The sequence below is a fragment of the Colossoma macropomum genome, unplaced genomic scaffold (assembly GCF_904425465.1).
Source record: "Colossoma macropomum unplaced genomic scaffold, Colossoma_macropomum, whole genome shotgun sequence".
In the NCBI taxonomy this organism is placed as follows: domain Eukaryota; kingdom Metazoa; phylum Chordata; class Actinopteri; order Characiformes; family Serrasalmidae; genus Colossoma; species Colossoma macropomum.
The window spans coordinates 60,880,364-61,024,542 of NW_023494792.1; the positions used below are offsets into that span (position 1 = coordinate 60,880,364).

Here is a 144,179-nt window from a genome sequence, read left to right on the forward strand (position 1 = left end):
GGGAATGATGGCGCAGCGGACAGTGTGAAGAAGGCGAGGCAAAGAAACTTTCGAGACCGAAACTTTCAGAAGTCTGGGAGCATTTCAGCGAAACTAAACCAGTCAACAAGTCGAATGCAGACACTGTAAAGCAGAGCAGTACGAATGCCACAGCATCTGAAACACAACCACCCTGGAGCCGTGATGTCTGATTCACACATACTGCGTCTGTGTGACGTGAGCAATGCGGAAAGTCTTGATTTTCACTTCGGCGCTTGTGTTAACTGGTCAGTGCTTCCACGTAGAGCCCCAGATGCTGCACTGAAGCGCAGCGGTGTTTAGAGAATAGACCCGGCGCCGCAGGCGTCACGCAGCAAAACACACTAAGTAAGCCATGAAAATCAATGAAATTTAAACAGAAAACTAAACAATTTAATTCATGACGAAATACTAGGTGAACTTTCTGTGCTGCAAACTGATTTCCTGGTTGGGGCACCAGGCTTGAAACTTTTTCCTTACCTTGTGATTACATCAGTTAATAAAAATTAAGACAACTTTTTTGGTCAACTCTGAGCTGAGGAGTGGCCCAGTAAGGGAACTCTCAGGGCTTTCTAGGCCTTCAGGCAAGGCCTAATGATTTCTGGCTGCTAAATAAATGCATGTCTAATTTTGAGTTATTTATTAGGATAGAATCACTCTTGTATTTAAACTCTGTAAGTATCACAGCGCTACTCTTGTTTCGTTGGAAAGTTTTGGATGGAAACAAAAGGTTTAACATCTTGAACCTTCCAGCGGAAAACTGGCCGATCAGGGATGTTTTAAAATGTTCTGCTCAACCATTTGGTAGAGCACATTTTGAGTCACTGTATATGCCACAAAAGGCCATCTCGACTGTTTGGTAGACGTGAATATTTTTACAATTGTGGGGTCAAAAAAACAACAAAAAAACACATTGTTTTTTACTATTACCCCAAACAAATAAAAAATTACAAAAAAAGGAGAGAACCACTTAGTGTAGGCGTTACTATGCCAACCAGCATTACGTGAGTCCAGTCAGAGTGAGATGAGCAGCAGTGAGCAGTGCTTGTGTTTTTAATCGCCTTAAAATGATGTCAGACTCAGGAAAACGTCCTTCACATGTCCTTATTAAAGAAGTCCCACCGCCGTCTTTTAAAGATCAGAGCATGAACTTCGTCTCCTCTGCAGACCAGTATAAACTTTGACTATGACGCGACGAACATGATCAGAACGGACTTAAACTTTCCGATAGGGAATGTAATCAGATACAGGCGTTTACACGGATATTATTCTTCTATTTAACAGATTATTTACAGGATTACCCACCTCGATCAATCAGAACGGCCTCAATCGGACTGGTCTATTCCGACTGTTTACATGGACGCATTCTATTCTGACTGAGCTATTAGTCGGATTATTAACGGATTATTAGGCTGCATGTAAACGTGGCTAATGTTCCACTTTTGCTTTAAACTCTCCCTATTTGTTGTTGAATATGATATGATGTAGGATGTGTGGCTCTTGAGAGATGCTAAGCCTTTTTTGTGAATACATATAACAGCAAAAGTACTGAATGTTTTTCTCCAAAAATCTCAGAGTCCTACAAGGGTCACTTTGGGCCCGTGCACTGTGTGCGCTTCAGCCCTGACGGAGAACTGTATGCCAGCGGTTCTGAGGACGGGACTCTGCGTCTGTGGCAGACGGCCGTGGGGAAAACATACGGCCTGTGGAAGTGCGTCCTTCCTGGTGAGTTTGAAAGACCTTTCACCTGAATCTTTAGGAATGACACTGCATAACTGTGGTTTACAAACAGGTCCTCAGGATTATCCTGCATGTTTGCTCAACACTTGTTTGTAATTTTGTTTTCAGTCATTGAGATGTAAATCAGGTAATTAAAAGAGGTTTGACGTGAAACGGTATGGTATGTAGAGAAGCCAACGTATCTGTACAGTGGTTTTGATGGGAACCAGGGGTTACAATGTCTACAACACAAATATGGCCATTTTATTTACCATCCAAAACCACCAGTCAACCCACACATGTCTTCAGAGTTTTATATGCAATGTTGATGATGGTACAATAGTGAGAAATCTGGAAAATAAATAGTTTTCTTTGGGGCTATTTTGCCTCAACGCCCTGCATATATCTGTATACACCGATCAGGCATAACATTATGACCACCTCCTTGTTTCTACATTCATTGTCCATTTTATCAGCTCCACTTACTATATAGGTGCACTTTGTAGTTCTACAGTTACAGACTGTAGTCCATCTGTTTCTCTGATACTTTGTTAGCCCCCTTTTACCCTGTTCTTCAGTGGTCAGGACCCCCATGGACCCTCACAGAGCAGGTACTATTTGGGTGGTGGGTCATTCTCAGCAGTAACACTGACGTGGTGGTGGTGTGTTAGTGTGTGTTGTGCTGGTCTGAGTGGATCAGACACAGCAGTGCAGCTGGAGTTTTTAAACACCTCAGTGTCACTGCTGGACTGAGAATAGTCCACCAACCAAAAATATCCAGCCAACAGCGTCCTGTGGGCAGCGTCCTGTGACCACTGATGAAGGACTAGAGGATGACCAACACAAACTGTGCAGCAGCAGATGAGCTATCGTCTCTGACTTTACATCTACAAGGTGGACTGACAAGGTAGGAGTGTCTAATAGAGTGGACAGTGAGTGGACACAGTGTTCACAGTGTTCAAAACTCCAGCAGCACTGAAGTATGCAGAGAAACAGATGGACTACAGTCTGTAACTGTAGAACTACAAAGTGCACCTATATAGTAAGTGGAGCTGATAAAATGGACAATGAGCGTAGAAACAAGGAAGTGGTCATAATGTTATGCCTGATCGGTGTATAATGTTGATAGTAAAATACTAAAAAATCTGAAAAAAATCTTTAGGGATTATGCCTTACAACACCCTGCATGTACCCCTCCACCACGAATGGATTCAAAAATACACTTTAAGCCAAAACTTTCTCAAAACTATTGTAAAGCAGTTTGCATTTATATTTCTAACCATTTCATGTAGTAACTTTCTGTGAGGGAGCTTTTAGAGGTGGACGTCTGGTTCCCATCACCACCACTGTGGACAATTCTGACTCGGTAAGTTTCTCTAGAACAGATCGTTTCACACCAAACCACTCTGAACGACTCTGTTTACATCGTCACCATTTAATCATGCGGAAATTAAAGTTCCCCTTTGATGTCATGGTTTAGGTGTGGTGGGAACTGAAGAAGAGTGCACATGTGGGCTGTGTGGGTTCTGAGGACTGGTTTGAGAACTGGTGTACCAGGCAGAACAATGAGAGTACTGTGGCTTGGAGCTTCTAGGAATTTGTTTGAAAGGCCCATATCATGTAAAAACAAGTTCCTGGACTGATTTACAGTGTTTACCCACGCACATCTTTTTTTCCTTTCTTCTATAGAGAGCCATGTAAATCTCTGCCACACACCTAGGCAAGGCAGGTTTATTTACATAGCATTGTTTATACACTGCTGTCATTCAAAGTGCTTTACAAATGAGAAGATACAGAGTCATTTAAAAATAGTAAAGAAGAGAAATTTAAAGACATGATTTAAAGCAATAGATTTAACAGAGAATCATTAAATTAAACATCTAATTAGAAATTAAATTAGGATTGTTAAATCTATTAAGCATTAAAATTTAAGTTAGGATAAAAAATAGTGCCGTAACAGAGGAAAAAGGGCTACAACAACTCTTATACTTACTAAAGTGAGTGCAGCCAGTAGTTTTAAAACATACTGTTCACTCCTCAGTACAGTCAAAGGGCCATTTACAGAAACTTCTGAGTCAGAAAAGGTCTGAGATCTTGCTTAGTCATCATGACAACTTCAGTACGGACTGAATTTCGGACAGAAGCTCTTACAGAACAACAATTCCTAACTTCATAATCTCATCAGTAACTCCAGATAAGAAAACAGCATCACACAAACATCCTAACTAGACTAAACCTCCTAAATCCTGTCCTAACTTTAGGATGAACCCCAACAGGGTCCTCACTTCTGTTTAAGGTCCGTTTCTATGGTTTTTAGGCAGCTGAGTCAGCAGCATAGTTCACTACCAGCATAATGAGCTCCATTTATTTCTACTGTAAAACGCTGCTTTCACTGTGAGATGATTTTCTTTTCTAACTCTGCGTTTTAAAGATCTCAGACGCTGCAGACTCGATCTCCACCGCCCCTCTGATCACCTTCGTGTGTTAATGTTGATGATGAAATATTACAGTGATGGTGGTGAATAATGAGGAGACGGAGCTGAACGTGTGTCGGTTTATTAGGAGGAGTAACGTTAGCGCGCTCGGCTAAAGCGTTTGGGAAATGGAGACTGAAACTGGGGAGCGGCGACGCTCTGATAAACAGCAGAGGGCGCTCTCACAGTATTCACAACTTCAACTTTTTTGCGCTTTAGTTTTTTTTTGTTTTGATTACTTGTTTTTACGTTAGCTGTGTGCATACGGTTGGTTGCTAGGTAACAGACATAACAGTTCATTGTTGAATCTGATTGAGTAAGTTAAGATTTCCTAACTTGAGATAAGATGCTGTAAGATAAGATTCCTAAATACAGATCAGATTTGCTTCTGTAATACGAATCTGTGAATAATCTTATCTTGAACTGTCAGATCTTAAGACAACAAGACAGGAAGTTTCTTTAATACGACCCCAAATATGTAAACTAAGCTGCAAAAGCTACAGCCTGTTTTGAATCCATTGTTTTTATAATGTCACAAAAACCAATTCACTTATGTACATCTGCCTATTCAGTCTATTATTTGCATATAGGATTCTATTAGTACGTGAGAAACTTTTGATTATTTTGATGATTTAATGACCATGAATGTAAAATAAGAATCAATGAAATGAAATTCAGATTCATATTCAGAATACTTTATTGATCCCAAAGGGATCACGCTGACACAAGGAGTTAAAAGCAGTGTTTCAGCCTGGTCTGCTTTTTGAATGTGGCCAATCTAGCCAATCTTCGCCAGTTGCTAAGGTTCCTTCAGGATCAATAAAGTATCTATCCATCTATCCATCGACCTATCTATCTATCAGAACAGAGCTGATTTGTATATCAGTCTAAAAGGTGCAGTGAAAAGAAACGGCCTGTTCAGTACTAAGGGATGAAGAGAGGTTGGAAAATGTTAATGTACAAATGAATCATAACTGTTTTTGGTACACCTGTAAAAAATAGTTTGTCATTTCAACCTAAAAAACTACTTCATGTGGTAAAAAGCAATTGAACTAGTTTTTTTTCAACACTAAAAAATGAATTTTGGCTAAAGAATCATTCATTAAAAGTATTTATTTAGATTGAATAAAACTGCTTGTTACCATTTTTACAGTGTCCATAAAGTCACACACACATTGTAAGTGGACAAACAGGATATGGGCCCTTTAAAGGTGCCATAGATTGTGTTTGTGTTTATTCAGTATTTTAAATTGTTCTCTGACGTCTACATGGAAGGTATGTGACTTTGGTCGGGGTAAAAAGTTCCTATCGCAGTTTTACACGCCCATTTACAGCCCTATGATTTGGCCCAAGGCAAGTAAGGTTTATTTGTATAGCACCTTTCATACACAGTGGCAGTTAAGTGCTTTACACAAACAGAAAACATAAACGCCTGAAATAGCAATACAGCTTGTGACATTCCTGAGATCCAGCACCTCAGGAAGGCTTTTGCAAGCATTTAAAAAGACTTAAGTGCTTAAGAAGTAAGAAATGCAAGGGGGATTATACCCGAGTCATCTTCAGCACCCTGAGTGAGGACGAGCACCGAAGTTACCGCTTTCACCGCTGAACAGAAGTAAAACCAGCCTTTAAGCTGTTAATCAATCCTTGGGATACTCATGGTAGCAGAAAACCACCAGAGCTGATGAAGCTTAGGTGGGATATTTGGATGTTAAAAAAAAAACTTCACAATTAATCATTAATCACAACTTATTAGTGTGATTAATTCGATAATTCTTTTTAATCGATTGACACCACTAGTACAAATATGTACTTTTCACCTGGAAAACACTTATTCAAGGTTCACAATTGGATCTTAAAACCACTGTTGTACCTTTGAGGGAACATTTACATTGTTTGTACCTTGATGAACGAAAAATGTACCTGCATAGAACCTTTATTTCTAACAGTGTAGAGCAGGGGTGTAAGGAGTACTGAAAATCCCTACTCAAGTATAAGTACTGTTACTGTAGTGATAATTTACACAAGTACAAGTAAAAGTATTAGTAAATAAAATTACTCAAGTAAGAGTAAATAAGTAGTTCATTAAAAAACTACTCAAGTACCGAGTTACTTAGTTACTTTTTCGTATTTCTGCTGTCACAACCTGAACATATTTCTGAGCTACTCGGCTACATCACTGGAAATAATCTGTACACAAAAACACTAAAGCTAAACCTCTGAGAGCTGGAGGTGAGGAGGGATCAGATCAGGCCGGTCAGCTTAAAGAACGACAGCGCGACAGAATCACTGTCCAAAGTTTATGAAGAACCTGTATTAGACTAGATTTCTTGTCTCACAGCCATAAATGACCATTTATCTCCAAACAGCAGCTAAAATAGGCTGTATAAATGGTAAACTGTAGGCTGTGGGCGACACCCACTTGACTAAAGTAGCTGACAGACACTTATAATAAAATATACGCAATAGATTTAAAGTTTAATAAACAATCATTATAAAAGAAGGAAGAAACCGTAAACACGGTACCTGTTTAGCTCGGATCAGCTAGCTCGGCTAATGCTGCCTCAGGCTGGACTCAAGTTGTGAGAGCGGATCTCAGCAGGTTTCTTGTTTGGTCGCTGATAATGACGCTGTTTTCTTTAGTTCATGTTAAATGAACACAGATGACCGTTTGGACCGTCTGTTCCTCGTGTGTGCTGGTTCAGTTCTCCTCTGTCCTTCTCTGTAGTGTTTTTCCTGCCGGAGCTGCTGTTTTTTGATTGGTGAATCTTTTAAATTTAATAGCGCTTCGTTCTTATTGGTTTCTGAGCTGATACACTCATTTATTTTTACTCTGTAACGTTATGAAAATTAAAGTAGTGAAGTAAAAGTATTTCATTAAAAATTAACTCAAGTAAGAGTAAAAGTACTATGACACTCAAAGTACCGTTACAGGGAAAACTGTACTCAATTACTGTAACGAGAGTAAATGTAATTCGTTACTTACACCTCTGGTGTAGAGTAATTTCAGTGGGTTGTTTCTCCTGTTTACACTGCTGAGTGATGTAGGCTCTAACCTCTCCCTCGTTTCCCGACAGAGGAGCTGTCGTCGGAGAACTCGGATGCGCTGTACTGCCCTCCGGCTGAGATCAAGGCTTGAGGCGCGGAGAGGGAAGCGGTTAGGTGAGGTCCAGAGAGGGATGGGGCAGTGAGCCCACGCCCCTGCAGAGTGCTGTGCCACCCAGACTCCATCTCCCGAAACGGCCTGAGGAGCTGAGCTCAACACGGGGAGTGTGGGGAATCCACCGAGCACCAGGAGGAAGTAGTAGAGATGGGAGACCCCCAGCTGCCTACTCTCTCTCTGATGCTGTTAGATTTGTTTCAGCTCCTCCACAGCGGTCTGTTTCCACAGCACTGTGATCACTTTTGTTTTGTTTCGTTTTGTTTCATTTCTTTTCTTTTTTTTCTCCTTTTTTTTTCTTTCAGATTCGTAATTTGTGCTTTTAAACAAAACGTTTTTCATTAAAGGGAATACACAGTGCTCACGTTCGGTTAATGATATCTCAGTGGAAGTGATCCTGAGGAGAAATGTTATGTCAAATGCTGTTCGCATATTATTCACAGTGGTATCTTGTGGTGTAATAACACGCGGACCCCCGAGTACCCGGATACTGGGGCGTTTTGGACTGCAAGCTTAAAAGCGACTTAAGTTCTTAACTTGTTTGTCTTTGGTTGCAACATGGCTGTTGTATCATTTAGTCAATAAAACATTGGTGACGTGCCATTTATAGCTCATCTAATCACTCATTTAATCACTGTGACCTGGTGGTGGTGTTAGTGTGTGTTGTGCTGGTGCGAGTGGATCAGACACAGCAGTGCTGCTGGAGTTTTTAAACACTGTGTCCACTCACTGTCCACTCTATTAGACACTCCTACCTTGTCAGTCCACCTTGTAGATGTAAAGTCAGAGACGATAGCTCATCTGCTGCTGCACAGTTTGTGTTGGTCATCCTCTAGTGCTTCATCAGTGGTCACAGGACGCTGCCCACAGGACACTGTTGGCTGGATATTTTTGGTTGGTGGACTATTCTCAGTCCAGCAGTGACACTGAGGTGTTTAAAAACTCCAGCAGCACTGCTGTGTCTGATCCACTCAGACCAGCGCAACACACACGAACACACCACCACCACGTCAGTGTTACTGCAGTGCTGAGAATGATCCACCACCCAAATAGTACCTGCTCTGTGAGGGTCCATGGGGGTCCTGACCACTGAAGAACAGGGTAAAAGGGGGCTAACAAAGTATCAGAGAAACAGATGGACTACAGTCTGTAACTGTAGAACTACAAAGTGCACCTATATAGTAAGTGGAGCTGATAAAATGGACAATGAGTGTAGAAACAAGGAGGTGGTCAGAATGTTATGCCTGATTGGTGTATGTCTCTGCCTCCCCCTGAGTACAGCCCTGCGCACCACAGGACGTGAAACCCTGCTATACAGAACCATGAACACACAAGAACCCACTGCATGATTGCATCTTGAAAGGGTTCTTCAGATTGAAGAATGTGCTGTAGATGGTTCTATATAGAACTTTATGAAAAGGGTTCTGTATAGCACCAAAAATGGTTCTTCTATGATGTCAAGCTTCACTCTTTAAAAAAAAAATAAAAATAAAAAAAAATGGTTCTTCAAGGGTTCTTTAGTAAAGACAATGGTTCTGTATGGAACCATGAACACTCAAAGCCTTTGCATGATTGAAGGGTTCTTTGCATCGTGAAAGGGGCCTTCAGAATGTGCTCTAGACGGTTCTATTTGGAACCTTTTTGAAAGGGGTTCTTCTATTGTAACAAGCTTGACATCGTAACAATAGATGAATGCTTTTTGGTGTTCTATAGAACCCATTTCAATAGAACCCTGTTTTAGTGGCACATCCCATACGATTTGTTCAAAGCTGTAACTCTGTTTATTTCCAGAATTAACCAGCAGGTGGCAGCATCGGCACAAACTGTGATCGAGTTACAGTTCAGCTCTGTTCGCTTTACATTCATATATGCTGTTTTTCAAGTAATGCAAACAAGCTAATTGCTGATTTAACAGACTTTTTTCAGCAAAGGCAGCATTGCAAATCTGCAGTTGATAGATGGAGAGTTAAATGTCTGCATAATTAAATGATTGAGATGTAAACAGAGTCGTTCAGAGTGGTTTGGTGTGAAACGCTCTGTTCTAGAGAAACTTACCGAGTCAGAACTGTTCACAGTGGTGGTGATAGGAACCAGACGTCCACCTCTAAAAGCTCCCTCACAGAAAGTTACTACATTAAATGGTTATGAATTCACTGCCTGATGACTGAGACACTGTTTTATGATAGTTTTAAGAAGAATTTGACGTAAAACACAGTTTTTAAAATCCATTCATAGTGGAGGGATACATGCAGGGCGCTGTGAGGCAAAATAGTCCCCAAAGAAAACTTTTTACTTTCAGATTTTCCACTATTTTCCATCATCAACATTCCATATAAACTCAGAAGACTCGTGTAGGTTCACTGGTGGTTCTGGATAGTAAATAAAATGTCTATATTTGTGTTGTAGTCATGGCGACCCCTGGTTCCTATCACCACCACTGTAAAGACATCTGAATCACCTCTCAGTGATTTAATTATGCCGATTTTTTTTCAATGGTGTAATTCCCCTTTAAGGTGATCTCATTTCAACAGAGCAACATAATCATGATAAAAGCAAAATAAAGGAGTTGTTTGCAGACTAAATTTCTGATCACAGATTGCAGTAAGTTGCATAAACTAATATACGGTCATGTGCTGCACACTTTATATCCATTGTCAGTTTAAGGTAAATATTTTGTGCCCCTCATTATTTCGAGCCAATCCAGCTGTTTGTAACTTATGTTTTTCATTGGAAGAGCAAAGTAGAAATGCCATGTTTGAGGGCTGCCAATGTGCAAATAGTGCAACAATTCAAGAAGAACGTTTCTCAAAATAAAATAGTAAAGAACTTTTGCTTTTCATCATCTACAGTACATAAAATCATTCAAAGATTCAGAGAATGTGGAGAAATCTCTGTATGTAAGGGACAAGGCCAAAAACCAGTATTTGCTGGCCGTGATCTTTGGGCCCTCAGGAAGCACTGCATTAAAAACAGACATGATTCTGTAGTGGAAATCACTGCATGGGCTCAGAAACACTTCTGAAAACCACTGTCTGTGAAAACAGTTCATCACTGCATCCACAAATGCAACTTAAAACTCTAAAAAGCAAAAAAGAAACCAAATATAAACAGGATTCAGAAATGCTGCCACCTTCTCTGGGCCCCAGCTCATTTAAGATGGACCGAGGCGAAGTGGAAAAGTGTCCTGTGGTCTGACGAATCAACATTCGAAATTCTTTTTGGAAATCATGGACACTGTGTCCTCCGAGCTAAAGACCACTCAGCTTGTTATCAGTGCGCGGTTCAAAAGCCAGTATTCATGATGGTATAGGGGGCATTAGTGCACACGGCATGGGTGACGTGCACATCTGTGAAGGCACCATTAATGCTGAACGATATATACATGTTTTGGCAACATGTGCTGCCATCCAGACGACGTCTTTTTCAGGGAAGGCCTTGATTATTTCAGCAAGACAATGTAAAACCACATTCTGCCTGTATTACAGCAGCATTGCTCCATATTAAAAGAGTCTGGGTGCTAAACTGACCTGCCTGCAGTCCAGATCTGTCACCACTGATAACATTTGCCACATTCTGAAATGAAAAATTGATCTCCATCAATCTGAAGAACGCTTTAATGATGCAAAGAACCCTTAAATCATGCAAAGTGCTTTGAGTGTTCATGGTTCTTTATAAAACCATGTTTTTTTTTTTACTAAAGAACCCTTAAAGAACCATCTTTTTTAAGAGTATAGTTCCTTGTTCAGTCTGTGTTTTTTCTCCAGGTTCTTATGTTCCTTCCGCATGAAGTTGTCATCACTTGAGACTTTGTTGAGAACCCCTCTCCGGTTCCTCCCATTTGATCCTGGGAGTGTCCGACCCATATTCCCCATATTCCCCATATTCCTTTCAGATGTTCCTGCATCTCTGCCACTTTCATGCCTGCATCTGCACCCTGATAACAGATGGTGGAACATCTCGAGGGCTCAGTCTTCTTTGAATAAGTACAGCAGTATTTGTTCTTGTGCCGCCTTTGTTCTGTGCTTCAGCACTACACTCTTAAAAAAGATGGTTCTTCAAGGGTTCTTTAGTAAAGACAATGGTTTTTCATAGAACCATGAACACACAAAGAACCCTTAACATGATTAAAGAGTTCTTTGCATCATAAAAGTGTTCTTCAGATTGATGGTGAATGCGCTGTAGATGGTTCTGTGTAGAACCTTTTTAAAAACAGGGTTCTACATAGCACCCAAAAGGGTTCTTCTATTGTTACAATGTCAAGCTTCACTCTTTAAAAAGATGGTTCTTCAAATGGCTCATTAAAGAACCATTAACACTCAAAGAACCATTTGCATGATGAAAGGGTTCTTCAGAATATGCTGTAGATGGTTCTATATAGCACCCAAAAGGGTTTCTCTATTGTTACAATGTCAAGCTTGTAGCAATAGAAGAACCCTTTTGGGTTCAAAAAGAGGTTCTATGTAGAAGCTTCTACAGTACATTCTCCATCCGTCTGAAGAACCCTTCCATGATGCAAAGAACCCTTTAATCATGCAAACGGTTCTTTGAGTGTTAATGGTTCTTTAATGAACCGTTTACTAAAGAACCCTTAAAGAACCATCTTTTTTAAGAGTGTTGTAGTAATAGAAGAACCCTTTTCAAAATGAGTCTATACAGAAGCATCTACAGCACGTTCTCCATCGGTCTGAAGAACCCTTTCAAAGAACGCCTTTAATCATCTATATAGCACCCAAAAGGGTTCCTCTATCGTTACAATGTCGAGCTTGTAACAATAGCAGAACCCTTTTTGGTTTAAAACGAGGTGCTACATAGAAAAGAGGTCTAAAGAACCCTTCCATAATGCAAAGAACCCACGGTTCTGCCGAGGAATTTCAGAACATGATCACGTCAAAATGAATTATGACTTTTCCTGTGTATATAAAAACATGCAAATGTTCTCCAAAACACACTTCGTCATTTTCTTCATAACTTTCATATTTCATAAGCTACATTCAGAAGGTGGGGGTCGTATGAGAGCTGTAACTGTCTTCTTTCCAGTCAAATAGATGGGTGATGTAATTTAAACCCTTATAATAAAAGAAGCTGAACTCAAAGTTTTTTTTTCTACTGAAAGTCGACCCATTTTTCCCAAATCTGGGCTATAAACTATAAACAGATGGCGTCTCTTCAGTGATCTGCTCTGTAAACATTATTTATATAAAAAAATACAAAGAGCGTCTCAGATTTTTGGTTTTCAGCAGTAAATTGTAAGCATATAGCAATATGTGTGGGAGCTTTTATATAAAATAAATAAATAAAATATATTTCAAATTTTTTAAAATTTATTTCATGCAGTTACTGAATAATTTGCCTTACGATTTGATCATGTAAATTCAGATGAACAAACCAAAATATACCCTGGTGAATAAGTCCATAGCCGTGCTATAATAATGCTTTTTTAGGCCAGGGAAGAGTGTATTAGCTGTTTACTTCTGTCCATGAATGCGCTCAACAGTGATGTCGAAGGTTATCACACACAGTGTAGTTAACAATATATCTACTTCACAGATAATATTCTGATAATCCTTTATTAAAAGCATTTTTATTGTAAAGTGTAACAAATTCTACATAATTAAATGGTTCAGATGTAAACAGAGTCATTCAGAGTGGTTTGGTGTGAAACGCTCTGTTCTAGAGAAACTTACACAGTCAGAACTGTTCACAGTGGTGGTGATAGGAACCAGACGTCCAACTCTAAAAGCTCCCTCACAGAAAGTTACTACATGAAATGGTTATGAATTCACTGCCTGATGTCTGAGACACTGTTTTATGATAGTTTTGAGAGGCTTTTGGCCTAAAATGTATTTTTTAAAATCTATTCTTGGTGGAGGGATACATGCAGGGCGCTGTGAGGCAAAATAGTCCCCAGAGAAAACTTATTTTTTCTGATTTATAACTATTTTCCCATCATCAACATTCCATATAAAAGTCTCTATATTAATAATAATATAAGATTTTATTTATTAAGCACTTCTCATACACAAAACAGCTCAACGTGCTTTACAATCAAGCAGTAAAATGAAGTAGTAAAAGTAAAAACACAACAAAAGCTGGAAAAAAATAAATAAATAAAATGACAAGCAAATAAATCAAATTACTACGGTATTTTAAATGAAGACCAGGTTAAAAAGATGAGTTTCCAAATGTTTCTTAAAAATGTCTCTTACTGTGTGCTGAGCTTCACTGCCTAATTGTAAGAGGTAATAATTTCAGCAGTTTAGAAGCACAAAAACAAAAGTTTTTTTCACGTGATCACATTTTTAACTCCCATTACTCACAAGGACAAAATGTAAACAGAGTCATTCAGAGTGGTTTGGTGTGAAACGCTCAGTTCTAGAGAAACTGACCGAGTCAGAACTGTTCACAGTGGTGGTGATAGGAACCAGACGTCCACCTCTAAAGCTCCCTCACAGAAAGTTACTACATGAAATGCTTGATAGTTTATAAAGTTGTGTTTAAAATGCATTTTAATCCATTCATAGCAAAGGAATGCAAGAAAACGTATTAAGAAAACTTGTTTTTTAGATTTTTAACTATTTTATCACCATCAACACTTCATATATGAGCTATAAGACTCGTGTAGGTTCACTGGTGGTTCTGGATAGTAAATAAAATGTCTATATCTGTGTTGTAGTCATGGTGACCCCTGGTTCCTATCACCACCACTGTAAGGCCTCCGAACCGTTTCACACCAAATCTCTCTGTTTACATCCCAAACATTTGATTATGTAGAAGTCTTTTAAAAATCGGTGGAGCTCCCCTTCGAGATTTGTATACTTTTCAACCAATCAGAGCGCCCGTTCTTCCTCCACGAGCCAATAGCGTCCGCGCTCTTGTGGTGGCCGGTCGAGCCGAAGATATGATGCTCGGCTAATGACTGTTAGCCTGCTGGCAGCGAACGCCTCCGTTTCTCGGACTGAAGAGAAGCAGACATGTCGGAGTTTCTGGCTGACCCGTCCGTCCTGACCAAAGACAAGCTGAAAAGCGCCCTGGTGGCCAATAACGTGGCCCTCCCGAACGGCGAGCAGAGGAAGGGCGTGTATGTGGAGCTGTACTTGAAAAATCTGACCTCTCAAAACAAGAAGAGCGGCGGCGCTCCGGCTCCGACTCCGGCTCCGGCTCCGGACGCCTTCTCCTTCTCCAGCGACGAAGAGCTGCCGGCCCCGGTGGTCTCCAACAAGAGTCGCTCCGGCAGGGTGGGTGATTTTAACGAGGCTGAAGTCGGCTTCCTATTTCGACAGGTTGTTTTTGGAATTCTCCCGTTCCACCTTAAATGGTGCAGCAGATCCATTCTGGCGCCTGGCTCTGCTGGATCTGCTGCACCATTTAAGGTGGACCGGGAGAATTCCAAAAACAACCTGTCTAAATCAGAAAAAATAGCATATAAATATATTTTTAACTAGCTTGGCTGGCTTATCTGACACTCTGACGGTGTCCAGTGACTGTTATTTAAGCTTAAAACGGCTAAAATCGAGTATACTAGCCGAGTTCAGAAAGTAGAAATACGGCTGTAGTGGATGTGTAAGTTTGAAATTAGCCACAACTTTAGCAACGACGGCGAGTCTGGGTCTTTATAGCGCACACAAAGTTTTCAGCCAGGACTGGTAGTCCACACCTAACCGCGATATATCCAGGCTAAACTTTTGGGTTTTTGTGAAGCCGAAAGCTTTTTGAGACGATAACCGACCCGCAGGCAGCCTTTAGCTGTGAACTTGACTAATGGCCGCCTGTTTTCCCGCTTAAATAGTTCCCTTCACTCCGCTGTACTGCACAGCCATTTGTCTGGTATCTGTGGAAGCCCATTCCCACCACTTTATAACAACAATAATAATAATAATAATAATAATAATCATCCAGGACCTGATTATTATTTTTATTCTTAAGTGAAGTGCTGTGTCTTTATTTTGAAATATTAAGTCATTATTTTTAGGTACTATCTCATTAATTTGAGATACTAAGTCTTTATTTTGAGATGCTATCATTAATTTGAGAGTTTCATTGTTTTGAGATACTAAGTCTTTATTTTGAGATATGATCATTAATTTGAGATACAGTCTCATTGTTTTGAGATGCTAAGTCATTATTTTGAGATACTGTCATTAATTTGAGATACAGTCTCATTGTTTTGAGATGCTATCATTAATTTGAGAGTTTCATTGTTTTGAGATTCTAAGTCTTTATTTTGAGATACTGTCATTAATTTGAGATACAGTCTCATTGTTTTGAGATACTAAGTCATCATTTTGAGATGCTATCATTAATTTGAGAGAGTTTCATTGTTTTGAGATGCTAAGTCATTATTTTGAGATACTATCATTAATTTGAGATACAGTCTCATTGTTTTGAGATGCTAAGTCATTATTTTGAGATACTGTCATTAATTTGAGATACAGTCTCATTGTTTTGAGATGCTATCATTAATTTGAGAGTTTCATTGTTTTGAGATTCTAAGTCTTTATTTTGAGATACTATCATTAATTTGAGATACAGTCTCATTGTTTTGAGATACTAAGTCATCATTTTGAGATGCTATCATTAATTTGAGAGAGTTTCATTGTTTTGAGATGCTAAGTCATTATTTTGAGATACTATCATTAATTTGAGATACAGTCTCATTGTTTTGAGATGCTATCATTAATTTGAGAGTTTCATTGTTTTGAGATACTAAGTCTTTATTTTGGGATATGATCATTAATTTGAGATACAGTCTCATTGTTTTGAGATGCTAAGTCATTATTTTGAGATACTATCATTAATTTGAGATACAGTCTCATTGTTTTGAGATGCTATCATTAATTTGAGAGTTTCATTGTTTTGAGATTCTAAGTCTTTATTTTGAGATACTATCATTAATTTGAGATACAGTCTCATTGTTTTGAGATACTAAGTCATCATTTTGAGATGCTATCATTAATTTGAGAGAGTTTCATTGTTTTGAGATACTAAGTCTTTATTTTGAGATACTATCATTAATTTGAGATACAGTCTCATTGTTTTGAGATACTAAGTCTTTATTTTGAGATGCTATCATTAATTTGAGATACAGTCTCATTGTTTTGAGATACTAAGTCTTTATTTTGAGATGCTATCATTAATTTGAGATACAGTCTCATTGTTTTGAGATACTATTATTAATTTGAGATAGTATCTCAAAACAATGAGACTAAGTCTTTATTTTGAGATGCTATCATTAATTTGAGAGTTTCATTGTTTTGAGATACTAAGTCTTTATTTTGGGATATGATCATTAATTTGAGATACAGTCTCATTGTTTTGAGATGCTAAGTCATTAATTTGAGAGAGTCTCATTGTTTTGAGATACTATCTCAAATTAATAATAGTATCTCAAAACAATGAGACTAAGTCTTTATTTTGAGATGCTATCATTAATTTGAGATACAGTCTCATTGTTTGAGATACTAAGTCATTATTTTGAGATACTATCATTAATTTGAGATACAGTCTCATTGTTTTGAGATGCTATCATTAATTTGAGTCTCATTATTTTGAGATACTATCATTAATTTGAGATGCAGTCTCATTGTTTTGAGATACTATCATTAATTTGAGATACAGTCTCATTGTTTTGAGATACTAAGTCATTATTTTGAGATGCTATCATTAATTTGAGACACAGTCTCATTATTTTAAGGTACTATCTCATTAATTTGAGAGTAATTGTTTTGAGATACTATCTTTATTTTGAGATGCTATCATTAATTTGAGATACTATCTCAAAACAATGAGACTAAGTCTTTATTTTGAGGTGATGTCTCATTTACCTTGAGATACTGTGTCATTTAACTTTAGATACTATCTCATTATTTTGTATTATTATTTAGTATTTTGTATTATTATTAGTATTTTGAAATGCCATATTATTTGGAGATACTAAGACATTACTTAGAATTACTCATTATTTTAAAATACTGTCTCAATATTATGTAAAGTTATTTTTTTTTAAAAACTGTCATTGATTTGAGATGCCACATAATTATTTTGATATACAGCCTCATTAAGATGTTAAGCCATTATTTTTTGGTTCTAAGTCTTCATTATTTGAGATGTCACAAGTATTTTAAGATACTGTCTCATTAATTTGAGATGCTGAGTCATTATTTTGAAACGCTGTCTCATTATTTTGAGTTACTAAGTCATTATTTTAAGATGCTAAGGCATTATCTCATTGTTTATGTTAAAATATGTATTTATATTTTTATCTCAAAAACAAAGCATTTTAAAATGATGAGAAAGCACCTCAAAGTAATGAGATGCTGTTGCAATATAATGGCATTACAGTTGACTTAACGGGGAAAAAAAAGGTGCTGTTTTTTTTTTTCTTTTATTATTTTAATTGGCAGGAATGGGTTTGCATAGATATGCATCAGCCAATCTAAATAGGAAGTTGTTATTCTTATCCACCTCACTAATGTTCCTCTAATCTCTGTGTCCACTAATAACGTCCGTTAGATAGCGTTTCTGACGGGGCCGTTTCAGATTCGGTCGCTTGTAGATCTCTGTAATCGTTTTCTTCAGCCTGTTTGGACGCACTGATGCAACAACTTGGAAGACTTTTGGGGAACTGAAAATTTAGATCTGTTTCTCTGTCGGTTTCTGTTCCCGTTGCTCTCGCTCCTCACCAACGGATTTAATGTTGACAAATAGTTTGCTGAATATACACAGATGTGATGTTTTCTCCTAGTGTTGTCACTGTTTACTTGAATAGCTAATAAGGCTGTCGGGCCTTAAAGGAATGATTCAGCGAAAAAATCACATTTGCACAGTTCTCCACTTACCTCAGATGTAGTTGATTGGCTGAGAAACATTTGGGGTCCAGATTTTGCTGCTCTAGTTTAGAAGTGTAGCATCGAGGCTAACATATGCTAACAAACACTAGAACTCAATAGTCACCCAAACAAGTAAGGCATGCCATGCGGCCTAAACCTAAACCAGGCGGGCGATTTTATCCATGCGCCGCACATATCATGCAGCAAAATACACTAAATAAACCATGAAAATCAATGAAAAACGGAAAAAACTAAAAAAATTAATTCATGACGAAGGATTAGTTAAACATTCCGTGCTGCAGACAGATTTCCAGGTTGATCCACCAGGCTTGAAACTTTGTCCTTATCACAAGTCAGAATGCAGTCGAGGATAAACAAACATACCGTGCACTTTTATAAAATGTATTTTTATTAATCAGAGTGACAGATGTGACCATCTATCCATCTGGACTAAGGAATGTCTGTATAACTGTCGTCCGTTCAGGCTGTAGCACTTTAGTTTAGAAGTGGAGCATCTAGGCTAACATTGCTAACAAACACTAGAACTCAATAGTCACCCAAATAAGTTCGGCATGCCATGCTGTAAACCTCATTATGAAGTTGGGACGACCTAAATTAAGACCTGGATGCTGTTTAAGTGGGTTGAGAGACGTTTTGGGGATGTATTTGTACAGAAATGATTTGAGCTATTTGGGTGACTATTGAAGTCTAGTGCTTGTTAGCCACTGTTCGACGCTCCAGTTGTGGGGTAGATGGAAAATTATTATTTTTATTATTTTTTTTTTTCCACCAAACTATTCCTTTAAATTCTGATGGGCAGAGGTTTGTTGGACTTTGCTGGTATTTTTTAAAGCTATCACAGGTAAATAAACTACTTGTATGTTTATCTGCTTGCAGCTCAGGAAAACAGCCTGTAGAGGTTTAGAAGTGCTTGCTTATTAAAGTGAGGTCTGCTCTTCTGACCACTTTGAAGTGTTTTTGCCCTTTGGGACACTGACGTGTGTTCGACTCATATCTCCATCTTGGTGACACTTTTGTTGGGAATTTTCTATCCAGTGATGGTGTTTAAAGGGCCTATTCTACATTTTTCTTCAATGTAATGTTTTCCCTGAGGTCCGCTTACAGCAACTGTGGGGGTTTATGTACCAAAAGCAGTCATAATTAATTTGTTGCTGTGGCTTTAAGACGGGTATATGCAAAATATAAGCAGGAGTATCAAAATAACCAAAGGAGACACGGCGTCATATATAAAATTAAAATAGGGAAAAAGAATGTAACATCGATCTTGGATGAAGACTGGGGGAACTTCTGCAGATGGATAGTTTCAACATCATATTCAAGATTATTAAAATAATTTAATTGGAAATGTTTGTCAGCAGGGACAGTGTTGGAGACAGTGCGGTACACGAATAGCTGATTATTTTTATATTTTTTGGGGGTGTCCAATAATTCTGTCTTTTTGGCAAGACGTTGGAAATGTCATTGGGGACCTGTTTGGAATTGAGTTTTCACGGGTGAATCTTTATTTTGGGAAAGTGCTCCAGTTAGTACGGAGGAATGATAAATACCTGCTTAAAATATTATTGGTAGCCATAACAAGACAGTGGATGCAGCAGGACTCCCCGACGAAATGTACTCAGTGGAAAAACGTATATTTATGTTACAATTGAGGATGAAATGCTTTACAAAATATTGGGAAAAATTGATGTTTAAATACCTCATTAGAGCAACTAGGGATCTAGACTATCTCTGTGACAGCCTTTGTTCTTTAATTGTGTTTGTTTTTGTTTTTATTATTCTGTCTTTTGTCTTGGAAGTCCTCCAATGATAATTGTGAAATTAGAAAAATAAATAAGGTAAAAAAAATAATTAAATAAATGTAAAAAAAGACAGATGTAAATGAGCTCTGTTCTGATTGGCTGTCCTGTGTTGTGTCTCGTTCAAAAAGCAGCACAGTCTAAAACACTGTTCATAACTCTGCGTAGAAGGCCGATTATACTGCGCTGGATCTTGTGACGTCACACAAACAATTCAGAGCAAGCTGGTTTTGCAGCTTAGTTCCCATCAATGAACTGTATGGACTAGAAAGTGAATGGTATGTTTTGAAACTTGCTGTGTTTACAAACCTCATCAAAGTCTTTTATAGCAGAAAAAGCTACAAAACCACGTTTCACCGAGATCAGGATGTTTTAGCCGTCGTCATTCTTCTGTGAGGACGTTCTGAGTGAGTCTCAGACAAGAAGTGATGGTTATTCTATCTCTCTCCTGCTTTCTGCCGAGGGGTCAGCGGAGAGCTTCGGCGCAGGCCTGTTTTCATAGTGGGTTTGGTCGCTTTATTGAGGAAATAGTTGCTTGGGAGGAGGAATTTGGGCTCACGTTGCCAGATGTGCACTTTTTCAGACCTTCAAAGGCTTGCACCAGTGTTCATAGTGAGCCTAAAGTAGGGGTTCTCAGCGTTTTCAAGAATGGACCAAAAGAAATGACCCAGAACGTCTGGTTCCACTGACTTACATTAAACGTAAGGTAGGGTTTTTCCTTTTCCTCCACTCTGTTTAATCTGGAGCCCACAGCTTACTAAGGCCTGGGAACAAGATAATCAAGAGATAATTAAGGCCACAGTTTAATCATGACTTAACTGTTTCGTTTACATGCCTAAGTTGTGGCCAGACCTTGATTATCTCGTTCCTGTGCCTCACCAAGTCATGGCCACAGCTTAATTATCTTGTTCCTGTGCTTCACCAAGTCATGGCCACAGCTTAATTATCTTGTTTCTGTGCCTCACCAAGTCATGGCCACAGCTTAATTATCTCGTTCCTGTGCCTTACCATGTCATGGCCACAGCTTAATTATCTCGTTCCTGTGCCTTACCATGTCATGGCCACAGCTTAATTATCTCGTTCCTGCGCATAACTAAGTTGTGGCCACAGCTTAATTATTTCGTTCTTGTGCCTTACCATGTCATGGCCACAGCTTAATTATCTCGTTCCTGCGCATAACTAAGTTGTGGCCACAGCTTAATTATCTCGTTCTTGTGCCTCACCAAGTCATGGGCACAGCTTAATTATCTCGTTCCTGCACATAACTAAGTTGTGGCCACAGCTTAATTATCTCGTTCTTGTGCCTCACCAAGTCATGGGCATAGCTTAATTATCTCGTTCTTGTGCCTCACCAAGTCATGGCCACAGCTTAATTATCTCGTTCCTGTGCCTCACCAAGTCATGGGCACAGCTTAATTATCTCGTTCCTGTGCCTTACCACGTCTTGGCCACAGCTTAATTATCTCGTTCCTGCACATAACTAAGTTGTGGCCACAACATAATTATCTTGTTCCCATGCCTTACTAAGTTTTGGCCACAACTTATTTATCTCATTCTTATCCCTTTCCCATCGCTCCTGTTTATAACTATAAAGCATAGCGGACCACAGAAAAACTAAAATAACCCTGCTGTTGGAAGAAAAACCTTGCATCTCCATTTTTATTGTTTTTCAATTTTTGACGATGTGAAAATACCTGTTGTCCTTTACGTTGTTTGTAAATTTCATAATGAATGGATCAAAAGAAACGACCCAAAACGGCTTAGAAAAAAGTCTGGTTCCATTGACTTACATTAAAGGTAAAGTATGTTTTTTCCTTCTCCTGTAAAGTTACCATTTTGGAGATACGAGGTTTTGTTTCTGACAACAGCGATAAAGTTTTTTTTTTTAGTAGCTTTTTTGTTTTAATTGCTCACACTGAAAACTTGTGAATTAGGGCCTGAAATAGACCAGATCGCCCATTTCAGTTCAGTCACAGAAACTAAAATGTGCAGCTATGTTAAAAAAAAAAAAAAGTTAAAAAAACCTTATATTTTCTGAAATTAAAAAAAAATTAAGTTTATCGCGTTTTCACTGAAACACTCGTGTCTTTCACACAGGAGTAACTGTTTGGTCTGGAGTCTCTTTAGCTTTGAGGCTTTTAGCGCCTCAGTTGAAGTAAACCTCACTAAACTCAGTGGGCTTTTGGATTAGCGTCGCCACAATCAGCAATAATAATATTCTGTATTTGATATCTGCTTCTTTGTCATTGGTTTATCATTTTAGGTTTAACTACTCAGGTCGCTGATTCTCAGCCAGAAATCAAACACATCTCTACGCTATTATTTTATGGCTCGTCTGTCATTTTTATCATCTGCAGCTCGAGCTGCAGGAACAACATGAGAGCAATAGCCAGGTTTACATGCAGCCTTGGAATAGAATACGTCCATGTAAACACCTCAGTCGGAATAGAAGAGTCTGATTGAGGCCATTCAGAATGATCGAGGTGGGTAATCCTGTAAATAATCCGTTAAATAGAAGAATAATATCTGTGTAAACTCCTGTATCTGATTACATTCCCTATCGGAAAGTTTAAGTCCGTTCTGATCATGTTCGTCGCGTCACAGTGAAAGTTTATACCGTTCAACATGGCGGAGCAGAAACTGGTCTGCAGAGGAGACGAAGTTTATGCTCTGATCTTTAAAAGACGGCGGTGGGACGGACGTCCAGCTTATGTGTCTCAGAACACGACGTCTTCCTCTCGGCCTTCTTTAATAAGGACATGTGAAGGACGTTTTCCAGAGTCTGACATCATTTTAAAGCAGTTAAAAACACAAGCGCTGCTCACTGCTGCTCATCTCACTCTGACTGGACGCACGGGATGCTGGTTGTCATGGTAGCTGATGTGCTACTAGAAGAGGAGGAAATTAGGCTCTACTGAAGATTTCCCTCATCATGTTCAGTTGGAAGCGTTTTTTGCCAGACCATTTCAGCTGTTCGATGCAGACCCGATAACAGGTGGAGCGAACCAGAGAAAAAGTATGATAGGTCTCCACCGAACAAGGCAGGAGAAAGTGCCCTGAAAAGCCTCTCCGTCTCTGGCTAACCGTCTGCGCTGCGTGGCGGTGGCTGCGCTGTCTCAGACTGATGACGTTTAGTCTGCGACTGTGGTGCCTTTAATTATAGGTCTTTGTTAATATTTACATTGGTCTTAATTAGAAAAAGTTTGATTCTTCGATTTTTAATTAGACCCAAGTTCGTCTTTTCTCCGCTTATGTTTTTATGACCTAATCCCCTATTGCACAATGTTGCCTGGGGGAAACAAACCCGTTTTCCTCACTCTACAATAACATTATACTTATTAAAAGACAACGACGGGTTAACGATAAAGGGAAGAGCTTGAGTAAGTAATAAAATCATGTATTTGGTCATATTATCTCCTGGTGGGCACTTTTAAAGCTCTTTTTCAACTTTCAGTATCGCTTTTTTGTTATGAGAATTTGCAGAAATGTGTTTGTTGCCTAGAAGCAACACGCTGTGACGGTGGAATGGATTTGGGTAGTCACAAGCCAGGTCTCGCCACCTCAGGGAACACAGCTCAGTTCTTCCCAGGCAACATACCTCAAAAGGACCCCTGCACACACAGTCAGGTCCAGTTTATGCAAGAAAAGTGAATCGAATGCGTATAATTGCTCTCGTAATGCGTGCAGTAGAGGGTTAAAGTGCCGTTACCGGCCCACTGCAAACTACTGCCTCCCCCTGAGTCGGGCCGATGGGCACCCTCTAGTGGTCCGCGGCCCAAAGGTTGCGAAACCCTGGCTTAAAGGAATACTCCTGCGTTTTTCGACTCGATTCTCTACCATCCACATGTGTAGCATAGTCACTTTCCACCGACAATAATTTTCCCTGTGTTAGAAAAGAACAGAAAACCTGATGTGAAAGCAGCTGCCCACTGATTTTAGCTGTATTTTGATGCGGCTGTGGATGGTTTGTTTGTTTATTTATTTATTTATTTATTTATTTATTCTGCATGGCATTCCATGGTTATTTTTCATGTAGAGACAAAGTTCTCTCAGCTCTACTTTGCCTTCGACTGGTCCGTTTCTCAGTGCTCTGCACCTGGTTTGCAGTAGCTTTAGTCACTTCACTCACTTCAATATTTGGTATTCTCAAAGATGCGTCAGTGCCAGTTGGGAAAACTGCGGTTTACTGCCTTAATGCCTCCTTATGTGCAGAAACAGATGTGTGGCGCAGTGGGCAGGCCTGTGTGAACACTTTAACACTGAACCACAGTGACCGAGTGCTGTCTGGACTGATGGTGTCAGAAACCCTCCTCCAGCTTGCCGTGTTTGGCCCTGTCCCATTTCACCCCTCGCCCCTACCACTCAGCCCTTAGCCCTCCGTTTTGTGTGTTCCCGTCTAGGGGTAGGGTGTCCTGATTTTTGTTGAGACAGAGGGGGAGGGTGAAGTGTTGGGGCTACATGACCCTCCAAACAGAGGTTTTTCGGAGACTCCAAACAGAGAGTAATATAAGAAAAAAAAAAAACGAAAAACCGGCAAGATGGCTGAACAAGAGACCAAAGAAACACACAAATGTGAGAATTTTCTCTATTAAAAAATTACGATAACCACTGTATTATCTTAGTTTAATGTTGTTTGTGTATTATGGTCGTTTTCTTCATAACAAGCATAAAAATCGCTAATAGTGTGCTAATGTTTCGGTAACTTTCCTGTTCCACCTTAAATAGTCCAGCAGTTCTGACGCCTGAAGCGCCAGAATGTAACTGCTGCACCTTTTAAGGTGGAACGGGAAAATTCGAAGGACAAGCTGGAGAATATCTGACTTCAGCTTCATATCACTGAAGAATTAGTGGTGGGTGATAATAAATAATTGCCCCCCTCTTTGAAGGCATATGATTCCCTAAGTGTAACTAAAGCCCAGCAGTGAGGAGCTGAACTTTACCCTCCTCTGCTGTCACTGCAGACTGGCAGGGTCGCCTACAGAGCAGCGCTGGTAGCTGTTAATGAAGTGATGCTCTTTTTATTTGAGGGTCTCATTTCAGAGGGAGGATTTCAACCACTACCCTGTAACTCAGTTCCAAGGGGTTAGGGTGACACTCGAAAACAAGGGGTAAGAGTAAAAAGAAGAAATGGGACTGGGCTCTTTTTGTTTATTCCCCCCCGACCGCGCACGGCTGAGGTCAGCGCTCAGACCTGTGAAAGCCGGCTTTTAAAGATGTTTTTTTTGTACGTCTTAAAAATTTGAATTGTTTTTGTTGGTATTTTAACCTCTTTAACTCAGTGGAACCACCGGTGGTTTCAAAACGCACTTCGTCATTCTTTACTTCATAACTTTCGTATTTCATAAACTACATTCTAAAGGTGGGGGTCGTATGAGAGCTGTAACTGTCTTCTATCCAGTCAAATAGATGGATGATGTAATTTTAAACCCTTATAATAAAAGAAGCTGAACTCACAATTTTTTTTTTTTCTACTGAAAGTCGACCCATTTTTCCAGAAATCTGGGCTATAAACTATAAACAGATGGCGTCTCTTCAGTGATCTGCTCTGTGAAAATTATTTTTATAAAATAATACAAATAACATTGTGTGAAAAATTTGAATTAACCGAACTAATCGCGAAAATCGTCCAGCACTGGTCTAACCTCGTCTTTCATGACGCAACTGTTATGTCTTTATTGCACACTATCACATGATCTGCACACTTGCCTTCACACTCTGAGGTTGTGGCTGGACGACTGAGGAAAGGTTGTTGTTATTGTCCCTTCCGCCCTGCCACCCTTTTCCTCTTGGAATCTGCCATTATGAAATTCTCTCTTTAAATGGACGTCGTTCCAGTTCCCCCTCTGAAGGCCTCATGGCTTTGCTAAAGAACTCCTATCCAGTGAGGACCGTCTGAAACACATAACTCCGCTCTCTCCGTCCGCCGCCTCGCCTCCTCTACGCACATGCATAACCCACACATGCATGCCCACCGCCTTCCCCCTCGCACTGTTTTTCTGCCTCAGCTCAATCACATGTTTTCGTTTTTGTGGAGCGAGCGATGGCGGCGCTCCAGGGGAATGTGGCTGGACTGCAGTATTCCTGCTCTGTCCCCCCCTCTGCAACAGTTAAACACACTCCCAGCCCCAGTGACTCCATTATTCTGGAATTTTCTTGTAGCTTTTGTGTGGAGCTGCAAGCGAACCTCATTTCATTTGTGCGTTAAATGCCGTCCTCTACAAGGAACACGCTTAAATACGGCATTTTTTAGAGTACAGTTTTTTAATGCACGAGTTTTATTCTTTCCAATATGTTAAATTCAGTGTGTAACGGTAATTGTGCATTAAAATACGCATAAGTGTGCTCTCTGTGGAGGATGTGGACTTATTTTCACTTAAAGTCAATGGAACGTTTTCTTTACATATGACTGCTTTTATTCTTGCCAGCTTTTTTTTGGCCAACTTTTTGTGAACAACTTTATTTTTAATACTAAACAAAAAAACAAGATGTGCAAATAAATGCTCCCCCCACCCCAAACTCCCTCTCTCCCACCCACCCACCCACCCTCAGTTGGAAAACCGACACAACTAAGTTCACATGGTTTCTTGTGCTGTGGCTGCAGCTCGTGTGCTGCTGGATGGCTGGTTAGACATCCAAACACCTGTTGAGGATCCTGGCATTTTGGCATTCATGGCTACAATTGTGATTTGTCTGCAGTAGCAGCTGCCTTCAAACATCTGGCAGCAGCTGCTCAGACGGGTGACGTGTGTGTGTGTGCACAATGTGTTCTACGCTCAAAAAAGGTGGTTCTTCAAGGAGAACCATGAACACTCAAAGAACCCTTTGCATGATTAAAGAGTACCTTGCATGAATGGAGAAAGTGCTTTAGCTGGTTCCAATATAGAACCTTTTTGAGAAGGGTTCTATATAGCACTGAAAAGGGTTCTTCTATTGTTACAAGCTTGTCATCGAAACAATAGAAGAACTTTGTGGTGATATATAGAACCCTTTTCAAAAAGGTTCTATGTGGAACCGTATACAAAAGATTCTCCATCAGTCTGAAGAACCATTTCACAATGCGGCAAAGCCTTTAATCATGCAAAGGGTTCTTTGAGTGTTTATGGTTCTGTATAGAGCCATTCTCTATGCTCGACTTCCATCAATCTGAAGAAGAGTTTTCACCATGCAAACTGTTAAATTCAGTAAAAATAAATAGAAATTCTGCCCTAATATTTGCACAAATGCACAAGTACTGTTTATTTGCTGAACTGAGCAGAAGTTATGGCAAAACTTAATGTTGTATATTTTTTTAAAATAAACAAAATTGTGCACAATTGAAACAAAATAAAAGATTGTGCGCAAATATTTGCAGAAAATTGTCATTTACGTGTGTTCTCTAGAGAATATTATTTACACAGAAAATCAATCGACAACAGGCGTCTCTGGAGCTGCATGTGGCTCTTTTGCTGCCCTGTTGTGGCTCCACAGCAGAATTAGGTTTGTAGGTTTAAATAAAATAATCCTCCTTTACAGTAAAATAAAGCTCTGCTGATCGTTCAACACAGTTTAACAATAAATGGTCTTAAACTCTGGAGTTAATGTAGAACTGCTAATTCACCCTTTAACCCTGAAGATCAGCGCAGACTGCTGGTCACCATAGCAACACAGACAACAATCTAGCCTAATTGTTGAAAAGGCAAAGAGAGAGATTTAAGACGAGCATCGATAATTTGGAGACGAATGGACTTATTTGTGTTTATAATCACTCCAGCTGGTTTCCTGATTAATCTGCAGTTTAATCTGCAGTGAGAAACTGAAAAACACTAAAACGTCACGAGGCTGAAGTCGCTTCTCATTCGCCAGCTTCTCGTTCAGATTTTCCTGTTCCACCTTAAATGGTGCAACAGTTGCATTCTGGCGCCTCAGGCACCATTTAAGGTGGAACAGGAAAATTCAAACGAGAAGCTGGCGAATGAGAAGCAACTTCAGCCGCATAAAAAGACGAACGCTGAGAGACGTTTTACAAGAAACTGTTCTATTTTTGAGGTAAAGTTTCCTGCTGGAGATGCAGGAAAAGCAGCTATAGCTGAGCTAAAGCTTAAAGCAGAGCAAAGTAAGTCTGGATTTTCGTTTATACTATATTTTAGTCTATACTAGCACATTAACAAATATTGAGACATATTTACAGCCAAGATGGTAAAACGTTACTTCAATAAAATGGACATAAATGTTGTGGCTCCCAAGGTGGTTTGATTTTTGTTGAAAGGACAGAAATGGCTCTTCTTAACGTTTGGGTTGTGACCACTGAGTTAGACTAACTGATTAGTTTCAGCAGAACAGCTCAGATGTTATATTCTGAATAAAATGTAAAATTAACTGTCTAAATCTCGTCTGTTCTTTTCACTCTAAAGAAAGCCACCAGGAAGACGGACAGAGTCCGGCCAGAGGAGATAGATGTGACAGAGCTGACCAACGAAGGTCTGAAAGACCAACTTCTGAAGTATGGAGTCAATGCCGGACCCATTGTGGGTAAGCCAGTTGTTCACTTTCAGGCCTGCAGATGTTTACAAGCTAAGCGTTTTCATGTATGAACCTCACTATAGTGTCTTTGACCACCTGGTCAGTTTGCCATTCATAGTAGCTCATGCAAAGAAAACAAACATGTAACCATCTTTAGACAGTTTTCTGACATAAAGGGAAAAAATGGAGTTTAAACCCCACTTTAAAATTAACGTTTGAATTTGTTGAGTTCCAGAACTCATAATTCATGCGTTGCTGCTCTACAGTAGGCGTACAACGTTCATTCGACTTAGTCGACTAAAATTGACGACTAAATTAGTCGGCAACTAATTTAGTAGTTGATTAGTTGGTGATGTCGTTACGTGTCTTTCTTGCGCTCACTAGGAACGTTTTGACATTACCGCTCACTGGAGAGTTGACAACAGCGCGATGGCAGCTTCGAGAACAAAATCCTTAAAAGTGAGGAGCTAAACTGAGATAAAATCTGGTCAGTTGTGCTGTTTGTAAAGCCGACCTTAGCTGGCACGGAGCACATCCTCCATGCTGGAGCATCTGAAGAGGAAACGCATCAAAATAAGATGCTGCATCCCAAACCGCATACAAGCTCACTAAATAGTGTGTAAAAATAGCCATATACCATTAAGTGCCCTCATTACTGTAGTGTGTGAAGTACAGAAGTGTGCGGTTTGGGATGTGGCGAGTTGTGCTGGTGAGCTAGTTAGGCAACGTTAATGTTAAAGGCCGTCCTGCTTCCTGTTATGAGCCGAGCTGAAATGCTGCTCTCTTGTATCACTAATGGAGTTTGAACACAGAAGCAAGTAACTGTTATTCACAACGACCCTGTTGACGTTCCAGATAACGTTTTTTTTTTCCAGATAACACTTTTAAACACTGCATCGTTGCCTTAGCGTCGAGGCCACAGGGGCTTTCAGATTCGGCGAACGTTTGCCACCACTCACAAGATAGTTCTCAGCGGACATGCGAGGCAGCTGGACGAAGGGTCACCGCTGAAATGAAGCAAAATCGTTAATTTAACCGTTCATAGAGAACAAGTTTGCCGCAAACACTGCCGCTTTCCCATCCGCTCCATCAGAGCGCGTCTCCTCTGCAGCAGGGAATATCTGCTCTCAGAGGAGAGCGAGACTCTCAGCACGGAGAGACGCTGACTTTCCTCTTTTTAGTAAAGATCTGTGATTTGTAGAATTGAAAGAATTTAATCTAAATATTTTTTTTTTTTAATTTACTTGATTTAAGGGAAAACTGATTTAGTTTTGGTATATTTTTTGCTGCTATTTTGCACATCCTTGGTTTTAAAGAAAGACATTGGAGTTTTATTTATCTTTTGTATTGGCAGGAAAGTTCAATAAAACAGTGAATTTTTAAATAAGTTATTCATCTTTTGTCTTCATTGTTATTTAGCAAATCAGTCAGGCCAGTTGGACATGCTAAAATTGCCCCTAGGTGTGTGTGAATGTGTATGTCTGTCTGTCTGCCCTGTGATGGACTGGCGACCTGTCCAGGGTGTATCCTGCCTTCCGCCCAATGACAGCTGGGATAGGCTCCAGCACCCCACCGCAACCCAGAAGGATAAGCGGTTTAGATGATGTATGTATGTATGTATGTATGTATGTATGTTATTTAGCAAATGCATACAGCAAAAATAGCTAAATTTAAAAGCTGATGGCTACATAAGTGTTTATTTGGAAAAGCAGTGATTCATAATCCGAATAGTAGTATATTCATTCCAGTGATCGATAGATTAATCGACTATCAAATTAGTCATTTGTTGCAGCCTTTCTCTACACTTGTATTGAATCTAGAGACCATTGCAGAGAGGTTTACGGCTGAAATCAGGGCTGCTGAGTCAGTACAGCAGACCCTGTTTAAATCAGAATTCATCTCTTCTCATAACGCCATCGTGATTCCAGCAGCTTAATCGAACAGTGCATTTTGTGTATCTGCCATGCAGCCCTAATGGATACTGTGTGGCCTGATTAATGAAGCACCGCTATGGGGGCTGAAATAGTTTAAAATAGTCTGTTATCAGTTTATCAGCACAGTTTGTGTTTAGCTGCAGTTTTCTCTCTCGCTCAAGCTGGAGCTGTTTAGATGTCCTTAAATGGTGTGTTTGCATTCTTTTGGTGCCATAACATTTATATCCACCTTACTGTTCAGACTTTAAATATCCAGACATGATTTTCACTTTTATTCTTTTCTGAAAATTGCGGTTGGGGAGATTTTTATATTTTAGTGTTTTTGGGTTTTGTTCATTTAGAATAAGATTTTTTTCACTTTCTTCTGTACAGCAAAGTAGTTATTATTGACATGTATTACTATAATAGACTATTGTATTTTTGGTACAAAGATACCAGAAGTATATATGTATACACACACACAGTTTGTCATTTATTTGTGTTTTTATTTGTCTCGCTTTTTTTTACTTCTTTTGTCTGTCAGTTGTCATGATTTTTGTCTCGCTTGTACTGCTTTTTATCTTATTTGTTTGCCTTGTGTTCTATATGTCTGTTCTCATGAAATAAAGAGAGAAAAGGGTCTGGTATTTATTTATTTATTTATTTATTTATTTTTCCCCCATTTCTTTTGGGATACATTTATATTGCTACGTTCACATTACCAGGTTTAAGTGGCACAAATCAAATTTTTTGCCCTAATGTGACTCAGATCTGATGTTTTCAGAGCTGTGTGGACACAAATCTGATCTTTTCAACAACCCGACCTGAGTCACTTTCATATGTGGTCCTAGATCGGATACGTATCCGATTCGTGGCAGTCTGACTTAATGTGACGCTCAGATCGGAATTCATGTGTTTTTTTTTTCCAAGTGCGCCATCATTCAGCGTTACCATGGCAGCAGCGCCGAACAGAAGTTAAAGCCTGTAAACGGTGGAAAAGCAGCTCATCTCACCTTTTTCTCCTTCGTCTCGCTCTAATAATGAAGCTGAGAGCTGATCAGAGTTAATTATCTTCTCAGCGAAGCTCGTTCTGCTCGTTAGTTTGTGCCGATAATGAACGTGATTCGTTCACGTGACGTTACTGAGTAGGATGAGCTCATGAGGGTCATTTCAGGACGCCGGTTCGTCACATTAATGACAGATTTGAATCACTTACCTAAACGAGTGTGAACCATCGTGTCAGAGAGATCGGATTTGAGCAGCGAGGCTTGCAATGTGAACGTAGCCTGTGACTTGTATTAAACTGTTCCTCTGATTTGTTTGTCTATGTAATCATTTTTATTCTGAATTTTGCAGCATCCACACGTAAGGTGTATGAGAAGAAGCTCCAGAAGTTACTAGACCTGGGCCCACCTGAGGCGGTCGTACCCCTCTCCGAACCTACTCGAACTGACAACAGTCAGAATGGCAACACTGACTCAGACCAGTACAGCGATAAGGAGGAAGGTAACAACACAAAGCCTTTACTCTTGTGCGTCTGCGGGTCATTAAAAGCTAAAAATGAATTTCGTGAATTTCGGTAGCCTTCCCCAAGGTCTAAACGATGTAACGTTGTTATACCTTTGGATATACAGTGTCTGATATATTTGTGTTTTTCAATATTTTACAGCAAAAAATAGTGTTGAGCTGACTGCATTCCTTCTTAATTTGCCTTCCGAGATCTTAAGTCTTATTGTCACGTTTTGCGTGACGTCGAACCGAATAGTCTCCGCCAATTTGAGGACTGAATCGGGGAGTGGCTGCGCTGCACGATGCCTTCACTTTGCTGGGCTTTGTGAACGATTCACCTTCAGCAGAGGCCAAAAGACGATAGACACACAGACCTTTAATTCAGTGTTTTCACTCCAGGCTTGGAGCCGCTGCACTGTATAGTTTAGTGTTTCTCTCTGCTGTTCTCACCTCGTTCAGCCCAAGAAGGGCTTAATTAGCTAATAATATCAGGTATTTTAACCAGGAAACCACAGTTATGCAGTGCAGGGGTTTCAGGACTGGAGCTGAACTCTGAACTAACTGCACTAGAAAACTTACAGAATCACGTCTGTCGAAACACGACGTCGTTTTCCGACCCACGACATTCAGTCTGATACTTAACGCTTATGTTCCTCCATTCAAACGTCATTTAAATCAGAAACAGAGAGTAAAGTTATACCGGCTGTCTGCAGCTCCGTTAGGGGGGGCGACTGTTCATCTCTCAGCTGATAACATCAGCTAAAGTTATCTAAAGGCCAGCATTGATCTCATCTGTGTTAATTAGCTGATGTCGTTCCTCCTATGATGAGTTTATCTCCTCTTTATGGACACCATGGGATCCTTTACCCACCCTGACGTGAAGAGCCGGTGGGCTTCTGTGCTTTTAAATGCTTTGAGAGGCTCCAGAATAGGGAGAGGGTCTGAGTATGAGAAATATAAATGTCAGGAAAACAAATTTGGCAGCTTTTCCGCCAGTTTAAGTGGGATCAGGAGTTCAGGGGGGAACTGTTGAAGGATCTCAGCCTATTTTATCGACTTTGTCGGTAACATTTTTCTCTTCCAAAGTGAGGAGAGTAATTTTAGCCATTTTTCACCTCTAGTTACGTTCGTGCGGAGCAGCAGAGCCAGAAAATCGGTCCCAAATATGATGGCCACAACAGAAAAATCCCGTGACTGAAACTCTAGGATGTTTAATTTGCCTAGACAGGCAGATAGCGTGGCGCCTGGTAATGCTAAATGAAGATTATAGCAAACTAGTATAGAAGTGTATTGAAAGCTTAACATAAGATGCAAATTTCTAACTGAAATGTCACTTGAAGCTCAGATGAATAGCAAACGAGCTGAGCTGAATGTTGTCATTGTTGATCAGAAACACCAACAGCAGTCCCAGAGCCTGAACCCGAGCCAGAACCCGAGCCAGACCCAGTCCCAGTGGTGGAGAGGCCATTGAGGAGCAGAGGAAAAACACCAGTCACCGCCAGAACACGCAGTGGCCAGCACAAGGTGAGGAGGAAAAACAACACACACTTAGACACCCAACCACACTTTCTCCCAGTTTCACTTAGTAGTCTGAACACTCTGTAATCTCCTGCTTATCTTTTGTCTGTTTTCCCACACCTCCCCCATCGTCTCCTTGCTTTTTTGCCACGTGACTTTGCGTGGATGGTGCTTGTTAGCACTATTTGTCTTACTGTAGACAGGAAATCGTATTTACTCAGCTGGAAGTTTAACAAAATGATCATTGCGATGTAACCATACACAACAAACTGCACACACAACAAAATGTCAGCTTTAGGGCACTTCAGTGTACCACAGGATGCGACAGTGGCAGTTTTAAAAACGGAATTTATTTCTGTCGAACACTCTCAGAAATAAAGGCACTAAACTGTCACTGGGTCAGTCCCCCTCTTGTCACTGGGGTGGTACCCTCGAGGGTCCATCTCAGTACCTTTAGTCAGGGAACATAACTGAACCATAATCCACTGAAATGATATGTTCTAAGCTGTACTGACTCCACACACCCCGTCTCGTCTCCAGGCTTTTATTTTACTGTTCTGTTTAAAACATTCGGTTATGAAAAGGTACAAATACGAACTTTTCACCTGGAAAAACTTATTTAAGGTTCACAATCAGACCTTAAAACCACTGTTGGAGCTTTGAGGGAACATTTACACTGTTTGTACCTTGATGAACGAGAAATGTACCTGAACAGAACCTTTATTTCTAACAGTGTACAGAAAATCAGCTTAGACCTGCGGACTGAGATTATTTGGGTTGATCGCAGTTATTTTAATTATTTTCACAATTGTTGGTTTTCAGAGCAAAAGGAATATTTGTGTTCTTTTTTTTTTCCGGATATTTTGGAATTTTACTGTGCATTTGGTCTTCAGAAGGGTAGCATTACAGGTACGCACACACATACACTTCAAAGGCGTCTGCCTGTGTGAACATTTTGTGAAGTTTGTGCAGCAAATTAATCTTTCAGCTCAGTTACCTGGGACTGATCTCCGCTGGCTTCTGTATGTGACCGTTTGTCTGACTTTGGGAGGGGAAAGACATTCTGGTGATGCTTATTGGTGGAAACTCCACTCCTCAGAGGTTATTCTGATACGTGTGCGGTATTGTATACAGACGTTGAAAGAGGACGAGCAAGAGGAAGATTTTCAGGTCATCAACGTTCAGAGAAAATCCCGGAGATCGTCTCGTAGGCTGGATCAGACAGTTCCTGCCAGCGATGACACTGTAACTCAATATGTTGTCTTCACTTGTCTGGCATCTGAATTCTGTGCACTGGGTTGGTCCGCACTTTTAACATAGGGCTGTGACGATATGGATTTGTAAGTCAATGGAGCCAGACTCCCTCCCCCCCCAACCCCACCCAAGTCATTTGGGGCTGTTTTTTTAGGTCCGTTCATCATGAAATTTACATACAATATAAAGGACTACAGGCATTGTGTGTGTATCGCTGCTGTTGGACCAAAACCTCGAATCTCCAAAATAGTAACTTTACAGGAGAAGGAAAAAACCTACTTTACTTTTAATGTAAGTCAATGGAACCAGAATTTTTTCTAAGTAAATTTCGGCCGTTTCTTTTGGTCCATTCATCATGAAATTTACACATAATGTAAAGAGCAACAGGCATTTTCAGATTATGACACAAAATGAATAACGACAAAAATGGAGATAGCAGCAATATATATGTGTGTTTGTGTGAGAGAGAGAGACAGAGAGAGAGAGAGAGAGACAGAGAGAGAGAGAGAGACAGAGACAGAGAGAGAGAGAGAGAGACAGAGACAGACAGAGAGAGAGAGAGAGCGCGCGAGAGAGAGAGAGAGACAGAGAGAGAGAGAGAGAGACAGAGAGAGAGAGAGAGACAGACAGACAGAGAGAGAGAGAGAGCGCGCGACACAGAGAGAGAGAGAGAGAGAGAGAGAGAGAGAGCCACAGAGAGAGAGAGAGAGAGCGCGCGACACAGAGAGAGAGAGAGAGAGAGAGAGAGTCACCCTTTACATGACTAAATGGTTCTTTGCATCATGAAATGGTTCTTCAGATTGATGGAGAATGAGCTGTAGATGGTTCTACATAGAACCTTTTTCAAGATGGTTCTATATAGCACCCAAAAGGGATTTTCTATTGTTATGATGTCAAGTCAACAGTAGAAGAGCCCTCTTGGGTTCTGTATAGAACCACGTATAGCACATTCATGCACATTCTGCATCAGTCTGAAGAACCGTTTCATGAGGCGAAGATGAGGGCTAAACGTGCAAAGGGCTTTTTGAGTGTTCATGGTTCTATATAGAACCATTTTCTTCACTAAAGATCCCTTGGAGAACCATAATTTGTGTGAGTGTGAGTGTATACACACATTACAGTCAGTGCAAAAATAAACCTGTTCTGTGGTGTTTGGATGCCTTACCAGCTAACTTAACATTAGCTTAGCGATCAGGCTACAGACCCAAATAGTGCAGTCACCACAGTACAGGCATGATTCTGACTGACTGCTCTGCTGACACAAGTTTAAATGATAAAAACTCATGTCTAAAGTTGAGTTACTGACAAAAAAGCCGATATCAAACCTGTGCTGTGGTGTCGTCACGCTGGGACTTCCCTCCTCTCTCCTCTCGCAAAGGCCTTGAAGACAGGTGTTGCTGTTGGCCAGAGGTCGTACCTCCTCCTGAGGCAGGTGTGCTGCTGCCAAGTCCGGCAAACACCGCAGGACAATTAATTCTAAAATGTGGTCTTAGATTAGACGTTTCCTCGTGAGACGAGTACTTTTTCCCAAACGCGGCATGTTGCCTCATCCAAATTTGCCGGGTGCCCCTCGTCGTCTGGCTCCAAACCAAAATGTGCCCAAATTGGCAACGTAACATTTGATGTAGGAGCTCAATTCGTGGCCATTGTTGAATTAAATAATGTCAACCGGCGAGCGTCAACAGTGTGGGCAATACCAGATCGGAATGTTTTCACTGTAAACCTGCGGTTAAAATCAAACTCCAGCTGTTTACATTATGGAGGCTTTTGCCTGTGTTTGTGTGTGTAGATATCTGTAGATATCACAGGTACTCAAGTCTAGAGGTAATTAATAACAGACACACAAAAGAAATCCCCCTTATGCGTTTTGTTTCTCCAGATTCCTTTGAACATAGGATGTCAGTGATAATGATTATAGTGATTATAGTCCATATCACAGCACCGTATGCACTCCTGTAACTTTCTCGAGCAAGAAAATGAAAATTCAAAACAAAAAAAAAAAGAGAAAATTGGCGGTGATGACCGTAATGAGCTCAACCCTGCGGAAGGATCACATGAATCATATCACAGCCCTATTTTAACAGTTGTGAAACACAATTTAAATATTTTTAAAGGGATCCTGGGCAATTATTTTGGGTGAGTTTTGGCTACACATTGTATTGTCAGTGTGCACATGTCTGTGGTGAAGCGCTTTGGGATTAACGGTGGGCTTTCAGGGCTGCACTGCACAAGGTTGCTTGTTGGTAAATCTGAACGAGTGCATCCGTGTTTGTGCCGTACTGGGGGTGGGCAGTTTGAGGATATTTATTAGTGTTGCACTGATTCTGGTACTAATTGACACTGAAATAGAGGATAAATATACGGAGCAATTTCTGAAGCGCACTACTGAGTGATGCGTGTGTTCGCAGCAGTGTATGGACCTTAACTGAAGCAGCAGCACTCAGAGGTGTGGGATTATTTACTGCTTGAGACAAACAGTAGTAAAAAAATGCTCATTGCAAAATATGTAACGAGAGGAGTCACTAGTGTTGAGTGATCTTCCTAAAGTTAGTTTTGCCATAATGTTTATACTGTAAGCCACAAATAAGCACAGATAACCGAACATTAAAAATGCCTATGTTAGCCTCTTTAGCTGAAGGTGTGAGTCATCTTACTGCAGTGCTGAGAATGATGGTTATGGAAATAATTAAGTGAACAAATTTAAGTAATTAAAGTCAGTACATTTTATTGTGTTATTACATAGATAAATATGTAATATATATCAGTGCATCCCTAATATTTATCGTGTTGCTAAATTACACCGATCAGGCATAACATTATGACCACCTCCTTGTTTCTACGCTCATTGTCCATTTTATCAGCTCCACTTACTATGTAGGTGCACTTTGTAGTTCTACAGTTACAGACTGTAGTCCATCTGTTTCTCTGATACTTTGTTAGCCCCCTTTTACCCTGTTCTTCAGTGGTATGGACCCCCATGGACCCTCACAGAGCAGGTACTATTTGGGTGGTGGATCATTCTCAGCAGTGCAGTAACACTGACGTGATGGTGGTGTGTTAGTGTGTGTTGTGCTGGTCTGAGTGAGTTTTTAAACACCTCAGTGTCGCTGCTGGACTGAGAATCGTCCACCAACCAAAAATATCCAGCCAACAGCGTCCTGTGCGCAGCGTCCTGTGACCACTGGTGAAGGACTAGAGGAGGACCAACACAAACTGTGCAGCAGCAGATGAGCTATCGTCTCTGACTTTACATCTACAAGGTGGACTGACAAGGTAGGAGTGTCTAATAGAGTGGACAGTGAGTGGACACAGTGTTTAAAAACTCTAGCAGCACTGCTGTGTCTGATCCACTCGCACCAGCACAACACACACTAACACACCACCACCACGTCAGTGTTACTGCAGTGCTGAGAATGATCCACCACCCAAATAGTACCTGCTCTGTGAGGGTCCATGGGGGTCCTGACCACTGAAGAACAGGGTAAAAGGGGGCTAACAAAGTATCAGAGAAACAGATGGACTACAGTCTATAACTGTAGAACTACAAAGGGCACCTATATAGTAAGTGGAGCTGATAAAATGGACAATGAGCGTAGAAACAAGGATCATAATGTTATGCCTGATCTGTGTACATCACATTACATCACAATATCCTTTTTATATATCATGTATCAGTATCATATATCATAACAGTGTCTTAAGTATCGCGATATGTTTGCGTATCGCCCACCCCTATGCTGTACTCGTGTTCCTTCAGGACGTCTCTGAGCTTTCAGCAGCTGAGATGCTGTCGGCTCCTCAGAAGAGAAAAAGAGCAGCGCCTTCGGTACGTGACTGACAGGCTTCCCTCATAAACACTTAACATGTAGGACTGAAGGGCCTTCGATTCATCTGCTTACTCGCTTGATGTTCTCACTCCGAAGGCGGTACCCAAAGACCCCAAGCCTCTTCTCGCCGACAAGCCATCTTCCCTCTCCTCTGTGACCGAGGTCGACTCGTGTGCATCTCCCAAAAATGCTTTAACTCCAGCCTTCGTCGTTTTGTATGATTTGCAGGAGACGGTTTCCACTGAGAAGGTGCAGCGTTCTTATTTCTCACTTTCTCACGAGTGCTGTCTGGACAGGTTAACCTGTTGAGGCCTGGTAATGTAACCATATCGCTATTAGCATGCTGATGTCTCGGTAGCTAGCTAGCTAAAGTTACTGTTCCACCTTAAACGGGGGGGAAACCATTTAAGGTGGAACGGGAAAATTTGAACAAGAAGCTGCCCGAATATCTGACTTCAGCTTCATCTCACCAAAGAATTAGGGGTGAGTGATTTAGTTACATTTAGGGAATCATATCCCTTCAAAGAGGGGGGCAATTATTTATTAAAGCCCAGCAGTGAGGAGCTGAACTTTACCCTCCTCTGCTGTCACAGCAGACTGGCAGGGTCGCCTACAGAGCAGCGCTGGTAGCTGTTAATGAAGTGATGCTCTTTTTATTTGAGGGTCCCATTTCAGAGGGAAGATTTCAACCACTACCCTGTAACTCAGTTCCAAGGGGCAAGGAGACTCTCGAAAACAAGGGGTAGGGGTAAAAAGAAGTAATGGGACTGGGTCTAAAACTAAAAAGCAGGGTACGGACCCTTTAAGTCATATACAGAGATCTCCCATCCCATCCGAATCGGTCATAAACATTACAGATATAACTATTTCAAAAGAATACGTGTTCCGACTCATCCTGTCCAGATAATACTTGGGTCTGGCAAAGTTATTAGACTACACTGCTTCTAATTCACCATTACGGTGAACAGTGAGGCAGAGCTGTTAAAGGGGGACTTCACCAATTTTTCTCATTGTCTGCATAAATAATGGTTAAGATGTAAAGAAGGTAATTCACAGTGTTTCGATATGAAACGCTCCGTTCTGGAGAAATTTGCCGAGTCAGGATTGTTCACAGTGGTGATGATGGGAACCGGATGTCTGAAGAGTTTAGTGCCTCTAAAGCCGAGGTCTCCAGCCCTGGTTCTGGAGAGCTACCTTCCTGCAGTGTCTGGTTCCGACCACTGTCTGCCACACCCGTTCCAGATAATTAACTTAATGAGCTCCTGATTGGCTGGATCAGATGCATTAGTGTCGCGTAAGGGGAGGGGCAGGTTGGAACTTAGCTGTACAAGAAAGTAGCTCTCCAGGACCAGGGTTCGAGACCACTGCTCACAAAGTTTTATTTTAAGGTTTTGAGTTCATTTATGGTCGAGAGTTACATGAAGGATGTTGTGAGACAAAATAGTCCCTAAAGAAACCTTTTTTTCCATTTATCACTATTTTACCATCATCAATTCCACAAACACTCAGAAGACTTGTGTAGGTTCACTGGTGGTTTTGGATAGTAAATAGAACGGCGGTATTTGTGTTGTCATGGTATGTAACATACTGTATATATTGTGTTAATAGTATTTAATTTTTATATATCGCTGTTGTCAGAAGAAAACCTTGTGTCTCCAAAATGGTAACTTTACAGGAAAAGGAAAAAACGTACTTTACTTTTAATGTAATTCAATGGAACCAGAATTTTTTCCTGGTCATTTTGAGTCGTTTCTTTTGGTCCATTCATCATGAAATTCACACACAATATAAAGAGCAACAGACACTTTCAAATTATGTCAAAAACTGAAAAACGACAAAAATGGGGATACAAAGTTTTCTTCCGACAGGACATTTTATATATATATATATATATATATATATATATATATATATATATATATATATATATATATATATATATATATATATATATATATATTTCGAAGATATGTCATTTATGCCTGTTATTGCACATTTGCACTGTCTCTCTTGCACTATTGCTACAATTTGCACTTCTGATAGATGCCAACTGCATTTTGTTGCCTTGTACTGAGCAATGACGAAGGTAAATCTATCCATCTATCTGTCTGTCTCTCTTTCTGTCTGTCTGTCTGTCTGTCTATCTATCTATCTATCTATCTATCTGTGGTGATCCCTGGTTCCTATCACCACCATTGTAAAGAAACCTGAACCATTTCACACCAAACCACTCTGAATCACTCTGTTTACATCTCAGTCACTGAATTATGTAGAAATTTTGAAAAAATTGGTGGAATGTTCCTTTAACTTACCCACACATGGTGGAGGGAAATGGTTTGTCGTATTCGTTTGAGGTAAATATGCTGATATGTGATGGGTTGCCTCTCAGCTTCGTGAAAAGGTCCGCCTCCCTGTGAAGAATGGGAGTCCCAGATATACACCTTCGTCTCCATGGCAACGAGGCAGAAAGGTGCCTTTATTAATTATTCGTGATTAATCACTTGTTTTATGTTAATTTTACTCGCAATTAATTGTGTTAATTTGCTCAAATTTAAGCCCATATGAAAGTTTGTTTTTGTTGTGGCTGTATGAGTGGAGAAAATGAGCTTCAGAGCTGTTATTAATAGCTGTTTTGAGGGAAGTTGAAAGTTTCATTTTTGCTGTTGCTTTTTTTGTTTGTTTCTTTTCTTTTGTTTCTTGTTTTGTGTTAGTTTTACTTTTTTTCGATTGAAGTTAGTGGTCATTTGTATGGCCGCATTTTAGGGCCACTGTTAATAAAAGTAGTAGACTTTGACAAAAAGTCATAATATTCAGACGAAAAGAGTCGTAATATTTGGATGAAGTCGTACGGTACAGTATTTGGAGAAATTTGTAATATTTTGAGAAGAAAGTCATAATATTTCATGATGATATCGTAGAATTACAACATTAAAGTGGCATTAATGCCAGGAAAGGTCACAATATTGTGGCCAAAGGCTTTGCGAAGTGAAGGCAGCCCCTCCTGGTGTTAAATGAGGGGCGGTGAGTTGGTGGAGTTCTACTTCCATATTGATTCACCCATAAAGAAACACTCAGTCTCCCTGTCTCTCCTGCACAGCAGCACCAGCCTGTTATTAGGATAAGAACCGGCTGAAGCGGCTGAGCAGGAAACTGTGTTTATCTAGAATAAAGAGCCAGACGGACTCGGAGGAAACTGTCTGTCTGGGTTGTTGAAGGAGAATCTCAGGCAGGGTCGTCTACACGGCTATCAGGGGCTCCATCTCCCCCCATTCAAAGAGGGCATGAAGTTTCACAGACAGTGAGAATGATGATCAGAATGATCCACAGAGAGACAGGAGAGAGTGGAGCTCCGACGCCAGTACAGCAACCGAGACCCCAGTGCGTTATGGCAGCCCCCCTACAGTACAGCAGCCCACTTTATCCTCCAAATATTACAGCTTAATTCTCGAAATATATATTAGACTTTTTTTCTCGAAGTCTGCTATTTTTATTTTTATTAACAGTGGCCCTAAAACTCCTTGTCCTGTTTGTCCTGTGTCACAAAGCCTAACGAGGGCGGTGCTCCTTCCTCTGCTGCACCCAGTGAAGAGTCGCAGGTTTCCATCCTTGATACTGCTGTCCTTCAGGTGATGCCTGTGTGTTCATCCTCCCCTTTTTTGAGTCTAGTAGAGAATCACAGAAGCAGTCAGGTCACTTGCCGTGTGTCTGTGTATTGAGATTACTGGGTGTAAGTGAACAGTCATGTTTGAGTTGTAGTAATTATCATTTAATTGCCTTTCATAACATCACAGGTGGGTTCTTGTACACAGGAGGTTCTGAGCTCTAGACCTGTAACGACTGGTTTAGTGTTGGGTCCTCAGATTAATGGTTAAAGCATAGGAGTATAGAATTGATAGTTATTAAAATGACTGGAAACTGTTTTTGTTGCACTGTCCTGAATTGGGTGTTGCTCTCTGTACTGAAGGCTTCGTCTCAGGAGCCTAAATCTGTCTCGCTGGCCAAACACCTCAAACAGTCCATTCAGCCCCGTTCAGCTTCAGTTCAGCCGTCTGAAGATTTGATTCACATGATGTGCCGCCTCTCGCCTCCTCCGGCTCGTCAGAGTAATGCTTCCCCTCCTCCCCCCTCTGAGATGGATTCTCCCTGCCGTCCAGCTCAAGAAGATCCTCTGCCGGTCACAAAGAGCTCCTCTAAGGTTTGGCTTGGGGACAGGAGAGTGTTTTTCACTGTGCACGGTGGAGTTAATGCACTATAGTTAGTATTAAAGTGCCCATATCACTGCATTTCACACACTCATTTTTTTTAATAAAATGCTTGATGTGTTTTATAAATGTTTCTAAAACAATGCCTCGTATCTCGAATACCTCGGAAATGTTACCTACAGGAGAATTGAAGAAACTTTCTCAACTTTAAATGTAGCTTAATGGAACAACTTTTGACCAGGCACTTTTGGAGCATTTCTATTGGTCCGTTCATCATGAAGTTTTTGCATATTGTAAAGATTAGTTGGCATTTTAAAATTCTGTAACCAAAAAGAAATAATAATCCAAATTTCCAAAATTCTGGTTTTGTTCCAACAGCCTCTCTCTCTCTCTCTCTCTCTCTCTCTCTCTCTCTCTCTCTCTCTCACTCTCACTCACTCACTCTCTCTCTGTCTCTCTGTGTCGCGCGCTCTCTCTCTCTCTCTCTCTCTCTCTCTCTCTCTCTGTGTGTGTCTGTCTCTCTCTCTCTCTCTCTGTGTCTCTCGCTCTCTCTCTCTCTGTGTCTCTCGCTCTCTCTCGCTCTTTCTTTCTTTCTTTCATTCTCTCTCTCTCTCTTTCTTTCTGTCTCTCTCTCTTTCTTTCTCTCTTTCTTTCTCTTTCTTTCTCTCTCTCTCTCTCTTTCTATCTATCTATCTATCTATCTATCTATCTATCTTTCTTTCTTTCTTTCTTTCTTTCTTTCTCTCTCTCTCTCTCTCTCTCTCTCTCTCTCTCTCTCTCTCTCTCTCTCTCTCTCTCTCTCTCTATGGAGATACAAGGTTTTTTTCCGACAACATATATAGTGTGTGTGTGTATACATTCATACACACATACATACATATATATGTTACTGATAGTGTTGCACTGCTGGACTACTTTCTGATTGAGGAACAGTTCAGGCCAGACAGTCAGAACAGGGCTTATTTACATATATCATCTTTAAAAGTATAGCAACTAAAGAACCTGTTTAATTCTAAGGCCTGAAGAGGCATCATTAAAAAAAGAACTGTTCTTGGCACATAAGCCTACATAAACATCATAAGGAGGAAAACGATATAAATAACCTGATTGAAATGGACCCTTTAAGTTGTTCCTGTGGAGGACGTGTGAGAGGGTCTCTGACTGACTTTACTCCACCATATCAGGACCGCTCGGGGTCTTCCGCGACCCTGTTGAGGGGAAAGCAATCCAAAATCCGTCCGTTCCTCTCTCCAGTCACCCCTGTACGTGGGCGGGACAACAGCTTTGAAGATCAGGCACCGCTGTCGGTAATGCCGTGAGCACCAGGCGGTGCAGTGCCACATAAGGGTGAATGTTTATGGTGGATGTGGTTTCTGCACATGACAATAACAGGTGTCTGTATCCTAAACCACGGAAGTTGTTTCTATGTTGGTTTTTTTTTGTGGGTCACACGTGGTGGTTTGATGTGGTATAGCAGCTCCCACAGTTTTTGTCTCTGTAGATGCAGACGGCCGGGGGAAGTGGTGATGGGATGACTTGAAGCACTTGTTCAACCAGCAGAAAAGTGGCTAATGATGAATGAAAGCTAGTAGCCACTCAAATGACTTTTAACCCATCGGCTACTGGCTGTTGTTCAGGATTAGTGCTGTGACTGTTTTTGGCTCAATGGGGAGCCAAAAGTTCTGCATGATTAAATGGTTAAGATGTAAACCGATCAGGCGTAACATTATGACCACCTCCTTGTTTCTACGCTCATTGTCCATTTTATCAGCTCCACTTACTATATAGGTGCACTTTGTAGTTCTACAGTTACAGACTGTAGTCCATCTGTTTCTCTGATACTTTGTTAGCCCCCTTTTACCCTGTTCTTCAGTGGTCAGGACCCCCATGGACCCTCACAGAGCAGGTACTATTTGGGTGGTGGGTCATTCTCAGCACTGCAGTAACGCTGACGTGGTGGTGGTGTGTTAGTGTGTGTTGTGCTGGTGCGAGTGGATCAGACACAGCAGTGCTGCTGGAGTTTTTAAACACTGTGTCCACTCACTGTCCACTCTATTAGACACTCCTACCTTGTCAGTCCACCTTGTAGATGTAAAGTCAGAGACGATAGCTCATCTGCTGCTGCACAGTTTGTGTTGGTCATCCTCTAGTCCTTCATCAGTGGTCACAGGACGCTGCCCACAGGACGCTGTTGACTGGATATTTTTGGTTGGTGGACTATTCTCAGTCCAGCAGCGACACTGAGGTGTTTAAAAACTCCAGCAGCACTGCTGTGTCTGATCCACTCAGACCAGCGCAACACACACTAACACACCACCACCACGTCAGTGTTACTGCAGTGCTGAGAATGATCCACCACCCAAATAGTACCTGCTCTGTGAGGGTCCATGGGGGTCCTGACCACTGAAGAACAGGGTAAAAGTGGGCTAACAAAGTATCAGAGAAACAGATGGACTACAGTCTGTAACTGTAGAACTACAAAGTGCACCTATATAGTAAGTGGAGCTGATAAAACGGACAATGAGCGTAGAAACAAGGAGGTGGTCATAATGTTATGCCTGATCTGTGTAAACAGTCATTCAGAGTTGTTTGATGTGAAATGCTCCATTCTCAAGAAACTTACTTATCACAGTGGTGGTGATAGGATCCAGACGTTAGAGGTGTCTCTAAAAGCGCCCTCACAGAAGGATACTACATGATATGGTTATGAATACACTACCTGATATCTGAGACATACCTTTGCAGTAGTTTTGGCCTAAAATTTTAGGCACATGCAAGGCTTTATATGCCAAAACAGTCCCCAGAGATACTTATTTTTTGCACATTTACCACTTTTTCACAACCATCAACATCACATATAAAAACTTTTGACATGTTTAGGTTTACTGTTCATTTTGGATGGTAAATAAAATGACTATAGAAATATTTCTACTATAAAAAGTAAGTGAAGCATTTCACATCTAAACACTAACATCTTTTACATCTCAATGATTGTTATGAAGAAATTTAGAAAAATCTGTGGACTTTCCCTTTAATACTATGTGATCTTCATAGTGGTTGTGTGTTTGGGTGCAGATTGAGAAGCTGTCAGCTGTTGAGCACACCCCAAAAACTGCAGAACGAGATGTGCTGAAAGAACTGTTCCCCAACGAGGCCCTCAACACACCCACAGGAATCAGGTGAGACTATTGATTTCCCTGTAGTGCAAGTCCAAGTTCAGCCACATTATGTATTGTGTGAACGAGATTTTTTATTTTAGGGACCGTCTTATGGGAAAACAGACATTCCATTCCTTCCGTTTGTGAAATTGGAGATTGATGTATTATGTAAACATTAAGATAAAATAAAGCTGTTTACTCCCAAACTGCACAGTCCATGTGTGGACACAGCTTGGCCAATACAACCTACAGTACAACCTGAGCAATACAACTAAATCACCAGTGGCGACAGGTAGCAACTTTGGATTATTATTTTTAAGGGTAACTATTTATTACTATTATTCTGTATTTATTACCTTTTGCTTCTCTGTGTTTTCTTTTATCATTTTTGATCTTAAAATGTAACTGAGAGGCTTTAGCGTCACATGGATGCGTTCGCCTATCAAAAAAACCCTGCGTGCTCACTGGGTTTCAGCCAGAGCGGCAAAACGTGATGAACAAAGCAGATAAGACGAGCTGAGCTGAGCTTTCTGTGTTAAACATCGACATGTAGAAAATGGCAAAGTGAAAAATATCTGATTTTCCACACAATCCACATCTCTGTCAGACCTCTGTCAGAAGAGGTCATCTGCTTAATCCCAGTCTGAATCAGGACCAGTGAAAACCGTCCACTTCAAGCACTTCATGCAAAAATACAACCACAGAGAGACATTTCAGAACTTCTTGGCTCAGATATCATAAAGTAGACTAGGCTGTGAATTCTGTTCGAAAACAAGCAAAGATATAGCTGGAAAATTGGACGTCTTAACAGGAACGAATCATTTAAAAATAGAGACAAAGGCAAAAAGAATTCAGAAACAATGCAGAGTTTAAAATTTAATTCAACACAGCCTACATGATGATCTACCCTCCACCAAATTCACCTCCCAGCTCTTTTTAATGAAAAGGAAAAAAACGGACTGAATGTGTCAAAGATGTGTGATAATATGTATGACAAGAATCAGGCATGGTGGAAGGTAGAGATGCTTAAGAGATGACCTGAGGTGTGTTGAAAATCTGTATTTTTTGCATATTATTATTTGACGCTAGGGCTGGGCAGTTAACCGATCAACATTCAGAACCTCTAACTGACGTAATCTCGCCCGTGTCAGTAATTTAGATAATTCTCTTAATCCTTTCCCGACTCTGTGTGTTCATGTGCTGTACGTTTTTAAGCGGACTACCGCGCGTGTATCACGTGACTCCGCCACGTCCACTCTGCGACATGGAAGTTAAGGCTACATTCACGCAGCAGGTAAAAGTGGCCCAAATCTGATTTTCTCACCAAATCCGATTTATTTTTTGTTTGGCTGTTCAGATTATCTTTTAAATGTGATCTGTATCATCAGTCTGAACAGATCAGCTCCTAAACTGACCCGCATGCTCTAAAGAACAGAGCGTCACGCTGCTTCACGGCTCATCCAGAGGTAAACAATCACGACCACCAACGAGCGCCAGTCGCTCCCGGAGGATCAGCTTCATCTTCACCAGCATCACAGGAGCCATCATGAAGCTTCACTGACTGACAGCTGGGCTCATCACCCAGAATGTGTTCGAGCCGTAAAAAGGGCGCGGCCACTTCTTTGGTTCGTGTCCTCGGATTCTTTAAACTCTGCTTTCAGACTTTTAACTGTTCTTTGACGCTGCAGCCTCGTTCTCCTGCGGCCGCGTTCGGACATTTCTTTAGAAATCTCTTCAAACATGGAGGGTTTTGGATGAGTCTCTTCTAATTTTTGTACAGAAATATGAGCCCAAATGTTTTGAGTCTCAGCAGCCCGAAATTATGACCAATGTCGAGTTGGATTGACGTAAAAGCCGCGTGAATTCCGGTCTGGCTGTTCAGACGATTTACATTAAGATATGCAGAACATATTTACAGTGCAAACCTGGTCAGTGAACTATGAGGGCAAAAAAAAACAACAAACAAGCCAAAAAAAGACAAAAAATCATCGTTCATTAATCGTAATTGAGGTAAAATGTTCCATTAATCGTGATATTGATTTGAGGTCATATCGCCCAGCACTATTTGACACTTGCAGTATCAAGAGGAGCTACTTTAATGGTCATGTAAAAATGAATCACAGACATTAATAAAATCAGAGAAACTAATTAAGTGGACCAGAATGTGGCCACTTCAAATACAGTACCTTATACTGTTTCAGAAGGTTATTGATAGCATGTTCCCCTCTCTCTCTCTCTCTCTCTCTCTCTCTCTCTCTCTCTCTCTCTCTCTCTCTCTCTCTCTCTCTCTCACTGTTCCTGCTTTCTTCAGTGCTACCCGTCGCCAGCCGATTAAAGGAGCAGCCGGTCGGCCCTTCAGTGACGCGTGGAGGGACGAACTGCGTCCACGTCTCACCGAGCTCAGACAGACCACCTCGTCCTACACAGAGAGCCGTTCCATCTCTCGCGCCAGCGCCACCCCCCTCTCCTCCGCTCCCCTCTCCTCTGTTCCCCTCTCTTCCGTTCCCCTCTCCAGCGTTCTCAAGCCTGCAGCGCCGCCTAGTGTACAGGCCAAAACCCGGCGCCGCCTGCCAGTGTGGGTGCAGCTGCTGCTCCTCAGTGCTGTGGCTGGCTTCCTATTCTTTGTTTACCAGGCCATGGAGACCAACGAAATCAGCCCGTTCGGCCAGCCGGAAAGCAGCAGCTCGTCACAGGGCACCAGCAAATGAACTCCCTTTCACTCACGTCCCTCTTCGGTTCTCGCCCCAGCTAGAACTTCTCTTCAGCAGCCTCGGACAATTGGTCAAAAGACCACCTGTGGACTTCTTTTTTCCCCCCTCCATACATTCAAGACAGTAAACCACAGATTCTCCATCTTTGTTCTCATCTTTCTAACTGACGTCTGGTCATCGTCCAGAAACAAAGGACCTTCTGCAGGTTTAGGTGAACCTCTTTTGTCCCCAAGTGTGAAAACATTTGAATTTTTTTTTTTTTTCTCGTCTGTTTTGAGGGTCTCTGTTTTGGGCTCTTTTTGGTGCTGGGGATGCTTTTTGGTGGGTTAATAAGAAGCATCTATGTGAAGATGAAATTAAGGACTAGCCAAAGGAGCAGTGAATAATCATGTGTGTGTATGTGAACATGATCTGTAAAGGCACACTGTGGCTCTGGATTCACGGGTTAGCCAGCTACGGTTTTAACCCTCAGCTCTTTGCCGCTGCAGTTACTTTCACTTAATTAAGTCCGCCTTAAACTGTACTGAACTGAACTGAAAATAAGGCCGAATGGTCGTCTCACTAGCCCATGAATCCTGCTTCACGGTGAGCCAGACTAGCGTCTGTGTGACAAACGTTTGCGCATTTAATTTCATGTATTTCTCTGTAAGAGCGTAACTCATTTAACACTGTCGCCTCTTATAGTATTTATGTATGTAAATCGCGTTTGAAGTATAATAACGTTGAGGATCACTTTGATTCAGGTATGACGCCACAAACTTGTGCCAGTATATTCAAAAATGTCACTGCTGGCTTCTGTTTAAAGAGCAGGAACACCTGGCTCTTAAAGGGCAATTCCACCCAAATTTCTGCAGAATTCAATCGCATGTAAACACAGTCACTCAGAGTTGTTTAATGTGGATGAGAAACTTAGCAAGTCAGAATTGTTCACAGTGTTGGTGATGGGAACCAGACGTCTGAAGAGTTTAGTGCCATTTAAAGTTCAATTTTGGAAAATTATTACATGAAAGGGTTGCAAAACTGATACCTGAGACGCTCGAAACATTTTTTTAATAGTGAATGAATGGCGGAGAGATACATGCAGAGTGTTATGAGGCAAAATAGACCCCAAAGAAAACACATTGATTCATATTTCCAACTTTAACATCAACATTCCATATAAACTCAGAAGACTCGTGTAGGTTCACTGGTGGTTCTGGATAGTAAATAAAATGTCTATATTTGTATTGTAGTCATGGCGACCCCTGGTTCCTATCACCATCACTGTAAAGAAACCTGAAATTTTCAAAAAGAGGTGGAATTCCCCTTTAAGTAAAAGAATATCTTATATTTGTGAAAATAATAATAATAAATAATAATTGACCTAAACAGCTTATTAGTTTTGATAAACAATTTTCTATCATCCTAACAATTTCAAAATATATTGTAAAATTTTTAAAAGTTGAATTTTTTGTCTATTCAAATAGAAAATGATTTGCATTTGGTAGAATATTTGTGATCCCAACTATGTTAATTGATGGCTTGCAAAAGTCAGTCATATGCAAAATGTTTTGTTCATATATATATTATTATTATTTTTTTTTGTAAGTGAAAATAAGTTAACACACTGCACAATTTACAGCACAATACAACACGATTACTGTTAATTTGTTCAGTTTAACAAACTGGAAATAAATCATAAATGTGGTTTGTGTGCAAAAGTCACATTTTTATGATTTATATCTTTCCAATCTGAACCCAGCAAAGAGAATAGAATCAGTTAACATATTTTCACTTAGAAAATCAACAAATCATGTATTTGACTGGAGGATTTAAGACTTTTGCATAAAGACTGAAGTGCTGAAGATGTGAAGCAGCTTCTCTTCGCCATTGTAATTTCAGTATATCTATGTCGTCTGAAGTACTTAATGTATTTATTTGTGTTTGGGAGGGCGGAGCTGACCGGAGGACTTGGGTTGGGCTTTTGAATCTGATGTTTAGTTTTTGTTTTTTATACTGTAGATGGCACAATATTATTTGTAGAAAGCAAAAATAAACTTCATATCAAACTTTTCTGTCCTGTGTGCTCTTACTCAAAGGGGGATTCCACCAGTTTTTCTAAATTTCTGCCTAATTCAGTCTTTGATTCAAGTCATTCAGACTGGTTTGATGTGAAATTGCTCCTCTGTAGAGAAACTTGCCGACTGAGGTTTCTTTACAGTGGTGGTGATAGGAACCAGGCGTCGCCATGACTACAACACAGATATAGACATTTTATTTACTATCCAGAACCACCAGTGAACCTACACGAGTCTTCTGAGTTTATATGGAATGTTGATGATGGAAAATAGTGGAAAATCTGAAATAATAAGTTTTCTTTGGGGACTATTTTGCCTCACAACACCCTGCATGTATCCCTCCACCATGAATGGATTTTAAACAGTTTTGTGCCAAAATCTTCTCAAATCTATCATAAAACAGTGTCTCAGTCATCAGGCAGTGAATTCATAACCATAATAACTTTCTGTGAGGGAGCTTTTAGAGGTGGACGTCTGGTTCCTATCACCACCACTGTGAACAGTTCTGACTCTAGAACGGAGCATTTCGCACCAAACCACTCTGAGTGACTCTGCTCCATTTAATTATACAGAAATTTTGGCAAATCGGTGGAGTTCCCCTTTAATCCACTGTCTTATCCTCTTTCTCCAGACTGTGGAAGACAGAGGCGTGTGGAGTGAGACTGGACGCTGCAGGCAGTGATCTCCTGCAGGGAGGGAGGCCACACCACCACGCAGGACTGCCGGTTGGTCACCAGGACAGGAATAGTCCGTCTCTATAAAGAGTGACCTAATCTCCTTACGCCTCCTGCTGCCCCGGCCTAACTAAGTCTGAGCCCTTGAAACGCAGCTTGTGACATATGTCACCCCTTCTTATCACTCAGTGAACGCAGATCGTCTGAGCTTCTACATTTTAGATGTAATATTTAAAGTTTTCTCAGAGTGCACGAACTTAAAATTGTGTTTTTATTGTTAGGTTTTATTTCTCCGCAGCCAAAAGCCTCAGAGTCGTCCCTCGTTCATCTTCGCCTGGGTGTAAAGCCACTCTTCCTCTCTCTGACGTCAGAGAAGGACGAAGTGATTTAGCGAGCGAGGTCATCTGATGTCTGAGACTGGCCAGAGGCTGCTGGAGCCGTTCAGTCCCCCCACTGAACAGGTGAGAACCTTCGTTTCTTTATATTGTGATCCTAGACATTAGGAATGTACAACGTCTGGTAAGAGTGTGTTAAAGCATGCAGAAGTCCAGAACTGAGGGACTTTTAATTTATAATTTTTCTTTTGACCTCTAGAGGTGAGCAGCCTGCACTGTTCACTCAGTTGCAATTAACTGAGTACAGTTTTGATGGGTTTATACCTTTCTGAGTATTTCAAATGATAAAACTCAAGTAATAATAATAATAATAGTAATAATAATAATAATACAATGCTGGAGAGTCTTCTGGGATTGTCATTGTCAAAGACATTCTGGAAGAATATTAAAGAGGAGTTGGAGAAAATCAATGGACCCGTTACTGTTCTCGTTGGACGTGTTGCCTGAACTGTGTTACATACTGTATGTTTTGTTGATGGTTGCAAGAAAATTAATTACTATTAATTGGATGAAGGCTAATCCCCCGATGAGTGTTCAGTGGTTACAAAAAGTCAAGCATGTTTATATGATGGAACACATAACAGCCCAGCTACAGTTAAAATGACCTGTTTTTATAAGAAGATGTAAACCTGCTATTGTTTACCTCAGTTATGTGTGTGGAGGTATAGAATGTGTTCATGTTCTGTCCCTGTATGTTAAGTATGTTAAGCCCTGATCTCAAGGTGAATTTGTTATATGTTAATTGTCAGTCACTGTGTGTTAATGGCAATAAAGTAAAAAAATAAATAAATAAATAAAAATAATACATTTTATTTATTTAGAACACTTTTCATGACAATGTCAACTCAAGATGCTTTACGGAAAAATAAACAAAACAAAATAACAAAAAAAAAGCAAAAGAAGAGTCTTAAGATTCTACTTAAAAAGATCCAGAATATAAAAAGTCTTAGGATTGTTTTTAAAATGAGAAGTGCATTTGTAAAAAAGAAATAAGTGTGTTTGTAAAAGAGATAAGTGCGTTTGTAAAAAAAGAGATGTGCGTTTGTAAAAGAGAGATAAGTGTGTTTGTAAAAAAGAGAATAATGCGTTTGTAAAATAGAGATAAGTGCGTTTGTAAAAGAGAGATAAGTGTGTTTCTAAAAAAGATACGTGCGTTTGTAAAAAAAGAGATAAGTGCGTCTGTAAAATAGAGATAAGTGCGTTTGTAAGAAAAGAGATAAGTGCGTTTAAGTGCGTTTGTAAAATAGAGATAAGTGCGTTTGTAAGAAAAGAGAAGTGCGTTTGTAAAATAGAGATAAGTGCGTTTAAGTGCATTTGTAAAAGGGAGATGTGTGTTTGTAAAATAGAGATTAACGCGTTTGTAAAAAATAGAGATAAGTGCGTTTGTAAAATAGAGAAGTGCGTTTGTAAAATAGAGATAAGTGCGTTTGTAAGAAAAGAGATAAGTGCGTTTAAGTGCGTTTGTAAAATAGAGATAAGTGCGTTTGTAAGAAAAGAGATAAGTGCGTTTAAGTGCGTTTGTAAAAAAAGAGATAAGTGCGTTTGTAAGAAAAGAGAAGTGCGTTTAAGTGCGTTTGTAAAAAAGAGATAAGTGCGTTTGTAAAAAAGAGAAGTGTGTTTGTAAAAAAGAGATAAGTGCTTTTAAGTGCGTTTGTAGGAAAAGAGTTAAGTGCTTTTAAGTGCGTTTGTAGGAAAGGAATCTGTCTGTTCATCAGTTCCATTTGGGCGCTTCACAGTGATTGTCCTGTGTATTATTTCCTGTGTTTTCCTCTGTTCTTAATTTATTATTTTCTTTTCTTTTTTAATTTATTCCTGTATTTTTAGCTGCTGGGCTGCTTTACTGTTTTACACTCTTCTTACTTTCAAGTTTTGGATGTTTTTTATTTTAGACCGACGGGATCAGAAAGAGAGGAGAGTAGAGCTTTACAGACAAAACGTTTCACTTTTTTGTTTTGTTTTATTTTGTTTTTTCACTGTTTTTGTTTTTTATTTGATTCAACAGCAGCACTTTTACCTAAGAATGGCTTTAGGCCGCTCTACGCTCACCTCTCTGTTCTTTTATCCCTGTGCAGCTAAGCCTCTGACCTGACCATGTACCCGTCTACGCTAACGCAGTTAGCCCGGGCGAATCCCTTCCACTCCCCGTTAATCTCCTTCCACCAGCGAGACGAAGGGAGACGCGCTCCCCACTTAAAAGGAGCCACACATCGCGAACTCGCCGCAGCCTCTTACAATGGTAGCTATTCTACATTAATACACTGAGCAGTGAATTAAATATGACTGCTGCAGAAATGTGCTGAAGGGGAGTTCCACCCATTTTCCAAAATTTCTGCATATCTCATTCAATAAAATGTAAACAGAGTAATTCAGAGTGGTTTGGTGTGAAATGGTTGATTGTAGAGACTCAGCGCGTATGACTGTATATTATTTTACATCATTTAACAAAATCTGTGATCATTTTGTCTGCAAATGATTTTTATTTATTTATAATTCTTTTATTTTGCTTTTTTCATGATTATGTTGCTTTGCTGAAATGATTTCACCTTAAATGGGAATTCTGCGGAAGTCCGGAGAGGCCATGAGGTAGATGTAACTTTCTGAATCGATATCATGAGGTAACCAGTTAATTATCTTGTGATCTCAGGATAACAAAGTTGTTTTATTGAGATAATAAAGTAATTATATTGTGATCTCGAGATAAAAAAGTTTGAGATTACAAGATAACTATCCAAAGTTGTAAAGTTGTTATCTTGAAATCACAAGATAATTAACTTGTTATCTCAAGAAAACAACTTTGTTATCCTGGGATCACAAGATAATTAGCTTGCTATCTCATGATAACAACTTTTGTTATCTTGAGATAACAAGATGACTAACTCGTTGTTTCAAGATATCAACTTTGTTATCTTGAAATAACAAGATCATTTACTTGTTATCTCAAGATAACAATCCAGAAAGTGATATCTACCTCATGACCTCTCCGGACTTCTGTAGAATTCCATCAGTTTTTATAATAACTTAATAACTTTCTGTGAGGCAGCTTTTAGAGGTGGACGTCTTGGTCCAGATTCACAAAAGTGTCTTAAAAAAGAAAATCTTCTTAAATGTGTGTTTTCTTAACTTCACTCTTAAATATAAAGTTATGAGAAATTGTTATTCTTTAAATAAACTCTTATGAATTCTCCTATTTTGTTTTCTGAGCTTTTTTCTTAGGAATGATTCTAATAACAAGTGATATTCTTGAAAATATTATGTTCTTAAATGTTTTCTTAACCTTACGACAGACTCACCCTGTCTTAGGCAGTGAGAGTCGACGAGGTCAGCATCTAAATTTCTCTCGGACGCTGCCTCTACTGCTCCTCATCCTCGTCCTTCACCCCACAATTATCATAGTTTCCAATGAGGATTTTTTCCTGTTGGCTGTTTCCTCTACTGTCACCTCTGGATCTTATTTGCTAATTTTTTTTAAACGCTTGGTTTGATGTTTTTCTTCCATTTTGCTTTTCTGAGCGGATTAAACTAAATAATGGAAAAAAAATAATACAAATTCAAAATGTATTGTGTCGTTTATGGTATGTGACGTTTATGAAATGCGACGTAGCTTACATGAGAAAACATCTTAAGAGAATATTTGAGAACTTCTTGATTTTTTTTTCAAGAATTGCATTTAAGAACATCTTATGGACTTCCTGTGTGTTTGTCTTAAGAACCTTCATAAGTTCTTTCTTAAGAAAGCTTTTGTGAGTCCAGCCCCCGGGACCCCCACAGGACCACCACTGTGAACAATTCTGACTCTGTAAGTTTCTCTAGAACAGAGCGTTTCACACCAAATCACTCTGAACGACTCTGTTTACATAAATTAACCATTTAATTATGCAGAAATTGTGAAACATAAGAGGAAGTCCTCTTTAAGAGGCTCTCAAGGGAAATAAAGCTGATTTCTAAACCCACCCTTGGGAGAAGAGAGGAGGTTAATATAAGGGTTTCATTATAGGAACTTTTGGTGATGAATCAGAAACGCTTCGCAATTTTATACTGTTTTCCTGGTATCCTGTATTCCTAACGTCATATCCAACAGCTTTGCTTTGCTTGCTTCCCTTGTAGAGGCGGACGTGAGCTGTGAGTACGGCTCCAACAAATACTACGCCCTCTGTGGCTTCGGAGGCATCCTGAGCTGTGGACTCACACATACAGCAGTCGTGCCCCTTGACCTGGTCAAATGCCGCATCCAGGTTTGTGTCTACATTTTTCTGCATGCTGAGAAGTTGAGCTTACGCCCAAATGTGAATTCATGGTCGTTCATAAGCCGTTTAGAGGGGGAAGGAGGTCATAACTGAGGACTGTACACTGTCTTTCAGGTGAACCCAGACAAATACAAGTCCATCTTCAACGGCTTCTCCGTAACTCTGAGGGAGGACGGCTTCAGGGGCCTGGGCCGAGGCTGGGCCCCGACCTTCATCGGCTACTCCATGCAAGGCCTCTGCAAGTTTGGCTTCTACGAGCTCTTCAAGGCCCTTTACAACGACATGCTGGGAGAGGTGGGCTTCATGAACTAGGGGCTGTATTATCTTACCTGTATAGTCTCCATGACGACTTCAGTAGAAAGTGAATTTGGGACAGAAGCTATTACAGAATAACAGCTCCTAACTTCATAATCTCATCATGAACTCCAGATAAGAAAACAGCATCACACAAACATCCTAACTAGACTAAACCTCCTAAATCCTGTCCTAACTTTAGGATGAACCCCAACAGGGTCCTCACTTCTGTTTAAGGTCCGTTTCTATGGTTTTTAGGCAGCTGTGTCAGCAGCGTAGTTCACTACCAGCATAATGAGCTCCATTTATTTCTACTGTAAAACGCTGCTTTCACTGTGAGACGATTTTCTTTTCTAACTCTGCGTTTTAAAGATCTCAGACGCTGCAGACTCGATCTCCACCGCCCCTCTGATCACCTTCGTGTGTTAATGTTGATGATGAAATATTACAGTGATGGTGGTGAATAATGAGGAGACGGAGCTGAACGTGTGTCTGTTTATTAGGAGGAGTAACGTTAGCGCGCTCGGCTAAAGCGTTTGGGAAATGGAGACTGAAACTGAGGGAGCGGCGACGCTCTGATAAACAGCAGGGGGCGCTCTCACAGTATTCACTACTTACAGTTTATCACACTTTTGTTTGACCTTTTTTACATCAGTAACTGGAGCTGTCTGACTAACTAACCTGATTATTTTGATTACGTGTTTACGTTTCAGCTGTGCGCATATAGTCGGTTGCTAGGTAACAGACATGACAGTTGATTGTCGACTTTGAACCAGTAAGTTAGGAATTCCTAACATAAGATAAGATTCCTAAATTAAGGTCAGATTTGCTTCTATAAAACAAATCTGTGAATAATCTTGTCTTGACCTGTCAGATCTTAAGACAAAAAGGCAGGAAGTTTCTGTATTAAAGCCCCTGGAATCTTTCAAACATGTCTTTCCAGTGCTGTCTGACCACGGTCATCTCTCTTAAACAGGAGAACGCCTACCTGTGGAGGACGTCTGTTTACTTGGCCGCCTCTGCCAGCGCAGAGTTCTTCGCTGACATCGCGCTGGCCCCCATGGAGGCGTGTAAAGTGCGCATCCAGACACAGCCGGGATACGCCAGCACCCTGAGAGAGTGCACCCCAAAGATGTACGCCGAGGAGGGACTGTGGGCGTGAGTACGGTTCAGTTACTGGAGGCTGAGCGTCGTGAGGATGAATATAACAGCTCAATCAGTGAAGTGTGCTTCAGAACTTACAGTGAGGGGAAATAAGGTTATATCACATCAGGGGAAATCTATTTCTTGGTCCACAGTCTATATTAAATACTTAGGAGCCTATTTAATGTAATTGATATATCATATTTATGCTCGTCAAAAATTACTTTGTGGCTCCAAAGTGGTCTTAATAGCGGGAACAGAGCGCATTAATAAGCAAACAAACCCTCATAATGTCAAGTAATTGGCATTAAAACATAGATCAAGATTATGTAATGCCCAAGTAGCACTTTTTTAGCACTCAGTATTCACTTTTTTCAAGTATTCAGACACTTTTTTATTATTTAATATACTTCCAGTGCATATACCTATTTCAGATTTACACACATATTAGCCCTTATTCATCAAAGTTGTGTAAAATAAAATAAGAGCGCCCTTAACAACGGATGAACTTATTTGTGTCTGATTTATGAAACTGAGATTTGAGAATAAATGATGAATCAGTTTCAGTGCGTGAAATCAAGCACCAGCCAACCAGCACCTCATTTTCATATCATTTACATTAAGCACACCCTAATTCATGCAAGGAGCCAATAAAACGACAGTATTCAGTGGCTTGTGAGCTGTTTGTAGCTTGTAGGTAAAGTGAGAAATAAACAGAATGTCTGATTTTTTTAAAGATGGTGGAATGATGTGATTATTTTCCTAAAATAGCATTTAAACACTGTATTATTGCAGTGTGTGACAGATGAACTCCTACCAGACCTGAGTTTAATCATGGCAGATTCGCCAAAGATGAAATTGATGGAAAACAAAACTGTTGGTAAAATGTATGTGCGCTCATTTTATGATCGCATTTGACCGCATACAACTCAGATGAGTAAAGGCCATTGTTTTTGTAAAATATGAACAAAAAGTATGAACTTATAAGCATGAACAAATATGTTTAAAAAACAACATTGACTGTAAAAAGTATTCAGACAGTATATCAAAATATACATATATGTGAAGGTTAAAAGAAAAATAAATCAGCGTTCTATATATTAATGCTGCAAAAATAAAATAAAAATCTTCTCGTGCAAGTTGAACTTGGTGTCATTACAAAAGACGCTGCCAAAAAGAAGCTCTAAATCTAAACTTTTCAGAGAAATCAGATCATTTCTGCAACAACATCCTCTAATCAGACAAAATAAAAACAGAACTCTGTGGCAATAATTCAGCTCATGTTTGGAGAAAGAAGTGTTGAGCGTTTGATCCCAAGAATGCCCACAGTGAAGTACGAAGGTGGGAGCATCATCATATGTTTATGCTTTATTTGTGTTTATCATCGCTGTCCAAACCATAGTAGTAAAAATAAAGGTAACTTTACAGAAGAGGGCAAAAACCTTCTTACCTTTCAATGTAAGTTAATGCAAAGAGCTTTTATTCCAGGTGATTTTAGAGCATTTCTGTTGGTCCATTCATCATGAAATTTTCACACAATATAACGGAGAACTGCTGTGTTCAAATGATGCAGAAAAATAACAATTGACAAAAATGGAGATACATGCTTTTCTTTGGACAGTGACGTTATGCTTATGCATATATGTTTTTTGTTTACATATATATATATATATATATATATATATATATATATATATATATATATATATATATATATATATATAGCTGTTGTCAGAACAAAACATCATATCTCCAAAGTGGTAACTTTTAATGTAAGTCAATGGAACCAAATGTTTTTCCAAGCAATTTTAGGCCTTTTTTTTAATCCGTTCACCATGAAATTCACACACAATGTACAGGCACACATATATATAAAGGCTAATCCGAAGTGCATATATGTACTGGAAGTATATTAAATAACAAAAACAAAAGTGTCTGAATACTTGAAAAAGTGAATACTGAGTACTAAAAATGTGCTACTTGGGTATTACATAATCCTGATCTATATATTAATGCCTATTTACATTTTGAGAGTTTGTTTGCTTATTAATGCACTGTGTTCCAGTCATTAAGACCAATTTGGACCCATAAAGTAATATTTGGTGAGCATAAATATGTTATATAAATAACATTAAATAGGCTCCAAAGTGTTTACATAGATTGTGGACCTGCAAATAAATTGTCTCTGATGTAATAAAACCTGTTAACTGGGAAATAGGAGGAAAAAAACATTCTCAGTTTTAATGTCTGTTATGGAGTGAGATGTTATCAAGCCTTGTATCATAAAATGTTAACACAACTTAAAGGGTCACTGTCGTTTTAATATGTAAAAAAAAAAGTAATAGAGCATCTCGAAGGCCCAGAAAGCAGGTGGACATATGTACCTTTGACAGATGCATCTTCTTGTCCTCTCAGCTTCTACAAAGGTGTTTACCCGCTGTGGCTGCGGCAGATCCCCTACACCATGATGAAGTTCGCCTGTTTCGAGCGCACCGTGGAGATGCTCTACAAGTACGTGGTGCCGAAGCCTCGCAGCGCCTGCTCCAAACCCGAACAGCTCGTGGTCACCTTCATAGCGGGCTACATTGGTGAGTGACCCACTAAGAGGTTGATCTGGGACGTCACTGGATATCAGTGATACCACATGTTACCTGTGTGAGGTGATTTATATCTGTGAATGATGGTGTGTTGCTACTACTGCACCCTTAGAAAACAATACATCCTTTACAACTCGTACAAAACGCAGCAGCATCCTAACAAAAACAACACAGAGAGATCAGATCAGTCCTGTTTTAAAAGAGCTGCTCTGGCTGCCTGTATCATCCAGGATAGAGTTTAAAGCTCTGCTACTAGTTTTTAAGGCTCAAAATGACCTTAAAGCACCATTTACATCACAGAGTGTCTGTCTGTTTATGATACTGACCTACAGACACCTTCAGTAAAATACAGAAAACAGAGAGACTCTTTCAGTTATTCTGCTTCTAAACTGTGAAGCTCAGTTCACCTTTTATTCGACAGTCGAGCTCAGAGCATCTAAAAACTCAAACTCAGCATTGAATTAAAACTTTTACAAACTCTAGTTATCCTTTAATTTGATCTGAGTCGTTTTCTCAAATGATTCTAAATTCATACTTATAATTTCTTGTATTGCTGATAAGCTTTATCTCCTGTCTGTAAAGCACTTTGATCTGCCATCGACATGAAAAGTGCTATAAAATTAAAAAATATTAAATTATTATTATCATTATTATTATTAACAGTGGTTCCCCAAGGGTTCTGTAGTATGGTTATATACAGTCATATGCCACAGTTTGAACACCCTCAGTCAAGTTATGTTTATTTGCTCAGCAAATAAACAGTAATTGTGCATTTAAATGTACAGAAATATGTGCTGCTTACACATTACGTAATTTTGATTTTTGTATTAATGAAAATGTTTTAATTAACTTGAAAACCTGTGTTGCGGACTATCGGACCCATTTTTAATATTTACCAAAAGAAAAAATTTAGATATTTATTATTATTTCAGCCTCAGATTCTCGGCCTTTGTTCATTTTCTGTGAAGAACATATAAAATAACCCGTTTTCAGTGTCTTCACTCTGTTCACCCCCCACACATTTATATTACACATGTGGTGTTGGGTGAACCCGCGGGGAGTAAAAGTGTGTGTGTGTGAGGGTGGACAACTTGGACAGGCTGCTGACTGGCTACAGCTGCTAAAGGAGAACCCTACGCTGACCACCTGTGATATTTCAAACATCTGATATTTTTACATAAATTATTTTGGCTGTATTGATTTAAAGACCAATAATGTGGTGGGTCCAGCAGACCACTGAGTAACACACACATCAACACCACACAAGGGTTAACAAAGTCAGTTGCCACAGACCAGACGACCACAGTATCAGCCTTTACCAGGTTTGGTCTGGCAGTGGCGCTCCAGAACCAGGACATCCATAAAACAGCAAGACTGTAGATCTTACTCTTGCTTTCTTTCCTGCTGTCAGAGAAGCCACTGTTTACTGTTTTCTATTGACTGGATTTCAAGGAAAGTATTGAAATATCACAGAACAGAAACAAGGCTGGATCTAAGGGCAGATCTAGTTCTAGAAGAGTAGCGGGAAAGGAAGCTGTCGTTTCGCAGAGACGCTTCACTGGAGGGCACTGCCAGAAAACATGAATAAATGTTCTGAGAGCATCTGAGGAGCATTTAGAGCAAAGTTTATCAGCAGAAAGTTTCATTTGGAATGCCTGGTAAAGGGTTATATAAAAAAAATGATTTTGAATGAATTTTCTGAAAATATTTGGACGATTTTTGTTCATTTAGTGCATACATTCTGTTTATTTGCTGAGTTTAACATATTGGAAAAACAAAAATAAAACATAAATGTATAATGTGCCATAACTCTTGCTCAGGGCACTTTTTGTGTGTATTATTGTGTTTTTCCAGTATGCTAACCCCTTAAAGGAGCATGTTACAGTCACATGCAAACATTTGAATACCCTCAGTTTCTAAATGAAAATAAGTTAAGATGTCCTCTACAGAGGACACACTTAAATATGACGTTTAGTGGGCCCAAAGTTTTTTACACACTTCTATAAAGAACAGTTCAGCCGGTTTGCATCTACGTCCCTGTAGTAACTACATGGTGCACCTTAGTATGTAATAAGCCTGAGATTTTAAGGGGTTGAATTCAGTAAATAAACAATTCCTAATTGTGCATTAAAATGTGCAGAACCGTGTTCTCTATAGAGGACGTGTTCACTTATTTACACTTAGTAAATCAACAAAACAGGGAATTTGACCAGGGGAACCCAAACTTGTGCATGCTATTGTATTTTGAAAAGTGATAGTTGGGCTCAAACAGCTCGATTTGAGGTGCAAAGAAATAAAGAAAGGCGTGAATCACAGATGGGCGAAAAAGCGCAGCTCTCGCTCCTTATTAAGCTCATTTAACTTTCATATAAATAAGGAAGTTGAACAGTTTTATGAGGAGTGAGAGCTGCACCTTTAAACCACAGGTTCTATTCTGAACACTTACCTGAACTCCGCTTTTCTCCCCATCTAGCTGGAATATTCTGTGCTGTGGTGTCTCACCCAGCTGACTCGGTGGTGTCTGTGCTGAACAAGGAGAAAGGCAGCTCGGCCGTGCAGGTGCTTAAGAGACTGGGGCCCAGAGGTGAGTCTTTCAGTTTCACATGGGCACATACACAGTGATGGATTAGTGACCAGGCCAGGGGACCTCAGACCTCATGGCCCGGCTCAAAAACTGGAGACAGTCTACTGCAGATGCAAAAATTAGATGAATGAATTCACTGTATTTGAAGACTAAGTGTAAAGACCAAATAAAGTGGCCAGTGGGTGAAGTACAAGATAGTTGTTTCTAATAAAGTGGCCAGTGAGTGAAGTACAACCATATTTAAAGGGGAATTACATTAACGTTCAAATTTTGTGCATAATTAAATCTTTAAGATGTAAACAACGTCAGTTGGAGTGGTTTGATATGAAACATGCCATTCTAAAGAAACCTAACGAATCAATATTGCTCACAGTGGTGGTGATAGGAACCAGACATCTGTTACCTCACAGAAAAATATTACAAAAAATTGTTATGAATATGGTTCCTAATGCTTAAAACATTATTTTTCAATAGTTTTGAGGTAAGGCTTTGGCCTAAAATATATTTTTTTACAGCAATCATTTTTGCTTCCAGATTACCCACTATTTTACCATCATTAACATTACTTACAAAACTCAAAAGACATGTGTAGGTTCACTGGTACCTTTTTGGACAGTGAATAAAATAATATATTTTTGTTATATATACACTATATGTATAAAAAGTATGGCCAACACTCCTAATTATAGAGTTCAGGTGTTTCAGCCACACCCATTGCTAACAGGTGGATAAAATCAAGCACACAGCCCTGCAGTCTCAATAGACACTGGCGGTAGAGGGTCGTACTAAAGAGCTCAGAGGCTTTATACATGGTGCTGTAATAGGATGCCACCTCTGCCACAAGTCAGTTCATGAAATTTCTGTCCTGCTAGATCTGCCCCAGACAACTGCTATTAAGTGCTATTATTGTGAAATGGAAGCGTCTAGGAGCAACAACAGCTCAACCACGAAGCAGTAGACCACATAAACTCACTGAGTGGAGCCGCCGAGTGCTGAAGTATGGAAAAAATCAGCTGTCCTCTGTTGCATCACTCACTACAGAGTTCCAATCTGCCTTTGGAAGCAACATCAGCACGAGAACTGAGCATTAGGAGCTTCATGAAACGGGTTTTCACGGCCGAGCAGCTGCATATAAGCCTAAGATCACTATGCACAATGCCAAGTGTCGGCTGGAGGGGTGTAAAGCACGCTGCCACTGGACTCTGGAGCAGTGGAAACTCTGGAGTGATGAATCAGCTTCACTATCTGCCAGTCTGATGGATGAATCTGGGTTTGGTGGATGTCAGGAGAACGTTACCTACTGGAATGCAGAGCCAACGGTAGAGTTTGGTGGAGGAGGGATGATGGGCGGGGCTGTTTTTCAGGGTTTGGGCTCTCAGTTCCAGTGAAGGGTGATGTTGATGCTGCAGCACAAAGACATTTTACACAATTATCTGCTTCCAGCTTTGTGTCAGCAGTTTGGGGAAGAGCCTTTCCTGTTCCAGCATGACTGAGCCCCTGAGCACAAAGCAGCTCCATAAAGACATGGAGTGACCAGTTTGGTGTGGAGGAACTCCAGTGGCCTGGACAGAGCCCTTGACCTCAACCCCATTGAACATTGATTGTGAGCCAGGCCCTCTCATCCAACATCAGTGTCTGACCTTATAAATGCTCTTCTGGATGAACAGTGCACAAATTCCCACAGACTCTCTCCAAAATCTTGTTGAAAGCTTCCCAGAAGAGTGGAGGCTGTTGTAGCTGCAAAGTGTGTTGGGGGCAACTCTGGTTAGGTGTCCACATACGTCTGGTCATATAGTATATATCGCGACCCCTGGTTCCTATCACCACCACTGTAAAGAGTCTCTTCAATGAACCATTTCACATATAACCACTCTGAAGGATTTTGTTTACAACTCAGTGATTGAATTGTACAGAAATGTTGATACAATATGAAGAAATATAACTGTGCAGGATTTGAAAGATTATTGCACGAATAGTTTACATTACATTTTTTGATGTAGATGTATTTTTTTTTTTCTTTAGTTGTTTCTAAAGGGGGGGGCTTCCAAAGACACTTAGCCCAGGGGTATTTTCAGACTGTGATCTGTCCATGCACACATACACACACCCACACCAGGTTAGATGTGATACACTGAGTGTGCAGTTCCCTTAGTGACCACCTGGGGTTGCTCTTGTCCCACAACTGCTGGCTTTAGAGCGGATGGTTCTGTGTGTTTCTGAACTTCTTCAGTCTTATTTTTCGTGCTGAATGTGATGATCGGTTGCTGTTTTGTTTTTTCACCTTTACTTTGCACTGATCCTCATTAGGGCTGCATTTTCCCTTACAAAGTGAACAAAACATAATATGATAGGGGTGCCCAAACTTTTGCATATTGCATTCGCAATTGCACAACATTTCAGACATGTGAGATAGATAGAGTCACATGAGAAATAAATAAAAAGATTCCCAAATGGAGCTGAGTGACTTCATCCCCAATATCACTGAGCTGCATTAACTATTAGCCACATACACCAATCAGGCATAACATTCTGACCACCTCCTTGTTTCTACGCTCATTGTCCATTTTATCAGCTCCACTTACTATATAGGTGCACTTTGTAGTTCTACAGTTACAGACTGCAGTAACACTGACGTGGTGGTGGTGTGTTAGTGTGTGTTGCGCTGGTCTGAGTGGATCAGACACAGCAGTGCTGCTGGAGTTTTTAAACACTGTCTCCACTCACTGTCCACTCTATTAGACACTCCTACCTTGTCAGTCCACCTTGTTGATGTAAAGTCAGAGACGATAGCTCATCTGCTGCTGCACAGTTTGTGTTGGTCATCCTCTAGTCCTTCATCAGTGGTCACAGGACGCTGCCCACAGGACGCTGTTGGCTGGATGTTTTTGGTTGGTGGACTATTCTCAGTCCAGCAGCGACACTGAGGTGTTTAAAAACTCCAGCAGCACTGCTGTGTCTGATCCACTCAGACCAGCGCAACACACACTAACACACCACCACCACGTCAGTGTTACTGCAGTGCTGAGAATGATCCACCACCCAAACAGTACCTGCTCTGTGAGGGTCCATGGGGGTCCTGACCACTGAAGAACAGGGTAAAAGGGGGCTAACAAAGTATGCAGAGAAACAGATGGACTACAGTCTGTAACTGTAGAACTACAAAGTGCACCTATATAGTAAGTGGAGCTGATAAAATGGACAATGAGCGTAGAAACAAGGAGGTGGTCAGAATGTTATGCCTGATTGGTGTGTAACTCGTTACGTTCAAAATAGCTACAAATGGACGGCATTTGTAACTGAATTACACTAGATTTAGGCTTCCTTGTGTCTTGGTCAGATGACCTCTCTGCTGCAGATTCCCCAATTCTCTTTTTCTCAAGCGGTGACACAACAATCGTCAAGATGTTGTGAAATAACGGCAGGCCCTTCACTGAACTAGGACCCTTTGCGAAAAAGTGAACTTTACACATGTGGCTTTTCTAAAGGGACAATTCAAATGTTTACATTCGCACATTCCTTTTGTTGAGCAACCACTAATGAGCATAGACTAGTGTCCACAAGATTGGAGTCACCATTCAAAAGTTTGGAATCACTATTTTAAATAGTATAGCACTAATTTTGTTGCAGATAAATGTATGAAAATATCCTGTAATGCTGCTATTATTCCATAGTTTCAGATCATTTGTACAAAGCTTAAGACCTTTTTGATGGTGAACAGAGCTGAGGATGATTCCATAATAACTGAGAAAGCTGTGTAGCAGCAAGAATGAAGTTATAATGAAATACATGCCCAGAAAACCTCATATTCAAAAAGTGGTGACCAAATCTCTCTGATCACATTGCTATTTATAGCTATTTGGTGACCTTAAGTTCATGTGCTGCGGCTCCCGAGTGTCCCGTTCTATTGCTGAAGCCTTTCTTTAAAGAACCCTTTTAAAAATTGTTCTATATAGCACCAAATAAGGGGTCTGCTTTAGAACCTTCTGAGGACTGTACAGAACCCTTTTTACTGTAATAACTCATGTATATTAATGTACCACCACTATGGACACTGTAAGAAGCTCCAGTTTTAGCTGATGTTTACTAGCAAACTTTGCAACAGTAGAAAAGAAATAAAAAAGAAAATACTGTAATAATATTTACACACCTAGTCTCGTAATACCTAATATATCAACATCTCACTCTTAAAGTGGGATATTTTTTTGTCAAGTGAATAATAATAGTAGAAATTTATCTCTATTGTTATATTCTATTTATAAATTAATTTATAGAGACTTTTATTCCTGGAGATAAGCAGGAGTATCTGCACTAGAGTGATGCTCCAACAAATGGAATTAAAAGGTTCTTTGCATCATGAAAGGGTTCTTCAGACTGATGGAGAATGTGCTGCAGAAAGTTCTATATAGAACCTTTTTGAAACTGGTTCTACATAGCACCCAAAAGGTTCTTCTGTTGCTATGGTGTCAAGGGTTCTTTGAGTGTTCATGGTTCTATATAGAATCATTTTCTTTACTTTTTAAGAACCCTTAAAGAACTAACTTTTTAAAGTTAATAATAATACTAATAATACTAATAATAATAATAATATAAGCTTTATTTCTATAGCACTTTTTCAGTTGGAAAGTTTCTCAAAGTGCTTATAATAAATTAAAATTGCAAATGCAAACAATAAAAGCAGTAAAACAAAAAGAACGAAGCAGAACATCTTGCTTTTAAAAGCTCAAAGCTGTACGTGCGCAAGATTATTTCCATCTCCGGCAGGAAATTTTCCACAAAAGTGAAATAATTTTTTCTAAAATGTCTCTTAACATTTGACTTTTACGAGGCTGAAGTCGCTTCTCATTCACCAGCTTCTTGTTTGAATTGTCACGTTCCACCTTAAATGGACCAGAATGTAACTGCTCCACCATTTAAGGTGGAACAAGAATCTGGCATCAGCTTCTTGACTTTTCAGTGTTTGTCAGTTTCTCGTAGCAGATTAAACGTATCAGGAAACCAGCTGGAGTGATTATTACTGCTAATAAGTCCATTCGTCTCCAAATTATTGATGTTCATCTTAAATCTCTCTCTTTGCCGTTTTGTTGCTACTAGCTGGGCGAGACTGTTGTCTGTGTTGCTATGGTAACCAGCAGTCTGCGCTGATCTTCAGGGTTAAAGGGTGAATCAGCAGTTCTACATTAACTCCAGAGTTTAAGACCATTTATTGTTAAACTGTGTTGAACGATCAGCAGAGCTTTATTTTACTGTAAAGGAGGATTATTTTATTTTACCTACAGATCTAATTCAGCTATGGAGCCACAACAGGGCAGTAAAAGAGCCGCCGACCCCTGACCCAATGGCATGACTTGGAAAAAATGTATAGAAGTGAATGGGTGACTAAGTTAGTTGTTTGAAATCATATTTAGAAAGGTCAGCTGCTCCAGTGCGTCCCATTCTCTTGCTCTTCTGGGAAATTACGCCAGCTGTGAACACCTGTATGGGCAGTGTGTGCAGCTTAAAGTAGCTGAATTCACTCATTAGAAAGACTGTCTGGATACTTTTGGACTCACAGTGTGTGTTTATGTAATTCAGCTGCTGTGTTTTCGCTGCAGGTGTGTGGAAGGGGCTCTTTGCTCGTATCATCATGATCGGCACGCTGACCGCCCTGCAGTGGTTCATCTACGATTCAGTCAAGGTGTACTTCCGCCTGCCCCGCCCTCCGCCACCAGAGATGCCCGAGTCTCTAAAGAGGAAGATGGCTCTGGCGAGCCACTAGACCCCCGAACCTCCAGCCCCTCCATGAGCAGCCGTAGACAGACCCAGTTTCCACAAATGAAAAAGGTCCACCAGAAAGTCGAGTACCCTGACTTGACTTGACTGAAAATAAAGGTGCAATACTATAGAACAGTGGTTCTCAAACCAGTCCTCGGGGTCCCTGCTCTATCCCTGTGCATTGCGAGTTGGCTTGGAGACAAATTGAGGACCATCTGGGGTCCCTGAGGACCAGTTTAAGAGCCACTGCCATAGGAGAACCACTCTTAGCTCCCTAAGTAACCTCTGAATGAGGGGATCTTTAAAGAAACCCTTATGTAAAACCTTTAGAACCTCCACATAATGCAGCGGTTCTATACCAGTTAAATGTTTCTCCAAATAATTGCTCACCCAAGTCAAAAACTTTAGAAACCTATATTTTTTAAGAGTTTATGATTGCTCTCATGAGCTTTGCATCTCCAGGATGATAGTTTTACAGGAGAAGGAAATGTTCTTAATTGTAATGTACATTAATGCAATGGAATTCCAAGAAATCAATCAATCAAATGCAGGTGGACTGTTTGAAATATGGTGATGAATTTTGGCAAAATTGTTGAAGGTATGTTCAGTTCTGGGCTAAGTGTGGAGATTCTGTCTGTGTGTAAAAGAGGCTGTACGCTGATGGAATATATCACTGTTCTGTTTTCTTCCATAACCACTATTAAAGTCTACCTGAATATTATAGTAAAATTCGTTCGCCTGTTGTGCTTCTGTAAAGGGTTGAATGCTTTAGCAAAGACTTTTCTTCTTACTTTCTGGGTAAATATCTGGCTGAAAAAATTCAAGGTTAAGCAGTAAACCTGAGCCAGACTCTTAACAGTTTACTTAAACACACACCAAAAACTTTGTCCTAGTTTAACTGACCATTCAGAGAAAGTTCTGCCTCCCGTCAAACTTTCAGACAAGGCTACCTGGCAACATCCGTAAGGCCCAGTCCCATTTCACCCCTCGCCCCCACCACTAAGTGCTTAGCCCTCCGTTTTGTGTGTTCACGTCTAGGGGTAGGGTGTCCTGATTCGTGTTGAGATAGAGGGGGAGGGTGAAGTGTTGGGGCTACATGACCCTCCAAACGGAGGTTTTTCAGAGACTCCAAACAGAGAGATATGAGAAAAAGAGAAAAAGCAGCAAGATGGAGAACAAGAGACCAAAGGAACCCACAAATGTGAGAATTTTCTGCGTTATCAAATTACGATAATCACTGTATTATCTTAGTTTAATGTTGTTTCAGTGTATTTTGGTCGTTTTCTTCATAACAAGCATAAAAAACCAATAATAGCATGCTGATGTCTCTGTAACTAGCTAACTTTCCCGTTCCACCTTAAATAGTCCAGCAGTTCTGACACCTGAAGCGCCAGAATGTAACTGCTGCATCATTTAAGGTGGAATGGGAAAATTCAAAAAAAAGCTGGTGAATATCTGACTTCAGCTTCGTATCACTGAAGAATTAGGGGTGGGCGATAATAAATAATTGCCCCCCTCTTTGAAGGCATATGATGCCCTAAATGTAACTAAAGCCCAGCAGTGAGGAGCTGAACTTTACCCTCCTCTGCTGTCACTGCAGACTGGCAGGGTCGCCTACAGAGCAGCGCTGGTAGCTGTTAATGAAGTGATGCTCTTTTTATTTGAGGGTCCCATTTCAGAGGGAAGAGTTCAACCACTACCCTGTAACTCCAAGGGGCAACACTCAAAAACAAGGGGTAGGGGTAAAAATAAGAAATGGGATTTCACAGTTTAAGTCCCTAAGCCTGTTCATAGTTTAGTCATTGAGTTTTAATCCAAACTTTTAATCCAAAACTTTTTCAGCTTCAGGAATGAAACAAAAGCATCAGATGATCAGGAGAGCATGGTGGAAGGTAGCATCAGGAGTCTCGCCCAAGCACTCTTATTGGTGTAGTATAGGGGGCTTACACCACAGTCTACAGTGTAGAAAGCGGAGGTGTTACCCACTACACTATACCCACCACTAGAGGTGTTCCTCACTAACACCTGTCCACCTTTGCTAAAGCCCTATTGGAGCTGGATTAGTATTACAGAGGAGCTCCAGTATTGCAATTTATAAGTGATTTAACTGGGTGATCCGTACAGGATACAGTATCTGTGTAATCTGTACACTCACTTCAGCATTAAGACTACAAATTTAGGAAAAAGGGTTCTTTGGCTCATAACAATAGCGGAACACTCTTTGATGCTATGGAGAACCCTTTTGAAAAAGCTGCTATATAAAACCATCTGCGGCACGTTCTCCATTAACCCTTTAACAAGGCAAAGGCTTCTTTGAGTGTTCATGGTTTTATATAGAACCATTTTCTTCTCTAAAGAACCCTTGAAGAACCATCTTTTTTGAGAGTGTTGAATTAAATGGATCCAACCAATAAACAACATTAACTCACAGCTAATACCAGATAGAACAGCACTGAACTAGTAAAGTGGAATTAAACCTAAATGTTGCCCAACAGAACACAAATCTCTCTTTAATTTTAATTTAATTCTGCTTAAAATTAGCCACTTAACATGTAAACAGTTTTTAACTTGAGGATAAGGAACTGTGCCAAGAGCTCTGTTTTGGAGATTAGGCTTCAGAAGCCGTATTACAGAAAATTCTTATCTTTTTGTCTTAAGACCTGACAGATTTTTCACAAATTCGTATTACAGAAGCAAAACTGATCTTAATTTAGGAATCTTATCCTACAGCATCTTATCTCAAGTTAGGAAATCTTAATTAACTCGATTGAAGTCAACAATCAACTGTCGTGTCTGTTACCTAGCAACCACCCCTACGCGCACAGCTGAAACATAAACACATAGTCAAGTCACTTAGCCAGACAGCTAACGTTAGCTACTGTTACTGAGGTAAAAAAGGTCAAAGAAAACTAAAGCACGATAAACTGAGAGTTAAGAATATTGTTTCAGCGCCCCTCTGCTGTTTATCAGAGCATCACCGCTCTCAGTTTCAGTCTCCGTTTCCCAAACGCTTTAGCCGAGCGCGCTAACGTTACTCCTCCTAATAAACAGACACACGTTCAGCTCCGTCTCCTCATTATTCACCACCATCACTGTAATATTTCATCATCAACATTAACACACGAAGGTGATCAGAGGGGCGGTGGAGGTCGAGTCTGCAGCGTCTGGGGTTTTAAACGCTGTTCGAAAAAAACGTGGGAGTCAAAGCTCCGTTTTCAGTGTAGATAGATGCGTCACTATGCTGGTTATAGTGGACTGAGCTGTGTCACTGCATAAAACAGTAGAATCAGATGGTTAAACAGAAGTTCAGACACTCTGGAATCTTAAAGTTAAGAACATATTTAGGATATTTTGGAAACTTAGGATGTTTCTGTAAAACTGTTTTCTTATCTGGAAATAAGATCGGATTACAGATCTAAGATCTGTTGTTCTGTAATGGCTTCTGTCCTAAAATCAGTCCTAACTGAAGTTGCAATGACAACAAAGCAGATCTCAGACTTAAGAGCTTTCTGTAATACGGCCCCTGGTCACCTGGTCACTAAAATAGGAGATGCTGATGTGTATTAGGAAAATTTGACATTACTTCGATTTGAGCAGGACTGCTATTAAAGAAGGAGCTCTGAGTTTGATGAATTATAGGAGGTAATTCACTCTGGAACTATTATTTAGCAGTCTTGTAAAATCTATACACCTTGCAGATTCATAGATTAAAATCATAGATCTTGTAGGTAATCAATCACTCAAGTCAAGTCAGAGTTTATTTATCATCACTGTCCAAAGAAAAACAATATCTCCAAAATGGTCACTTTACAGGAGAAGGCAAAAACACTCTCACCTTTTAATGTTAGTTAATGTAAAGAGATTTTATTCTAATTGATTTTGGGGCATTTCTATTGGTCCAATCATCATGAAATTTGCACACAGTGTAAAGGAGAACTGCCGTGTTCAAACGGTGCAGAAAAATAAAAAAACGTTTTTCTTTGCGCATTTGATCAAGAATTTTTATTGTTTCACAAGATAATTAACAACAAGGGGATAGAGAGCAACAGACAACAGCAAGAGTGATCATAGGTACAATTCGTCATCACAGACAAAATGAAATAAAGGAGGAAGCGTCCGTGTTCACTGCACACCTTGCAGGAAATCCAAAATACGAAACAAAAAAGTTTTCCATGTTTCGACAGTCATGGGTTTAGCATGGTGAAGTGGTGCAGCAGTACATTCAGGTCTTGCTATGTTAAGTAAATTAACAGCCCAAAATGATTCTGAGTGAAGTTCAGGCGTGATCCAGCTTTGTAGGATGATATGCTGTTTTCCACAACAGGTGTTCTCACAAAGCAGCTTTACAGAAAAATCCAGGTCTGAGCCCCCATGAGCGTCGCCAATAGCGACAATAGCAAGGAAAACTCCCTAAGAGCAAGAGGAAGAAACCATGAGAGGAACCAAGGCACAAAAGGGGAACCCATCGTCCTCCGGTCGGAACCGGATAGCAAACAGCAACCCAAGCAAAATGAAGAATAAGGTTTTATTATTAGTATAAAATATTAAAATGTAGAAACGGGGAAAAGCAGGTGCAGCAATGCCTCTGATTAAATCATTTACAGCACCTCACCAGCTAACACTAGACTAAAAAGTGAGGGGTTAAATATCAACACACTAACTTGCCCATTTTAACACGTATAGTTTTCTGATTTAACACATACTGTGATAAAAGCAACCCAAAACGTGTCATCCATAACTGGGTATAGGAATATTTCAACATATATTGTGGTAAAAGTAACACAAACGTGTGTCTCCAACTGAACACGCCGAATGTGTTGTTTTAAGAGTGTAGTCCTGCTCAAACAGGGATTTGGTCTGACTAATTTACTGCCATTACCGTTCTCACTGCAGGTTTGTTTTGGAGAGGAGGGAATGTTTAGAGACAGCTGTGATTGGCTGAGAGGTTTTTGACTCATTATTTTGAGAATGGTCAATTTAATTTGAAATTATTATTCGAGAGGGCTATTTTTTTTAAATTTTTTTGTCATAACCCAGTTTGAATTGGTTTAATTTTTTATTACCTTAATTATTGGAGCCACGTTCGCATTTTAGAGTACAGGACACTGGAAGTGCAGTGAATAGAGTTGTTTGTGTTAAAGCAGTGGGTGGTCTGACTCAAACCATTAAGCCAAAGGATGTGACCTTCATAAATGTCCTGTCGTCACTGTTTTAGCCATTTAAAACATTCACTAATTTTCCTCTTCGCTCTGCATGGAAGCATACGATGTTGTTAGAACACAACTGTTAATTTGCCTGGAAATAAAATGTTTGAGAAACTTTTTGGGGCCACAAATGGAGAGTTGCATGTTCCATTTTAACATAAATTTGCACACACAATGGTTCGGTGTGCATCTGACAACGCTGAAAACATGAAATTTGAAAAAGAATTTCTCCATCTCACTAATAGATGCGCATGCTGGAAGCTTTCCACAGGTTTGAGAACAGAGGCCTGCGTATGTGAAAGCGTGTGTCAGACTGTTCTTCGTTCTCTCCGTCCTGTTTTCTCCTCATCAGGCTCTGAGTAACGGCTCCGCTGACCCTAATACTGGCTGCTGGGCGTCCACAAATGGAGCTTATCAGAGCACAGGAGCTGCGGGGTCACCTTGTGCACGTAAGAGTGTGCTTGTGCCGCACTTTGTGTGGTGGTGGTTGTATGTGTTCCCGGGTTCGCGGGATCTCTAGGCTCTAATGGAGACATCCATGCGTCACGCTGTTTAGTGAGGAAGTGTGTGGTGTGAATCATACGCAATTGTGTGTGACTATTGTCATTATAATCCATTTGGTCCCTCTAGTTAATGCGGTTTTCAGGCCCCGAGTGTGGAGCGAGGCGGTCGAGCCTGCTTCTGAGAAATGGATTCTGTTAACGCTCCCTAATTTTCCTTCTCTTCCTCTGTTCCTGGATCTCTGATGCTGAGGGTCAAAGGATTGGACGCCACAGGACGGCAGACCCTTTTGGTTGTATTTTTTTTTATTAGTAATTGCTGAAAAAATGACCTCCTGTTGAATAATGCAGTTCTGTTTAAAGCGCCTGCTTTTACGCCTGATTTATTGTGATTTATGCATCGCCGTGTCTCGTATTTTGTCTCAGAAACTGGACGGCTGTCTGGAAAAGTGTGTGTGAACTTGCAACCCTGTGCAGAATGGCTCCAAGTGAAACGCTGTCACTATCTGAGCGTCTGATAGTCCTGCGAGCTATTTTTGTGAACACAGACAGGGAGGATTAAAACAGCTGGTTTGCACCGGAGCTCTCACATGCCTATTACAGCCTCCACATTCACAATGACTGGGATCTTACAGGCCCCGAAGACAAATTATCAGCCCCTGACACACTATAATAACTTTCAGTGAATAAAAATGTGTCGTTTGTTTGTTTACTCCTAATTTCTATGCCTCAGATGAGTTGTCTCTCAAGACATGCCACTCCACCCACCAGTTAGACCTATTTAGGCTCAAATAATGAAGATATCGTGCTGCAGGTTGAGAAAGATCCATCTGAAATCCGTTAGGTTACCATGGATGAGCTGCACTGTGAATTAGAGTGAGATAAATTGACCTCATATCCAGCTGTGTGGTGTTGATGGAAGCTAACTGATGGATCTTTCTGTCCGTCATGATTGTGTTAGTATATGCAGTCATAGTTTAAACACCCCCACATTACATGTTTTGTTGGTTTTCTAAGTGATGGTAAGTTAACACATCCTCTACTGCTTAAATATGACTTTTTGCTTCAAAGTACTATTTGAGCTGTTATTTATTTATTTATTTGTTTTTATTATTTTTAATATAAATCTTTTTGTCCTGATGATTTTAATTTGTTTCAGTTGCTAAATTTAATTTCAACTTTTTCAGTCCCTTGAAAATTTGCTTGGCTGTAATTTGCTCGGCTACATTGTAAGTGAGGGTCACCCTCAGTGTACTTCAGATTGATTGAAAATATTACTGCACGATTTCTAATATGTGCAGAGTTTAATACAGGGTGATTCAGAAAGACTCATCTGATTTCAAAGTGATTTATTTCACTTGTAAATCATTACAGATCAAAGCAGTGAACTGTAAATGGTTTAAATGAGCATAAAGTTTATTATGTAATTGTACAAGGTCTCAGTATGAACCTCCTCCAGCTGTACAGACAACATCAACACCATAGTCAAACTCATCCCATACTGGATTGAGCATGTCGGGTGTGGCTGCACTCGCGGCTCTTTCAGTGCGATTTCGGAGATCATCCAGTGTTGTGGAACCAGCGACGAACGCTCTGAGCTGTTGGAGCTTCACTGCCCACGAAAATCACACTGCACAGTTATGACGGATTCACTCTTATTGAAGTGGAGAACGCAGAACGCTTTCTGCTCAGGGGTCTCATCTCCTCTCAGACTGAAGGGAGCCATCTTCCACTAACAGTCAGAAACTCTATGACCCCCTCTTACAATTGGATTGTGATTGGTTCCTAGGCGCCTCACGGTTGTAAAAATATGATGCTTTGAAATCGGATTAATTTTTTTGAGTCACCCTGTATTATTGGAAATTTGGAAAAGTTAAATTGTGCCATAACTTTTGCACAGGCCACATTTCGTGCTTTATTTTTTCCCAATATGTTAAATTCAACAATTAAGCAGTAATTGTGTATTAAAATGTGCATTCTCTGTAGAGGATGTGTCACTTAGAAAAGCAACATAAACATGCAGTCTGACCTGCTGCGCCCAAACCTTTGCATATGACTGTACTTGAGGGTCTGCAGTGCAATATTAAACCATTAGGAGAAACTTCTCTCCTGCAAAAGGTCCCTCTGAAAAAGCAGGCTGTGCTCTGATGGAGTCACACGGTTGGTGCATGCTGAGGGGGAGGACGTCCTGAACTCTCACACTGGGGAACGCATGAAGAGGCAGGACGCTTTGCTGTGCACTACATTAGTCTAACAAGACACAGCATGAGTTCAGGCTTTACCATGTGACTCTAACTCAATGAAACCTCATGTCCACTTAAATGCGTTGATTCCTCTAATGGACGACGTGCTAGTGCTACAAATGCTAAGAATGCAGATTTCACATCTAGAGTTCGTTACTGCGTTTTGACCTGCCTCAACACAGTATGTTACAATATGTTGAAATAAGACATGACACTATAGCATAGTAAGTATAGTAACTGTTACTCATAATATCAGATACTTAGTATAGTAACTGTTACTCATAATATCAGATACTTAGTATAGTAACTGTTACTCATAATATCAGATACTTAGTATAGTAACTGTTACAATATCAGATACTTAGTATAGTAACTGTTACTCATAGTATCAGATACTTAGTATAGTAACTGTTACTCATAGTATCAGATACTTAGTATAGTAACTGTTACTTATAGTATCAGATACTTAGTATAGTAACTGTTACAATATCAGATACTGAGTATAGTAACTGTTACAATATCAGATACTTAGTATAGTAACTGTTACAATATCAGATACTTAGTATAGTAACTGTTACTCATAGTATCAGATACTTAGTATAGTAACTGTTACTCATAGTATCAGATACTTAGTATAGTAACTGTTACTTATAACATCAGATACTTAGTATAGTAACTGTTACTCATAGTATCAGATACTTAGTATAGTAACTGTTACAATATCAGATACTGAGTATAGTAACTGTTACGATATCAGATACTTAGTATAGTAACTGTTACTCATAGTATCAGATACTTAGTATAGTAACTGTTACAATATCAGATACTTAGTATAGTAACTGTTACTCATAGTATCAGATAGTATAGTAACTGTTATTTATAATGTCAGATACTTAGTATAGTAACTGTTACTCATAGTATCAGATACTTAGTATAGTAACTGTTACTTATAATGTCAGATACTTAGTATAGTAACTGTTACTCATAGTATCAGATACTTAGTATAGTAACCGTTACTTATAATGTCAGATACTTAGTATAGTAACCGTTACTTATAATGTCAGATACCTAGTATAGTAACCGTTACTCATAGTATCAGATACTTAGTATAGTAACTGTTACTCATAATATCAGATACTTAGTATAGTAAATGTTATATCAGATACTTAGTATAGTAACTATTACTTATAATATCAGATACTTAGTATAGTAACTGTTACTTATAATGTCAGATACTTAGTATAGTAACCGTTACTCATAATATCAGATACTTAGTATAGTAAATGTTATATCAGATACTTAGTATAGTAACTGTTACTTATAATATCAGATACTTAGTATAGTAACCATTACTCATAGTATCAGATACTTAGTATAGTAACTGTTACTTATAATGTCAGATACTCAGTATAGTAACCATTACTCATAGTATCAGATACTTAGTGTAGTAACTGTTACAATGTCAGATACTTAGTATAGTAACCATTACTCATAGTATCAGATACTTAGTATAGTAACCGTTATATCAGATACTTAGTATAGTAACTGTTACTTATAATGTCAGATACTTAGTATAGTAACCATTACTCATAGTATCAGATACTTAGTATAGTAACTGTTACAATGTCAGATACTTAGTATAGTAACCATTACTCATAGTATCAGATACTTAGTATAGTAACCGTTATATCAGATACTTAGTATAGTAACCATTACTCATAGTATCAGATACTTAGTATAGTAACTGTTACAATGTCAGATACTTAGTATAGTAACCATTACTCATAGTATCAGATACTTAGTATAGTAACTGTTACTTATAATGTCAGATACTTAGTATAGTAACCATTACTCATAGTATCAGATACTTAGTATAGTAACTGTTACAATGTCAGATACTTAGTATAGTAACCATTACTCATAGTATCAGATACTTAGTATAGTAACTGTTACAATGTCAGATACTTAGTATAGTAACCATTACTCATAGTATCAGATACTTAGTATAGTAACTGTTACAATGTCAGATACTTAGTATAGTAACCATTACTCATAGTATCAGATACTTAGTATAGTAACCGTTATATCAGATACTTAGTATAGTAACTGTTACTTATAATATCAGATACTTAGTATAGTAACTGTTACTTATAATATCAGATACTTAGTGTAGTAACTTACTCACAATATCAGGTACTTAGTATAGTAACTGTTACAATGTCAGATACTTAGTATAGTAACCATTACTCATAGTATCAGATACTTAGTATAGTAACTGTTACTTATAATGTCAGATACTTAGTATAGTAACCATTACTCATAGTATCAGATACTTAGTATAGTAACCATTACTCATAGTATCAGATACTTAGTATAGTAACTGTTACTTATAATGTCAGATACTTAGTATAGTAACTGTTACTCATAGTATCAGATACTTAGTATAGTAACTGTTACTTATAATGTCAGATACTCAGTATAGTAACCATTACTCATAGTATCAGATACTTAGTGTAGTAACTGTTACAATGTCAGATACTTAGTATAGTAACCATTACTCATAGTATCAGATACTTAGTATAGTAACCGTTATATCAGATACTTAGTATAGTAACTGTTACTTATAATGTCAGATACTTAGTATAGTAACCATTACTCATAGTATCAGATACTTAGTATAGTAACCATTACTCATAGTATCAGATACTTAGTATAGTAACTGTTACTTATAATGTCAGATACTTAGTATAGTAACCATTACTCATAGTATCAGATACTTAGTATAGTAACTGTTACAATGTCAGATACTTAGTATAGTAACCATTACTCATAGTATCAGATACTTAGTATAGTAACCGTTATATCAGATACTTAGTATAGTAACTGTTACTTATAATATCAGATACTTAGTATAGTAACTGTTACAATGTCAGATACTTAGTATAGTAACCGTTACTCATAGTATCAGATACTTAGTACAAACTATTACCCACAATATCAGTAACTGTTACTCATAATATCAGATACTTAGTATAGTAACTGTTACTCATAATGTCAGATACTTAGTATAGTAACTGTTTCTTATATCAGATACTTAGTATAAACTATCACCCACAATATCAGTAACTGTTACTCATAATATCAGTTACTTAGTATAGTGACTTATACTATTTATATTAACCAATTTTATGATACTTGTCATTAAAAGTACCATTATAAGGTGACTTGTAACCAATGCCAATTAATTATTTAATTCATATGATCATTGTAATTGGTATAAAAGGGCCTGTATCATGGAAAAGCAACATTTCGATGCTTTTTTTAATTGATGAATTTGATGTAGTATGTAAACACTAAACGCTGCTAATGTTTCAAAGAATGCCGTTCACTCCTCGTTCCAAACAAGTCCATACGTTAAAATTAAACTTTAAAAACGGATCTTTTTGTATTTACTGTTTTTTGCGAGCTCACAGTAACCAGCACAGCTAAATGCTGTGAATGTAAACACAGCAGTTTAGCGCCAACCCTTATTATGAGGTTCATCCCAGGCTGGTTTTTGAACGAGGCACAATGAAGCTCATTTACATATAACAGTCTTAAAGGCACAGCAACAAAAACTGTTTAATTGTAAGGGACAAAGAGAGGTTGGAAAATTGTAATGTAGAAATGAATTCTGGCTGTTTTTGGTTCATAAACCTACACAAGCATCATAAATAGACCTCAGACGAAATATAAAATATGAGAAAAATGTATGATTTGGACGTTTTAACTGATATTATGATGCTTGTGTAGTGCAGCACTGCGAAGAACAGAGCTGTCGCTCTCTGTCGTGTCCTTTGTCCTGAGTTTAGACACTCAGGCTCGCTCACTGATCCAGCCCCCCTGAGGGAGAACAAAAGCTGTCTGTTCCATTTTTAAGTAGCCCTCTGATTGGTCACTGGTCAGCTGGGTGGCAGGATTGAGGTCATTGATTGGTGGGGGTGTGCAAGGTCAAATGGTTTATGAGCGCGTGACGTTGTTTAGATTCCACAGTGCTTTATTCACATTTCACCTGATAGGTAGACTGTTTAATGTATCTGACTGAAGGCTTTGATAGTGGAGGGTTAGCAGCTGTATGTGGAGGTTTTGCTGGAGTCTGTTTAAATATTCCATTTAGGAATTTCCGATCAATGGCGCGACTGGATTTATCTTGTTGTTGGATAAACAGCGCAGTAAAGCTGCCTCAGTGTACTTATCTGCTGATGACCTTGTGTGATTGTCTCTGTCCACTGCTCCGGCCAGACAGTTTCTGGTTGACTTTGAGTCTTTTCCCTGTTGCTGTTTCCAGTGGTGGACAGTAACGAAGTAAATGTAATTCGTTTCTGTACTTAAGTAGTTTTTTCGTGTATCTGTACTTTACTGAAGTTTTTCCATTTTGGGCGACTTTTTACTTTCACTCCACTACATTTCAAAGTCAGATATCTCACTTTTTACTCCACTACATTATGAGAAATCTGTCGTTCCTTTTGGTTTATGTGTGAATAAAAACATAACGCGTCAAAACGAGAGAAGCGCGAAGCAAGAACACCAATCAGGGCACAGCGGTCACTTTGTTTTGAGCTTGTTTTGACCTGTTGGTCATACCAACCCAGTGCAGCACACGGTTCAACGTCAGTGCAGCAGCGTAAAATTTTGGGAGAGTCTATTCAACATAAATGATGAACCAACCTAACTCTGTGTAAACAGACCACAATATAGAAATATGTACTCATATGCAGTTGAGACTGACGTGTCTTTTTTCTGAATTTATACAAACACATTTCATTTTATAGTAAATTAGTTTTGTCTAGTTTATGTTTATGAACAGAGACCTACAGATGCAGTTTAGTAAAGGAAACTCATTTATGAATCTGAGTTTAAAGTTTTTATTAAACTTAAACTTGTAACTAAGTTCAAATAAATCTTAAACTGAAACTTTGCTTGTTTGTAAAAAGTGATTTCAGAGCCACTCAGTTCTACCTGATGGAAACTGTTTGCCTTCAGTGTTTTGTGCATATGATAATTTTAATAGACATCAGCGTCACTAATTAATGACCTTCTATTAAAGACTGGTTTACCAAGAGAGACACTGGAGTATTTTCACCTAAACTGAGTTAATGAAATGAGTCTTGTTATAAAAATGATAACAGGACATCAGAGACATAATTAATCTTTTAGTACTTTTACTTTTGATACTTAAGTACATTTGAAGGCAAATACTCTTGTACTTTTACTCAAGTGGAGGTCTAAAGGGAGGAACTTCTACTTTTACTGGAGTAATATTTTACCTTGGGTGTCTCTACTTTAACTGAAGTACATGGTTTGTGTACTTCGTCCACCACTGGGTGTTTCTTCCTAAAGCTCTTAGAGAGAATCGTGGTTCCTCTCAGTGTTTTTACTTGGGCCCAAACTCTCACTAATGCTGTTTTGGCCAGGCCCAAACTAACTCAGTCCTTCACATTTCGCAGTCTGATATTCTCCACAAGGGGGCGCTATTAGCACTCGAGTAATTTTTGTGTGCATTGCTGAAAGAGAAGAAATTTGCATGAAACCGATTTGTTGTTTCGTTGAAATTGTGAAGCGTCTTTAGGTTTGAAAAGGTGCTGTATAAATGAATTAGGGATGTGCACGGGTACTAGACTTAACCCTTGTGTGGTGTTCAGGTCTGGGAGACCCATTTTCAATGTTTACCAGAAGAAATGATGATGTAATTTATTTTTATTTCAACCTCAGATTCCTTCCTTTGCTCATTTTCTGTGAAGAACATATTAAATAACCCATTTTCAGTGTCTTCACTCTGTTCACCCCCCACACATTTATATTACACATGTGGTGTTGGGCTGAACCCGCGGGAGTAAAAGTGTGGAGGTGCTGTGTCCTTCACTCTGTTCTCCTCCTGCATGGCCTGCTGTTAGTGTGTGTGTGTGTGTATGTGTGTGTGTGAGGGTGGACAACATGGACAGGCTGCTGACTGGCTACAGCTGCAAAAGGAGAACCCTACGCTGGACACTTGTGATATTTTAAACATCTGGTATTTTTAAAGCCTGGAGACGAGATGGGGTGTGTGGAGTCAGTACAGCTTAGAACATATCATTTCAGTGGATTATGGTTCAGTTATGTTCCCTGACTAAAGGTACTGAGATGGACCCTTGAGGGTCCCACCCCAGTGACAAGAGGGGCACTGACCCAGTGACAGTTTAGTACCTTTATTTCTGAAAGACTCATTCCAATAAGTGTTGGTGGTAGAAGAGTGTTTCTGTGTTTTGCCCTTTTTATAGACTCCATAATTGTAGTAGAACTGAAAATAAGGCTGGGAGGGCGGGATGAGGGCAGAGAAAACTTGGCTGAATTTGTGGGCCACTATTTGATGATCTCTGCTCTACAAACATACTTAGCTTGTAGTTACTTGTCACTGAGTCACTGATACAAACACAACAGGGTCATTTTCTTTTAATAATTGCACTATTGGTTTAATTAGAAAACTGGTATAGCAATGATTTACGTTAAAGGCCGTCGTCTCGGCTCCTGCAGGCAGACAGCCTGTAAGTATGTTTGGCTGCTGCCGCTGAAAGGAGGGGGCACAGGGGGCGCTGACTCTTATGCAATACCCACACACCTTATTACACAACCTCCCTGCAAGCCTCAGCATGGTTAGGACTGGGGGGGTGTCTTAAATTCATGCACACTCTCTTCCTTCTCCACCCCTCACTCGTTCTTTTTCTCTCTCCGTTGCAAATCTGCTCTAAACAGTGCCTTTCCCACAGCTCACATGTCTCACACTGTTTAGTCTTCTTGCATCTTATTGGACGCATTAGTAGGTGGAACCGAGGCCCCATTGGCCCCTTGCTTCCCTGTGGGAATGCTGTGTTAAAGAGGAGGGCGGGTAACGTGGCATGTCGCTTGGGTGACTCAGCACTGTTACTATAGCTACAATGGTTTCCAGTCTTGCAAAGGCTTTCTGTGAAGCTCAGGAGGAGAAAATGATTCCATTATGATCTATTAGGATCTCACACGTCTCCTCAAACAGGAGTTATTAGATGTCTGAAAGCCTCTGGAAGCTAGAAGGGTTAGATTGGTGACCCACACATGTTTGCTTAAGTTGTTGATGGCCTGGTCATGTTGTTCAAACACGGTAGGTCACGAAGCCCATATTTAACCATGCATTCAACAAACAGACGCTTCCTCAGCCCACCAATAGGTGACGGCTATCCGTCACTTCAACCACAACTCACTTGACTTTTCACTTTGAACTTTGGCTTCAAAGGAACCCGCGCAGGGGCTTGGATGGTTGTGGCGAGGCCTAAAAAGCGCGGTTTCCCCGTGACCTACTGCCCTAGCTTCTCTTCCAGGATTTGTCCTGGATTCTAATCAGATAGCTGAACCATTAAATCCAGTAATTCCGCCTCAGCTCCCTACAAACACCAACTGTTTTGAAGCACTGAAAACTTCATTTTCTTCAAAGAGCCTTCAATGCATTTTTAATATATTGAAGAGAGTGTGTGATTTTATAAGGCATGCTTATAAATAGAGATTGGCAACTGCAAAAAAATGATATCTTGGTAAAGCAAAGGGATCTTTAAAGTAGTGCCCTTCACAGTGGGTTAAAGATGGAGCAATGGTACAAAATTACTTGGAAAAGAATGTTCTTACATTAACTTCTATTCAAAATTAAAGGGGATCTCCAGTGATATTTTAAAATTTCTGCATATCTAAGATGTAAACAGAGTCGTTCAGAGTGGTTTGGTGTGAAACGCTCTGTTCTAGAGAAACTTACCAAGTCAGAACTGTTCACAGTGGTGGTGATAGGAACCAGACGTCCACCTCTAAAAGCTCCCTCACAGAAAGTTACTACATGAAATGGTTATGAATTCACTGCCTGATGACTGAGACACTGTTTTTCTGTTTTTTAGACAAACATTTGGCCTAAAACATATTTTTTCTCCATGGTGGAGAGGTACTTATTTTTGCAGGTTTTCCACTATTTTACCATCAACGTTTCATATAAAAACTCAAAAAAGACACATGTAGGTCCACTGGTCACTTTAGATAATAAATAAAATTGCTATATTTGTGTTGCAAAGTAAGTCAGGTTTAATTATGTATCACATTTTATACACAAAGGCAAAAACAAAAAGGAAAAACAAAGAGAACCCCAAAATAACAATTAAAAAAAATGTAACTGAAGACATATAATAAGTGCAATAGCTTAAAAAATAACAAAAAATATAAAGTAAGTACAAAGCAAATAAAAGCAAAACAAAAACAAATGAAACACATTATTAAAATTGGCTTGATAAAGGTGCAATCCTAAAAATATAGTGCACGTCTTTGACATCATGACCCCTGGTTCCTATCACCACCACTGTGAAGAAAATAGTCTTTAAGTTTCTTTACAATAAACCATTTCACATCAAACCACTCTGAATGGCTTTGTTTACATTTCAAAGACTGAACTATTCTGAAAGTTTGAAAAATCAGTGGTATTCCCTTTTTATTCTTCTCTGAAGTTACCATTTTGAAGATATGGTTTTGTTTTGTATTATTCATTCTAGACATTTGGTTCATGTAGTTTTATCTAGTGTCATTATCTTATCACACTGGCAGATTCGCTTGCCTAATTAAAGCATTGCTTTCTGCTGAGTATCGTTATATGTTAGAGGGACCCAGAGTAACACATGCTGTACCTCTTGTGCATCACTGCACATCAGTTTCGGAAAACATGCTCTGTTTGTTTTGTGTTTTCCTTAAACTTCATGAACTTTAGTCGCCGACTCAGAGTAAACTTAAACCAAAGTGCACTGGGGCGGAGCTTGTGCAGCAAAAACTATTTTAGCCTAAGAGCAGGTTTTTAATCATTGTCTATGGACTCAATTCACTCTTCAGAGCTTCATACTTTTGTTTGCGTGTTCAAGTCAGTGCATGTTCCACAAAGACGGAGGGAACTTAATCCCCAGACTAATCGAGAGGTCCAAACGCAGCCTCTCAAATGACTGTGAAGGGTTACAATCAAAAAGTGCAGCTCCTTGGTTGAGTTGTCTTTCACTTAAGACTTATCTATTAAATGCCCGTTATATAGTCTAGTAATCAGAAGTAAAAACCAGTAAATTGATAATTTTATGTGATCCACATTTAGTCAGAATCATAATTTAAACCCTCCTTGTGGTTCACTGAGTCCCAAATTTAGTGGCACTATTTCTGCATCACGTTTATGGCCTTTTAACCAGCAGTGTGTCAGAGCTAATCATGCTTGAGGGCTATTAGGCTTGTGGTATCATACTGACACTGATGAATTACAGCGCACTACTATCACAGAGAAGGATATAAAGGACTGCATTGCACCATAAACTGATATGCTTCTGTGAATTATCTCCAAAACTCAAGATACTCTCCAAGTTCTTTGTAGTTCTACTGCTCTGACATGCAGAGCCCCTCAGGCGACATGGTGATTATTTTTTAATAAAGCCAAAAATATTGAAGCCACGAATTACTATGTAGAGGCCATGATTTATTATGTTGAGGCCACAAATTACTATATTGTGACCATAAATTAATATTTTGAGGCCAAGAAATAATATATTACAATACGAATGACAATATTGTTGCCAGGAATTACTATATTAAGGCCAGCTATGAGTTAATATATTAAGGACATTGATTAATAGATTGGCTAAAATAAGGCCACAAGTTAATACATTGAGACGATTATTTACTATATTGAGGCCATGAGTTAACATATTGAGACCACAAATACATATATTGACTATACTGAAGCCACAAGTTAATACATTGAGGCCACAAGTTACTATATTGAGACTACAAATTAATATATCAAGGCAAAGAGTTACTATATTGAGGCCTTAATTTACTACACTTAGGTCACAAATGAATATATTGACACAACGCCACAAGTTACTATGTTGATAAATATAATAAATAAATATATTGGCTATATTGAGGCCACAAATTAATGTATTGAGACCACAAATGAATATATCAAGGCCATGAGTTACTATATTAAGGCCACAAATTAATATATTGAGGCCACAAATTACTATATTGAGGCCACAAATAAATACATTGGCTATTTTGGGGCCATGAATAAATATATCGAGGCCATGAGTTACTATATTGAGGCCACACACACACATCTTCTAAGCCGCTTCTCCTTCTGGGTCGCGGGGAGCCTATCCCAGCTGTCATCGGGCGGAAGGCAGGATACACCCTGGACAGGTCGCCAGTCCATCGCAGGGCAGACAGTCAGTCAGACATACACATTCACTCACACTCAGGGGCAATTCAGCGTGTCCAATCTGCCTGACTGTGTTTGGACTGTGGGAGGAAACCGGAGTACCCGGAGGAAACCCACGCAGACACGGGGGGAACATGCAAACTCCACACAGAAATGACCCTGGTCGCCCGGCCGGGGAATCGAACCCAGGCCCTTCTTGCTGTGAAGCAACAGCACTACCCACCGCCCTTATATTGAGGCCATATATATTTAAATATATTGCCTATATTGAGGCCACAAATTAATGTATTCAGACCACAAATTAATATATCAAGGCTACGAGTTACTATATTGAGGCCACAAGTTAATATATTGACTATATTGGGGCCACAAATTAATATACTGAGGCCACAAATTATTATATTGATGCCAGAAATAAATATATTGACTATTTTGGGGCCATGAATAAATATATCGAAGCCATGAGTTACTATATTGAGGCCATATATAATTTAAATATATTAGCTATATTACATACATACATACATCATCTTAACCACTTATCCTTCTGGGTCGCGGTGGGGTGCTGGAGCCTATCCCAGCTGTCTTTGGGCGGAAGGTAGGATACACCCTGGACAGGTCGCCAGTCCATCGCAGGGCAGACAGACAGACATACACAGTCACACACACTCTCACACCTAGGGGCAATTTAGCATGTCCAATCAGCCTGACTGCATGTTTTTGGACTGTGGGAGGAAACCGGAGTACCCAGAGGAAACCCACGCAGACACAGGGGGAACATGCAGACTCCACACAGAAATGACCCTGGCCGCCCGGCCGGGGAATCGAACCCAGGCCCTTCTTGCTGTGAGGCAACAGCACTACCCACTGCCCTTATATTGAGGCCATATATATTTAAATATATTGCCTATATTGAGGCCACAAATTAATGTATTCAGACCACAAATTAATATATCAAGGCTACGAGTTACTATATTGAGGCCACAAGTTAATATATTGACCATATTGAGGCCACAAATAAATATAAAGGCCATGAGTTACTATATTGAGGCCACAAATTACTATATTGATGCCAGAAATAAATATATTGGCTATTTTGGGGCCATGAGTTACTATATTGAGGCCATATGTAATTTAAATATATTGGCTATATTGAGGCTACAAATTAATGTATTCAGACCACAAATTAATATATTAAGGCCACGAATAAATATATTGGCTATATTGAGGCCACAAATTAATGTATTGAGACAATGAGTTATTGTGAATCCTGACTAGTGGACTAAATGTATTAATTCGTGGCCACGCCTTATTGAAAAAATAGTCACTATGTCCTTTTAGGAACACAGGCCGTATTTTTCCATGAACTTGAGTTTTTCGCTAAAACACAGGTGAGAGTGTTCTGGCACAGTCTGCAAACTCACTCAGCCGCTTTCTCACACTTGTGGAGCGAGCGGGCCGCACTGAACAGGTTTTTTCACCTTTACGACTTTCACACTTCTCGTTCCCCCCCAGTAGCAATACGTGCTGCCGTCGCCGTATTCCACAACGCATTTAGGAGGTTTCAGCTGCCGATGCTGATGACCCTTACGCGCTTTACGTTACGTGGCTTGCGCAACCCGCGTAGCCATCCTACTTCTCCTCCTCCTCCTCCTCGCTGCCTCACTCTTTCATAAACGCTTTGCACTGCCATCGCCTCCAACTCACAACCCTTCCTCTGCACAGCCAAGGATATCACCCCATTTAAACCTCCAGAAACCGATGTACGTACCTCACATATTTATCTTCATGTCTTTTAAGTGTTTTAATGAAATTTTAATGGAAATCGGGGAGTTTTGTAGAGTTATTTAGAGTCGTAAAGGATAATAAAACGTTGCTGTGATCTGTTCCCTGTGAAGCAAACCTAAAAAAACTCGGAATTTTACTTATTCGCCAGCTTTCCTGTTCGAATTTTTCCGTTCCACCTTAAATGGTGCAGCGGTTAACGTTACGCCGAGGCGCCAGAGTGTAACTGCTGCGCCATTTAAGGTGGAACGGAAAAATTCGAACAGGAAGCTGATTTTCAGCCTCGTAGCTTCGGCGTGGCTTGTATATCCTACAACCAGTAGGTTGATTTATTAACTCACGACGAAGTTTAGGCTTCTCGAAGCCACACGAAAACGATGTGAACAAAAAAGTTGAGGCAGTAGCTGAGAGGAAACGGCCATCTTCTCTTTTTGCGCTTTGCAGAGACGATCTCTGCATCCTCGATTTAACGTCAAACACGACGGAAATGTAGGTCAAACTAGAGCCACAGAAACCTTAACTCGGCTTTAAGTTCATTTTTAGGGAGCTGAGTTGAGGAACTGACTGTTTTTAAGGGTTTTAAGGTCGTGATTTTGGAGTTTTGGCGTTTGTTTTCCGAGTAGCAGCAGCAGCTTCGCTGCATCCGGGACTCTCAAGGACATCGCGAGGACGGTCGTTGTAGCTGTGCTTTAGGCCGCGGAGTGACGTCCGAGTAATTAACCACTTGTAGTGGACACTGAGCCTAGATATGTACATTTTATATAGGTTTATGAAGTGAATTAAGTCTGTTTTGTAGTCCCCTTGTACCACTGGGACACGGGCCTATACACGAGTTCGCCCTTCAGCCACATGTTGCTGGTACTCGGGCTCTGAGGATGCGCTGCGGCTGGGCGATACTATATCGCGATACTTACGGACGTTTTCACGATACACAGTATCGATATTTAGTTTTTCTGAGATTTAATAAGTTGTAACAGACAAAATAGAAGCTGTGGTGGCACATAAATACTACTATTACTAATAATAAGCCTACCACTACCATGATTTAATTCTTTTACAAACTACACTGCACTAAATCCAATTAAACAGACCTCGATATGCTCACTTTGTAATGAGACACATAGTTAGTCAGTGTTCTTTGAATTATGACCACCCAGGAAAGAGTTTTCTGACATAATTTATCACGATAATGATAAAATATAGTCATAGCATTGAGTTCTTCGCAGCCAAATTGGCTGTAATTTTGGTTGATTCTCATTAGCCTTAACAGTAAGTAGATAGATAGTATGGATTAAATGAATGCATGAAAAACACGAGCGCTTTTCCAGTACTTTTTATCAGCCAAACTTGCAGCATAATAAGCAACATTTTAGTTTTTCTTCAATAAGCTGGCATTTAAACCTGTAAATCAGTGAGTAGTAGACAAAAGAAAGAACAGACTGGATATAAATTAGCCTTTTTTTTATTATTATCCTTAATAGTTTTAGGCAAAAACCTGCTGATTGCGATCTTGTGAGATTCCAATGATAATATTCCATAGGGGTGCACCGATATGAGACTTGTGGACCGATACCAGTATCCAATATTTTTTATGTGCATGTCTGCTGATACACTCAATACACATTTGTAAAATGTGGAAATTGGGACTAAATCCGCCTGGATTAGCCTGACGGAGAAATATAGGATTAATTTCTGAGTTGGCAATGCAAAAAAAATTTTTAAAATGCACAGAAGCTCAGCATCGCCCCCATGTTGTGCCATTTGGTGTGATTAAATACATCATTGGATGTCACTTGGAAATTTTAATTAAATATGTCCAATTATTTTTTTTATTTTATTTTTATTTTATTTATTTTCATTTTTTTGTTTATTTATTTTTAAAGCTACTATCTGCTGATGTCTTCATGCATCTCTAATATTCTCAGTTATTTATGTTGTCTTACTTCTTTGCAATTAGGCTGATTTTGGCTTTGCACCTTTGCAGATATTCACTTTAATACCCAGCTGGAAGTGGTTTGGTTTCCTGTTGTTTAAAGCTGGGGGGCTTCAGATATCAGCAGCGTTTGGATGCTTTGCATTGAAATGCTCTGAAAATCCCATTAACAGTTCAATCATAATCTAATAAAGGCCCCCAGAGAGCTTCGTAGCTGTTCTTCATGCTAGTTTTTGTGTTGGACTGTGAGCTCAGTGTCATATTAGGATTATGGTGTTCACAGCTCTGTGCATAGAGATGAAAGAGGAGGATTAGTGTCAGCGCACAGCGCACACTTCCGCCAGCAAACGTGTTAGTAGGGCTGCTTGATTATGGCAGAAATCATAAGCGTGATTATTTAACACGATTACTCTTTGACTTTGGAAGCGTCATATATTTATTGAACTGTTTAAAAAAAAAAACAGTGGATTTTCCTGAACTATAAAATATTTCAAGTATTAAACAAATGAAAAAAATGCATGTAAAAAAAAAAATATACATTTAAATAAATAATAATAAAAATAAGTAAGGTCAACTATGTTGTCCACTTCAACAACCTACTGAAAAGTGTTAAACATATTATTACCATAAATATTAAACATAATGAATAAAAATAAATTAGACCGAAATAAATTAGGTCAGTCTGGGCTTTTAGGAAAAGGGAAGGAGGGAGCTGGATTTACAGCACAAGACAAAACGAGAGCATCATTGCAAAACTGAATGCGCCACCACAATCGTTTTATCTGTTAACTTGTTTTTGTTATTGTTGGAACCCAAAATTGAAATTGAGCATCAAATTTGATGAATCGGCCAGACCTACACATAATATTGATGTATGTATTCACATACGTTTTGACAACGAAAGTGCCTTCAGACTCTTTTGGATTTGTTGCATATGTGTAGTGATCCACTCATACCAGCCCAACACACTCTAACACACCACCACCACATCAGTGTTACTGCAGTGCTGAGAATGATCCACCACCCAAATAGTACCTGCTCTGTGAGGGTCCATGGGGGTCCTGACCGTTAAAGTAACGGCACCAGCCACTCCGAATGTGTTCTACTGCTGCCAAAGCATCTTAACTACCACGCTTGCCAGAGTTTGCTGGTTTGTGGTGTACATGGGTGATTCAAAAAGATTCATCCGATTTCAAAGCGTCATATTTTTACAGCCGTGAGGCACCTAGGAACCAATCACAATCCAATTGAAAGAGGGGGTCATAGAGTTTCTGACTGTCAGTGGAAGATGGCTCCCCTTCAGTCTGAGAGGAGATGAGACCCCTGAGCAGAAAGCGTTCTGCGTTCTCCACTTCAATAAGAGTGAATCCGTCATAACTGTGCAGTGTGATTTTCGTGGGCAGTGAAGCTCCAACAGCTCAGAGCGTTCGGCGTTGGTTCCACAACACTGGATGATCTCCGAAATCACACTGAAAGAGCCGTGAGTGCAGCGACACCCAACATGCTCAATCCAGTATGGGATGAGTTTGACTATGGGGTTGATGTTGTCTGTACAGCTGGAGGAGGTTCAAACTGAGACCTTGTAGAATTACATAATAAACTTTATGCTCATTTAAACCATTTACAGTTCACTGCTTGATCTGTAACGATTTACAAGTGAAATAAATCAATTTGAAATTGGATGAGTCTTTTTGAATCACCCTGTATTTTGATGAGGTTGCGTCGGTTCATTGCGCAGCAGAGTCATATTTCAGCTCCTTAACCACCTCGTAATCCAGAGGATCCAGTGACATTCAGAGGAAAAATGGACGTAGGACAGAACGCATCAGCTTTGGAACATTTTTGTTTATTGTAAGGTGTGAAAACGGCATTCATTCCCATCATAGAGCAAATCAGCTTCAACCAGGGCTTCCTAATATGTGCGATGAGACGACTGTGGTGGTCTGTAGTGCGAGTAATAATGCAGGCTCTCATTTGGATTCAGGTGCAGATTATGTGAAATGTAGACATTGTTCTCCACTATTAACACCAGGAGAACATTTGGAGCTGTATTGTCACCGGGTTACTGTACTAGAACGTTCTGTGCTTGGGAAATAGTGCTCAAAGTATGTGGGTGGGGCCTGAGCAGCATGTCCCTGTGACAGAATACAGACACGTGAATTAAGAGAGGCAGAAGTTGTCTAATCTCTCTGTCCCTCTCCTCGCAGATCATGGCTTCAGTCGCGGAGAAACTCATCACTCCTCTGGCCACTGCCCCCCAGCTGCCCACCAACAAGGTGACTGTGGTGGGAGTGGGACAGGTGGGCATGGCCTGTGCTGTCAGCATCCTGCTCAGGGTAAGATGTTTGTTTCACACACTGTTGTAATGAAATGCTGATTTTTCATTCCTTTCCCTTTGGGCTGATTTGTATTAGAACTCTTAACCTTTTTAACTCCTTGGAACCCCCGGTGGTTCAAAACGCACTTCGTCATATTCGTTACTTCACAGCTTTGATATTTCATAAGCTTCGTTCTAAAGGTGGGGGTCGTATGAGAGCTGTAACTGTCTTCTTTCCAGTCAAATAGACGGGTGATGTCATTTTAAACCCTTATAATAAAAGAAGCTGAACTCACAATTTTTTTTTCTACTGAAAGTCGACCCATTTTTTCACAAATCTGAGCTACAAACTGGATCTCAGATCTCAAACTGGCATCTCTTCAGTGATCTGCTCTGTAAAAATTATTTTTATAAAAAAAAAGATTTTTGGCTTTCAGCAGTAAATTGTAAGCATATAGCAGTATGTGTGATCATAAAACACATGTTCTGTCAATTTGATGGAAACATTTACAAAAAAAAAGTAATAATTACATTTATTTCAAGCAGTTACTGAATAATTTGCCTTACGATTTGGGCATGTAAATTCAGATGGAAAAACCTAAATATACCCACGAGCGTAAGAGGTTAAAGAAACAGTTCCCTGTTTTAGTAGCTAGTTTTCTACTTAAACCAGACGTTGTCTGTCAGCCAAGACGTGTTTGAAAATCCAAATTATGCTTCTTTAGTTCATAATTGGAGCTACAAGGATAAGATTACTAACAAACTCTAGAGCTCAATAGTCACCCAAATAGCCCAAATCATTTGTGTTTAAATTTATCCCCAAAACTTTTCATCCAGGTCTTCATTAAAATGGCACACACTTCTCAGTGTGGTTTAGGACAGGGTTTCTCAACCACTGAGCTGTGGGTCATAAGTGGGCAGCAAAGCACCCCCTAGTGGTCCTCTGGGCTGTTACTGAGGAGTCAGTGGTCCATAGTCGGCCAGCGATGGTACTTTCATAAAATCAGTCGGGGAAAAAATGCCTTTATAATAAGAGAGAAATGTAAAATGTTCACAGACGGTAAACGGTGTTAATACAAGTCATGCAACAGTTGTGCACAAAGCAGCTTCATCTATTTTTGGCTCAAATGTCCATTTGCGAGTGAGAGATGTAGGTTAAATTGCCACCGTTCTGCCCGATTTCTGGTTTAAAACAAGTTTATATTCACCTAATCTGTTGATAGTTAGGCCCAGTAACATTTCACCCCTCACCCCTACCACTGAGCCCTTAGCCCTCTGTTTTGCGTGTCCACGTCTAGGGGTAGGGTGTCCTGATTCTTGTTGAGATAGAGGGGGAGGGCGAAGTGTTGGGGCTACATGACCCTCCAAACGGAGGTTTTTCAGTCACACCAAACAGAGAAAAAAAGAAAAAATGGCAAGATGGAGAACAAGAGACCAAAGAAACCCACAAATGTGAGAATTTTCTTCATGAAAAAATTACAATAGTCACTGTATTATCTTAGTTTAATATCATTTTAATGTATTTTGGTCGTTTTCTTCATAACAAGCATAAAAAAATCGCTAATAGATGCTAATGTCTCAGTAGCTAGCTAGCTAATTTTCCCGTTCCACCTTAAATAGTCCAGCAGTTCTGACACCTGAAGCGCCAGAATGTAACTGCTGCTCCATTTAAGGTGAAACGGGAAAATTTGAACAAAAAGCTGGTGAATATCTGACTTCAGCTTCGTATCACTGATAAATTAGGTGTGGAAGATTAATAAATAATTGCCCCCCTCTTTGAAGGCATATGATGCCCTAAATGTAACTAAAGCCCAATTATTATTAATTTAAGGGTCCATTTCGTAGGGGCAAGATTTTAACCACTAGCCCTTTGTAACTCAGTTCCAAGGGGTTAGGGTGACACTCGAAAAAACAAGGGGTAGGGGTAAAAAGAAGAAATGGGATTCGGCCTTAAAGTTTAGTGATACAAATAACGTTGTGACACCTAAAAAATTGCTGTGTTGAAAATTTTCAAAAATGGTTTTCCTGTGGGCCTTCATGCTTTCTGCTGATTAATAGGTGGACCTTGAGGTGGCCAAGGTTGAGAACCCCTGGTTTAGGACACAGTATGATGACACCAGGGCTGATGTTCACGAAGCAGGACTTATCTTGAATCAGATTCCTCCATATTTATGATGGTCATTGTCACAAATACTGATTCTAGATCAGCTCTCTGACTCCTGAGGTGGTTTGTGAACACAGACCCAGTTGTCTAAAGTGGCTGACTGCAGTTCTGTTCATTTTTATGGCTCACAGTAAGTTATACTGTGTTCTGAACCACATCAAGTCTGCACCACCTTAATTAAGACCTGGATGCAGTTCGAGTGGGTTGAAATAAATTTTGGTGATGTATTTTTACAGAAAATGGTTTGGGCGACTATTGACTTCTAGCTCTTTTGTTAGCAATGCAAGCTGCCCAGTCCTAAACTAAAGCAGTGAAATATTGACCCCAAACATGTCTTGGTGAATCAGCCACATCTGGGACAAGTGGAAATTGTAGAAATTAGATTATTTTGCCAAACCATACCTTAAACTAGATTTAAGTGCTGTATTTTGAATGCATTTCTCAGTGTTTCTCTCTCTGTTTCTGTAGGACCTTTGCGATGAGCTTGCCTTGGTTGATGTGATTGAGGACAAGCTGAAGGGAGAGATGATGGACCTGCAGCATGGCAGCCTCTTCCTGAAGACTCACAAGATCGTGGCTGACAAGGGTGAGACGCATCATATCACTCCTGTACATTTTACCGTTCAGCCTTGAAGGAAAATTACACACTTTTCTCAATTTCTACCCAATTCAATCATAGTGGTTTGATCTGAAATGGCGTCTTGTCTTATCTCGTCTTGTCTCGTCTTATTTATTTATTTTTTACAGTGTTGCTAATAGGAACCAGGAGTCATAATGTATGCAACACACATCTTCTGAGTTTTTATATGTAATGTTGGTGGTAAAATAGTGATGAATCTGGAAAAAAAATGCCGTAATAACCTGATGAATATATACGTTTTAGAGCAAAATCATATTTCAGAACAATCATAAAGATGTTTTGGACATCAGGCGACATTCGTGACCATTTTGCTTAACTTTTTTGAGGGAGCTTTTAGAGGTTGACGTCTGGTTCCTATCACAACCACTGTGAGATTCTGACTCGGTAAGTTTCTCTAGAATGGAGCGTTTCACACCAAACCACTCTGAACGACTCTGTTTACATTTTAACCATCTAATTATGCAGAATATTAAACAAATCTGTGGAGTTCCTCATAAAAAAAAGGGGGCTTCAAGGTTTCTTCAGTAAAGGCAGCAGATAAATGTAAAACCTTGAAAACTCAAAGAACCCTTTAAATGCATGTACGGTTTTTCCCATGGTTAAATGGTTTTCAGTGATGGTTCTTTTGAAGAATCTCTTTAAATCAATGCTGTATAGCACCAAAAATGGTTCTACCATTGTCACAAGTCTAAACACTTTTTCTTGATGCTATATAGATCCGTTTTGGCGTAGAATCGTGGGGGTACACAGTCATATCTGCTCTTTTTGGGATTTTTCAAGATGACTTAATTTGGGCGAGTTGTCCCTGTTGTGATTAATGTTTTGAATAAGCGTTGATTTGTAAACCTCTTCTCTCTGTGTGGTTGACAGACTACTCTGTGACTGCTAACTCGCGCATCGTGGTGGTGACCGCCGGCGTGCGTCAGCAGGAGGGAGAGAGCAGACTCAACCTGGTGCAGAGGAACGTCAACATCTTCAAGCACATCATTCCTCAGATTGTCAAATACAGCCCCAACTGCACCCTCGTTGTGGTGTCCAACCCAGGTGAGGGAAAGCACGGCAGCGCACACAGACGTGATCCTCAAAATGACTGACTGTAGATATTTGAATTTAATAGCAAAACAAATACACACCTTTCTTCAGTGCTCCTTCAGAAGCTCCGCCCCCCAAAATCGTGAATGCGCATATCCAAGGGGAATGACGCCGAGCTTGCAAAATTGTTTTTTATAGATCTTCGTGGCCATAAAACCCTTTGCAAACACTGTACGGACAAATACCATGATACAACGTTAGATCTGTCGCTTCTGTAAAGCAGCAGAAATAAGTGAGTGTTGCCCACCTGTCAAGGAGAAACAGAGCAGCCTCCTCATCCCTTTTCATGCTGTTCAACTCTCTCGATGAAGCTGAAATCAGCTTCCTACTAGCCAGCTTCTTGTTCGAATTTCCTTGTTCCACCTTAAATGGTGCAGCAGTTACATTCAGGCATCTCAGGCGTAGAATGAAACTGTTGCACGATTTGAGGTGGAATGGGAAAATGTGAATAGGAAGGAAATTTCAGCCTCGTCAACTTCGAGAAATATTTGATTTACCTGAACGTTTCCTATGGCACCCTGCAATCTTGCATACACAGTGCTGTGTGGGTGGTCGCTGTCTTTGTCTGGGGAGGGCAAAACAAAACATGGGGAGGGCCATCATTTTCACAGGACTGGACTAACATGCATGCATGGCCAGACCAGCTATGAAAACGAAAAAACGGAGAAGCTCAGATTACAACAGAGACGTTATTCGCTGCTCAGGACGGCGTAACTCCACATATCTTTACATAGAAAATAGTTTACTGTTATGTTAATGTTTGAACTATCGAGTGTAGAACCTTTAATAGGTGAAATTATACAACAGTTAGTTCTGGCCACACAAGCTGATTGGTTGAGAAGTGTTCTAACCGTGCTGATATTTCGCCATAACATCCCGGGTTTTTCACAAACACTGTATCACTCCGCTGACACGCCGTTGGTACGCCACGACTCTGACAGCTGTAGAGACGCTCAATACGTTTGAACGTTTTTACTTCTTACTTTGCACAAACAGAAAATGGACACTTTTAAGATCACATTTGACCGACAGCCGATTTAATCAGACTCTGAAGATGAGACGACACTAAATTCCCAAACTGTCATCACCACTGAGCAGCTTTTCAGTCGGCAGCTGTGACAGAAGAACAGCTGAACAACCTGGAATCAGCCAGAAATGAACCCAACACCATTCGCCAAACGTGTAGTCTGATCTTCAGAGTCTGACCAAATCAGACTGAGCCATAAAACTGCCACAATAAAATACAAATAAGCTGCTCAGTGGTGATGACAGTTTGGGAATTTAGTGTAAGGAGCTGGAGAACGAACTGCCGGCTGTGCAGCGAGTGGGCGGAGCTCGTTACTCTGACGTAGCTACAAGCTGCTCGTTAAGGAACTATAATTTGGTGAAGGAACTGCGAACATTAAAACATATTAAACGCCGCGTTCACGGCCCAGTTTATTAATTTATTACTTTATTTATTTAACTGTTGTATTAAAGCAATAGAACACTCGAGGAGTGTGTTATCACCAATAACATCACAGCTGAGATGATCTACAGCGACCAAATCACAGCCGTGACGTTATTTCGCGATAACACACTCCCTCTGTGTTCTATTGCTAAAATATTGTATGTGGGTGCTTTGAAGCTGGTGCTCCCAAGGTTTCTGTCTGAGCTGTAAAGTTGTGAATGTCATAAAGCTGTGTGTTTACAGAAGCAGACCATTTTATGCTTCTGTAAAGTTGCTCCCACTCAACCCTTTACCTCCCTGCTTCTGCAGTGGACGTCCTGACCTACGTGACCTGGAAGCTGAGCGGCCTGCCCAAGCACCGCGTCATCGGCAGCGGCACCAACCTGGACTCTGCTCGCTTCCGCTACCTCATGGCTGGGAAGCTGGGCATCCACGCCACCAGCTTCAATGGCTACATCCTGGGAGAACATGGAGACTCCAGCGGTGAGCCCCTGTACAGGGAGGCTGGGGGTGGAGGAATGAAAGGGTCAAGGTTCAAAGCAGGGATACCCAGTCGTGCTCCTGGAGACCTACTCTGACCCCACATAGTGTAGATTTAGCCCACCTGATCCACCTTATCAGAAAAGTCAGGAACATATGAACTAGTTGTTCCAGAACCTTGGGCCGGTAATTGATATCAAATAAGTGCAGGGTGTTGTTCTTTTGTTCTCTTTCTTATGTTATTTAATTGCTTAACCTATATTTAATAGTTCAAAATAGTATATAATAGTTCAAAAATGTATATAATTGAAAATATGCACCTAATCAGAAGCCATACAAACAGATTCAGTTTATTAACTATACACATCCATTCATACTTTGAACGCCAACATGGAGTAATTCTGTTGTAGAGATCTGCTCTCCATTAGAGAGTAAAATGGACAAGTTTGTCTAGAACAGGGGGGGTCAAACTCGGCCACTAAAGGGGCCACATTAAAAATCTCAACAAATCCGTGGGCCAGAGAAAAAATAGTTTTTATTTAATTAAAGATTAAGTGACCCTTATTAGTCCCACAACGGGGAAATTTCACCTCTGCATTTTACCCATCTGTGCAGTGAAACACCACATACACACTAGTGAACACACACACTAGGGGGCAGTGAGCACACTTGCCCGGAGTGGTGGGCAGCCCTATCCACAGCGCCCGGGGAGCAGTTGGGTGTTAGGTGTCTTGCTCAAGGGCACTTCAGTCACGTACTGTCGGCTCAGGGGATCAAACCGGCGGCCTTCCGGTCACAAGGCTGGTTCCCTAACCTCCAGCCCATGACTGCACAACATGGAGTAATGTTGTGTTATAACCCAAACTGGCCATTGTTTATTCAAAATGCACAAAAACGTCAGCAGTAAAATATGGACACTTGTAATATTGCAAGGTCTGTTATACGAATACTTGAAAATTGTAAAATGTCCCCAGGAGTCTTTTAAACCTACCTATTTGCTTGGATTGTTTAGAACTGAGGTGTAACCACTGTCCCATAGATCGTTGTTGGGGTAGGAGAGTCAGGGTGCACTTTACGTTGCAATGCATTCTGGGGACCGTAGTGCAGTGCGTTGTGTAACAGGTTAATATTAATAGAAAATTATTTTACAAAATATTTTCGTGGGCCTTGTTTGACACATGGGGTCTAGAAGACGGGTGCCAGAGCACAGGTTTGTCAGTATTTTGGTTTTCAAAAGAATTTGGAGAACCACCAGCGGCGCATGCCGTCTGTGCCGGAGAGTTTTCAGTATAAATGATAAAGTAATATTGGAAGCTGACTCAGTTGGCAGTTACATGCAAGTTATATTACCATGAGAGACGATGCGAGCTGTAGGGTAAGCCTTTGTAATGCTTGTCCTTAATAACTGAATTTTGATCAGTTGTGTATAGTTTAGCGTGTGATTCGTTCAGGTACAGCATTGTTCAGGTTTATTGTTTGATACTGTACCAGGGGTCGGCAACATGCGGCTCTTATACTGCCCTGTTGTGGCTCCATAGCTGAATTAGATTTGTAGGTAAAAATAAAATCATCCTCCTTTACAGTAAAATAAAGCTCTGCTGATCGTTCAACACAGTTTAACAATAAATGGTTTTAAACTCTGGAGTTAATGTAGAACTGCTGATTCACCCTTTAACCCTGAAGATCAGCACAGACTGCTGGTCACCATAGCAACACAGACAACAATCTCGCCCAGCTAGTAGCTAACGAAACGGCAAAGAGAGAGATTTAAGATGAACATCGATAATTTGGAGACGAATGGACTTATTAGTGTTTATAATCACTCCATCTGGTTTCCTGATACGTTTAATCCGCGATGAGAAACTGTAAAACACTAAAGTCGCGAAGCTGAAGTCTCTTCTCATTCACCAGCTTCTTGTTTTAATTCTCCCGTTCCACCTTAAATGGTGCCTGAGGTGCCAGAATGTAACTGCTGCACTATTTAAGGTGGAACGGGAGAATTAAAACAAGAAGCTGGAGAATGAGAAGCGACTTCAGCCTCATTAAAAAGTCAAACGTTAAGACAATTTACAAGAAACTGTTGTACTTTTGTGGTAAAGTGTCCCATCAGAGATGTGAGAAAAGCAGCTAAAGCTTAAAGCAGAGCGAAGTTAGTCTGCGTTTTTATATATATTACATTTTTAGCCTGTACTAGTGCATCAGCACATACTGAGACATGTTTACATCCAAGATGGAAAAACATTACTTCGATAAAATGAGCATAAAAGTGGTTTTGATTTTTGTTGAAACGGGACAAAATGGCTCTTGTTAACATTTGGGTTGCTGACTCTGCTCTATACGTTGCTTCGTAGTGGTTTGGTTGCGGTTTTAAAGACATTATATGATGTTAAATCTTGCAGTTGTGTGGAAATACAGAATCTCATAATTAGATTTATTTCTTTTCCTTCTGTTTTGCGCAGTGCCTGTATGGAGCGGAGCGAACGTCGCCGGAGTGAGCCTGCAGAAGCTCAACCCCGCCATCGGCACCGATCAGGACAGCGAGAACTGGAAGGATACTCACAAGATGGTGGTGGACAGGTAGTGTTCCCACACACGATTATGTTTTAGCGGTCAGTTCTTCAGCACACTGCATAGTTTTGTTTTCGCTGCTGTAACACATTAGTCCTCATTTAGCTAATAATCAACCCCTCATTGAGCCGAAAACACAACTATGCGCAGTGGGGAAGCAGAACCGGACTTAACTGGTCTGCCAAGGTGGAGAACTCATTCCATTACATACGTGTACATTCTTTCCTGTCTTAAATATGCATAATTTTTTGCAGGCATGGAGAGAACTGTAAACATGTACATACAGAATTACATTTAGCCTGAGTCGATGTACAGATCTATCCAACATACTTAACTGATGTAGTGAGTTAAGCCGTAGCTCTTTGTTTAGACTGACTGAGTCAGAGTTTTCACACGGATAATCAATCTCCATTCAGCCTGTAACAAGATGTCTAAACTTTGTGGACGCGTAGGCTGTGTTTACATAACAAGCCTTATTGCTCTCTCACATTCCTTTGCTCGGATCCTTGATGGGTCATGTTTGTAAGTGACCTATATCTGTCTGTGGCTGAGTCTGCGCCCTAAAACCACCTGCATGCATGCGTATCTTGTTACGTGCGTCATTGACAACATGTAATGACTGAACTAGCAGCGCAAGTCTTTATCACGGAAATCAGTAGTCCTGAGCAGCTCTCAGCTGGTCCTGATTAGGGGTGAAGGTGAAAAAAGGCCGGATGTCTCTTATGCTAACCGTACACCGGAAGACTTTGAAAAGCCTTCTGAAAGACTAAAGTCTGACACCCTCTCACATCTAAAGGCAGTTTTGAGATTATTCCCCATCATGCACCTGGTGGCAATTTACAAGCAGATAAACCATTTTCCTTCCACTCTATAGTGGAATGTAGCGATTCAGCGTTGTTGGTTGGGTGTTATGAACTAAACCGTAAAAAACAAACAAAATAAGAAACCCCTGTTATAGAAAATTGAATTAAACATTGATGATTCTTCAATAATGCTGTTCTTAAAGTCCTCTGCATGTTTCCTTACATCACTCTTACTCAGCGAACTTGAAATATTATTAAAGCACTCAGTTTACATTTTAAATTAGTATGATTTTTGTATTAAAGTGGAGCAGATTTGCCATTTTTAGAGATTTCAGGTGCTCACGCATGCATTTTCTCTCTCTCTCTCTCTCTCTCTCTCTCTATCTCTCTCACTATCTATCTCTATCGCACCACGTGCATGCGCTCGCCCACTCGCCCTCTCTCGCGCCCCTGGCGTGTCACTATTTGCATGAGCCAAGACTTAAAACTTACGATAATATTAAACACGGTTGATTTTGTTGCAGCGTCAAGACGAGAAAAAGACCACCTCACGCTAAACGATCGAGATGACGCGAGCGCAATGCGTTTATTCACACACTGGAGATTTGTCTGCGACAGTGAAATCGCTTAGTCGTATGGTGTAAGGCCGGCAAACTTCAGATTAGCCACTGCTTTCTCTGCTATGCTCAGAACGCGGGGTGATCGTAGAATGTGTGGGTGCAGTGGGAAAAACATGAATTCCCATCTCGTTCAGGTCGCACAGCCATGAAAATGATATGTGTCCAATCTAGGACCCCTTAAGAAGGTGTCTCGGATCTGATTTGAGAAGATCTGTCCACACAGCTCTGAAAATATCGGATGTGGGTCGCATCGAGACACATCAGATTCGTGCCACTTTAAGCTGGTAACGTGAACGTGGCCTTAAGCCCTATTGGAGCTGGATTAGTTTTATTCGGGGAGGTGCTGTAATTTGAGTGACCTGTCTGCACCCTAAAACCACCTGCATGCACGCATGTCTTGTTCAGTAACGTGCGTCATTGACAACATAAAGACTTGTGCTGCTAGTTCAGTCATATCACGGAAATCAGTAGTCTTGAGCAGCTCTCAGCTGGTCCTGATTGGGGTGAAGGTAAAAAAAAAAAGACCAGATGTCTCTTCAGATTAGCCACTGCTCTCTCTGCTATGCTCTGAACATGGGCTGATGATCATAGTGTGTGTGGGTGCAGTGGAAAAAAAGATGAATCCTCCTCTCGTTAAGGTCGCACAGCCATGAAAATGATATGTATCCGATCTAGGACCACTTAAAGTGATTTGAGAAGATCTGTCCACATAGTTCTGAAAATATCGGATTCGGTCCACTTTAAGCTGGTAACGTGAACGTAGCCTTAAGCCCTATTGGAGCTGGATTAGTTTTATGTGTGGAGGTGCTGTAATTTGAGTGATAAACGACAAGATCTGTGATTTTAATCCAGTTTGAATCTGCGTTTTACAGGTCTGTGAAGTAATAACTCCACAGTGAATAACTTTCTGTAATTTGCTGAACTCAGAGCTCCCTCAGCAACAGAAAACTCTTTAGATGGTTCTTTAGTAAAGACATTGGTTCTATATAGAACCATGAGCACTCAGAGAACTCTGTGTAATTAAAGGAGTCTTTGCATCATGAGTGTTCTTCAGATTGATGGAAAATGCGCTGTAGATAGTTCTATATAACTTCATGTATGTAAAGCATTCTTTTGAGTGTTCATGGTTCTATATAGAACAGTTTTCTTCACTAAAGAACCCTTGAAAAACCATCTTTTTAAGAGTGTAGTCCTGTTTGAATGTACACCAGTGATGTAATAATAAAACTGGGTAATAAAAGGAACAGCACCTCCTTATCTATCTATTTATTTATTTACCTGAAGGCGAGGCAATCGGCTAAAATTGAGCTTGAGTAGACACACTTCCTTAATCCTATAGTTTATTATGGAACTACTGAAGTACACAACCTTTACTGTAAAGTATGTCTTTATTTTTATTTATTAATTTTATTATTATGATTTATTATTATTATTATTATTATTTGTATGTATTTATTTTTTTTGTGCAACATATTTGCCGTTTAGCCGTGCATAGTGTTATTGTTTGGAAGCACGGCACCCGGCGCCTGTTGTGTGATGCTGAGGTCCATGTGATGTGTCAGTGCTGTTGATCCAGGCCATTTGGGGAACTTCCACAGATCCTTTGTCCTGTTTGAATCGGCCAGTCAAATCATGTACAGATTACAGTACTGGACCTCCTCTGGTGAAACTAATCCAGCTCGAATAGGGCGTTAGCCATTTTGGGTAAACAGTTCATCTGATTCTAACTGACAGCACCACTTCGTCACTATTAACTAAAACTTTTTTGGCTGAGCCCTTTTAAGCTGTCATTGGCTGAATGAGTAAATGGAAATGGGAGTTGCCAACTGTTCTGTTGTGTTTCAGTGCTTATGAGGTGATCAAGCTGAAGGGATACACCAACTGGGCCATTGGACTGAGTGTGGCTGATCTGACTGAAAGTCTAGTGAGGAACTTGAGCAGAGTCCACCCCGTGTCCACCATGGTGAAGGTGAGTAACATGAAATTTTGGTCTTATTAGATTCTAAATATTTTTTTGTAACAGTAACATAGATTACGAAAGCACTGTAAGATTTAGTTGTTATAGATGGTTTGATATTTATTAAATGAGGGCTTGAAAATTGTGCACTGCGTTCACTTATTTGGTGATTTATGAAATTTTAAAAAAGATTATGAAATGACTCAAAACAAGACGTCACTAAAGCAACATAAACGTTTTTACGGTATGCCATAGTACCAGCAGTACATATACATCAATTACAATGTGCTGTAATACTGTATATCACAGTAATATACGGAGACGAGGTGCGAAACAAGTGTGTACTGGGTTTGATGGGAGATGTACTAGTTCCTTTCTTTGTCTTCTTTTGCAGGGTATGTACGGCATCAATGACGAGGTTTACCTGAGCCTGCCTTGCGTGCTGAACGGCAGCGGAGTGGCCAGCGTGGTCAACATGACCCTGACCGACCAGGAGGTGGCCCAGCTCAAGAAGAGTGCTGATACTCTCTGGAGCATTCAGAAAGACCTGAAAGACCTGTAAACCATACCATAGGGGCCACACACACACACTCCCTCCCTCCACACACACTCCTAACCCTCCACCTTCCACACTCATCACGATCACTTTTTAGATGTCGCTGTGTTTTTTTTTCTTGTCCTGGTGGTCCATGTAGGTAGTTTGGTCCAAACTGAAGGCATATATTTCTTTGGAACCTATGATCAATCACCAGTGTGGGCTTTTCCCACATTTGCACTTGAACTCCAACTTATTTTTATAAGAAATGCAGGAAAAAGAAATGCTTCCACCCTGGTGTGAATAAAGCTGCAAGATCAAATGTTCTCAAATGAGCCTCACCAGGAGCAGGACTGAGGTTATATAGGCAAAGAAATGTTTCCTTGAATGAAAAAAGGGTAGATTGATGATGAATGTGAATGAAATGATAAGAGAAGATGGTTAATAAAACGTTTAACCAGATCTCAGTGATTTGTGGTTCTTTTTTACTTGGGTTTGTTTTTCTGAATTCACGTATTTTGGTCATCGAGATGTAAACAGGGTCGTTCAGAGTGGTTTGAAATGGTGAGCCAGTGGCCATGACTACAACACAAATGGCCATTTTATTTACTATCCAAAACCACCAGTGAACCTACACGAGTCTTCTGAGTTTAAATATGTAACGTTGATGATGGAAAATAGTGAAAAATATGAAAAGAAGAAGTTTTCTTTGGGGACTACTTTACCTTACAACACCCTGCATGTATCCCTTCCACCTTGAATCCTTTTTAAAAATGTTTTGGACCAAAATCTTCTCAAAACTATCATAGCATAGACAGTGAATTCATAACCATTTCATGTAGTAACTTTCTGTGAGGGAGATTTTAGAGGTGGACGTCTGGTTCCTATCACCACCACTGTGAACAGTTCTGACTCAGTAAGTTTCTCTAGAACAGAAGCATTTCACACCAAACCACTGTAAGTGACATAGTTTATATTTTAATGATTTAATTGTGCAGGAATTTAAAAAAATCAGTGGAGTTCCCCTTGAAATACAAATTAAAATAAGTTTGCCCTCTTGTGGCTAAAATGTTGCATTGCAGCTTCGCAGTAGTTCACAGCCAGGATCATCAATTTCAGCAGAGTTTCGGTGGTTTTTCCGGTTCAAACACACCTGATTCAAATCAGCAGTTAGTTTTCAGATTTTTAAGGTCGGTTTGAGCGAGAAAATCACCACAGTCTGCTGGACACTGGCCCTCAGGACCAGCACTGGTGATGGTTTGCAGCAGTGGTCACTACCCCTGTTCCTGGAGACCTACCTTCCTGCAGGTTTGACCTCCAAACTAACCTCTGTCAGCGAATCAAATGCTTTTGAAGGCAATGAGTAGATGGATAATAAGTGGATGATTAAGTGGGGGTAATTAGGGTTGGAGCTGAAATCTTCAGGAAGGTAGATGCCCATTGGCAGGATTGGTGATCAGAGCTTTACAGGTCACAATAACTCGGTCTGAAGTACATTTAATATGTTTTAACCAACGTTTATGCATTAATTGTGCCATAACATTATAATTTGGACCCAATTCTACTTTGGTCTAGGTGGGGAAACTCTGTAAACGTGCTGATTAAATTACAAAGTTGTTTCCTCGGTAAGAAGAACACAGTCTGTGATGAGTGATATTGCCTGACTTTCCATTATAGCTGAATCCACCCTTGTTTAATAGGCCGAAATGTGGTCACAGATCACGGTTCACAGTGGGTCATTCTACCCTTGTGGTGGCAAACAGTGTCCCACAACTCCAAAGCCATAAACATGAGCTCAAAATTAGAATAAAACACAAATTCTATTCTGTTCTATTCAGAATATTATGACAATCTTTCTTTTGGATTTTATATTTAAATGATTTTTTATTCACGTGCTTGAAAAACAGCAGTGACTTCACAGACACTGAGGCATTATTTTTATTTATCAGTTTGTTATAAATGCACTAAAATGACTGTTCTATTTAAAATGTACACCGATCAGGCATAACATTCTGACCACCTCCTTGTTTCTGCGCTCATTGTCCATTTTATCAGCTCCACTTACTATATAGGTGCACTTTGTAGTTCTACAGTTACAGACTGTAGTCCATCTGTTTCTCTGATACTTTGTTAGCCCCCTTTTACCCTGTTCTTCAGTGGTCAGGACCCCCATAGACCCTCACAGAGCAGGTACTATTTGGGTGGTGGATCATTCTCAGCACTGCAGTGTTAGTGTGTGTTGTGCTGGTCTGAGTGGATCAGACACAGCAGTGCTGCTGGAGTTTTTAAACACCTCAGTGTCACTGCTGGACTGAGAATAGTCCACCAACCAAAAACATCCAGCCGACAGCGTCCTGTGGGCAGCGTCCTGTGACCACTGATGAAGGACTAGAGGATGACCAACACAAACTGTGCAGCAGCAGATGAGCTATCGTCTCTGACTTTACATCTACAAGGTGGACTGACAAGGTAGGAGTGTCTAATAGATTGGACAGTGAGTGGACACAGTGTTTAAAAGCACTGCTGTGTCTGATCCACTCAGACCAGCACAACACACACTAACACACCACCACCACGTCAGTGTTACTGCAGTGCTGAGAATGACCCACCACCCAAATAGTACCTGCTCTGTGAGGGTCCACTGGGGTCCTGACCACTGAAGAACAGGGTAAAAGGGGGCTAACAAAGTATCAGAGAAACAGATGGACTACAGTCTGTAACTGTAGAACTACAAAGTGCACCTATATAGTAAGTGGAGCTGATAAAATGGACAATGAGCGTAGAAACAAGGAGGTGGTCAGAATGTCATGCCTGATCGGTGTAACTTTGCTGATGTGTTTTTGTCAGTGACGTTACAGAGACTGTAGTGTCATTTAGAACAGGAAGGTCTTATTGAAGGAAGAAAGACTAACTCTGACTCCACAGTGCCTGAAATCACTAAAGATGTCTCAAAAATATTCTGTCAGCTGTGTTGACTTTATTGAGTTGAGTTATTTCTACACTGAGATTAAAAAATGTGAAAGCAGTGGATTATATTTCAGAAAAGCTCGCAGTTTAGTATGTCGGTCGTGTTGCTCATGAAACACTGAGTGATTTTAAAATTGAAATAACAAGAATGCCATATTTGTACATTTGTGCATCTTTACAATACTTGTATATAAGTGGCATTAGACTACATTTTCAAAGAGCTCAGATTTTAGTCATTTTGTAATATAATAATAATAATAATAATAATAATAAATGTTTGATTTTTATAGCACCTTTCTCAAGTTTTCAGTGCCTTTGTTACTCATGAAACATTAACAAGCTTAAGAAAAAACAAACATCAATGCTGTATTTGTAATTTTCTACATACAATGTGGCTTTGAAACTAATGTGGACTTTATTTTAGAAAAGCTCAGATTTTAGAAATTTTCTCAGTGGTGTTTGAAACACTGAGTGAAGCAGTTTTGTCAGCGGTGTGACTCATGAAATAAATGTTTTAGAATTGAAATAAAATATCATGAATGCAACATTTGTATTTTTATACATAGAATCTGACAGATTAAAGTGCCAGTGCACTAGACTTCAGAAAAGCTCAGAATTTTGAAGTTTTGTCAGAGGTGTTACTCATCAAACATTAAGGGTTTTAAAACAGATAAAGGCCCAATCCCATTTCACCCCTCGCCCCTACTGCTTAGCCCTTAGCCCTCTGTTTTGCACGATCATGTCTAGGTGTAGGGTGTCCTGATTCTTGTTTAGATAGAGGGGGAGGGTGAAGTGTTGGGGCTACATGACCCTCCAAACAGAGGTTTTTCAGAGACTCCAATCAGAGAGTTATGAGAAAAAAAAGAAAAACCAGCAAGATGGCTGAACAAGAGACCAAAGAAACACACAAATGTGAGAATTTTCTCTGTTAAAAGTCACGATAATCACTGTATTATCTTAGTTTAATGTCGTTTCAGTGTATTATGATTCTTTTATTCATCACGTATAAAAAATCGCTAATAGTTCCACCTCAAATAGTCCAGCAGTTCTGACGCCTGAAGCGCCAGAATGTAACTGCTGCTCCATTTAAGGTGGAACTGGAATATTTGAACAAGAAGCTGGTGAATATCTGACTTCAGCTTCATATCACTGAAGAATTAGGGGTGGGCGATAATAAATAATTGCCCCCCTCTTTGAAGTCATATGATGCCCTAAATGTAACTAAAGCCCAGCAGTGAGGAGCTGAACTTTACCCTCCTCTGCTGTCACTGCAGACTGGCAGGGTCGCCTACAGAGCAGCGCTGGTAGCTGTTAATGAAGTGATGCTCTTTTTATTTGAGGGTCTCATTTCAGAGGGAAGATTTCAACCACTACCCTGTAACTCAGCTCCAAGGGGTTGGAGTCACACTCGAAAACAAGGGGTAGGGGTAAAAATAAGAAATAGGATTGGGCCAAAATGACATGAATACAGTTTGATTTTTTATATACAATGTGACTGAGACTAAAGTAGTTTTTTAGAAAAACTAAGATTTGAGTCATTTTGTCAGTGATGTTAATAATAATTATAATAAAACTAAGTGTAATGTATGTAGTGCCTTTTTCTGTTGTTTATGAAACATTAAGTGGTACTAAAATTGAAATAAAATACCAACATGAATGCAACATTTGTGCATTTGCATATTTGTACAATATTTGCACTATATTTTAGAAAAGCTCAGATTTTAGAAATTTTGTCAGTGGTGTAACCATGAAGTATAGAGTTATGTTTAAACCCTAATAAAATAACATTAATGCAGCATCACAACTACAGTGGCAGTGGAGCATATTTTAGGAAAGTTTCACAAATTTTGAAATTTGTCAGTGATGCTACTCTTTGAATATTGAGTGATTTTCAAATTGCAAAAAAATACCAACATGAATGCAATATTTGTACTGTTGTATATTTGCATATTATACAATAATACTTGTACATAAGTGAGAGTGCCCTATATTTTAGAAAAGCTTGGATTTTAGAAATTTTGTCAGGGGTGTTAGTCTTGGAATATTAAGTGATTTTAATAATGAAATAAAATAACACGAATGCAATATTTGTATTTTTGTACATCCAGTGTGACTGAGACTAAAGGGGCAGTTGACTACATTTTAGAAAAGCTCATGTTTTTTAGAAACGTTGAAAAGTGATGTTAAAATATTACTGAAATGACATCTATACAATGTTTACATTTCCATATACAATGTGAACAGCATTGCAGTTCACTATATTTTTGAAATGCTGAGATCGTAAAAAAATTTGTCAGTGTTGTTACTCTAAACTTTGAGTGGTTTTAAAATTGAAATAAAATACCAACATGAATGCAATATTTGTACAGTGGTGCATTGGCATATTTGCACAATACTTGCACGAGTGGTAGCGTGTTTATTTTAGAAAAGCTCAGCTTTTAGAAATCATCAGTGGTGTTACTCTTAATACATTATGTGATTTTAAGCTTGAAATAAAATACCATGATAACATGCAATATTTGTACATTTCTACATACAGTGTGACATTAAAACTACAGTTGCAGTTGACTATGTTTTAGAAAAGCTCAGTGGTGTAACTCATGAAACATTAAGTGATGTTAAAATCCTACTAAAATGACTTTAATGCAAAGTTTGTACATTTCCATATTCAATGTGACATTAAAACTAGAGCAGCAGTTCACTGTATTTCAGAAAAGCTGATTTTTTTAGAAATTTTGTCAGTGGTGTTACTGTAAATTTTAAGATTTGATTGATTTTAAAAATTGAAATAAAAGACCAACATGAATACAATATTTGTACACTTGTGCATTTGCATATTATATGACAATACTTGTACAGAAATGAGAGTGCCCTATATTTTAGAAAAGCTCAGATTTTTTTAATTTTGTCAGTGGCGTAACTCATGAAACCTTGAAAAGTGATGTTAAAATCTTACTAAAATGACAATGCAATGTTTGTACATTTCCATATACAATGTGAACAGCATTTCAGTTCATTATATTTTAGAAAAGCTGAGGTTGTTATAGATTTTGTCAGTGGTGTTACTCATTGAACACTCAGTGGTTTTAAAATTGAAATAAAATACCAACATGAATGCAATATTTGTACAGAAACCGTCAGTGGTGTTACTCTTGTAACATTAGGTGATTTTAAAATTGAAATAAAATAACATAAATGCAATATTTGTATTTTGTACGTTCTGACTGAAAACTAAAGTGGCAGTTGACTGTATTTTAGAAAAGCTCGGATGTTAGAAGTTGTCAGTGGTGTTACTCTCGAAACACTGTGATTTTAAATTGAAATAAAATACCAACATGAATGCAATATTTGTACAGCTGTGCATTTGCATATGTGTACAATACTTGTACATGAGTGGTAGTGCATTTTATTTTAGAAAAGCTCAGATTTTAGAAATCGTCAGTGGTGTTACTCTTAAAACATTAGGTAACTTTAAAATTGAAATAAAATACCATGATAACATGCAATATTTGTTCATTTCTACATACAATGTGACATTAAAACTACAGTGGCAGGTCACCATATTTTAGAAAAGCTCAGATTTTAATAGTGATGTCAGTGGTGTAACTTTACTGATGTTACATAAAACAGACCAGGCAATACAGTTGAGATACAGCAACATTCGTACCGCCACTGCAATGGTAGAATGACCCAGCACATCAATCCCTTTGCCGAAAAAGGCTTTTCTCGCTTAAATGACTGAAGTGTTCATGAAGCCTCCTCCAGCTGTCTGACTGAAAGCAGGACAGGCAGCAGCCTCCCTCTCCTCCACCTCTCGCTGGGCGGCTTCGAGTGTCCTCCGCGCTTCCCAAAGCGCAGCCCGAACGGGTTGTAGTTGAATTTGCTGCGCAGGTTCAGTCGATGCTTGCAGGAGACCTGGCTCTCCACGTCCTTCTCCTTCAAAAAGAAGCACAGGCTGGCGTCTTCTGGCTCATCGGCGTCCCGCTGCTCCACCGTGGGACGTCCTCTGAGTCTGGAGGGCGCAAAGTCACCTGCAACAGCCAATAACACTGCACTCTTAAAAAAAGATGGTTCTTCAGAGGTTCTTTGGTAAAGACAGTGGTTCATTATAGAACCACAACACTCAGAGAACCATTTGCATGCTTAAACGCTTTATTTCTTGGTGAAAAGGTTCTCCAGATTGATGTTTTATATGGTTCTATACAGAACCTTTATGAAAATGGTTCTATATAGCACCAAAAAGGGCTCCTCTATGGTTATAAGCTTGACATTGTAACAATAGCAGAACCCTTTTTGTGTACTTTATAGAACCGTTTTTATAAAGGTTCTTTATAGAACCATATACAGAAGGGTTCTTCTGTGTTATAGAGTCAAGCTTGTAGCAAAAGAGGAACTCTTTTTGGTACCACACAGAACAATTTTCAAAAAGGTCCCATTTAGTTCTGTATACAACAGATTCTCCATCAATCTGAAGAACCATTTCATCATGCAAAGAACAATAAAGCATGTAATTCATCCTATATAGCACCGAAAAAGGGGTTCTGCTATTTTTACAATGTCAAGCTTATAACAATAAAAGAAGGTGCTGTATAGAACCATTTGCATGCTTAAACGTTCTTTGCATGGTGAAAAGCTTCTCCAGATTGATGTTTTATATGGTTCTATGCAGAACCTTTATGAAAATGGTTCTATATGGCACCAAAAAGGGCTCCTCTATTGTTAAAAGCTTGACATCGTAACAATAGCAGAACCCTTTTTGTGGCTTTATAGAACCATTTTTATAAAGGTTCTTTATAGAACCATATACAGAAGGGTTCTTCTGTGCTATAGAGTGAAGCTTATAGCAAGAGAGGAACTCTTTTTGGTTTACATGGAAACATTTTTAAAAAGGTTCCATATAGTTCTGTGCACCACATTCTCCATCAATCTAAAGAACCATTTCATCATGCAAAGAACATTTAAGCATGCAAATCACTCTATATGGCACCAAAAAGGGTTCTGCTATTGTTACGATGTCAAGCTTATAACAATAGAAGAACCCTTTTTGGTGCTAAATAGTACCATTTGCATGCTTAAATGTTCTTTGCATGGTGAAATGGTTCTTCAGGTTGATGGACAATGTGTTGTACAGAACTATATGGAATCTGAAGAACTGCTTCACCATGCAAAGAACATTTAAGCATGCAAATGGTTCTGTATAGCACCAAAAAGGGTTCTTCCATTGTTACAAGCTTGACGTCCTAACAGTGGAACAACCCTTTTTGGTGCAACTTAGAACCACATACAGCACACTCTACAACAAGTTAAACAATCATTTCACCATGCAAAGAACCATTTAAGCATAAGTGTTCGTGGTTCTATACAGAACCATGCTCACTACTAAAGAACCCTAGAAGAACCATCCTTTTTAAGAGTGTGGTTTTAGCGCAGGTATAATAAAGATCTGAGCTTCCTCTATCAGGCTCATTCTGGATGTGCGGGTTTACCTGGAGAGCTGAGGGGCTCGGACAGTGCCGCGTCTGTGCTGGGGGCTCCTGACGTTGCCTGCTGAGCAGTCATGGCTGAGATGAACAGGATGAGCGCCTGGATCCTCATTCTGCTGCTGAAGCTTCTCCACCCACTGCTGCTCCTCAGACTGTGAGTGACGAGCTGATAGACCATCTAGACTCAATGTCTGTATATATACAGAACTCTCTCTCTCACTGCCCCCCACACCCCCCCACCCCACACACACTCACTCTCTCTCTCTTTCTGTGCGCGTGTCAGAGTGAATAACACACTATTTACTACGTTCTTGGAACTGGTGCGCGTGTGTGTCGCTGGTCAATGCTTTATTGCCAGAGAGCATTGTGATTATTTAAATTGCACATCCTGCTCTTCATTGGTTCAGTTGGGCGAGGAGGCAAAGTGGATTCAGTAGAGAGAGAAAGAATCACTGGGTACATTTTTTTATGCACAAGCAGCAGAAAATGCTGTTTACTCTTATGTGTGTGTGTGTATATATATATATATATACACAGATCAGTCATAACATTATGACCACCTCCTTGTTTCTACGCTCATTGTCCATTTTATCAGCTCCACTTACTATATAGGTGCACTTTGTAGTTCTACAGTTACAGACTGTAGTCCATCTGTTTCTCTGATACTTTGTTAGCCCCCTTTTACCCTGTTCTTCAGTGGTCAGGACCCCCATGGACCCTCACAGAGCAGGTACTATTTGGGTGGTGGACTATTCTCAGTCCAGCAGTGACACTGACGTGGTGGTGGTGTGTTAGTGTGTGTTGCGCTGGTCTGAGTGGATCAGACACAGCAGTGCTGCTGGAGTTTTTAAACTCCTCAGTGTCACTGCTGGACTGAGAATAGTCCACCAACCAAAAACATCCAGCCAACAGCGTCCTGTGACCACTGATGAAGGACTAGAGGATGACCAACACAAACTGTGCAGCAGCAGATGAGCTATCCTCTCTGACTTTACATCTACAAGGTGGACTGACAAGGTAGGAGTGTCTAATAGAGTGGACAGTGAGTGGACACAGTGTTTAAAAACTCCAGCAACACTGCTGTGTCTGATCCACTCGTACCAGCGCAACACACACTAAGACACCACCACCACGTCAGTGTTACTGCAGTGCTGAGAATGATCCACCACCCAAATAGTACCTGCTCTGTGAGGGTCCATGGGGGTCCTGACAACTGAAGAACAGGGTAAAAGGGGGCTAACAAAGTATCAGAGAAACAGATGGACTACAGTCTGTAACTGTAGAACTACAAAGTGCACCTATATAGTAAGTGGAGCTGATAAAATGGACAATGAGCGTAGAAACAAGGAGGTGGTCATAATGTTATGCCTGACTGGTATATATATATATATATATAATATCAACACCAGCCACTCAAACTGCAACCTAAGACTGTGAAGGGCAATTAACTACCACACTTTTTTTTTACCACAGCATGAGATTAGCAGCATTTCTCAAAAAGGGAAAAGACCTGGAGTAACTAATACAGACTGACACCGTCTACAGAATGACGCATGACTTCAGAGGTAAAGGCGACTCCAGGGGGAGCAGCTACCAACTAAGTAGCTCCCTTTTGCTCATCTCTGTATACAGGATGCTTGGAGAAGAAAAGAGAGGAGGGGGCCTGCATGATGTCTGCAAGAGGAAGAGGAAACGTAATGGAGCTGTTGTAGCGCCGGTTTAAATGACAGTGATACAAATACAGACAGGTACACTGTAAAAAGTGAAAAGTGAGCTCAGCTTGAGGGGGAATTCCATGGATTTTTCTGCATAATTAACTGGTTAAGATATAAACAGAGTCGTTCAGAGTGGTTTGGTGTGAAACGTTCCGTTCTAGAGAAACTTACTGAGTCAGAACTGTTCACAGTGGTGGTGATAGGAACCAGACGTCCATCTCTAAAAGCTCCCTCAGAAAGTTATTACATGAAATGGTTATGAATTCACTGCCTGATGACTGAGATATGTAATGTGTAGGTTCTCTGGTGGTTTGGTGATTATTTGTGTATATATTTTGTGCACCAAGAGATTTTGGACAATTTCATGCTCCCAACTTTGTGGGAACAGTTTGGGGACGGCCCCTTCCTGTTCCAACATGACTGCGCACCCGTGCACAGAGCATGGTCCATAAAGACGATGAGCGAGTTTGGTGTGGAAGAACTTGACTGGCCTACACAGAGTCCTGACCTCAACCCCATAGGACACCTTTGGGATGAATTAGAACGGAGACTGTGAGCCAGGCCCTCTCATCCAACATCAGTGTCTGACCTCACAAATGCGTTTCTGGAAGAATGGTCGAAAATTCCCATAAACACTCCTAACCCTTGAGGAAAGCCTTCCCAGAAGAGTTGAAGCTGTTATAGCTGCAAAGGGTGAGCCGACATCATATTAAACCCTATGGATTAAGAATGGGATGTCACTCAAGTTCATATGCGTGTGAAGGCCGACGAGCCAATACTTTTGGCAATGTAGTGTATAATGAGATGCTGTATAACCAGGATTTGTGAGATGTCGTTATCATATCGCTCATGTTCTCCCCTTTCACTAACTCCTGCACTACGGTACGTTCATTTGTGAATCTGTGATTTCGTTGACGGAGTGCGTTTGTGTTTGGATCAGGTTTGTGTGTAGTTTCACTATAGAGTCGGCTGCTGCCCCTACAGGCTTTCTGTGCCAGAGACGCCACTGCTTACAGGACATCTATCAGTCTCGTTGTCTGTGGAAAATCCAAAAGATCTGGTTAGACAGTAATCACCCAGCACACGGCCTGTTCACCCTTCGGCCATCAGCAGGCGCATCCAGGCTAGAACAACCCAGCTAATGAACAGTTTCTACCCACAGGCTGTCAGGCTTCTGACCAAGCTGTGAAGCTGTGAGTCCTTCCCCCATTACCAGTTCACTCAGTCACTTTGTTAGTATTATTATTATATCAGTGCTATGGACAATAACACTCTAAAATATGTATATATTCCCTCTCTCAGATTATCCTTCGTCTAATATATTTGTACATAGTAGGAGTTTTTTACACAGGTCCCTCCTGTCTCTGTATATTTTATGTATTTTTATTATATTTCAGTTTTTTGGTTTTTTTTATGCTGCTGTAGAGTGATTAGCTGAGCCTCACCACAAGCATTTCAGCGTCCTGACATGTTACGCAAACAGACAGACAGACAGACAGACAGAGAGGTATACAGATAGATAGATAGATAGATAGATAGATAGATAGATAGATAGATAGACAGACAGACAGACAGACAGACAGACAGGCAGATATACAGATAGATAGATAGATAGATAGATAGATAGATAGATAGATAGATAGATAGAAATGCAGACAGACAGAAAGACAGATAGGCAGGCAGACAGACAGACAGATAGACAGACAGGCAGATATACAGATAGATAGATAGATAGAAATGCAGACAGACAGAAAGACAGATAGGCAGACAGACAGACAGATAGACAGACAGGCAGATATACAGATAGATAGATAGATAGATAGATAGATAGACAGACAGACAGACAGGCAGACAGATAGACAGACAGACAGGCAGATATACAGATAGATAGATAGATAGATAGATAGATAGATAGACAGACAGACAGACAGACAGACAGGCAGATATACAGATAGATAGATAGATAGATAGATAGATAGATAGATAGATAGATAGATAGATAGACAGACAGGCAGATAGACAGACAGACAGGCAGATATACAGATAGATAGATAGATAGATAGATAGATAGATAGATAGATAGATAGATAGACAGACAGACAGACAGACAGACAGATAGACAGGCAGATATACAGACAGACAGGCAGATAGATAGATAGATAGATAGATAGATAGATAGATAGATAGATAGATAGACAGATAGATAGATAGATAGATAGACAGACAGGCAGATAGACAGACAGACAGACAGACAGACAGACAGGCAGATAGATAGATAGATAGATAGATAGATAGATAGATAGATAGACAGACAGACAGACAGACAGACAGACAGACAGACAGACACTGTAAAGCTGTGAGTCCTTCCCCCATTACCCGTTCTCGCAGTCACTTTGTTAGTATTGTTTATTATATCATATCAGTGCTATGGACAATCCCACTAAGTCACTCTAAAATATGTATATATTCCCTCTCTCAGATTATCCTTCGTCTAATATATTTGTACATAGTAGAGTTTTTTACACAGGTCCCTCCTGTCTCTGTATATTTTATGTATATTTGTTATATTTGTTTTTTGTTTTTTTTTCTGCTGTAGAGTGATTAGCTGAGCCTCACCACAAGCATTTCAGCGTCCTGACATGTTACGCAAACGACAAGTACAATTTGAAACTTGAAACTAATAATGAAAATATCTGGTTTCGTACAGAGCTGCTGACGGATTTGGAGGGTATTTTGATTGGATAGAGTTCACACAGCTTGAGCAGGAAGCAAAGTCTTATAAAAAAGTCTGATCACTCGGCAGTCATCTTGGCAACACCGCCAGGCAGTTATTTCCAGTCATACAAGACCAGGCTCCTGTTATTTTAAATAGGGAGAGACCTAAAAACTGGAAACTGAAGGCCAAATTACTGACACATTTAAGGTCACTCATAAAATCTGATTGAATAGTTTGGGGTGTTTGGCTCAAATAACAAACAAAAAACATGTTTATTATACAGGTTATTCTGGCTACTGTGCTTGTGCAGGACTCGACAATGAGGGGGGGCTTTTGCTGTCTTCAAGTTGCCACCACAGTTCTGTATTTACTAGTGGAGAACCACAGATATTTCAATGAGCCCAGAGTTTCCAGTTCAGGGCATCAACAAAAAAGCAATAGTAGCTGCTGATAAGTTGGCTGTAAGGAAGAACACAGTGTAATAATCATATTTTTATACAAGCAACATAAACATCTCTGTTACAAACAAACACCTGAACTGTGTTTCAGTATAATTCTATGTTGTAAAAAAACAAATAATTTCAACCGTACTGCATTATATTAGATCAGCTGACAGACACTCAAATTATATATGAACACTGACTGAATCTGTGTGTCAAACAATGACAGATTTATTGTTTGTCCAGTGAAGGACAGCAAATAATACGGAGCCCCTAAGGGGCCGTGGCAAAAAAAAAAAAGTTAATGACATTCATTCCCTCGCAAATGTTTTGCGTTCCCTCACAAAATATATGCTCGTCAGACAGCAAGCAAACGTAGGACCAGAGGTGCCCAACGACATCGCCTACATTAGAGCTGTGTTTTTAGCATAGCTGACGTAAAAGCTGTTTTCCCAGTTTCTCCAGTCTGAGCTGAGTTTATTCAGCTGTTGTTCTCTGCATCTCTGTAAATGTAGCTTTTACTGTACGAGGACCCTCGACCTCAGTCTCAGTTAGAGTCACTAACGGCAGAATCATGTCTGATTTTGAGAAGCGACATGATGCCTTTATATTTCAATCCAAGATCAATGTCAAATTCAATGAGCTGCTCCATCTCTGAGCTGAAGCAAAGCACAGCTTTCGCAAGCGAATGCAAACCGTTTGCATCGTAATACAAAATATTTGCGAGGGAACGCATTTTTTGCGAGGGAACGCAAAACATTTGCGAGGGAACGCATTTTTTGCGAGGGAACGCAAAACATTTGCGAGGGAACGCATTTTTTTGTGAGGGAACACATTTTTCGCGAGGGAATGCAAATCATTTGCGAGGGAATGCATTTTTTTGCGAGGGAACGCATTTTTTGTGAGGGAACGCAAAACATTTGTGAGGGAACGCATTTTTTGTGAGGGAACGCAAAACATTTGTGAGGGAACGCATTTTTTGTGAGGGAACGCAATGTTATTAACTTTTTTTTTTTTTTAAACCACGGCCTCTTAGGGACTCATCACACATCAGTAAAATATGGAACATTGTTTCTGAATAACCACAGCTTTACCAACTGATAATGTCGATTTCATTATTATACTTATTTACTACCAAAATACTGACTTCTAAAAAACACTAATAAAGCAGAGGAAAATCACTGTTTTCAGATGTTTCTCATGTGGATGACATTTCTTTAACCTTTTTAACCCGTCTAATAAAAATGACCCAGAAATACCGGCTGATATTCTATGTTTTATGTGCATATTTTGTTCAGAAACCCTAATTCCACGCGCGCGCAGCAGAGATAACCTCCTTTTCCTCTCTGCGCGGATAATTAGGCCGCGCGCTGCGGCGCGTCTGTCAGTCTCAGTTCAGAAACAGCGGAATTATCACAAACTGCTTCAGACACCCGCGCGCGGCTCGTGTCTTCCCTCTTCATCTCGCGCTCCTGAAGTCCCCAGCTGTAACAAACAGCCGCTCTGCGTCCGCTCACAGCACTCTGGACTCTGATGACGCAATACCGTCAGCTTCGTAAAAATAAACAGGTGACGTAGACGGCGTCGAACACGCGTACGAGCGCTGCGTCACGACGCTGTTTGTTTTCCTTTGGAGAGCTTGTGGGGGTTTTACCCCCAGTGATCGTCCTGGGACCCGTAGAGGTACTAAACTACAGAGGTCACAAGTTCACCACCTGACAGACAGACAGACAGACAGGCAGACAGGCAGAGAGGCAGGCAAATAGATAGATAGATAGATAGATAGATAGATAGATAGACAGGCAGGATACAGACAGACAGGCAGGTATGCAGATAGATAGATAGAAAGACAGACAGACAGACAGAGAGGCAGGCAAACAGATAGATAGATCGACAGACAGACAGGCAGATAGACAGACAGACAGACAGGCAGAGAGGCAGGCAAACAGATAGATAGATAGAAAGACAGACAGACAGATAGACAGGCAGGCAGACAGACAGACAGACAGGTATGCAGATAGATAGATAGATAGATAGATAGACAGACAGACAGACAGACAGGCAGGATACAGATAGATAGATAGACAGGCAGGCAGACAGACAGGCAGGATACAGATAGATAGATAGATAGATAGATAGATAGATAGATAGATAGATAGATAGACAGATAGATAGATAGATATTTTGCATTGTTTAGTTATTTAATGTATTTAAATAACTTCATTTACCAAAAACTTTAGTCACAAAAACTAAAATGAGCCAAATTACTCTGAATGTTACTAAACAAGAAAAAAAGTCTTACTAAACCACTATTTAATCAAATTTTGGTCTCGTATGAAAATTTTTGAATGTGCTGCTGTGAACGTGCCGCCTTTCAAATAAGGGTTCATTTTACACAGACGTTTACGCGTGCTCCACGGTGGGGGCGTGTCCGCTCACCCCGTGCTCACCAGCTCGTGCAGCCCGTGTGTTGGGGCCAAGGGCCAGGGGGGCACAGCAGTGGCTTTAAAGAGGGGCAGCAGCCGATCCCTGCGGCAGCTTTACCATCAGCTCCAAGAGAGCGAGAGAGAGAGAGAGGAGAGAGAGAGAGAGAAACACACAGAAAGAGAGAGAGACAGATAGAAAGAGAGAAGGAGTAAAAAAGTGCCTGTCCGTCTCAACCAGAAAGCAGCCATGCCGCTGACCAGGTCACTGTCCATGGGCTCTTTGAGCGGCCTGCCGCTGTGGGACCAGGAGGAACTCCCCGTGGAGGACCTGCTGCTGTTTGAAGTGGCGTGGGAGGTCACCAACAAAGGTAACCGTGAGTGGGTGAGCTTTAGAGTGGTGAGATTCTAGATTCACTGTATAAAATGTTTGACCTTCTATAGTTTCACTCATATTCAACTCTTTAGTAATTATTATGACTCTACAGACCTGCAGAATGTATAGAATGTGGATTTGTACATTACACGAGAGAGAGAGAGAGAGAGAGAGAGAGAGAGAGAGAGAGAGAGGGCAGGGTTAGTGTCTGACTGAACGAGTATTCACCCCAGACTCTCGTGAACGAAAACTTGACAGATGTGACATGAAAGCAGCTATCTGCTCCTGCGGTGAACAAATATTGCAATGTGGAGTCAGCTGAGTTAAATATTAAGCAGCAGACAGACGGGCAGGTTTGGTGCTTGAAAAGTTGGTTCATTTGTGAAACACTGAGACTGTGATTTATATTAACCTGCATGGACTAATTCATTCTGTTCCGGTTCCTATTTGTGTGAAAGTACACTGTTAGAAATAAAGGTTCTGTTCAGGTACATTTCTCGTTCATCAAGGTACAAACAGTGTAAATGTTCCCTCAAAGCTCCAACAGTGGTTTTAAGGTCTGATTGTGAACCTTAAGTCAGTTTTTCCAGGTGAAAAGTTCGTATTTGTACCTTTTCATAACCGAATGTTTTAAACAGAACAGTAAAATAAAAGCCTGGAGACGAGACGGGGTGTGTGGAGTCAGTACAGCTTAGAACATATCATTTCAGTGGATTATGGTTCAGTTATGTTCCCTGACTAAAGGTACTGAGATGGACCCTTGAGGGTCCCACCCCAGTGACAAGAGGGGAACTGACCCAGAGACAGTTTAGTACCTTTATTTCTGAGAGTGCACAAAGAAATTATACTTAAGTGAATGTATGAGGAAACAGGAGTTTCTAAAACTAGAGCTCAAAAAATGATTAAAAGCTGCAGAGAGAACAACCTAACAACCACCTGGAAGACCTGGTCGACCCCAAAACTGCCCCCATCTGATAAACAGCAGTTTCATCTGTGAGAGAGAGGAGAAAATCAAGCTCTTGAAACAGATCTGGAAAAAATGTACATGTAAACATGCTCCAGTGTATAAATGTAAAAATGTGATGTTTTAAAATCAAATTAAAGTCACTTCATGCTTTTTAGAACAACTTTAACCCTGAACACAAGCTGATCACTCCCAGACTGGCAACTCTAATGTGCGGTAGTGGCCCTTGCACAATGATAAATTAGCATGTGTTAATTATATGACAAATATGTCAATTATATTAAACTATAATTATGGACAGTTTCATTTTACGGTGAAAAGAATTTAAAAACTCAACTGGCAACAGAAAAATAGAAGTCATTTCCAGTCAAAACAGCCATTAAATACAAGTTATTCATTTTTCAGGAGATATTTCTGAGGAGATTAGACATAAATCAGATCTATCAAAACTGATTAAAATCTACAGAGAAAATGTGTCTCCTAACAACCACCTGGAAGAGCTGGTCGACCACAAAACAGCCCCATCAGATAAGCAGCACTTAAAGCTTTCATCTCTGAGAGAGAGGAGAAAATCAAGCTGCTTCAGATCTGAAAACATCCACAGGTGTTTCTGTCCATCCTTCCACTGTGAGAAGACGACTCAGCGCTGTGGGTCTGAAAGGATGTGTAGCTGATCAAGAAGAACCTCACTGAGAAAAGGAGACGGACACATCAAACAAAGAAGCTGAACGATGGACTGATCGCCCCAGAGTCCAGACCTCAACACCACTGAATGTGTTTGATTACTTCAGAAAATGATCAACCAGCTTCTAAGAGTGAACTTTGGAGGTGTGTCTGCAGATTCTTTGAGGAGCTGAAAGTGAGTCTCTTGAACAGAACAGAAGCTGGAATAAATGGAAAGAGTGACTCACTAAACACTGAAAATATGATATTATATTTAATGTCGAGGCTTCTGTCTTATTATCTATTGAATAACAAATAATTTCTGACGCTGATGGACGAACGACTTGTATTTAACAGCTGTTTTGACTGGAAATTAAATACATGGATGGTGGTCTCTGACTTTTGCGCATTACTGTATATATACATATAGATCCCGTGTCTGTTTTTTTTTTACTTAAGTGGGTGGAATATACACCGTCATCCAGACCAAGGCCAAGATCACCGTGGACGAGTGGGGGGAGAACTTCTTCATGATAGGTCCTTACTACGAGCACAACTTCAAGACCCAAGTGGAGCAGTGTGATCCCCCCAACGCCGCCATCAAAGCAGCCATGGAGTCCATAAAAAACAACGGCTGCCAGGTAGGCCGTCCTGCAGAGGGCTGGGAAACTGAGATGAGGTCACAGTTAGCTTTAGAGTTTAGCCTGTAAACTCGACAGTAAAAGGAATTTGCTCTCAGAAATATCAGTGCACGTTTCGAGTGCCTGAAGAGGCTAATAATCATTGAAGTACAGGTCAATACAGGTCAGATAACGAGAAAAATCAGCACTGCAGATCTAATTACATGTTTGTAAACATTTGAGTTGCCTTACCGTGTTATTTCAGCCACCCTCTGTTGAATTGTTCCATGCAGGTACATTTTTCGTTTATCAAGGTACAAACAGTGTAAATGTTCCCTCAAAGGTACAACAGTGGTTTTAAGGTCTGATTGTGAACCTTAAAGTCAGTTTTTCCAGGTGAAAAGTTCGTATTTGTATCTTTTCATAACCGAATGTTTTAAAACAGAACAGTAAAATAAAGTCCTGGAGACGAGACGGGGTGTGTGGAGTCAGTACAGCTTAGAACATATCATTTCAGTGGATTATGGCTCAGTTATGTTCCCTGACTAAAGGTACTGAGATGTACCTTGAGGGACCCACCCCAGTGACAAGAGGGGCACTGACCCAGTGACCGTTTAGTACCTTTATTTCTGAGAGTGTACAAAGAAATTATACTTAAGTGAATGTATGAGGAAACAGGAGTTTCTAAAACTGGAGCTCAAAAAATGATTAAAAGCTACAGAGAAAACAACCTAACAACCACCTGGAAGACCTGGTCGACCCCAAAACTGCCCCCATCAGATAAACAGCACTTAAAGCTTTCATCTTTGAGAGAGAGGAGAAAATCAAGCTGCTTGTAAACATACTCAGGTGTACAGAGGTAAAAATTTGATTTTTTAAAGAAAATTACAAGTCAATATTGCTTTTTAGAACAACTTTAACCCTGAACACAAGCTGATCACTCCCAGACTGGCAACTCTGCCTCATCTAAACCCTTATTCAGCAAACTTATCTGAACATTGAGGTGACTAATGTGTGGTAGTGGACCTAGTACAATGGTAAATTAAAATGTGTTCATTATATGACATATATATTAATTATATCAAACTATATTTATTTATTTAAGCTTTAAGTGCTTGTTCTGTCAGTCAGACACGAGAGAGATTTTGACATTCATGGAATTTAATTTTGGACAGTATGAAGGTGCAACGTGACTCTGAAGCAATGTGAGCCTATTTTTGACTGTTTAATGTTGCATGCCTTGGCAAACCAAACGGGCTTTGTTAAGGCATACAGATCCAAGGCCTTTCAGCACTGGAGCAGGTGAGTTATGATGACTGAAGGACAGGTTATTTAAAATGGGTTGTTGGCATAAAAAGGTTTTCTTCTCAAAAGAGTGTACACTGCAAACAGTGGATCAGGTTTGAACCGATGTAAAATATTGCGTTTGTTTATGTAGTCTATTTATTTAGCTCTGCATTGTTTCATCGAGTTTAAATTAAATCTAGCTTTAGCCGCTCCCGCTTTTCTAGGAGCATGTGAGTTCAGTAGGGGCTGACCTTGGTTCTGCGTCTTGTATGCTGTTGTGTGGTCATAGTAACGTAGTTACCTTGAATTCATACTTATTTTGGCCAGCAGATGGAAGTATGAGCCTTCAAAAACCTGCTGAAAGCGCTCAGCCTGTCTTATAACACTAGAGGGAGTGAGTGACTGGCTGTTAAACCAGATCAAAATCAGCAGGTTGAGCTCTGGCTGTTTGGCTTTTTGGAGCAGATAGACAGAGTGAAAGAGTTGGAAAACATTGCGATGTTGGCAGGGAGAGAGACTCAGGAGAGGCCATGGTTCTGCTGTGAAAAATGCTCTTTATTAAACACACCAGCATAAACGAACACACAGAACACTGAACTTGAGGGGGAGGTCACCACTAGCCACACGCTTCACGCCAACAGTGACCCTTCCACACACAAAAACCCTCAACCGCCTGTACTAAATAACAAAAACAGCACATATGCATAACTTTAACTAACAGACAGCAACGTAAAACAACACACCATGTGCCTTTGTGTGTGATCATCTGCATAGCCACGCCTCCAGAGTCTCTCAGAGCCAGCGCCAGCCAGTAACGGCTTGCCACAGTATGTTCACTGGCCACTTTATTGGGCCCAGCTACCTTGTATCAGCACTCATTGTCCATTTTATCAGCTCCGCTGACCATATAGGAGCACTTTGTAGTTCTACAGTTACAGACTGTAGTCCATCTGTTTCTCTGCAGACTGTGTTAAGTCTTCAATGCTCAGGACCCCCAAGGGACCCCCACAGAGCAGATATTATTTGGGTGGTGGGTCATTCTCAGCACTGCAGTGACACTGACGTGTTAGTGTGTGTTGTACTGATGCGAGTGGATCAGACACAACAGTGCTGCTGGAGTTTTTAAACACTGTGTCCACTCATTGTCCACTCTACTAGACACTCCTACCCTGTTGGTCCACCTTGTCGATGTAAAGTCAGGGACAGTTTGCAGCTGCACAGTTCTGCCACCAACACTTATTGAAATGTATAAGCTATAAGGGGACATACTACACGCTTCACAGTGGACACTCTCTCTACCAGCTAAGATGATCTTAACACCAAGGTGCCTTTGGGAAACTGGGCCCAGACAGATCAGCTGAGCATTTTGGAATAATGACCATTCGTTATAGATTCACTGCATCAGTTTTCCTCCTTTTTACTGCCACAAAGATCATTTTTGATGCTAATGTTAGCACCAAGCTACATGTGGTGTATATGTACTGTTCTCATAGGCTTAATACCACTTATAGTAACTTCACAGACATTTGAAGCCTGTAAGAGATGTTCAGATACCATATTCTTCATTTTGTTGTATGATTTTATTGAAAGTCCTCGTAGTAAAGCCTTTGCTTAGCCTGGTGTGTGGTCATAACAATAATAACAACAACAACAATAATAATAATAAAAATCAATAATAACAATAATAGGTTTCAACACAAGGATTTCACAATTACAACAAAGGCCTGAATCCTGTTCATGCGATTTTCTTCTCTTTCAATGATAAACAGCACTACTTCAGTACTAATAGCACCTCCTTGTGGAGAATATGTAGACTGCTAAATGTGAAGGGGTGAGTGAGTGAGGGAGCATTTGCTTTGCCTCAGGTGAGGTCACCTTGATGACCCTTGCTTTAGTCCTTCATCAGTGGTCGGTTTCTGGCCACGGGATGTTATTGCCTGGATGTTTTTGGCTGGCGGGCTATTCTCTGCTGCTCAGTGGTGGTCCTGTAGGGGTCCTGACCATTAAAGAATGGGGTGGGGGGTTACCAAAGTGTGCAGGAGAACAGCTGGACTACAATCTGTAATTGCACCTGTATGAATAGCGGACCTGATAAAATATACAGTGTTTGTAGATACAAAATAGATGGACACAATAAAGTTACCAGTGAGTGTAGATTAATACGGAGTAAATTAGATGAGAGTGTAGCATAGAAATATGAGATAGCATTATTCAGAATCAAGCTGTTCTCTTACAGGTCAGCTTCTTGGACACTTATCTCAGTGTGTGCATGTGTGTGTAGGTCCACTTTGGCCGATGGCTCATAGAGGGGACTCCCTATGTGATCCTCTTCGATATTGGAGCAGCTGCCTGGAACCTGGATCGCTGGAAGGGAGACTTGTGGAACACCTGTGGCATCGGGCTGCCTTACCACGACCGAGAGGCCAATGACTCGCTCATTTTGGGCTCACTCGTGGCCTGGTTCTTCAAGGAGGTGAGAGAAACACATTCCTAATCTTTCAGCCAGGCCTTTGTTCAGGGTGTTCCTTGAGGGTTTTCCCAGCTCTGTGAGAGACCAATCACTTTTTTGTTTGACTGTAATTGTAGCTTCAAAGGAAAAGCAATTTTCAACCTAATTTCTATTTGCCGTATCTATATCATGCTGCCCGAATGCCTTGGGCAATAGACCACTGTAGTCGTGCATCATTCTGTAGTCCTTATGCCCATATTAGGAGCTCCGGGTCTAAGCTCCGTTTCTCTATGGCCAGAATGAATAGGGTTTTCAAAAAATCACCTCTATCGTCCCCCCTGTGTTAAATAAAAGTTGTGCTACCTTATCAAAATGTTCTATATACCTGTAAATGAAACCTCTAGGTGGGATATTTTGATGGGGTGAAACTCCTTATCAAAAATACTACTCGTCTTAAAACTACGAGGCTGAATTTAGCTTCTTTTTTCGCAGCTTCTTGTTTGAATCTTCCCGTTCCACCTTAAGCAGCAGCTGTGACCAGCTATCGTAAACATTAGCGAACGAGACAAAATACTGACCTGTTGGTTCTGTGCAACAGCAAAAATACGTTACTGTTACTCAGCTGTTAAGCGGAAATATCAGGCCTTTCAACCCTCCATGAAGCTGAAGTCAGCTTCTTTTTCTCCGGCTACTAGTTCAAATTTCCCCGTTCCACCTTAAATGGCGCAGCAGTTCAGAACATGACTGCTGCACCAAGTCGAACAAAAAGCTGGCGAATGTCCTGAGAAAATGTCCTCCGAAAAATGTTACCAGCATTAAAATAATTATGAGGATATTCTGAGAGCCTAAATCCATTTATCAGGGGGTGAGCAGTGATTATTAAGCTGAGTCTGTACTGGATCAGCCTGACTGCAGGTCTGTTTGTAGATCTTTTCAAATCAAGCTAAAAGGAGAGATCTATGGTGTTTCAGTGAGAATCAGATGAAGAACAGAGAACTGCAGGGAAACCTGCTGATTTTGTTCTGACTCCTTTTCTTCTGCCCTCAGTCTGAACATGGAAATGTACACTGACAAAGCCTGATTAAGGAGGCTGCCAGTCCATTCAGTGTGCAGTAGCTTTAGCTCACATGTAGCAATATTCATATTTCAGCTCTTTAACGACCTCGTAATTCAGAGGATCCAGTGATATTCGAGAGAAGAATGTTCACAGGACAAAACGTGTCGGGTTCTGAACATGTTTATTTAACACAGGGGGCGATAGAGGCGACTTTTTCCAAAAATCCCTATTCATTCTGACCATAGAGAAACGGAGCTCAGACCCGGAATTCCTAATATGGGCATAAGAACACGGCGCCGACTACAAAATGATGACACGACTACAGTGGTCTATACTTTCGATGCATTTCTCTAAACAGCAGAAAACCAGTTGACTTAAAACTTACTTGTAATAGAAGCCGATGTGCAGTGGCTGAATTCCATGAAGAAATGATTGTAATATGTTCACAATCTAACAATACAAGAATTAGAGACGTACACAAAAGAATATATTACCAGGGACATATTATTAAGTTTTTTTCAACTTTTGTGCTCTCACTGGAGCAAGAATAGTTCAGGTTACTTTTCCACTGATGTTTCAAACTTTCTGCAAGGATAAATGAGTAACAAAAATAGTTCTATATAGTTCTACATAGAACCTTTTTGAATAGGGTTCTATAAAGCACCAAAAAGGGTTCTATTGTTACGATGTCTAGCCCATAGCAATAGAAAAACCCTTTTTGGTGCTATATAGAACCCTTTTCAAAGAGGTTCTATATAGAGCCATATAAATACACTCTCAATCAATCTGAAGAAACATTTCACCATGGAAAGAACCCTTTAAGCATGAAATGGTTCTATATATAACTCAAGGTTCTAATTAGGTTTACTAAAGAACCCTTGAAGAACCATCTTTTTGTGTGTAGCAGAGCGAACACTGATGTTACTCTCTGTCTGTAGTTGACAGACCGGCTTCAGGACAAGCCCAACGTAATTGCTCATTTCCATGAGTGGCAGGCGGGAGTGGGGCTGGTGCTGATCCGCTCCCGTAAGCTGCCCATGGCAACCGTCTTCACTACACACGCGACTCTCCTGGGCCGTTATTTGTGCGCTGGAAACGCAGATTTCTACAACAACCTGGATAAGGTGAGACCAAGTGCTTTCATATCACCAATACTACACCACTGGAAATGGATCACTTCATCTTCATAACTCTCAGGTATAATAAACACAAAAGAGGTTAAATATACAGCAGATTCCATAATTAGGGGAGAACGGGGCGCATTTTGTTTTTTGTTGAATAATTAAAAAAATATTTAAGTTGGAATAATCATATTTTTATACAAACATCATATAAATCTCTGCTACAAACCAACACTTTAACTTTGTTTCTAGCTTCTACTGTTCATGTACAATTCCACCCAAAATAAGGGGGAGTGCAGTGTTACAGTTTAGCCCATGGTTGGGTTCACTGTAACAGACAAAGGGTCAGTTTAACACCTGCTAGAAAAGTCTGATCAATCAGTGCAAACAGAGTTAATTCAGTATAATTATATACTGTAAGAAATATATTTTCCAACCAAGCTGCATTATACAGATTCAAAAAGATTAATCAGATTTCAAAGCGCCATATTTTTGCAACCGTGAGGCGCCGAGGAACCAATCACAATCCAATTGTAAGAGAGGGGTCATAGAGTTTCTGACTGTCAGTGGAAGATGGCTCCCTTCAGTCTGAGAGGAGGTGTGACCCCTGAGCAGAAAGCGTTCTGTGTTCTCCACTCCAATAAGAGTGAATCCGTCATAACTGTGCAGTGTGATTTTCGTGGGCAGTGAAGCTCCAACAGCTCAGAGCGTTCGTCGTTGGTTCCACAACACTGGATGATCTCCGAAATCGCACTGAAAGAGCCGTGAGTGCAGCGACACCCGACATGCTCAATCCAGTATGGGATGAGTTTAACTATGGTGTTGATGTTGTCTGTACAGCTGGAGGAGGTTCAAACTGAGACCTTGTAGAATTACATAATAAACTTTATGATAATGTCAATTTCATTAATATGCTTATTTAAAACCAAAATACTGACATCTGAAAGACACTAATAATGTCAAAAAAATCCCTGTTTTCAGATGTTTCTCTTTTTCATTTTAAAATCTGTGTAAACCTGGAAAAAAAAGACATAATGTACTTTATTAGTCTTTGTTTACTGAAGGTGTCTGAGCTGTGACGGTGTGTAAGAACTAACCCCACAGTGCGGAGGCTGAACTTAAGCCCAGCTGCGCTTGCTGTGAGCTTGTCAGCTGCCTAAATACAGTAACAGTGCTACATTGTAGGCAAGATGGTGATTAACGTAATACAAAGTTCGATTTTGCGATTTACAGTAACAACAGTAACTGAAAAAAAGGACTTACATGCTCTGCAAACACTCTTTGGCCTAGATCTCTTTAAAACGCTGACCAATCACTCTAAATTTTGGTGGGAGACCGCGGCTAGGAAATGTGGTAATGTGGCCAGAAGCTCATACTGCTTGACCTTCTATAACACAGCAAGTCAGTGTTAAATTGTGCCCTGCGTTTGGTTGTTCCTCGTGCTTCCCTACTAGGTTTTTGCTGCACACTCTGGCAGTTTCAGTTAAACTTAGCAAGAGAAAAAGGAGGCAGAAATACAGAATGTGATTTTTGTATTTTAAAAAAGGCATGCGTGTCTGTCTCTGGAGCTGGCTACTCACCATTAGCTGTCATTTGATGCCCATAGGACAGTGTCTTTAAGTGTGTGCAGACACACTATGTCCACTCACTGTCCACTCTATTAGACACTCCAACCTTGTCGGTCCACCTTGTAGATGTAAAGTCAGAGACGATAGCTCATCTGCTGCTGCACAGTTTGTGTCCTTCATCAGTGGTCACAGGACGCTGCCCACAGGATGCTGTTGGCTGGATATTTTTGGTTGGTGGACTATTCTCAGTCCAGCAGTGACACTGAGGTGCTTAAAAATCCACTCAGACCAGCACAACACACACTAACACACCACCACCACGTCAGTGTTACAGCAGTGCTGAGAATGATCCACCACCCAAATAGTACCTGCTCTGTGAGGGTCCATGGGGGTCCTGACCATTAAAGAACAGGGTAACAAAGTATCAGAGAAACAGATGTACTACAGTCTGTAACTGTAGAACTACAAAGTGAAACTATATGGTCAGTGGAGCTGATAAAATGGACACTGAGTGTAGAAACAAGGAGGTGGTCTGTGTACATTGAATGTGAAGAATGACAGAACTTTTTACTGACAAGCACAACATAAAGAAACAGTAGAACAGTAAACAGAATAAACCAATACTTTTGGACTAAATGCAAGGCTATAAACTGTACTTGCATTAAAATTAAAACAGACAAGAAAACATCAGACATCTGCAAAAATCAATCACCCCAAATTTCATGACATTTATCCATCCCTCTTAAACGGAGGAGTTACCTTTGGGTTAAATGCTTATTAAAGCGAGTACAGTACTTTCCTATGCAGTGATAATTGGGTCTGGTGTACACTGCATAAGGTCATCTGGCCTGAAGGTCAAGGGTAATTGACAGCATCTTATGATTGTGAAGCTGGTGGTTTCGCCTGCTGGCTCAGTGGAGTTGTAGGCCAAATGAAAAAAAACTAGCAAGACTAGATTGTTAAAGGGGAATTCCACCTATTTTTTGGAATTTCTGTATAATTCATTCCAGTTTTTGCAAGACTAAATGGTTAATATGTATACAAAGTCTGAGTCAGGATTGTTCACAGTGGTGGTGATAGGAATCAGACGTCCACCACTAAAAACAGGTACAATGATCTGCCAATGGAATAAGGCGCTTACATACATACATACATCATCTAAACCGCTTATCCTTCTGGGTCGCGGTGGGGTGCTGGAGCCTATCCCAGCAGTCATTGGGCAGAAGGCAGGATACACCCTGGACAGGTCGCCAGTCCATCGCAGGGCAGACAGACAGACATACACATTCACACACACATTCACACCTAGGAGCAATTCAGCATGTCCAATCAGCCTGACTGCATGTTTTTGGACTGTGGGAGGAAACCCACGCAGACACGGGGAGAACATGCAGACTCCTCACAGAAATGACCCCGGTCGCCCGGCTGGGAATCGAACCCAGGCCATTCTCGCTGTGAGGCGACAGCGCTACCCACTGCGCCACCGTGCCGCCCTTACATAAAATAAAATTACTTAAAACAAGTAGACAATGTCCAGAAATAAGTTAACTAACCTTACAATATTCTTACAACAATCTAATAATGAGGATTATTAGATATATTGACTACATTTAAGATGTTTTCACTTACTAAGATATCATTTTTTTCAGTGTGATGTTAGTATTGACCACAAAAAGCAGGTGGTTTTTGCATTAGCCTAGAAATAAAGTAGTTACAGTTGCTGTATTTGCCAGCTTTATGCTTGGAGATCTTGCACATTTGTAGCTATAATAATGTAATTAGTAAAGTCATGAATAGAGTGAATGTACGTTTTGCATGTTTGCTATGTGCCCCAGTTCGACATAGACCGGGAGGCAGGAGAGAGGCAGATCTACCACCGCTACTGTTTGGAAAGAGCTGCCGTGCACTGCTCGCACGTTTTCACGACCGTCTCCCAGATCACTGCAGTGGAGGCAGATCACATGCTCCACCGCAAACCAGGTGGGTCTGAAAGGAAGAGCAGCAGTGAATACTACACTGGCTGATTAAAGCCAACCTGAAATCACATCTTTTTTACCTTCTTAGTTCATGATCCTGGTCATTTTGGGCAATGTGGATAAAGTGACTTAAAACAAGTAAAAATGTGTAGAAATAAGTTAAATGATCTTATAATATTCTTACAACAGTCTCAGAAAGAGAAATATAACATATACTGACTAGATTTAAGATGATTTCACTTGCCAAGATATCATTTCTTACAGTGATCCAGTATCTATATTGGAGCAATATGAGCTGAAAATGCTGGATCAGATATTAATATCCAAACTGATTCTGTGACAAATCTAGCCTGAAATGTCACAGAATATAGATTCAAGATTCAAGATTCTTTATTGTCATTGCACAGGGTACAATGAAATTGGGCAGCAATCCTAACGGTAAACAAAATAAGATTAAATGTGGAACAGAACAAAAATATAGGCTAATATAAAATATAAAATGCAAGATATTACAGGAAAGACTATATAATTTAAAATGATTAAAAAAGTAAAAATAAAAAGTCTTATATTAGAATTCCAAGTTCTGTACTTTAACCCTTGTGAGGTGTTGATGTGTTTGTTACTCAGTGGTCTGGTGACCCACCACATTATTATTTAATTAATTCAATACAGCCATAACAATTCATGTAAAAATACCAGATGTTTAAAATATCACAGGTGGTCAGCGTCGGGTTCTCCTTTAGCAACTGTAGCCAGTCAGCAGCCCAGCAGTCCATGTTGTCCACCCTCACACACACACATATATAAACACACACATTAACAGCAGGCCATGTAGGAGGAGAACAGAGTGAAGGACACAGCACCTCCACACTTTTACTCCTGCGGGTTCAGCCCAACACCACATGTGTAATATAGATGTGTGGGGGGTGAACAGAGTGAAGACACTGAAAATGGGTTATTTTATATGTTCTTCACAGAAAATGAGCAAAGGAAGAAATCTGAGGTTGAAATAATAATAAATCACTTCATTTTTTCTTTTGGTAAACATTGAAAATAGGTCCCACAGACCTGAACACCACACAAGGGTTAAAAAGTCTAATTTGAACTGTGAGTGATATTTCTCTTTTTTATTCATAGTTACTGTTTAAGCAGTTTGAGCACGGTACTAGATCCTCAATTGAGAGCAGCAAAGTTTAATGCTTCATAGTTTGTAAAGATCAATATCAGGGCCAGTAAAAGGTTTCAGTATCAATGCTATCCTTGATATCCTTAATTTCACCTTTTATTCTTATTTATTTAAAGCTAATTTGCCCAGCTCCTATGCTCACCTGAGTGCTATTCTTACAAAGGACTGTGAAACCTGGATGTGCTCCCAAGCTCTGCTGCTCTCTTTGCAGATGTGGTTACACCAAATGGCCTGAATGTAAAAAAGTTTTCAGCTATGCATGAGTTCCAGAACCTGCACTCCATGAACAAACTCAAGATCCAGGAGTTTGTGAGGGGACACTTCTACGGGTAAGGAATTCTCCTAATTTAGACACTGTAAGATTAGGCCAAGGCATATCCTTCAGCTAAAAGAATAACATACATCACTGTCGCAGCACCGCAATCCTGTTTTTGATGTTGTGTCTCTTCTCACTGGCAGCCACCTGGACTTCAACCTGGAGAAAACCCTTTTCTTCTTTATCGCAGGCCGGTATGAGTTCTCCAACAAGGGGGCGGACATCTTCCTGGAGTCGTTGTCCAGATTAAATTATCTGCTTAGGGTACTGTTCTTCTGTCCCAGAACCTACACCCTACATACAATATACAAGCTTAAAAGGCCAGGGCCCAGCAGAGGGCCCAAAGTTTTATTATACATTTCTATAACCTAAGAATAGATCAGCTAGTTTGCATTGAAGTCCCTGTAGTTACTGAATAATAAGCCTTAGTATGTAATAAGCCTGAGCTTTTAAGGGTTTCATATGATCCCATCCATCCATCCATCATCTAAACCGCTTATCCTTCTGGGTCGCGGTGGGGTGCTGGAGCCTATCCCAGCTGTCATTGGGCGCAAGGCAGGATACACCCTGGACAGGTCGCCAGTCCATCGCAGGGCAGTCATACGATCCCATTTCCCAAAAAAGTTGGAATGCTGCATACAATGTAAATAAGAATAGAATGCAATGATGTGCAAATCATTTAATAACCTATATAGTACAAAGACAACATATCAAATGTTGAAACTGAGAAATTGTATTGTTTTTTGAAACATATATGCCAATTTTGAATTTGATGCCAACAACACATTTCAAAAAGTTGGGACAAGGACAACAAAAGACTGACAAAGATGTGTAATGCTAAAAAAACTCCTGGCGAAAACCTCACAACTAATTAGGTCAATTGGGAACAGGCCAGTAACATGATTGGGTATAAAAGAGCATCTCAGAGAGGCGGAGTCTTTCAGAAGTAAAGATACATACAAACATACAAGAATAATGTTTCTCAACGTAAAATAGCACAGAGCTTGGGGATTTTTCCATTTATGGTAAATAATATCATTAAGGGACAAGGCCGAAAAACAGTACCGGCTGGCCCTGATCTTGCTCTGATCTGGCACTGCATTAAAAAACAGACATGATTCTGTAGAGGAAATCACTGCAGGGGCTCAGAAACACTTCTGAAAACCACTATCTGTGAAAACATTTCGTCGCTGCATCCACAAATGCATGTTAAAACTCTAAAACGCAAAGAAGAAACCATATATAAACAGGATCCAGAAACGCCGCCGCCTTCTCTGGGCTCGTGCTCATTTAAGACGGACCGAGGTAGAGGTCTGTGCGGGACTGTTTTTTTCAGGCTCACTCCTGCAAGATTCCGTCCCGCAGAAAACCAGAATCATTTGTCCAGCTCCCGCCCACAACCGGAACGTTTTTTTCAATATCTGACACAGTCTATTCACAAACACATTATTCTCTGCTGAAATAACACGCTGATGGTCACTAGGCTCACTTAGAGATTTAAGATTAACATTTGCAGAAAATATATAATTTTGCCATACTACTGTATGTTTTATTTGTAGTATATTAACATGTATCTGATTTCTGTATGTGCTGCTGTCTGTCAGGTGCACAAGAGTGACGTGACGGTGGTGGTGTTCTTCATCATGCCGGCCAAGACTAACAACTTCAACGTGGAGTCTCTGAAAGGGCAGGCAGTGCGCAAGCAGCTGTGGTGCGTCATCACACGTGAAAATGATTTCCGCAGCAGGATCGCCCCATGTTCCTCAGCCCGGCGCCTGCCACGTGCCTCTGCGGCTGCTTTTCTAGGCCTTGGATTGAAATGCACTTCTCCATTAAAGATCCTTTGTGTTGTACAGCCAGTGTGTTTTGTGGAAGGCTGACCCTTTGTGTAGGACCATTAATGCTGTTGTTGATGCTGATGCAAAAACAGCAAGCTGGTTGCGATACGGCTCCGTTCGGAAGTGTCTCAGACGTGTTTATTCTCTTTCATGCAGGGACACGGCCCAGTCTGTGAAGGAGAAGTTTGGCAAACGGCTGTACGAGGCCTTGCTGAGGTATCAGATTCCTTCCTAAGAAGCTTCATCTCGGACAGATATGATGTGACAGCGCTGTCCGTGAATGAACAGTGGACGTGAGAGATGAAACGGGTGTTGGTGTCTGCTGGTGTGGCTGTATGACCTCTGTTTGGTCGTTAGAGTGTTGAGGGTTCAGACATGTGTTAATGGAGGTGATGATGGGAGGGATCTGCACTTACTCTCAGGATTGCTAGTTAGGACATTCATGGTGGCATAGTGTGATGTCAATGGGTCAGTCCCTGCCAGATCCTGGGGCTCAGTAAGGTCACTGAAAGGTTGTGAGTTTGTGTCTCACAGAGCTACTGTGTTCGCAGGGGCGAGATCCCAGACATGAACAAGATCCTAGACAGAGACGACTTCACAATAATGAAGAGGGCCATTTACGCCACGCAGGTCAGACTGACTCTTCATACACTAACTTCATTTATCTCAATGAAACGATTAACCCTGCACAGCGAGCCTAAATCACGCTCTGGCTACACTGTTAGAACCATAACAAGACTCAAAGAGTCATTTGAGTGCCTAAATGGTTCTTCTCAGTAATGGAGAACTTATTGTTTATAATTCCTCATATTAAAAATATTCCTGCAGTTAAAAACAACTGGGAGAAACCTCGGGAATTAACATACAGGGGTGATACAAGGTCATTAATACCAACCTTAATTCATCAGTTTAATTCTATTTTATTATATCTATTTTATCTATTTTATATATTTATGATGTTAATCAAAAATAAGCTATATACATAAATATATCATCACTGTCAGATCAGATACAAGGTTTTGTTCTAACAGCAACAATATGTACAATATATGTGGTTTTAAAATATATGTGCCAAATATATTCGTGTCAGTTTTGAATATTTAAATATATGCCAATATATGTACATATATGCCAATATATTGAAAATATATGCACATATGTAGATTAAAAATATGTAATAGTTTCGATCTTAATATTTATGTTTATGAGAATACTTGAACTTGAAATATATATATATATTTTTTTTGCGTATGGGTCTTTAAAGAACCTTTTTGAAACTTGATCATAGAGCAGTTCCGCTATTGTTACAAGTCATAGAACCGTTGTTTGGTCAAAGAAGTCTTTCTTTCACAAGTTGATTTTAAAAACATAACCTTTTTTTACATCCTTGTCTTAGGTTGATCCAGAACCTGTACATCATGTGGAGGTTCTTTAAGCTTTTAAAAGGTTCTTTACACTTGCCCATCTCATTTACAAAAACGGTTCTTGAAAGAACCCTTTACTGGAGAACCAAAGGTGGTTGTTCTATGGTATCACTCCATCACTCTTTCTCATTTTTTTTTTTTACTTTTAAGGGTGTAAGTTTGTTCAGCATTTTGTATGTAGGTGTTTCCTCTAATTGTCACTAGATCTTTTGAATTACGAGGTCATAAAGTAGTTGAAATATGAATATTGCTGCGTACAAGCTAACACTGCTGTGCCCTGAATTGACATCATAAGACCAGCGACCTCATCAAAATACCCCCACAAACAAAAAACCTTTGTTAAACTTTGTTGAGCGTGGTAATTAAGTTGCTTTGGTGGCAGTAGGGTACATTTGGAATAACTGGATTTATTATATTATAGTCCATCCATCATCTAAACCGCTTATCCTTCTGGGTCGCGGTGGGGTGCTGGAGCCTATCCCAGCTGTCATTGGGCGGAAGGCAGGATACACCCTGGACAGGTCGCCAGTCCATCCCAGGGCAGACAGACAGACATACACATTCACACCTAGGGGCAATTGTAGCATGTCCAATCGGCCTGACTGCATGTTTTTTGGACTGTGGGAGGAAACCCACGCAGACACAGGGAGAACATGCAAACTCCACACAGAAATGACCCTGGTCACCCGGGCGGGAATCATACAGGCCATTCTTGCTGTGAGGCGACAGCGCTACCCACTGCGCCACCATGCCGCCTTCTAATTATATATTATAGTGTTGAGGTTTAATAGTAGACTCACTTTCATGTAATGTTGTTTCAATGCACAGGAATCTTAGCTTGCAGTTAACATGGATGTATCAATGTTCATATTTCGCCTCCTTAACGACCTCATAATTTGGATGATCCAGTGACATTTATAGGGAAAATGCACACAAAACCTTTTCAGATTGGAACCTTTTTTATTTACGGGGAACAGTTTACAGGGGGGGACCAGCTCTATATTAATGTGAATGAGTTTGAAATGAAATGTTCAAGAAGCACATACAGATGTGATGATCAGGTGTCCACATACTTTTGGCCATGTAGCAAATCTCATTTTAAGAAATCCTGCATATGCTCATTTAACGACCTTGGCTGTTCAGTAGTCTTTGGAAGATTAAAGGTGAATTCCACCAATTTTTTTAGAATTTCTACCTAATAAAATGGTAATTTATTGGTTAATGGTTAAGATGTGAAATGCTCCATTCTAGAGAAACCTACCAAGATAGAACTGTTAACAGTGGAGGTGATAGGAACCAGACATCCACCTCTAAAAGCTCCCTCACAGACAGTTGTTACATGAAATAGTTATGAATTCACTGCCTGATGTCTAAGATATTGTTTTATGACAGTTCTGGGATGAAGTTTGGGCCTAAAACATATTTTTAAAGCACATTCATGGTGTTCTAAGGAAAAGTAGTACCCAAAAAAGTTATTATTTTGTGTGATATTATTATGTACCCCTATATTTCCATTCTCAGTATTACATATAAAACTCAGAAGATTCACTGGTGGTTTTGGATAGTAAATAAAATGTCTATATCTGTGTTGTAGTCATGGCGACCCCTGGTTCCTATCACCACCACTGTAAAGAAATCTGAACCATTTCACACCAAACCACTCTGATTGACTCTGTTTATATGTTAACCATTTAGTTATGCAGAAATTTTGAAAAATTGCTGTAATTCCCCTTTAAAGCCAGAGCTTGTTTTATAATGTACCACTGGTTAGCAGTACAGAGCCTGCGAAGTGAGGACTGGCGATGACTCAGTACCCAGAGATGGAGAGTGTGGAGTTTGTAAATTGAAGCTCATGTTTTTTTCCCCTGTTCATTCATTCATTCATTCATTCATTCTTGCTTCCCTTTTTTATGAATGAGCTGCTGCCAGAGGTCAGCTTCAGGGCATAGTGAGGGATGATTTGCACCACCTTTCAGAATCAGTGACGGAATCCCCCGAGCCATCCCCACGCAGCTTCCTCCCCCCTGGACCGTGACTAATTTAACTCAGTGCGCTCTTGAATACGAGTCAATAGATTGAATGTGTTACTTTGATATATATCACCTCTACTTAATAGCAGCGCTGCAAGCAAAGGGCCAATATACCAGCACTCCATTTAGATTTATTTATACATCAATATTTTTGGGTGTTAAGGACTGAGGTTTATTGCTGGTGCTTGTGTAAGTAGCGGAGTACTTGTAAGCAGAAGGCTAATAAATGAGCCAAACCAGGCCAGCAGTCACATTTGTCCTGGCTAAACTCTGCTCGGCCGTAGCCTGTGCTAATACATCACCCCAAATATGCTAACATTGCTAATTATGAATGAAAGCCTATAGGAGCCAGTTAAGCTGGCATTATGCAAATGAAGCTATGGTAGCCAGTACCCTTTGGCTTTAACTTGTCGATTTGATTATATGAAAATATAAAAAACATACATTTTCTTTGGGATCTGCATTGCAGTTCCACCCAATGACAGCTGAGATAGGCTCCAGCACCCCACCGCAACCCAGAAGGATAAGCGGTTTAGATGATGGATGGATGGATCTGCATTACAGTGCTTTGCATGAATCTCTCTGCATTGCATGTATTTAAAAATATATGTTTTATGCCAAAATCTTATCTCAGAACTATCGTATAACAGTGTCTCGGGCATCATGCAGCATATTCATAAAAGTCTCATGTACAACTTTCTGCAAGGGAGCTTTTAGAGGCATTAAACTGATTAAACAGACGTCTGGTTCCTATCACCACCACTGTAAACAATTATGACAAAGCAAACTCAAAGGCATGATTTGATTATGCAGACATAAACTATATAATATATAAATCAGGCATAACGTTATGACCACCTCCTTGTTTCTACGCTCATTGTCCATTTTATCAGCTCCACTTACTATATAGGTGCACTTTGTAGTTCTACAGTTACAGACTGTAGTCCATCTGTTTCTCTGATACTTTGTTAGCCCCCTTTTACCCTGTTCTTCAGTGGTCAGGACCCCCATGGACCCTCACAGAGCAGGTACTATTTGGGTGATGGATCATTCTCAGCACTGCAGTAACACTGACGTGGTGGTGGTGTGTTAGTGTGTGTTCTGCTGGTACGAGTGGATCAGACACAGCAGTGCTGCTGGAGTTTTTAAACACTGTGTCCACTCACTGTCCACTCTATTAGACACTCCTACCTTGTTGGTCCACCTTGTAGATGTAAAGTCAGAGACGATAGCTCATCTGCTGCTGCACAGTTTGTGTTGGTCATCCTCTAGTCCTTCATCAGTGGTCACAGGACGCTGCCCACAGGACGCTGTTGTCTGGATATTTTTGGTTGGTGGACTATTCTCAGTCCAGCAGTGACACTGAGGTGTTTAAAAACTCCAGCAGCACTGCTGTGTCTGTGTGTACAGCTCACTCAAATGTTTGAGCTTGAAGCAAAAACAACCTTATCTTAGTTTCAGTGGTTTGTCAGCTGACGACGAGCAGAGGAAATATGAGTTTGTGCAAATAATAGAGGAATAAACTTTGTCATGTGGAGGAAAAGAACTTCTGTGTCAGCATTTCAGCGCTGCTGATTAACGGTAACATGCAGTTTGTGCTTTAAAGTTGCTGCTCCAGCCGCTTTCAGAGGAACAGTTTTCATTTTCTCCCTCAAAAGCTGTCGGCATTTGAGAGCAGGGAGTAAATGTTTGTTTGGTTGTTGTGTAAAACGTCTACAGCGGCGCTACGGACCGTGACAACCCGGCACGCCTCCTGCTGGTGTGTGTGCTTTTAGCTTTTTGCCAACTAGTCTATTGTTATCGAGCAGTTCAGCTCCAACTAACATGGCTAATCTAACATTTTGGTTATAGTTATTTTTACTTGTCTATTAATTTACGCTATTGTGCTCTGATAGCCGTGAAGGAATTTTTCCACGAAGCATTTATATTGTTTATTTAATTTGGACACACACAGATAAAGTCACTCACCTTTCTGTGGTGAGCTGAAGTGATACAAACGCCTGTGTTTCTGAGGCTAATGACTGGCTCTAGGGCAACAGCAGAACTTGTTTTACCCAGTGTTTACACTTGCATTTCTTGTGAAAAGGGCGTATTAGCACAGACAGTAACACGTTTTCCTGTACTTAGTAAATTAACCCCTTAAAATCTCGGGCTTACTAAATACTAAGGCTTATTATTCAGTAACTACAGAGACATCAATGCCAACTGGCTGAGCTATTCTTAGGTTACAGAGGTGTGTAATAAAGCTTTGGGTGCCAGGCCCTGGCCATGTAAGGGTTAATAGAAAACCCAATGACTAATGATAATTGAAGCCAGTGGGAAGTTATGTATATTTACCGCTTGCCCACTGGCTTCTAATATAAGTGCATTATGAGTCAGTGGAGTTAAGTGAGTCAAAAGGGGTCTTGCTATTGTTACGATGTTAAGCTTGTAACAATAGAAGAACCCTTTTTGGTGGTATATAGAACCACAACACATTCTCCATCGATCTGAAGGGCCATTTCACCATGCAAAGAAACATTTAAGCATGAAATGGTTCTATATAGAACTCATGGTTTTAAACAGAACCATTCTCTTTGCTAAAGAACTCTTGTAGAACTTTTTCTATGATCATATGGTCATAATTAAGTTGTTAATGACCATTTCCCAGCCTATCTTTGTACCTCAGAACTGAACAGGCAGTATTTGTTACAGCTTTAAGACTGATATACTCTATATGGACTAAAGTATTGGGACATCTACAGACGCTTTAATGACGTCCCATTCTACATCCACAGGCATTAATATGGAGTTGGTCCCCCTTTGAAGCTCTAACAGCTTCCACTCTTCTGGGGCGTTTTCTACTAGATGTTGGAGAGAGTCTGTGGGAATTGCACGTTCATCCAGAAGAGCATTTGTGAGGTCAGACACTGATGTTGGACGAGAGGGTCTGGCTCACAGTCTCCGTTATAGTTCATCCCAAAGTTGTTGGATGGGGTTGAGGTCAGGGCTCTGTGAGGGCCAGTCAAGTTCTTCCACACCAAACTCACCCAATCAGGCCTTTATGGAGCTGCTTTCTGCACTGGGGCTCAGTCATACTGGAACAGAAAAGGTTCTTCCCCAAACTGTTCACACAAAGCTGGAATCATACAATGGTCCAAAATGTCTTGTTCTGCTGAAGCATTAAGATTTCCCTTCACTGGAACTAAGGGTTCTAGACCAACCCCTGAAAAACAACCCCATATCATCATCCCTCCTCCACCAAACTCTACAGCTGGCACAGTGCAGTTAGGCAGGTAACGTTCTCCTGGCATTCGCCGAACCCAGACTCGTCCATCAGACTGACAGATAGAGAAGTTGATTGGTCACTTCACAGAATACGTTTCCACTGCTCCAGAGTCCAGTGGCGGCGCTTTACTCCACTCCATCCGACGCTTGTCATTGTACTTGGTGATGTAAGGCTTGCATGCAGCTGCTCAGCCATGGAGACCCTGCCATGAAGCTCCCAGCACACAGTTTTTATGCTGATGTTGATGCCAGAGGAGGTTTGAACTCTGCAGTTATTCATCAGCAGAGCGTTGGAGACCTTTATGCTCTAAGCTCCTCAACACTCGGCGACCCGCTCTGTAACTTTACGTGGTCTGACACTTCATGTCTGAGTTGCTTTGGTTCCTAAACACCTCCACTTTTCAATAATACCACTTACAGTGCATCATGGAAAATCTAGGAGGGAAGAAATTTCCTGAATGACCTGTTCTTTCACTAATGTGTGTAAAGGCAGGCTGCATGGCTAGGTGCTTGATTGTATCCACCTGTGGCAAAGGGACTGAATGAAACACCTGAATTCAATCATTAAGAGATGCGTCTCAATACTTTTGTCCATTTAGTTTATGTAAATGACCTCTGTTCTGATTGGCTGCCCTGTATTTTGCCTCATTCAAAATGCAGTCAGTGCTGAAATATTCCTTAAAGCTTAAGTGTGAATGGTGGGGGGGGGGGGTGGTTTGGTACACTGCTGTAGGCTGAATAGGTGGATAAATGAGTTTTGTGACATCACAGAAGCAACTAATGCAGAACAGGCTGTGCAGTTTAGTTTGCATATATGGAGTGGGGAGTGAACGGCATGTTTTGAAACTTTAAAAATGTTTCTTTTATTTTAAAAAAGCAAGGAAAATTTGGTTTTCCATTTGGCTCATATAAAAATATACCGTACAGTAGGACATTTTGACAAGGTAGCACACTTCGTCAGAACACTGGCTCTGCTGTTCCTGCATAATGTTTAAGAAACCCTCAGACATCAGTCTGAAGAACCATTTCACCAAGAACTATTTAAGCATGAAATGGTTATACGTAGAGCTTTCCTACACCAAAGAACCCTTGAAGAACCTTCATCCATCTGTTTTAAGAGTGTATGGGTTCAAAACACCAGTAAAATAGGCCAAAACTGATACCAGAAAGCTAATAAACACTCATTTCACAACCTCAGTATTCATCGGTCACAAAACCCACCTAGGTTAGGCGCATGATAAGTTTATCGAGTTCCTCCTTGTACAAAATCATCGCCTCACACTTAAAAGCAGCATTACTACATACTATATATACATACTGCAGTTGGATACTACTGGATTTTTTGCTAATAAACATGTCCTTGGCGGTCATCAGGTTTTAGAGGACTATTT

General features: G+C 40.2%; 6 protein-coding genes across 6 annotated transcripts in view; 5 read left to right on the forward strand and 1 right to left on the reverse strand.

Annotated features, from left to right (window-relative positions):
* Positions 1–7,882, forward strand: part of LOC118812618 (serine/threonine kinase receptor associated protein) — a 24,071-nt gene extending 16,189 nt beyond the window's left edge. The window contains exons 9-10 of the mRNA XM_036577722.1: positions 1,594–1,743; positions 7,289–7,882. Coding sequence (XP_036433615.1) covers positions 1,594–1,743; positions 7,289–7,350 — 212 coding nt within the window. The 3' untranslated portion in view covers positions 7,351–7,882. The remainder of the gene's footprint in view (positions 1–1,593; positions 1,744–7,288) is intronic.
* A 6,362-nt stretch (positions 7,883–14,244) lies between these two features.
* tmpoa (thymopoietin a) lies at positions 14,245–50,657 on the forward strand. The gene is made up of 6 exons (XM_036577723.1): positions 14,245–14,606; positions 28,405–28,522; positions 31,783–31,932; positions 33,326–33,459; positions 45,812–45,915; positions 48,206–50,657. Exons 1-6 carry the CDS (start codon positions 14,343–14,345, stop codon positions 48,600–48,602), a joined length of 1,167 nt encoding a protein of 388 aa, XP_036433616.1. The 5' UTR covers positions 14,245–14,342; the 3' UTR covers positions 48,603–50,657.
* Positions 50,658–51,195: 538 nt separating this feature from the next.
* slc25a3a (solute carrier family 25 member 3a) lies at positions 51,196–69,049 on the forward strand. Its single transcript, XM_036575571.1, has 9 exons — positions 51,196–51,387; positions 51,618–51,797; positions 53,804–53,967; positions 55,836–55,963; positions 56,090–56,269; positions 57,246–57,427; positions 59,828–60,000; positions 62,483–62,593; positions 68,185–69,049. Exons 3-9 carry the CDS (start codon positions 53,823–53,825, stop codon positions 68,346–68,348), a joined length of 1,083 nt encoding a protein of 360 aa, XP_036431464.1. The 5' UTR covers positions 51,196–51,387; positions 51,618–51,797; positions 53,804–53,822; the 3' UTR covers positions 68,349–69,049.
* A 19,139-nt stretch (positions 69,050–88,188) lies between these two features.
* ldhba (lactate dehydrogenase Ba) lies at positions 88,189–105,364 on the forward strand. The gene is made up of 8 exons (XM_036577724.1): positions 88,189–88,321; positions 92,484–92,612; positions 95,226–95,343; positions 96,268–96,441; positions 98,249–98,422; positions 100,879–100,996; positions 104,256–104,379; positions 104,762–105,364. The coding sequence occupies exons 2-8, from the start codon at positions 92,487–92,489 to the stop codon at positions 104,927–104,929; spliced, it is 1,002 nt and encodes a 333-aa protein (XP_036433617.1). The 5' UTR covers positions 88,189–88,321; positions 92,484–92,486; the 3' UTR covers positions 104,930–105,364.
* A 6,252-nt stretch (positions 105,365–111,616) lies between these two features.
* On the reverse strand, positions 111,617–113,464 carry kiss2 (kisspeptin 2). Its single transcript, XM_036575415.1, has 2 exons — positions 113,356–113,464; positions 111,617–111,900 (listed from the first exon to the last, which is right to left on the reverse strand). Exons 1-2 carry the CDS (start codon positions 113,462–113,464, stop codon positions 111,617–111,619), a joined length of 393 nt encoding a protein of 130 aa, XP_036431308.1.
* A 7,217-nt stretch (positions 113,465–120,681) lies between these two features.
* The window catches only part of gys2 (glycogen synthase 2), a 36,910-nt gene continuing 13,412 nt past the window's right edge, over positions 120,682–144,179 (forward strand). Inside the window, exons 1-10 of the mRNA XM_036577725.1 lie at positions 120,682–121,017; positions 123,109–123,290; positions 126,838–127,029; positions 129,001–129,186; positions 132,587–132,731; positions 134,125–134,242; positions 134,373–134,493; positions 135,834–135,940; positions 136,224–136,283; positions 136,619–136,697. Coding sequence (XP_036433618.1) covers positions 120,897–121,017; positions 123,109–123,290; positions 126,838–127,029; positions 129,001–129,186; positions 132,587–132,731; positions 134,125–134,242; positions 134,373–134,493; positions 135,834–135,940; positions 136,224–136,283; positions 136,619–136,697 — 1,311 coding nt within the window. The 5' untranslated portion in view covers positions 120,682–120,896. The remainder of the gene's footprint in view (positions 121,018–123,108; positions 123,291–126,837; positions 127,030–129,000; positions 129,187–132,586; positions 132,732–134,124; positions 134,243–134,372; positions 134,494–135,833; positions 135,941–136,223; positions 136,284–136,618; positions 136,698–144,179) is intronic.

Coding starts and splice junctions, on each gene's coding strand:
- kiss2 (XM_036575415.1), bottom strand. CDS start 113,464: ATGAGGATCCAGGCGCTCATCCTGTTCATCTCAGCCATGACTGCTCAG. Junction 111,901..113,355: donor CGAGCCCCTCAGCTCTCCAG/GTAAACCCGCAC, acceptor TGGCTGTTGCAG/GTGACTTTGCGCCCTCCAGA.
- slc25a3a (XM_036575571.1), top strand. CDS start 53,823: ATGTACCCGTCTACGCTAACGCAGTTAGCCCGGGCGAATCCCTTCCAC. Junction 55,964..56,089: donor TGGTCAAATGCCGCATCCAG/GTTTGTGTCTAC, acceptor ACTGTCTTTCAG/GTGAACCCAGACAAATACAA. Junction 60,001..62,482: donor CTTCATAGCGGGCTACATTG/GTGAGTGACCCA, acceptor CTCCCCATCTAG/CTGGAATATTCTGTGCTGTG.
- ldhba (XM_036577724.1), top strand. CDS start 92,487: ATGGCTTCAGTCGCGGAGAAACTCATCACTCCTCTGGCCACTGCCCCC. Junction 95,344..96,267: donor CAAGATCGTGGCTGACAAGG/GTGAGACGCATC, acceptor TGTGGTTGACAG/ACTACTCTGTGACTGCTAAC. Junction 98,423..100,878: donor AGAACATGGAGACTCCAGCG/GTGAGCCCCTGT, acceptor TGTTTTGCGCAG/TGCCTGTATGGAGCGGAGCG.
- tmpoa (XM_036577723.1), top strand. CDS start 14,343: ATGTCGGAGTTTCTGGCTGACCCGTCCGTCCTGACCAAAGACAAGCTG. Junction 14,607..28,404: donor ACAAGAGTCGCTCCGGCAGG/GTGGGTGATTTT, acceptor TTCACTCTAAAG/AAAGCCACCAGGAAGACGGA. Junction 33,460..45,811: donor CACGCAGTGGCCAGCACAAG/GTGAGGAGGAAA, acceptor GTTTGGGTGCAG/ATTGAGAAGCTGTCAGCTGT.